The 107,135-nt window shown below is 42.6% G+C and overlaps 2 protein-coding genes across 4 annotated transcripts; both read left to right on the forward strand.

The window, feature by feature from the left end:
- Nucleotides 1–3,626: 3,626 nt before the first annotated feature.
- Nucleotides 3,627–12,575, forward strand: LAYN (layilin; the record flags this gene model as incomplete). The annotated part of the gene is given in 11 exon segments (XM_082330590.1): nucleotides 3,627–3,686; nucleotides 3,688–3,735; nucleotides 3,737–3,806; nucleotides 3,809–3,949; nucleotides 5,314–5,337; nucleotides 6,500–6,797; nucleotides 9,087–9,244; nucleotides 9,606–9,644; nucleotides 10,564–10,647; nucleotides 11,394–11,496; nucleotides 12,218–12,575. Coding segments are annotated over 11 exon segments (1,383 nt in total).
- Nucleotides 12,576–21,061: 8,486 nt separating this feature from the next.
- On the forward strand, nucleotides 21,062–79,894 carry SIK2 (salt inducible kinase 2). Of its 3 annotated transcripts, none has more exons than XM_082330565.1 (15): nucleotides 21,062–21,223; nucleotides 31,189–31,305; nucleotides 34,315–34,378; nucleotides 45,097–45,258; nucleotides 58,808–58,932; nucleotides 61,130–61,253; nucleotides 63,330–63,550; nucleotides 64,875–65,027; nucleotides 67,457–67,621; nucleotides 70,797–71,025; nucleotides 71,791–72,075; nucleotides 72,254–72,417; nucleotides 73,499–73,615; nucleotides 74,309–74,400; nucleotides 76,008–79,894. In XM_082330565.1, exons 1-15 carry the CDS (start codon nucleotides 21,074–21,076, stop codon nucleotides 76,591–76,593), a joined length of 2,754 nt encoding a protein of 917 aa, XP_082186691.1. In that variant the 5' UTR covers nucleotides 21,062–21,073; the 3' UTR covers nucleotides 76,594–79,894. The 3 variants fall into 3 exon arrangements, with proteins under 3 accessions (XP_082186691.1, XP_082186693.1, XP_082186692.1); XM_082330567.1 differs by having other exon boundaries at nucleotides 71,956–72,075; XM_082330566.1 differs by lacking the exon at nucleotides 73,499–73,615.
- The last annotated feature ends 27,241 nt before the right edge of the window (nucleotides 79,895–107,135 follow it).

Consider the following 107,135-nt stretch of genomic DNA (forward strand, 5'->3'; position numbering starts at 1 on the left):
TAACTAGCAGCTTGGGGTCTTTGTAATGAATCTGTATTCCTTTAAATCTACAAATCAATACAGATCTATCGATGTAAAGTTTTGCGTACTGATAAAAAGAAAAAAACATTTCCTTAGAGAGAAGCATTAAGCTAGTATAAAGCACTGATATACTGATATATAATTACATCCCTGTTGGGAATTATATTGGAATAGCTTTCAAAAAATCTCCCAATAAGCTATGTATCTTTAGCAATACAATTACATGAACGCAATATGTGCATGCTGAAAGGGTTTCATCCAACTGCTTTGTGCCTGAGTGTAGAACTTATTGAGGAATTTGGAATATGAATCCTGTGCAGTACTTCACCCGATGAAATGTGATTTTTCTGGTAGCTAGTATGTTGCCTTTGAAGTTTTTCTCAGTGAACTTTTCTGTAAGTTCTGATACTTGTATGGGCGTTCTGAACTAGTGTTCTGTGATTTTTGCTTTCTACACATAGCTAGGCATTCACAAGGCCTCTCTGCGTTTAGATACACATGTAGGCACCTGACAGGATGACACAGACTGGGCTAAAGAACTCTGCACCCTGGCAGCTATTTCACACTGAGTCTTCTCTGTAGAACTGGCCAAAAAGTCAAAACCCACACCATTTTCAGGACATTAGTGTGCCTGTAACCAATTGGTGTTTCACGTAGCTTAGCTGCAGCTGCCCCATCAACAAGTTACTTTATCTGAGATAGTTGCGTTATTTCCAGCAGGCGGAAGGTGTCTGAAACTGACCTTATGGATCAAGAAGCAATAAAGGCCCTTAAATAGTTCAGCTAAACTGTCTGATGCAGAGAATAAAGTGTTTCTTTGCCCCAGAAAAAATATCCTGCTATCAGAACCATGCTGCTTTGGACTTCAAGCCAGGTACATTCCTCATTTGACTACATATCTAGTTGCTTCTACTGAGACATGGCATGAACGTGACAACGGCTGTGGACAGGCTTGCAGCAACTTGTCAGCTTATCCATAAATTTATTTGTTTTGCTAAAGTTAAAATAAATGCTTAATTCAGAAACATTTTAAATGATGTAGTTTATTTACTTAGTAAACTGTTAGTTCCTAATGTGCTGTTGTTGATCTTGGAAACACAACGTTTTTTATTGTCCTCTTGCTTTCCTGTTGTCTTGGCACTACAGCAGTGAACAACGTATGCCAATAGCTGCTTATCGAGGCTCAAAACCACTCTGAACCCTGTCCTTTATTGGCATCTTACACCAATGTAGTGTGAGACAAAGCGGGAGGCTCAGTTTACTGCCGTCTCAGTGTGCAGGAAATGAAAATGTTTGTTTCTTTTATGGGTTTTTTGAAGTTGTCAGCATGAAAGGAAAGGGGCAATAAAGTGCAAAAGTGTCAGTGAAGCATTTGGGATGCTAGGAATTCTAGAACTGGAAAGACATACGCTTACATCTTTCTACAAGAAGATAGACTTTATATTTTCTTCAGATTTGTGCCAGATATCATCTATTGATACAATTTGCTTCAGGAAAACACATTTTCTGTTCTGGTGCTCTCATGTGCTCTCTCACACATGTGCACCCCTCTACCTCAATTAAAGTACTAGCTTTGCCTGGTTAACATTGACATAAATCTTTATCCTCAAAGCTGGCTTTTGAAACACTAATCTAAAATATTTGGGAGCCAAAATATGTACCTGGGCAGCTGTAGAGTGGTATTCCATGGACATCTGTGGTCCCGGGATCTTTGACTTGCAGGATTTTAAATCTTCTGAACTTAGTAGACAGCTTTCAAATGGCACTCTTCTATGATCTGAAGGGGCTGTTAAATTGAATATACACATTTCATGTGTGCTAAATTTACCAAAATTATAAATGGAGAGCAACTGCTTTCGCTATGTTAGGCAATTTCTTCACAAAAGTAGAAACCAGGTCAAATGGAAGAATCTGTGGCTGGTAATATTAAGGTTGCACAATAAAGTCACAAGGTTTTGTTACCAAGTGTTACACATAGTGTTTGAATGATTGCAGTTGACCTTTGTTAAAAGTAGATCAACAAAGGCTTCTGTCAGCTACTGCCATTTTCCTGTCGAAGTTAGCAAAATCTTTGGTAATCACTTTGCCACTGTCGTATGACAGTGTATTCCTCACTTGTGCTTTTGATATGGGAAAGGCTGTAAAATGCAAGTGGCAGAATATTTATTCACCAGTAATTCAAGAAAGCGTGTTGATAATGCTGCTACTGCTTGCCACGGATATATTCAATTTTTTTTCCTTCAGAGCCATTACAGAAATGCTTTCCAGCAGATTTAGAATACAAACATGCTGAAAAAAGCATAGACTGCTAAAATGATTAGCAGGAAGGTTTAAGCTGTGTTACAAAAATACCTACAGCTGTAAAGAAGGTGAGTTTTTGGCTTAATTTCTAGAAACACTCTAATTATTTGGGTTACTGTGGTCTGCAAAACAAGAAAAAAACTCCCCAAACAGGATTTCCTTTGTCAAAAGTTCTCCAAAGAACGAGTGTGCTAGTAGAGCTTCAAGATAATGAAGCTTGGCTTGATAAAGGCTTGACTTCAGTCTTACAACTCAGGCTGGCCAGTTCAGATCCTCGGTTCTTCCCTGTATTTGAGGCATTTCCAATTACATTACCTAACAGTTTGGAAATAGTTAAATGCATATGCCACTTTCATGGACATACCTCACTTGGAGTTCTTTTGTCATCTAAAATACATGAAATTAAATGCAAAACTATCATCTCACCAAAATATTAGTTCTCATTCAAGTTCATGAAACCAGTTAAATCGTTCTTGTCTGTAAAGTTGCTGAAGTGCCTAGTTATTTATTAAATCCAAGCCTTGATCACCAAGGACTTAGGCAATGTAAAAGCTCAGTTCTAGAATACCGTTGATGTGTGCATTTCACAGACGTGACACATGCTGCAAAGCCACAGCCTTAGTTCAGCTCCAACACCTACCTCTGAGATTCCTGACTTCTGGTGACCTGGAGTGGAATGTCTTGATATTTTAAAGAATCTTTCTGTGTTTAAGACACTGCTTTCAGAGATTTTTTTTCTCCAACTGGACTCCCAAGAGTCGGTCTAGGTTTTAAGTCTTTCATAAAATCATTAATCTCCTATTTTAAAGCATCAACCCCAGCTAGTAGCTGTCTGAGCAGAAACTGTAGCTCTTAAAGCTCCTGTGTTGGTACATTTTGGTTCTCCGCCCGCCGTCTGCAACCTGCAAAAAGTTTTTAGAGGCTGAGCCATCAAAATTTCAGCTGGAGAGCTAGTGATCCCGGAAACAGGTGCCCAGCCGCCAGGAAGCCGGCTCAGCATTTATTAATGGTTAAAACAAAGTTCCCGGGTTCTGTTTTCAGTCTTGAAGCGGTTTCTTACAGGCAGCTGCACATCGGTATGGGGAGGGTCAGCCTTTGGTTTCAGGTGTGGCTTCTATCACTCAGGCGTTGTGGTGGATGGAGATGTCTCCTGTGCTCACGCCTTGTCCTTTATGTGTGGGACAGGGAAGTTGTAAAGCCGGAGCGGGGGGTGAGGTGTCTAAGTGTGGCCCAGGGGACAGCTGAGGACGGGGGCGGCTGGAAGAGGTGCGGGCTCGGCCTGTGCCCCGCAGCGGGAGAGGCAGATGCCTCCGGAGGAGGGATGCGCAGCGAGGGCGGCGGGTCCCGTCCCCGGGCTTTGGCGGGGGGTCTTCGCCGCGGCCTCCTCCTACCCGCGCAGGGGCTGAGCTGGCCCCGAGCCCGGGGAGGGAGGGAGGGAGGAGGCGACGGCTCCTCCCCGCTCCCTCCCCTCTCGCCCGGCAGCCGGGCCGGGGCCACTCGCATGTGGCCGGGCGGCGCAGCCGGCCGGGCGCCCAGCGCTCGCCGAGGGAGCCGGGGACGATGCTGGCGGCCGCGGCCCTTTGCGCCGCCGCGCTGGGCTGGGCTGCGGGGGCACGGCTGCTCAGCGGTAAGGCGGCGCGGGGTGGCGGCCGCTCCGCGCAGCGCAGCGGGGCCGGCGCTCAGGGGGCCGGGGAGCGCGGGGGGCCGGAGGCCGGACTCGCCGCCCCGGGGAGCCTGGTCGCCGGCTCCGCCCGCCCCTCGCCTCCTGCCCCGGGAGGGTTTGCGCCGTAGGCGAGGACGTGCGTGCGTGTGCGCTGCCTTGCGCGGTGCGTTTCCCTTCGGGCGCCCCGGCCGGAGCATCCCCTGCCCCGGGGCCCCCCGCACCGGGCGGGAGCGCCGCTGCCTCGCTGGCCGCCGACAGTCCGGTGTCATTTTCCTCCTCCAGTGAGAAACCCTTCTGCTCTCTCTGCTGCATTTCTGCCTCGCTTCTAGGAATTTTAAATGCTGCCCTGGCTAACAGAGCTACCCTTGTCATCCGACCCTCAGTGGTAATTACCAGCCTGGCTGAGCTTCCAGCCAACACTAGGTTGTCTTACTCTTCCTCTACAAATCTCTTTTGATTATCTCTTTTGATTATTACAAAAATCTCTTTTGATTATCACTGTCCTCCTGATTTCGTGCAAGGGAATGTCGCCTGTTTAGACACCTTTCATAGGAATAGATCTATGGCAGCTCGAGGCTGGACCAGCAGTGTTTTCGGACGTAGTACCCAAATTAGGTAATCTAGTCTGGTTTTAGGGCACAGAATAGCCAGTCTGGGGGAAGTTTCTGCCTGACTCGATGGGGTGGTATATTCAGCAGAAAGCCTGAATGCTGTTGCCTGTGAAATGTTCATGTTATTTCAACATCGGGCAAAAGTTTTATTATATCTATAAATACATTTTTAATTCTGCCATGCTCTTGTCTGCAGTGGAAGCTTTGTGGGAGTGAGTTAGAGGGCTCAGCTGCCAGCTGTGGGGTTTGAGATGTGTTTCATTTCATGAATTTTTTACTTCTCAGTATAATTGACTCATCCCTAGTCTTGCATTACCAAGGCTCGCTGAAGTCAGCAGGCTTTGAGGCAGACCCCGTGTAGGCGATGAGGAGATAAGGGGAAAATACAAGCAACCCTTTCAGCATTGGTGAGAGCTTTTTTTAACCATGTTTGTTTTTTTTTTTTTAACCAATTGTCCTCTGTTACCTAAACTATATTTGGAAACCTAACTAGCAATGAAGTCTAGACAGTAATCAACTACAAAGAATTTTTCCTTAGCTGAAAGCAATGACAAGTTTGGCTGATGAGACAGAGGTTTTCTGCCAGTTAATGGGAAAAAAAGTGTTTGCGTATCAGGAAAGAACCTGAGTGCAGTTTTTGACGCTATTTCTAGACAGTTGCTGCAGTTTTTTAATAACAATGTGCCATCTGTGTTTTTCTTACGTCTTTCACGATAGCAGTGGACATATCCCTCAGAAGAGGTAAGGGTTTTTGCCTTTTTCACCAAGCCTGCATGAGCGTTAAGTTACCAAGAGAAACACAGGTTATGCTAGAGATGTATTTTTAAATACTGCTTTTGCAGTATGGCCAATTTTAATTTCTATGTAAAATGTTAGCAGACTCTGTGATGCAGAGTACTTAACTGTTCAAAAATTCCCGTACAAAAGATGTTTAAATTTCCACTCTTAGAGTGGCCATGCAGGAACGTATAAGAATAAAGAAAAGCCAGCATATATCCTATGGAGGGGTTTATAATGACCTGTCCTCACATCCCATTTGTTCTGAGTACGCTACAAACGTTGCTAAATGTTTTTCTTCTGTAAAAACATGTAGGTTAGCAGATTGTGTCTGCTGTGCGTTTGAAAAGAAATATTTACTGAGTAAAACAAAACTGTTTGTTTCCACAGTCTAAATATTGACACTCTTCTGCTGAGAAACATACAAGTGCATAATTTTAGATTATGTATCTTTTCACTTTGATCTTTACTTTCCTTGTAATCAAAATAAGCCATGCTGCTTCATGCATGAGAAAGTCCTCGGCTTACGACGGTCTGAAAACAGGCGTCGTTTACTTCCTGGGCAGTCGGTAACATTACAGGGCAGAGCAATGCTTACAATTGGACTGGGTGAACACATCTTGGTAAACTGCAGTATATACTTCATGAAGCTATTACATATGCCCCAGAAGATAAATTATTGTTATCTCTGTTGGTGTAAGGGGATCTCTAATTTTAGCCATTTAAATTCCTTAAAAATAATACTAATTAAAAAAAGCCTCTCTGAATCCTTGTAAAGGAACTCCCTTTTTAAAAGGTTGCACATGTCAGCTTGCTCTCTGGCACAGCATTGCTTCTTTGTAAGGAGCTCCTAGGGTCTTCAAATCGCCGAAAATTCATGAGAGAGCTGACAAGTGCAGGACGTGAAAGAAGAGTACTGTGCAGATCGACCTAAACGGTTACGTCCAGTAAGAAAAGTCTGCAGATGCCATTTGCTAGTCCAGTAATACAAGACGCTTTTTGCCTGTGTTGTGTTTTCCATATAAACTATTGTACAGTGCAAAACTCAAGCAAATGGAAGTATTAGCATTCACTTTCGGTACTAACAGGCATAGTTTCTGTAACAGGTTTCTTTCCATTTCTGCAGGACAGACAGTTTGCCGGGGTGGAACACAGCAACCGTGCTACAAAATAGTTTATTTTCATGATGCTTCACGCAGGATCAGCTATGAAGAAGCACACCTTGCCTGCAGAGCTGATGGTGGACATCTAGTCAGTATTGAAACAGAAGCAGAGCAAAGACTGATTCAAAAATTTATTGAGAGTCTCTTAGCTTCTGATGGAGATTTTTGGATAGGGCTTAGGAGGAAAAAGGAGGAGGTAGACAATAGTACAGAGTGTCAAAATCTCTACTCCTGGTCAGATGGCAGCTCATCCAAGTTCCGGTAGGTACCCATGAGTGAGACTGGGAAGCAGCCTGGTCAGGGACTGTCACCTGCCTTTAGCAATCAGAAAGGATTCTTTCAAAAGAATCAAGCAGTGTTGTCCCAGCTGTCATCTGTGTTCCTTCTGCAATCACTGAGGAGTGGTGGTAACTCCAGAGAGCAATTCATCCCATCCAGATGTCCGGGGTAGACAAATTACCCTCTACAGACCCTGCTCTCTCTTTGTTGCTCTGTATAAGACACCTAGCGTGTCTAGCTTGGGCTAGATTGATAATTTTTGATTGCTAAAAGGAGGTGGAAGAACAAGCGATCTGGTCTTAAAAATCTCTGATTAGGCATGTACAAAATATGTGCTTTGACCTGAAGGTTCCTGCACTTCAGATCCCCTAAAGCTTTGTCCCTGATGTCCTGAGCGATGAGCCCTTCTCCTACTTGCTGAGGGACTAGCATTTTTTTCCTGTGAGACGGTAAAATTGGAGAGCTGCAGTATTTACTGCAGACATGAAAAATTAAAATTTCACAACACTTGTTAGATTTCTGCCTCCTTGTCTTAAGGCAAGCGGAACCACAGCATTTGCTGTAATTAAAATATAAAGGCAACAACATTTACAACCAATACAAGTTTGCTGGGGTTGTTTTCACTACTTTCACATTTCTGTTCAGCATAGAACCAAAATGTGTTGAGCCTCAAAAGTTCTGCTAAATTATAATTTGATTTCAATCATGAGTCACAGTATTCTAGACAAAAGATATTCTTAGATCCAGGCCTACAAGGTCTGCCTTTCTGTGGTATAGAACTAGCAAATCGGCTCTAAACATTGCCAGGTTGATGAAAGCCTTAGCAACGAGGTGCTAGCTCTACAGTGAACTTAGGTTCAAGAGAGTTTTGCCTGGTAGATATTTCCGATTGAACCTGTGATTAAAGTAATTTTAAAAAATCAAACTATACAATGATCACTCATCATCTTCAATTTCTTGCTGCATTTACAGTGATTGAACTGCAAATTTCCTTAAATAACCCAAACGTTCTTAAATATTTTATGGCAAAATGTCATATGTGTGACAAGTGTGCCTTTGCATTCTTCTTTATATTGGACATGTGTAAAAATACCTTGCTATTGTGCACTTTATGCTTTGGGAACTCGTAAGAAATTTTAGTTGCTCTGTGCAGGAACGAATAAAACAGAACTGCTTTTAGTACTGTTCAATATATTAAAGTTTCTCCTGTGGTTCAGATATTGGGGGTAGATAATAGGAAGCTAGAACCAGATCTGCCGCTGTTGAGAAACAGCCATAGCTTTATTGCCTTTCGTTGGTGAGACGCAGCTTATTTATGCTAAATGATAAAGCCAAGGAAAAGATCAGGGACGTGGCGAGGCGGGGCGGGCACTAGGGGAGGAAGGAAGTGAGGGAGGAATACAGCATTGTAATGATTGAAAAAATACTGCTTTAACATGTGTGGGTTTTTTCCCCTGTTGAATACCTTGGTATATCTGGAATTATTTATATTGTATGGATCAGCTTTCAGAAAGTGCTCAGCATGCAGAACATTGCTTGTTCCAAAATCAGTGGGTATTGAACATTTTTCAAAATCAGGACGCAGTCTTAGAAGTGTTTCTCTGAGATGCATAAGATGTCCCTTCAGTAAGGATTGTACGACAGAGTGCTAAGTAGTGAAGCCCCCTTCCTGTGTACTACTTGGAAAGGCCTACACAGTTTTCCAGTGGTGAAGTTTATTATTAAAAAAACCCCAATATTATCCGCAGGAAAGGTTTTTTTTCATGTTAGTGTTTTTCTAGACAGAGGAAAACAGGTCCTGCTTTAGCTGTTTCATTTTCTTATTCAACAGTTGTCAAAATTTTGCAGGCATTGGGCACTGAGGCCAGAGAGCAAAAATAATTTTGATAGATGATTTTGCACAGGTCTAAAATTGCACAGAGAGAGTCAAAGTTCCCCTGAGCTTTTACTCAGCCTTGCAGAGGAGTTTCAAGCAGTGAGGTACTCAGCCTTTCACTCCCTAACATTTGTTGAACACCTTGCTCACTGGGTTTTCTTTGAAAATTAAGAATTCCAGAAAGAGAAGACACGCTGTAAATAATTCTGTTGTTATTGGTCCTACTTTTACACCGTGGAAGCGGGAGGTGAGGGTGGGGTGGGGTGTGCTGAGCTGTAATTCTTTTTGATTCTGCCCTCTGTAGTGCCCTGTGTGCTGTATTCCCATCTGAGCTTCTGCAGTGCCATGGAAAGTGACATCACGTCTTACTTTACATGTTCATTGTATTTTCTTAGGAACTGGTATGTAGATGAGCCATCCTGTGGGAGTGAAATCTGTGTTGTGATGTACCACCAGCCATCTGCCCCACCAGGTGTCGGAGGTCCTTACATGTTTCAATGGAACGATGACAGATGCAACATGAAAAATAACTTCATTTGCAAATATTCTCTTGGTAATGAGTCATTCTGTAGCTTTAAAAACCAACCTGCTCCCAGTCCCCAAGAGGAGGTATGAGGAGATTGCAGTAATGGATAGGGAAACCCTCTCTTAGCTTCACTGGAAAGATCTGGTGGGAGACAGATACCTTTAAATTTATGCAAGTCCTAGGGAAAACAGTCTCCTAATATCTGTAGCTACTTGCCTTGTGACTTATATGAATTCTCAGAGGATTTTTATAAAGTATTTGAGATCTCAAATGGGGCCTAAGAGAGAGAGAACGCTAAAGGGTGCTTGTGTTATTAAGACTATATTCAGTACACTTGCTCTCCCTACTCAAGCTTATGAGGAAATTGTGCATATCTTTTTTCTTTTAGAGAAGCCAACGAATGCTCCAATAGAGAATTCTCGAAGAGGTAAGTTACAGATATTTGTTTGGGGCTTTTTTTAATGATATGCTAACTTTCAGTAGAAATACTCTCTGTTACATTCATTGTCAAGGACACTCACAGACTGAAAACTTACTGAGCAAGAAGCAAGAAGCTTCCCTGCAGTTTGCACTTTCCTTGTGCTAGTCTATAATCCATTCTGCAGGAACATAGTCTTGCTGTTGTTGATGCAGTATCTGGGACTGCTGGTCATGCAGGCACTGGTGAGGCCGCCCCTCGAATGCTGTGCTCAGCGCTGGGCCCCGCACCCCAAGGCGGCCATGGAGGGGCTGGAGCGTGGCCAGAGCAGGGCAGCGAGGCTGGGGCAGGGGCTGGAGCACAAGGCTGGGGAGGAGCGGCTGGGGGAGCTGGGGGGGCTCAGCCTGGAGAAGAGGAGGCTGAGGGGAGCCCTCATCGCTCTCTGCAACGGCCTGAAAGGAGGCTGGAGCCGGGGGGGTCGGTCTCTTCTCCCCAGGAACAAGCGATAGGATGAGAGGGAACGGCCTCAAGCTGTGCCAGGGCAGGTTTAGGTTGGGTATTAGGAAAAACTTCCTCACTGAAAGGGCTGTCAGGCCCTGGCACAGGCTGCCCAGGGAAGGGGTTGAGTCCCCATCCCTGGAGGTATTTAAAAGACAGGTAGATGTGGTGCTTAGGGACACGGTTTAGTGGTGGGCTTGGCAGTGCTGGGTTAATGGTTGGACTTGATGATCTTAAAGGTCTTTTCCAACCGAAAGGATTCTATGATTCTATGATTCTATGCTGCAGAACTCTAAGCAAAAGAGTTCCAGTACACCTTGCACATCTTTGCAGCTGGCAGTCTCTTCAGTCTCCTCTCACCCTCACTTTTTATGATTCTTAAACTCGTTTAAATAACATCTGCAATATTAATTAAGCTGCTTCTTTCCAGATGTTGCAACAGAGCCCTTGAACCCAGTATTCCCAGGAGAACACCATAAGAAAGATGCTAATGTAACAGTTGTAGAAGCCAAAGGTATGCTGCGCGTTCAACAGCTGGCCTGTTCTCTCTCTAACTATGCAGGCTCACATTTCTCACATGTGGCTGTAAACAGTCAACATTTCAGTTTGAAGTGTTTGACCCTAAATGTAGAAGACTGAATTTAGACAACTGCATCTAAAAAAAAAACTTCCCTCAAATCTTTTCCAGTACAAACCTAAACCGATTGCTTTGGCTACCAAAATGTTCTAAATCTAAAGCTGTGCAAAGTATTTTGGGTCTAAAAAGGTACTTTTAATTTATTGGATCACTTTTGAATCTGTAAATTGTTGATGTTTTGTTTGTAAGTCTATTATTAACTATGAAAAACTTTCAATTTCTTCTTACCACACTGACTTGCCCCCTACAAATTCACAGATCATAAAAGGCATTTTGCTCTCTGAAATCTTTTGGCTGGACGTTCCTAAGCTTTTAAAAAACAGCATATCTCATTAACTTGCCCTACCGCTGCGTTCTCACAGTGAGACAGTGAGGCTTGTTGGTTCCTCATCTTGAAGATTTGAGCTTATTTTACTTTAGCCTACTTAACTAGATGATCAGTCTCTGTTAGACTTGCTGCCTTTGAGAAGAAGTAGATACTGCTAGATTATGAAAAATACTAGAAGCCCATTGAGGTGTGATGATGCTGCCTTTTGCAGCTGTTTTAGTTTTTCTATGAAGCTCTGTGCACGTCAAATGCAACTGGAAGTGAATAAAAGCTGCCATCTTGTTTTTACCCCTAGAACCTGTTCAGAGTCTTGCCTATATCCTTATTCCCAGCATTCCTGTGCTGCTTCTCCTGATGGTCGTTACAGCCATTGTCTGTTTTTGGCTTTTTGCAAAGAGGTAAGTGACACTTTTGTGTAACAAGTGAACCTGTGGTCTTTTGTCCTGGCAATAATTTTACAGCTAGCTTCAGGATCCTGTAAGATGCTCTGGAGAGGACAGCTTTCAGCCAAATACATGTTTAAAAAGTGGCATAGATGCTCCAGGCTGAGTTACTTGTGAAGTAAAATTTTAAGTAAATCACATTATGCCATTTTATGATGTTCACAGATATATAGTATTTAGGGAATAGTGTAAAACAAGATGATTATTTCGACATATCAGCACTTAAGTTTTCTTATTAAAGATCTGAATTATCAGAAGATCCCCTTCAAAAGTGAAAAACATAGTAATAGAAATAAAAGGATATACGTTTGGAGCAAATAACATTTACCGATTTCCTCTCCTTGCTTTCCCTGTGTGCACAGTACCTCTGGCGGGGATGCTGGCTGTGGTTTTGCGAGTGTCAGTGTTGAGTTTTGCTGCCTCAGCATCTCAGCCAGCAACAGGGTGCAAGGGGTACCTCAGCAGGTCCTGCCATGGGACTACCCCAGGTGTGCAGCCTGCTGCCACACACCTGGAAGGGCAAGTAATAACAAATGTCATCCTGAGTCCAGGCTCCGAGTCTCAGCTTTCCTTCAAAGGTCATCATTAAATTACTGTAAGGGAGGTGTGGTATTGTTTTGTATTTGCCTCTGTAAAAAAGCATATTATGACTTGTCCTCTTTCTTCCATCCCTAAGGAGACAGGAGCAAATAGATGCAAGCCCAAAGGAGGAAGATGCATGGTTGTCTAACCTCAGGAGGAACAGTCCAAATCTGGATATTTACAAAGTAATCAAGAAGCAATCAGAAGCAGATCTGGCTGGAACCAGGCCTGACACTAAGAATTCTTCCTTCCGTACACAGGAAGATAAGGTGCTTGAGAGCCTCTCCAGGGATTATGATGATGCGGCAATGAATACATCAACGAGTGGCTTTCTGACATTGGCCAGTACCGAAAGTGGCTTTGTGACCAATGATATCTATGAGCTGTGTGGAGATCATGTGGGGTGGAGCAAGGAATCGGCCTGGGTGGAGAATGAGATTTACGGATATTAAGGAAATGGATAAAAAAAGCCCAGAAAATGGATGACAGAGTGAATATCAATACAAGCTAACCTGCCCTCCCTATGCACTTGTTTTAATAATAGTATATGTGATGCTTATCCTGGTTTTGCATTGTCCCTATATTCTTCTCTTTTTTGAAAGAATGTGGGTTTTTAAGGATCCAAACTGAAAAGAATGTATATATTTTGCTTTGCATCAAGCCCCCTTTTGCCCCAGGAATGGCTTATTAATACTATTGTTCTTTTTTGTACTCCAAAGATATGCCTTTGAAACTAAAGGACAATCCAAAATCCCTATTTATTTAACTGACCTACTCATCTTCACAGGTGTTACAAGTCAAAAGGCAATCACTGGTCACACTTGGATTCTCATAGGTGTTCCCAGGAAAGCTGCCATGGTTGCAGGTTGGTCACTGTTTCCGTATCAGCCCATATCCCAGCTGTGCTGGCCTCCCTCACCATCTGCCCGTGACGCTGACAGACACCTCACAAGGAGGAGAGTAGTGAGGTTTCTGCTTCTTTCCCTCCCTCCTAGTTCTTACTGCCAAGGCAGTGTATGTGAGTCACAGCGCATAACTGTGTGTTACTTACGCCATTAGGCTGGTTTTTCAAGAATCCCAGTAAGTGCTTGGGTGTCTTAAGGCTAACTGTGTTCCCTCACTTATCCGCTGGCAAAAGGAACTGCAAAGCAAGGAACAGGGGACTTCTCTGCAATGCTAAAGGACGGGAATGGGGTACTTCAAAGCATTCTGATTGGTCTTGGGAATTGCAGCAGCCTGGTTAGCTGTCCAGAGATGTGCTAATTTGGCCTAAATGACAAATTGAGTACCAATTCCTTTCTTGTAGAAGGAATAGCCAGTTGCAGTTTTATTCTAGATCTTTTTCCTCCCTGGGCCTGTGACATGTAGACTGACATCCTGATGTTAATCTCCATAGAGATGGAATTTATGAAAAGGTAGGTGAACGTAAAAAATTGGATTAAAAACAGCATTTTAACAGGGAAACTAAAGTATCGTGCTAATCAGCTATAATAAATTATCTGTTATCTATTTACAAGGACTGCACATATTCCAGTATGTAGATTAAGTAAGTATTAAGGTGAGGTACTGAGGATAGTTCATAGAATTTCCTCTCTGACAGTGTGAGGGAATGATATCTTATTTTACCATGGTTTTTAAGGTGTCATTTTGAAGCCAATATTAGATACCTCCCATTTTTCTGCACCTTTGGAGGAGTAGAAATGAATGGCACCAGGGCATAGCAACTGCCACAAAGCTAAATATAAATTCAGGTGAAATGAGAATTTTCCTGTTAGATATGGGGAACAAGCAAGAATATGATGCAACACCGTTTACCTCAGAGAGAATTCATGGTCTGTAGTTCACTGCTTGACTTCTAAGGGAAACAGACAAGAGACGATCCTTCACACTGAGGGTTTTTTCAGATCATTACCTCTGTTTCTCTGTTATTTGGAGCACATTTAATAAAGTTGTTAAAGAGCTAGGAGAAATCAAGGGTATGCATTTGCCATGGAAATGGTACGAAAGACCTGTCCAAATGTCTGCAGAAGCAACTTCAGGCTGGAGTTTTATCCTCTCTAAGGTGTATAAGGAGCCAGAGCAGGCTAACAGGATATTCTAAAGAGTTGCACTGAGTTTAATTTCTTTTTATTGAACAGAGAATATATAGTTATTTTAGCCAACTGTACATAAATATGAGATTTCTGGTGTAGGAAGTTAAAAACAGCTGTGATGAACTATTCCAAGATAAACTGAATTTAACTTGGCCATTGGTCAAGGCTTTTCAAAGCACACTTCAAGACATTACTTGTATCACAAGAATAAGGAATTTATATTGGAAAAGAGAGAAGGGCATCTTTCTTCACAGCACTGTCTTTTCTGCTTGGGAGGATAACGTCATTTATCACCGAGAATGCAGAACGGCAATTAAATGAAAAGTTGGGTGCCTAGCATTTTCTTTAAACTGTGCTTGCCTAGCTGTGGTTTGATGAAGAGATACCTAGAGTTATCCATAGCAAGTTGAATACCACACAACTTTCCTTGGAATCAAGAAGGTACAGAATTTGCCCATCAGCATGGATTCTTAAGTAACTAGATGTCTTTGATTTTTGAACTTATCACGTGGACAAGTTTTCATCTTCCATGCATTAGAGAGAGGACGTTCCAGCATCTCCCATATAAGCTTGTAATTTCCTATGCCATGTAGTACAGAGAGCATGATTGTATATGTTTGCTGAGAAGAAACACAGCAAAGGGGACTCAGGAGCAGTACTGACAACCTGGGATTGTGGTTAACTTATTTTTTGCTAGGCCTTTCCGATACATATTCTGTTCATGAGACACGATCAGCTCAATGTTTGTCTCACAGTTACAAGGACTCAACGACCTTCATAGGAGCTTAGAGCAAACTGCTGTGGCAAGGTCTCTGCACTGCTGCGTTTGTCAGTGCAGCTAAGTGTAACAGGAGTTTGGATAAAAACTGAGATTCATATTGACTTGAACATGCGCAGGGCAAAATCCCATGTGCTGCTGGATATGGGCTCGCTTTAGCTGAATTCCATTGTAAAAGTTCACAGGAAGCTGGAGGTACTTGCAATTGCCAAGGCTTTTGGAAAGGAATAGGAAGGGAATTCGGATTTATCAAATAAGCACATGATCTGGTTCCATAAAGGACTACTTTCTGTGAAATGTTTGATGTTAATACTGAGATCTGCAAAACTTAAAACACATTTACAAATATAAGATTCCCCCCACCGAAATGAACAGGCACAATCCCTTCCTGTGCTCCCCAGCTGCTTCAGGCTATAGACAGACAACACAGCATTGTTTTGCACTTTCTGCTTTTTAAAGATGTTTGTCCTTACCTGAACACTTTGGTGCTAAATGGACAGGTGGAGTCTGGAGCACAAGTTCTGCAGGAAGTCGTAGATTCTAAGGCAAAGTCACTGGCCATGAAGTACTGACAGCACCAGTGTGGCCTCTGGATATTCTTCAGTACAGAGCTAGTCTGTGTTTCTTCTGAGAATTGAGTCCAGCTGTTAATACTGAAGTCATGAGTATGCTTAGAGGTTTGCATTCAGAGCTGTACAGCTTCTTGCTAGGGATCTTTGCATGTTCGTAGCTGTGTATGTGTGGAAAGCACTGCGAAGTTCAGCCATTAAGATTTTTCTGTCCTGTCTGGTCTGATATCTCAGGTGTTTCACACATTGGTTTATATATTCTCAAGGCAAATATGTTCAGCTTTGAGTAAGCCAGCACATTTTGCTTTGTCTGCACTTACTCTGTTTTCAATTATTCCAGCAATGGAGCTGTTCCTCAAAACTGGAGTTTTATTTGATTGTATCCCATTGAACTAAGAAAGAAGTGGGAGTGCCACGTAGAGAACCAAGTACGTTGAACACTGGGAAGCTGGACATCTGCACTGAAAAAAAAGAAAGCATTTAGGACATTATCATGTATCTGGGGCCATTTGGATTCAGCTCTGTACTCTCTCTCAGTCTGATCTTAACTACTGAGTGTCTCAGTCCCATGTGAAACACAGAAATAACAGCAATTCACAGGCTTCCAGGGATGCCTGGAATCTAAAACTGAGTGACTCTGAAGTGATTTTGAGACGACAATAATGAGGCCTTGTAATTGACAAAGTTTTAATTTTATTGTCCAGTAGATCTGTGCAGCAATTTTGAAGCATGTCTAGACTAAGTCATTATGTATAAAAATTCATTTGATTAAAGATATGGTTTGGTTGAGCAGTTCTAGTACCTGGCCCTGTGTATAGCAATTAATCTTTTTTACTTATTCTGTTGGATCACGTTTGACCTTTTCACAAGCCAAATAAATAAAAATAGTAAATGCCTGTTTACCTGTCTGTCTGTGTATAAAAAACGGCCAGAACATGCCAAGTTTTGCCATTCTGCATTGGTTGCAATTTTATCATATCAACTTTTCAACAAAGCTTTTGTCCATAGATCTCAGTCAAGCACAGGACTTCTAAACACAGGAGTACTTAACTGCAATAAGACAAGAACTGCTGGTCACTGAAGTTAGTCCTCAGTGTTTTGATTTAAACAGCCAAGGGATTTTTTTAAGCTTTATAGCCCTGTCTAGACTTCTCAAATCATTAGTTCAGATTTACTTAGTGGAGTCTTGAGCAATCTTGAAGATTGCCATGTAACTCAGTCATTTCTCAGCCAAACACCCCTATTTAATAGCCTGCCGTATTGTGGCAAGGAAAGATTTCTGTTCATCTCCTCTACCTGGTTGAATGTTTTCATTAAGAGTATTTACTTTGTTTAGGATACCTTGTGTACACTGTGCTGGACAGAAATGTGATGTGGTAGTGAAGTGCCAGTCTTCTGCTGGATGAGTTTTGCCTGAAGGCATACAAGATGTAATGCAGAGCTAAAAAAAAGGTGCAGGTTGAGGCAATCTTGACACTGTGAAATGCTTACGGAAGCCAGAGCTCTTCAGAATATATTGTTAAAATCACAAAGAATTATATCTGCTTTGTCTGGCTTTATACTAAGGATTTGCTAAGCTCCGGGTTTTGGATCCATCTGGTTTTTGGTTTTGTTTTTTTCTTCTTTGATCAGAGACCAGGTAATGGAGGGAGGATGACCAAGCAAACAAAGCATGCCAAGCAGGAACACAAATATTACTCACCTATTGCTCTGCAGGTGAGTATTTCCAGCTCCAGGAGAGCAACATTTTGCTGCCAAACAACTCTGTCTATGAAGCATCTGAAGTGAATTTAGCTCTTGACAGGGTTCCCTTGAAGTTTGCTCTTCTTCACTGCATGGAAATAAAAAAAAAAATAGGAAAATGAAGCAAAACCAATTTGCATAAGCCACCAGGAAACAAAGATGTGCCAAAGGCTTTGGCAGGTGCTTTATGTGGGACTGAAACAACAACAGAAATGAGTGCACGACGTGGCCGTGAGTGCGCTCTGCCAATGTAAATATGCAGGAAGCTGTTTCTGGATCTGTGTGCTATTGCTGCCTATTGCAAACATGGAAATATTTCGGTCAGTTGCCACAGCTGCTTCTCTCACCTCCTGAATGTTATAGGTGAGGTTGATGTGCACAATGGCACTGTCCGGCATATCTGCAGTATCACAGAGTGTCTGCCAATCTCACACCGTTCCTCCGCCACACAGTGGTGCAAGATGAAGCCCCGAAAGAAGTCATCCCTTTAAAAAAAAAAAAAAAAAACCTCTACCTGTTTTGAAAATGACAGCCAGTTAGCAACCATTTCTCCTCAAAAGCAAAATCCTGGTATAGGAGAGTAGTCACTGCTGGGCACTTGCAATGTCTGACGGTTCTAATGCAGTGATTAGTGTTCTTTTATCAAGCAATTGTGTGTCTATCCACTTCTACTCTTGTATCCTTGGTCTCTTCTCTCTTTTTGGCAGGCACTAAGCATCTTTTAGGCATTGAAAAACAGGAAATGAGAGGAAGAAGCTCAAGCCAGATGTTGGAGCTTAGGTGTGTAAACATGTACAGCCATATTTTGGCAACTAAGCGTGTGCCCCGGTCTTTTGAGCTGCTGGCTTATCGAACTCAGGCAAAGTCAGCTGCATGTGCTCAGCATCTGTGGCGGTGATTAGAAGGCGAGGTAATTTTATCGTTTCTTTGCCGTCTCCGTTTAGTAGCGCATCACAGCGGTAGCATTATGTACGGGAACACTGACCACGAGAGGGCATGTGTGCTCCACAGCTTGGGTCATTCAGCCGGTTGTTGGAAATGGCCTGGAAGAGCTCCTCTGTCACCAGTGTTTGTGAGAAGCAACGGCATCACTTTCCTTGAAGCACAGCAAAAGCCATCCAGGGCCGCTAAAGGCTGCTGTACAAAGAACGTTTTTGTGACTGCAGTTCCTCTAGCAGCGTTATTAAGAAATGTTTTTGTAACCCGGACTTTCAGGCCCAAAATGGGATTGTGGTGTGCAGCACAAGGAAGCTTCTGCAAAAGTTTTCCTTTGCAAACACAAAATCTGACTTAATAATTGCTTTTGCACCAGTCTCGTGAGATTTTACATGGATGAAAGTGGGCAGGAGGCAAAAAAATATTTTATTACTAAAAATTTCATTTATAATAAAGTGACTGAGAATGAATATTAGGCAATATTTTGCACAATGTAGAAAAAGTTACTTTTAACACACCAAGCTTGCATCTTGCTAGAATTATTGTTTGGTCAGTGTTTCAGATTTCTGAAAAAAATGGAGCATCCTATAGGGTGAAACAGGAGTGAAATTTCACAAGTAGCAGCTTGGGATGACACCATTTTCTATTCAAGTAGGATTATGGTAAGCTTGCTCATGCACCTATCAATCATTTAAGAGGGTGGATGTCTGACTAACCCAAGTCATCAGTTAGTCATTGCCAGAACTTCTTAAGGGGATAAATAGAACACTAACAGCACGGTTATTATCCATAGCAGTCTAAGTCAGCAGCGTCATCTCAAAATGTCATTCCTTAGAGGAATCTCATCAAATGCAAGTGCAGTGAAGGACAAGCATTAACTTTTCACGGAGGTCTTCAGTTCCCTTTGCCAGAACAGTCATTGCTGTTCAACACGTAACAAATTTAACAAACCTTCCACAAGTATGAGGCAGCTTTACGTGTAAGACGTGTATACAAAGGGAAAGCATGAGACAGAAGTTTGTTTCTTGCATTCTTCCACCCACTTTTTGTGGCCACACTCTGTTTGGAGCTGCGTTCGCATCCACTGCACTCTTGTGTTCATAAAAGGTCTGTGACTGTTGCTGAACGTGCAGCCGATTCAACAGACACGTGTGCTCTTGTACCATCAGCTTTTGGACATGCCTTGTTTAGTCAGTGGAATTGAGCAATGCCTCTAGGGGTGATTCCTGGTATCCAAATCTCAGAAGGTACCAGTCCTCCAGTGTGAGATGGGTCAGGGGAGAGGGAGCGATCAGAGAGGGACGGGAATGAACTGGGAGAGGAAAGATTGCTGCAGAGTTGAAATGAGCATAGCATTTTTTAAATGAAAGCAAGCTAATGTGTAAGTGCAAACATAAAGCAGACTAGGCGGACTTAGTACTGGAAAGGAAATTTAGCATAAAAGGCCTTAACTTTTTTCACACTTACATTATCAACTCTGCAGTGTCTCTAACCATTTTATGTTAAAGGGCTTAAGAAAGCTTCCAAATCTGTCTTTCCAGGTGTGTAGGAAATGAACAGAATAGAATAAAATAGAATAGAATAGAACAGAACAGAACCGTTCAGTTGGAAGGGACCTACAACAATCGTCTAGTCCAACCGCTTGCACACTTCAGGGCCAAAAGTTAAAGCATGTTACTAAGGTCATTGTCCAAATGTCTCCTGAACACCGACAGACGTGGGGCATCAACCACCTCCCTAGGAAGCCTGTTCCAGTGCTTGACCACCCTCTTGGTAAAGAAATGCTTTCTAATGGCAAGTCGGAACCTCCCCTGACACAGCTTTGAGCCGTTCCCATGCGTCCTGTCCCTGGGTCCCAGGGAGAAGGGATCCGCACCTCCCTCCCCACGTCCCCTCCTCGGGAAGCCGTAGAGAGCCACGAGGTCGCCCCTCAGCCTCCTTTTCTCCAAACTAGACAAGCCCAAAGTCCTCAGCCACTCCTCACAGGACGTGCCTTCCAGCACTTGCACCAGCTTTGTTGCCACCTCTGTGTGCATCCAGGCGCCTTAACACCCTTCTTAAATTGTGGGGCCCAGAGCCGCACGCAGTGCTCACGGCGAGCGTTGCGTGACGCTGATGGGGATTTTGGGAGGCATCTCCCTGATCTGGAATACCTTGGCCCACTGGAAATGCTGCTCACTTGCGGGGAGAGGGTATTTCTGTCAGGAACCTACGTGGAGCGACCACAGAGCCTCTGACCCGGGTGCAGCAGCCCAGGCTCTTACCGCGCCCGTGGGGCCACGGAGCCCCCGACTCAGGGCTGGAGAGACGCCTGGGGCAGACTCGGGGCTAACGAGGGGCTCCTGCTGGCCGCACGCCCTCTCCGGTAGCCCCGCCGTGCGCGCAGCGGCCAGGGCCGACAGAGCCGAGCGCGCGGCGGGGGGAGCCCTCGCCGGGCCGCAGTGCAGAGGCGGAGCCGGGGGGGGGCGCACAGCTGGGGCGGGGATCCCCGCAACGACGCGGAGGGGCCTAGAGGGCGGCTGCGGGGGGCGGCACAGGACAGCAGCGGGGCCTGCGGCAGCGGCGGGCGCCAGGCCGGGGGCCGCCGGGGCGGGGAGCGGAGCGGAGCGGAGCGCAGGGGAGGGGAGGCCGCGGCGGCGGCGGCCCCGCCGCGGTGGCCGCGGTTGCCATGGCGAGGCCCCGCCCCCGTGACGCGCGCTGTGACGCGCGGTTGGTGGAGGAGGGCGGAGGGGGCGGGGCGCCGCGGCTCCGGGGCGCCGCAGACGGAGCCGCCGCCGCCGCCGCCGCCGCTTGCGCCGGAGCCGCCGCCGCCGCCGCCCCCCGCGCCCAGCATGGTGATGGCCGAGCCCCGGCGGCCCCCCCCGCTGCTGCCCCGCGGGCTCGGGCCCGTCCGCGTCGGCTTCTACGACATCGAGGGCACGCTGGGCAAAGGCAACTTCGCCGTGGTCAAGCTGGCGCGGCACCGCATCACGCGCAGCGAGGTGAGGCGAGAGGCGGCGACGGGGGCCGCCCGCGCCCCCCGCCCCGGCCCGGCCCGGCCGCGCCGCCCGCCCCGGCCCCTCCCGCGGCCCCCGGGCCTCGCCCGGCCGGGATCGGGCGCCCGCAGGCGCGGGAGCGGCCGGCGTTTGGCGGCGCGGGCAGGGCGGGGGGGCGGCTGCTGCCGGGTCGGGGGGGAGCCGGCCGTAGCGGCTGCGCTCGGCGGGGCCTGCAGGGGCGGCTGGCGCCGGGGCTGCGGGGCTCCGCTCCAGGCTGGGCAGCGGGCGGCCGGCCTCGGGGCTGGGGGGGCTCTGCTCAGGAGCTGGGGTTTCACTGGGGGCGGCCGGGGCGGCTCGGCGGGGGCGTGCAGCAGCGCCCGGGCAGGCTGCTGGCGCCTTTTGTCCCTGCCGGCCCCGGAGCCTCCTGCAGCAGGGCAGGGGGGCTGTGTCATTTACCGGGGGTGATGGGCTGCGGGCAGGCTTTGGAGCAGGAGCCCTGGCCGCCGTTCTGGTTTGTTTCCTTGCTCTCGCCTCGCCGGCGGGGGCAGCGGTAGCGGCCTCCCCGTCGGGCTGCGGCGGCTGCCCCCGCGGCTCAGGCCGCAGGCGGCGGGCTGCTGTCAGGGCGAGGATGCCGGGGCCGGGAGGGTGCGGGGGGCGGGCGGCTGTTGCCTTACTTCGTGAGCGTAGCCATCAGATAGCGATAACTTTCTGCTAACAGGGAAGGTTCAAGCCTTGTGTTGTGCCTGCTTTCATCTCCCGAGTATTTTACGGCTTCCTGATCTGGCCGATACTTGCGAGACGAGCAGTCCTTCCACTGGTGATCTGTTTTAGCAAAGGAACTTTTGTGCCTGTCCTGAATTCTTCAACACATCATCCTGCTAGTTAACCAAATTGAACCATTTTTAGTCTCTTTGTTTAACCGCCCTCCCCCCCATTTATGTTACCCGGCGATTACCAGCCTGTAGATTGTTAATATTTTATGCTTTACCTAAAACAAAAATGATTCTAAATCTGCATGGATAAAATGTAGTCACGTTCGCTTTTTAAAAACAGGTATCTGATGAGAGTAATGGCTTTGAAAGATCAGCTGCCTCTTATATTTTCTTCTTAGGTAGTTTTAGTCGCTACACCTAGAGGTAAGCTTTTTGTAAGGCTCTGTTACGGTTGCTTTCATTGTTTACTGAAGAAGAGCTTGCTGTGCTGCTCTGTACCAGACAAAAGTAAATAAAATATTGTCCGAAGTACAAGGTAAAAAACTGAAAAGACCTGCAATTATTCAGTTACTGTGGTCTCGTGTGGTAAAATCATTCCTTACGGGAATGAGAAATGTCCTTAGTTTGGATGTCAGTTAAGGAAAACAAACCTGCAATGATAACATTGTTCTGGCCATGCAGTAATAGATGAGTTTTGCATCCCAAGTGCTAAAAGAAATTTCTCTTATTGTCTTATTTCTCAAGTTTCACAATAAACTGTTAATTATTTTTAAATCCTTCCTTGCTATTACTGAAGAGCCAAGCAAAGACCTTGCAATGTTAGCGCTGTTCCCAAGTTTGATGCCATATGCCAAACTTACAAACGCTTCACTTGAAGATAGTAAGTTGTCGTTTACTTTTTAGCACACGTTTCTTTGGCAGAGTTTGTGATGGGGATGAAAACTTTCATCTTTATTTGTCATTTTAGAAAGTATATTTGTTTAGTATTGTTCAAAATAACAACGGTTAAACAAAACATAGAGCTTAACAGCTCCCCAACTCTGGTATGATTTTTCCATCTGTGTCCTAAGAAATTACTGGATTCCAGTACATTCTAATACAGTCTTGAGGTTTTTTTTAACCAGCTTTCCTTTTCTGGGGAGCCTTGTGCCTAGTCTGAAGCCTTTTTATCTTCTGCATGATTTTTACAGCAGATTTTCCTGTGGTGGAGATTTGTGTCAAGGTCTTTCATTTTTCAGTACAGCTACACTGACTTTCTGCAGTAAGAGATGCAAGAATGTTTATCTGGAACTTAATTGCTGAGTTAGTTGCTGGAAGTATTTACGTGGCCTTTGAGGAAGGGGAACCCTATTAAGATCACTTCTAGTGATGTCGGGGGAAATGAATTCTAGCCAAATACTACTTTGAATAAGCACTTCAAGTTTGGACCACCTCCCTTGATTTAGTGTTAGTTCACTATGCACATAAAGTGGAAGTCCTGCTTATGAATGTTTCTAGATGGAAGGCTGTTCATATTTCAAGCTTCTTCTAAACGGTTGCTTAAATTTCTTGAGTTGCTAATTTCTCACATTCATCTGTGGCTTTATTAAACTTCCAGTGGAAGAATATTCAGCATATTACGTTCTGGAAAGGCTGTACCTGTGTACCATCAGGCCTGTACTGCGTGAAGATCTGCGCTGTGTTGCTGTTGAGACTTGCTCAGAAAGCCCTTTTAAAAAGGACTGTTTCCTTGTCTGAGTTTCTCCTGAATCTCCCTATTTGAACCCTTTAAATTGAGAACCAGCTTGTGGTTGGGCTTCTTTAGCATCAGTACTTTGAAATTGTATTTTATATGGCTCTGACCTATAAAACTATTTGCCTGTCTTTTTACATAACTCTGACTAGCCAATAACTGTCAAATTAAAAAAAGATGGGATCTTATTCCCTTGAAAGGTCAGCACTTACAGATTATGTATGGAATCTATCCTTTTTATGGAAAACCTACATATCGGAATATAAAACTGTAACTTGAACTGAAAATAGTAAATATAGTTGCCATAAATTGTTAGCAAGGCATAGGTGAACATAAAACGAAACCAGGCATGAAGCAGAAGATAGATACACGTAAGACAGGGTAGTAGATGGTGTACGCAAACAAACTCCGAAATCGTAACTTGAATCCTATGTTAATGCAACACTAAAATTGCATGACTAAATAGTCAAACGGAAAGAAGTGTGAAAGTTAAGAAAAACAGGGGGATTGATATGTATTTGTAGTAATAGAGGTAGTGCAGGACCTTCTTTAATGAGAGTCCATACAGGGTGCCCTAGAGGGGGCTACATGGTTGAATGTGATCTTTGCTTTGCCTGTTGTTTGTGTGTTTGTTGCCACTTAAGTTAATGACACGTGCTTTCCTGCCGCCCTAATTTATCCTGTTGCCGAGAAGTCCTGTGATCTCAGGGTAACTTTTGTTAGTGAGGCATGCAGAAATAAGCAAAATTTTTCCTCAGAAGGAGAAGATGAGACTAAGAAAAGAGAACAAAAGTAATCGGAAGCATGAAGTTCAAGAAGGTGGATAGTCGCTTCTAGTGAAATACGATGATGTGTGAAATAATGAACAGTAGTGACATGCTCTCAGAATAGATGAAGGTACTACTTGGAAAAAAGCAATGCACTTTAAGGATGAAGGAAACTCTTTGTGAATAGGCTATGTGTGAAAGAGTCGTGTTCCCCACCCACGCCCAAAACTCTGTAACTAATACCCCCTAAGGATTATTCATCTCCAGAAGAATACTAGCCATTACTCCTCAGACGAAAAGGAAACCCTTCTGACTAGCATGTCCTTACAGTTCACAGTTATGCTTTCAGCTGTCCCGTATGTTACAGGTGATTTGCACTTTTCACTGAAAATTACCAGCTCCTGATACAAGATGTGATACTAGTTTACATGCGAGTTCCTGATCGAGGGTGCTTGGGTAGGTGTAAAAGTGAATGATAGAAGCAGAGACAGCAGCTCCCTGTGCTAGACAGCACGCAGTTTGGGTTAGTGGAGTAATTTAGTGGGAAAATGACACTATTGCCAAAAAAAAAAAAGCCTCAGGGTGCTGATTTAACTGCGGCTGTGGGCTCTCCAGATCTGTTGCGAGGGGGAGAGGAGGAACACCTATATGGAGGCAGAGAGTGGGAGCTCACAGGTAGATCAGGTTGAGCATAGTGTGCTGCACCCTAAGGGAGGTTAATGCTTTTATAAATCTGTGCTATCCAAACACTTTGCCATTGCACGTTGGAGTTGCCCCAGGTTGCAGGAAGTTGTGTTGGTTAATTTTAATGCGGTTTATCTACTTTTAGGATGTACTAGGGGTTAACAACTCATATCTGAATTTCTGTAACCTGCGTGAAACCTTAAAGCTTGTACTGACATGGACAAACCTCTTTTTGTATGTTAATTTGTTAGGCCGTGTTGGGGGGGGGGGTGTTTTTTGAAAGACTAGTCGGAGAATTAAATGAATAATATAAAAACAACGCAAATTGAAAGCTGGAGTAGCTGAAGGATAGAAGAACTTTCATCTTGACAAGCACCTTCATTGCTTGACAGTTTCAATTCCCAGATGTCAGATGAGGATTGAGCAAACTCCAGTTCTCTAGGCCTTTAGTAAAAGAGGGAAGGAAATACGTGCTATTCCTAATATTTTTAAATTAAAAGAAGCCATGAAAGTTGCAAAGGTATTTTTGAATAGAAGTCTTTAAGCAGCAGAAACTGGTGATAAGGAAAGATAAAGGAAGGTACAGGATTCCCTTTTTTGTTGTGTGAAGTACGTACTAATACTATATATTGATGTTTGGTTGGGATTTTTTTGTTTGTTGCCTTTTATTTTTCTCAGGAGAACTGATAACTATTTAAAAAAGAAAAAAAAAAGCCGAAACTAGAGTCACAAAACTTGTGTAATTGTCTTTAATTTGGCATGTGCCAAATTAGAGTCCGTTTGCTTGTGCTGTGGCAATGATTGACCATACTAGAGAAATGAGAATTCATTTCTGTATGCACTCAGTCTCTCTGCACTGTCTTCAAAAGATCGAACTGATGTTCCAACATCTCTGCAAGACGCTAGTAGTTGTTAGCAAGCTGTATATTCAGGAACAAAACACACTTTTCAGACAGGAAACTGTTCCCCATCTTGAAGCAGCTTCTCCACCTCTAAGAATTACTTCCCTTTTTCCTGTCATCATGACACAGCTGAGATTATGGACAAAAGTGAGCTGTTGCTGTTGAATGGACTGTTCCTTCTCACATCGTTACGAAGAAGTTGCTGGATTTTAAGTATTTCCAAGTGGTTTTTCTCTAAATCTTCTATGGCCCTGGCAAGATGCATGAAAACTGAAGATTCAGAATAGACTGAGATATCTAATCTGCATTTGACTGTAGAAGCAGTGGTGCCAGCTGCTACTATGCTGCTTCTCCTATAGAAGGCTGCCACTGTGTGCACATATATAATATACACATTGAGAGTTCTACAAGGATTGCAAATAGCAATTTTTTTTCCTTCAAGTAGGCACACGCTTTTACTGTGTTCAAAAACTGCTGCTTAATAGTGCCAAATAACTCCACATTGTAAGACAAAATATGGTTTGATGTAATGTGGTGGGTTTTCTAAACTAAAAACCTATTTAAACTGGAAATATAGCTTGTTCTTTATTAGTTTGCATCTCTTCCTCTTGCATCTCAAATAAGATATTCTTAATTAGTGGAAAGCTGTGCTTAGAATTTTTTCAGATATCTGAGAGACTGAACTAATGTGGTTACACAACACACACTTTTATGAATATATTAATGATAGCTGTCAACTGAATGATCTAGCTTAAAAAAGTCTTGTTTGTCTCTTTTTTGAATAGATTATGGGTGTAGCAGCACAAAAATGCATCTCTTGACACGATGACAGAGGTAGCAGGTAGCCTGCTGAGACAGTGGCTCATTCTGTAGTGCTCCAGAAGACTTGTTTTCTTGCTCCCACACTTTAGCGGGAGGATTTGGTTTCAGTCTTTCAACGGTCTTTGGGAATTGTTGTATTTCTAAATGTGTGCAGCAAGGAGATAGGATGGGAAACTTCTGGAAAAGGAAGAAAGAAGGAAACATTGGAACATGAAGCACTGTTCTTAGCCGGAAAGTGTAGTGAAGGTTGTAGCAGGATTTGTAGCCATGCTTCCCAAATTTATATGACCCATTCTTTTTTTATTATTCTTTTTTAAAATGCTTCTTTCCTCTAATGAAATTTTACTGATTGTTGCTCAGGAAGTAAGATCTGTTCAAGGATTTTAACCATGTAAAGATGAAAATGTCTTCTGCACGTTTTTATTTTATATAAAATTACTTACTTTTTAGTAACCGAAGTGATTATATAGTTGCATAGTCTTACTAACTGTCAAAAAAATAAAACTACAGTAGACACTGATTATCAAGAAACTGAAGTGGAAATGCAAGTATTTAATCTTTAAAACTGAAGAAGGACAAATGAGTTATCTAGATTTTTCTAGGGAAATGGATACTTTTGTTATCTGGGAAAACAAAGTTAAAAACTGATGTTGTTGTTGTTGTTGGAACTCTGCAGATGTCAGAAGCTAGGAACTGCAGTGTTCAGAATAATGCCCAGTATCTGGAGAAAGTTGGCAACATAGACACTTGTAGATAGGCTTGGAAGTGGTAACAGGCTGTACTTGAAGTATTTGTACTTTCAGTAAAAGGAATACTCAAAATTTAAGAGCAAACTGTGGAAGTGCCCAACTATACTAGAAAAAACACCAAGAGTCAGCGTACTTGTAAAGCTAGATTTTTCGCTAGGGTAAGGTGATGGGAGTCAAGCTTCATTGGAAAAAGTAGCACTAGCAAGCCATACAGTTGCAGAATTCTCCCCCTCCCTACTAGGCGGGCGTGAGAACTATAGAAGAAAGAAGTATAAATATTTATGCTAATCAAACTGATGATGGTGTGATGGATAGATAAACAAAGGTTGGGCATGAGTGCCAGAGAGCAGGCTGCTGTTGGGTTTTTTGATTGGGGGGGGTCCCAAATTGTCCAAACCCCCCCCCTTATTTATTGCTTTGCTGCAGTTTCACCTGTTTGGGTTTTTTTCCTCTTCTATGCTAGACCTAACTTCTTTTCTTTAAAGTCCTGCATAGCTTTACTTTTATTAGCTTTTCTGTACTGCACACGTTTCCTATGTGCAAGAAGAGTAAATGGGAGAAAGAGTATTTTTTTGCTTGCATTTGAAGAGAGCTTTGTAAAACACCTAACTATGGGGAGAAAATGCACCATGACTGTAAGGTGAAATTAAATGAACCAGAGCCAGGGAAGGAGACAGCCTTAAAAGTTGCAAGTTATGCAAGTTTTAGGTAGAGCTTCTACACTGTGTTGTCTATGTGAAGAAAGAAGCTACTGTAAATACCTCAAGTTACTGAGAGGCTGATGCTGTCTGTGTAAATCGCTATTCTAATTAGATTGCCATTACACTTCAAACACCAAAAAATGCAGCAGGATTTTTTTGCATTACTCTAGATCAATGAAGGAGACATTTAGACTTTCCTGAACGCCCGATCCATCCAAGATTGGAGATACCTTGTTGCTTGACTGAAAGATGTATTGCTGTTTTGTGATAGGAATGCAAGATTGCTACAGATTAATCTTTTCATTGGTTTGTAAATAAGAAATAGTGGGCTCCATTCCTCTTAAATCTGGAGGTCACCCAAATAACAGGTATAAACTGGGATAGATGGGGAGAATGAAGGAGAAACCAGCTTGTGTCTCTGGTTGATTCCAGAGCGACAGTATAAACTAAGCTAGAGGAAGGGGGAAACGTGACACATGGGTTGTTTTTAATAAATATTTCCTGATGTATAAGAATTCGGTTTGGCTTTAGTGTTTTGGTTTGATTGCTTTGACATTTTGTAACTTTCCAGTGAAGTGATTTCTTCTTGGGCTAATAAACTGTGCTTGCAAAAAATAAACAATAACCAGAAGTCATTTTATTAGGTGTGATCTTAAATTAGGCCAGGGAGACTTAAAGGTATGGGGTTTGTGTGGTGTTTTTTCTTAAGCTGCATGAATGGTTGTTTGCATCCTCTGCTGCCACATGGCATATAATCAGCCCAAATAAGGAAGCAGCTTGCTGTTCTGCCTTTATAAGTGAGCGAAAGGGGACCTGCTGAGAGAATGAGCAATTGCTCTAGGGAGCAGTCAAAGGGAGTGCAAATCTGGCAAGACCAAGTGGGAAGTATGCATTTGGGTAGTTCAGCCCCGTGCATGTTACTGTTCTTCTTTTGCCTGTCCCTTATTCCTTCCATGTGTGAAGCCAGGCCTTTATTATCAAGTTTTATACATAGACCAACTCTAAGACAGCAAATTAATATTGTAGTTGGAAGGAATGGGAATAGGATGAGAGGGTAATAAATAGGAGCAGAAGCAGGTGATCCACGTTTCATTTCCCTGGTTTAGAGATGGTGTCTTCATAGTCAAAAGATAGAAGCTTTCAAAGGGAGTTCTGTAATCTTTTAGGACCTGCCATCTTGAGCATCACTGTTCCTGGATGCTTCTCAGTGTGCAGTGTGGTGTAATATGAAAGAGGGCAGAGTGGATGCATTATGGAGAGTGCTGTAAATACAAATAGCTAGCAGAAGACAACAGGGGAAAGGATTAGGATGCCCTAAATTGCTGTATGTTATACTAGACAGAAGAAAGTTGCAGAAAGCTGGGGAGAAGGAGGGCAGTGTGGAATGGCTGAATACCATTTTAGGTACCACTTCTTTTCAAAATGTCCACTGTTACATTTTGAAGAAGAATAAAGGCTATGGAGCAACTCATGATTAATGGTGAAAATGTTGTGGGATGTGAACCGTTCTTCTTGTTTTCTGTCTAACGGCTGTATATATCGTTATTCTTATAAATGTGTATTGGTTTTTCATAAATCTAGTTTCAGTGAGTTCTAAATTAATCAGACATTATTTAAAAAAAACCCCACACCTATCTTTTGAAAAAAGTTTTTAAAAATTGCTTGCTTTGGAAAATAGTCTTTTTCTGCTTCAGCTATGTGAGAGTGCATCCTGCATCTTGAAAACCAGAACAACTTGTCACTGATTACAAGGCTAGATCAGTTTACTCACTCTTAGCAGAATCTTATTTTTCTGGTGGTTGGGGAAGACAAGGGACTTTTGAAGAGGTTATCTAGCAAAAGCATACTGAAATGAAGTCAATAAATAGTTAATTCTGAATTCAGGTGGGTCCATAATCAGCCTTACTGGAGATAATGAGGTTCACCTCCTGTGGATTTTTGTCTCCTGCATAGCAGCTGTCTCCTATAGTTCAACAGTTTGTGAAATGCAGTTATAATTGGAAGCATTTGTGTGACTTACATTGTTTGCTTCTGCTTCAGCATCAATAATGTGATATTCAGGGTGAATAAACACCATTTATATATTCAATACGCTTTAGTATTGTTATCCTTTGCATGGGTTTTTATAGCAGCTATATTTTGCTTCTTGGTTTAAAATTTTTTTTAATGCCTTCTGTTTGAAATTTTTAGTCTTCTAAGCATGTGTAGTTACCAGCAATTCACTTTACATGTATTGGCTAAAAACAAGGTCAATAGGACCAAGATCTGTTTTCTAAATTAATTGAGATCTCTTTGCAAGGTTTGACTGACAAACATATCTGTACAGAGTTTTTTCCCTGAACAGATGACCTGCAGGTGCCCTTTTGCAGTAGCATATTAATTACAGTTAAAACAAGCATGTAACAGTTGAAACTACATGGATCCACCATGTTTTGATTATTTGTGTTGAGCCAACAGTTTTTCTTTTAAAATATTTTGCATTTGTGGGATTCAAACTGGCTACCTTGACTCTAGAAATGGACACCATTAGGCTTTTTAAGATTTTTGTCTTTACAACACTGCTCCATGAAGGGTCCTCAGTTGTATCTGCTACTGATATAAGAGAATTCTGCACATGGGCTTATTGGAGCACTGGCCTCCATCACCTGTTCTGTGTCTTCCATTTCTTGTAAAACTTTTTTTTTCTGACATGCTGATGTAGGTGATGGTCCTGCAGTCACTTAGTGGGACTACTGACATGTTTAATGTTGTGCTGCTGTATTTTTAAGTGTGGATTGTCTATTTCTGAGCTAGAAGAAAGCCCCCAGTTATCTGAGGTTGCATTATTCCCTTTGTAACAAGGATAAACTAATGAGGAAAATGTTGGGGAGTTTTAATCTCACTTTTGCTATTTCTTTGCAGGTGGCAATAAAAATCATTGACAAATCTCAGCTGGATGCTGTGAATCTGGAGAAGATCTACAGAGAAGTGCAGATAATGAAAATGCTTGATCACCCACATATTATAAAGCTCTACCAGGTATGGTTAGTGGTGTCTTTATTTTTTCCTTCTCCCCCTCTCTTTTGCTCCTGTATGAAGAGTTTGCTCTACACCAGTGACTTCTGGCAGATGACCAGTCTGTGACAAACTCAGCTTTTCTGGAACTGATTCGCATTGGAGAAGTGTTTAATGTGTTTGAAAGTACATCAGGTGTGGTCTTTTTCATTCTATGGTACCAGTTAGGCTGGCCGTGTTAAGTACTCAAATGTACCCGAAATCCGCTTAAAATACACAGAAGGTTGTAAATTTTGTTAGTGAAAGAGCTGAGTTGGAAATACCCAGTGATAAGACTTTGCTGTCTGTTAGCAGACAAGGTACTATCTAAGCTAGAGGAGGGCAGGAATATTCAGTATAACGTGTCTACAGTGAGTACTAGCCAGGAGGATCTGTGTGGATATAGTGGTTTTCTTTAGTCAAGTCTTGGCTCAGAGTGCAGATTCAGGAGTACTTGCAGCCTTTTTTTCTTATCCAAAGACAAGACAGGAGGATACATAAACCAGATTCTGCAGATGTGCTTGTGATGTAAATGCATGCACCAAGTAACATAAAGGATGAATAATTACGGTACAACAATGTGTATTTACATAAGAGATAAACCTGCACTTGTGATCAATGCGTACAACTGCAGGCAATGAAAACTTTTGAAGGTTTTTACTCGTGACTTTTTTTAGTGTGAAGATTTTGTATAGTAAAATATAGGTTTGTTTTATATTGTTTCTCTTCTGTTTCATTTTCTGTTCCTGCTAGCATATGGTAAAATGTTTGAGGCTGCTGGCATTTCTGCTTCAGTTAACTGCTGCTTTTAAGGCTTTCCTGAGAATATTCCCTTTGGGGTCTCTTTGTTACTGTTCTGTTTAACAAATCACATGGTGCTTCTGAGATACTCTTGCTTGTTTCAAATAAACCTAGATCAACAAACAAATGAAGATTTGTGCATGCTAAAACCAAACTTTGAATTTAGGTTAATCTGACAACGTCTATAAACGCAATGGGAGCACAAGGACTTGGACCTATGGTGTTGGAGTTGTTATACTGAATAAAGATGAAGATCCCGATTTATACTTCTTTAGCTTTAATTTAATCTTATGGGAAAGAGACTTCCTCTTTAAAATATTGATTCACTGAGTAGAGGCAGACCTTAGGGAGTTAAATTTCTAACTAGTTTGAGTAATATCTACCGCAGTTCCTTCTGAATGAGTGACAAAACACAAAAATGGTAGAGGAGAGTCTGAGAATAGTTAAATTAAGTCTGGAGATCAGCAAGATCACTTGAAGAGGAGGGTACCCCTTTACTATTAAGGGATTGGCTTGATAGAAATGCATTTGGTAGATAGGTGAGTTTATTTTTAAAATAGCCTTCAATCAATTTGTCTCACCAGTTTGCTTGTATGATGTGCCCATCACTGTACTGTGTCCACACTACAAGTTTCTGAATTGTCTCATGTCAAGGAACTACTGAGGACTGTCAAGTAATGAAGCTAGCAATCTTGGCTTGATTAAGAATGGTTCCATATATATGTAATCCACAGGCTGTTGCAGCTTCCTGTCTCCAAATGTTGGTTTAAAACAGTCTTTCCAAACTGTTTTGCCTTCCAGATAGAGACATTTCAGTCATAATATGCTCAGCTGTTGTACAATTAAACAAGGGTGCAGGAGAGACTGAAGAACTGCCATCTTGTTCTGTCTGCTGGCTTGTCAGTTTTTTGGTAATTCTGCTGTTTTTATAACAATATATTTTTCAGGATTTGCCTTTTTTTTTTTTTTTTGTTTTGTTGAAGCATTTCTCTAAAGAGTTAGTTTGTGAGCAGTCTTCTAGTACGTTCAAGCAGGTGCATAAATAAAATGCAAAAATGAAATTCAGGAAGGTCTTGTCCACAGACAGCTCATGCTGAACTATTTTACTGTGGTTATTGAAATAGGCCCAAAATGTGTTGGGTGTTGAAATTGTTGTGTTGTACTGAAGGGAAGTCCTAAATGACTTTTTTATTTTGAAGTAGAGGATTTTTCACTTTCACTGAATCTTTTGATTGTGCTATTTGTACAATGCATTCCTGAGTAGCCGTTTAAGCAATTGAGGAGTAGATCATTAGGAAGAAAGCTCTGAGATAACTGACGGGGCTGCCTTTTCCCAACTTATATCATGGAAGTATGAAATTTTGAATTGTTGGATGAAATCTTTCTGTTCAAGGCCATGAACAACTGTTCATGGAAAAGTTTTGAAGTCTTCCCCTTACCCTCTTTCTTTTTTCCTGTTTTTCTCCCCCTATTCCTTCCAGGCTCCCATGTTTTTTGAATTCTGAGTAGTCTGTTCTTGTAATAGGAAGGCTCGACCTTACCAGAAGAGAAAGCAGAAGATGCTTAAAGTTTGGTGGGTTTCCCCCCCCTCCGTGGGGGTTATACTGAGGATGTGATAGTTCTGTAGCTGTACTGTCTGACTGTACAATGGGATCCTGTGATGTCGTGCTTTTACTCGAACTTTGCCACGTTTTAAGACTGATGCTCATCTGTTTGTTTGGTTGTTTTTTTTCTTTTTTCTTCCTCTCTCTAACTGAAGAACTTTAGTAAGAGAGGTCGGTATTATCCCCAGTTGTCTTTCCCAAGCACCAGCCATCAGCATGTTAGAAAAGTTGAGCAACGGAATTACTTTAGGCCGATTCCTTAAAGGAAAGTCTTTAAATTAGCTGCTGAGGATACTATCATTTTGAGTTAGTCACTTGTGGCCGAGAATCCTATCCACCTCTTCCTCTGTACACTGGCTTTATGAAGTATTTAAAGCTTATCCTTGTGCTTAGCATGCAAATGCTCCCCTTGAAATTGTTGAGGTAACTTGAAAAAACAAAGTGAAAGATTGTGATAACTGTATGTGCAAGGCAAAAACTTTCACATCTTTTCCAGAAGCGAACAATGAAAATAAGTATCCGTGTGTGTTGTGTGTTTGCTTTTTGCTCTTCCCGCAAACAATCTCATGTGCGATTTCTCCATCAACAGGTGATGGAGACCAAAAGCATGTTGTACCTTGTGACAGAATTTGCCAAAAATGGAGAAATTTTCGGTAAGCAAGAGAATATTTTCATGTTCAACATTTTAATGTTAATGTCTCGAGTTTGTCAATTGTATTTATCTTGCCCCAGGATCCCTTTTACTGTAGTAAGTCACTTCCCTTTGTTTGTCAAGAAATGTGTCGTAGAATCATAGAACTGTTTAGGTTGGAAAAGACCTTTAAGATCATCAAGTCCAACCGTTGTCATGCATTGCACAAAATTAAATTAAGAAAAAATCTCACCATGGCTGTAACACTGATCTGATTCAATCTTCAGTTATTTGCAAGCAAAACTTAAAAGTGCCCCAACAAGATTCTCATAAGAGCAGTTTCAAAGCTGAAACAGAACACTGAAATGGGAATGGTCTTCACTGAAACAGACTAGTATCACCCTCAATACAGCATATTTAAATAACATTATGAACCCAGTCTTACTCCCATGGTAAATAATGGCATTTTAAATAGTGACTGAATGGAAAACGCTAAAGATTTTGTCTTTAGGGTAGTGTAATGAATCCCAAATCAGTTATGACTGCAAGTTACTACATACATGCTGTGATGGTTATTTGTTAATTCTAATACGATTTCCACTGTCGTATCAAATCACAGCAAAACTGTCACACCTGCTGACAGTTTCAACCATGAGGTCAATCAGTGTCATACCTGTCACTGTTTCCCATTTTAGAACTAAGAACTTTAGGGAAAACTGTTACAGTGTACACTAGCATAAGAAGAAAGTTTAAAATTACTGATGTTCCTTTAGCGGAAGATATAGCTTGTTAAACAAAACAGTGCACGATAAACTCTCATCTCAGCCGACAGAATTACCAGGTTTTCAGCATTGAGTTGAGATGAAAAACTGTATTCAAATGTTCAGCCTCACAATGAACAGTGGCCCAAACAGTATTTCAGGTAAACTGGAGAATCTGTTTCTTGTGCAGTTGCGTACTGATTTATCAGGCATGATTTTTAATATGTTTTCAGGAAGAATATGGTGGGCAGGAGGGGGTGTCAGGGTTACTTGGAGTAACACTCGTAATGAAAAATTTTAGGTTGTCTCTGTTGACCTGTATGGTCAAATTCACATGAATGCATGTTCTTTGGCCCAAACTCATCACTCGAGCAGGACTTAAAGCAGTGTTAAATTTGTGTGAAATACAGTATTTTTTTTAGTTGTAATACTTCGTGATGCAACTTTTTTGTTTTGTAATGCTCAGCTTGGACCACAATAGAGATCTCAGTCTATTTCTTTGGAAAAAGTTGCTACTTATCAGTGCAGGACAATTGTAGGATATAAATATTCTGAGCAGGTAACACCTCACACTTGCTCAGCCGTCTTTTAGTGTACATGATTGCTCAAAGTGCAGAACAGTAGAGAATCCTTCAGTATTTTGAAGGACCAGAAGAATTGAGGAAGCTTCCTAAATTTTAAAATCTTCTGCTCTTGATAATATAAAAGGGAATTTGTGAGGTGGCTGTGCATCAGCCTTTGTTCTTCCCAAGGGCTATGGAGTGAATAGTAGAAGTGATTCCACACTCCTGAGGCTTGCGTTCTACAATTGAAGGCGATTTCCTGCACTCTCTCTCCCTTCTTCATTGCGGTAACGGGCACAGTAAAAAATTCTTCTACATACACGTAACACAGACCTGGTTATGGCCACCAGGTTGTAGACTTTGAGCTCTCCTTCAGTGTAGCTTGAATAACTGTCACAACTCTAAAAAGCCAGGCTTCTGGCATCTGGTATGCTGTTGTTCATTATCTCTAGGGCATTTTGTTTTCTGTGATTGTGCTGTGCATACATGTCCCCACGTTATTGTTTGAGTTTTTTCTAAGCTATTGAGGCTAGGGTAGCAGTGAAGTCCTCAGAAGGAGGGACAGGCTGAATTTTTTTGCAGAACTAGCTATATATAGCAGTGCTCCTTTTTAGGCCACAAAGAAGAAACATATGAAACGTAACACTAAGTAATTAAATGCATTTCATTTTGACCTGTGTTAGTGCCCTTAACTGAACTAACCTGTGTTAGTGCCCTTAACTTTAAAATGCACATTAGTGATCAAAGTAAAACTGTTTTTTTCAGCTCCTGCACATATGACAAAAAAATTGGGTGAGCCTGTGTTCTTCTGACCAAAGACAAGCTTGCTATTCATAAACTTCATTGGAGGTTATCTTGTGAGATTTGTATGCAGACTTGCATAAGTGAATAGCCGAAAATCTATCTAAATCACCTTTGTACCTACATCAGGTTAAGTTTGTGTATTTTGTGTAGTTTTAACGTTTCATATATGAAACATTCTCAGTACTCAGTCAAGATTCTATAACTATTAAGTTGCATTTACATGACCCAAAGTTTTTTTTCCTGCTGCTTTGTGAGAAAGTGAGGTGGTCATAGGGAAAAACGAATTAACAGAAAGCAAAAAAAATACAAAACTGTAATCAGTGTGGCTAAAGATTCCAGAAGTAACTTGGATGGTGACTCTTTTTGCCTTCTTATTTGTCTTGGCTTTAATGTGTGTCATTTCCTGTAAAACTTTGACTTAAACTCTTAATTTGTTCTGAAGAGGCAAAGCCTTTTGGGCTCAGACTTTCCCTGTTTGCAGATCCTTTAATGTATGTTTCAGACGCAGTTCAGCTAATACTCTTAGACCTTGTTTTCTCATTAAAATAATTAAGGAGTCTTTCTGGGTCCATTATTAGAGACTTAGTATTTCTGTACAAGTTTCTTCTAAATTAATCATTTTTTTTCTGATTTATTGGAATGATTTCTCAGAGTGGCTTTTGTAATTAAGGATGGGATATTCTGCTGTTGCATGTATTTGTCACTGTCATATGTTTTTGGAGGAGGAAGCAGAAATGAGGTAATGGCAGAAACATGTTAGAATTTCAGAGGGGGAAAAAAAGTCGGTTTTTCCTGCAGGCTCTCAGACAGAAAGTGCACTACAACAGTAAGTGCTAGGTGAAGAGCGAATAGTCACTGTCTAGGAATATGTAATAACAATTTTGGTTTAAGTTTGAATGGTACCCAGGACAATGGGTTTATTTTCCATGAATGAGTCTAGCATGTCCTAGTAGAGTAACAGAAGAAAGAAACAGAAAAATAGCAGAGGAGCAGAAATATTCTCGAAGGTAAAGAAAATGTTTCTAGCTGGAGTATTTCATACATAACATATACTGTTGCTTTGTTTAGGAGTTGGCCTGAGGTGTTCTTGCTTAAAAAAAGCTAATTTCATGAGTGTTATGCTTGATACCCAGGCACTTAAGAGTTTTCACATGCATTTTAGTTGCAATAAAGAAAACTGGAGTTGCTGAGAAAGTTTCTTTGAAATTGTCAGTCAACATCAGCAGGCAGAATGAACTCGGAGGGCAACGGAATAGAGTTCAGCATGGAGAGGGCCCTGGTGATTGGAGCACTGAAGAGGTGGAGCCTGGCTGATCTTTATTTTTTACACTGGGGGGGGCAGGAGGATGGATTTCATGGAAACAGAACTCAAATGTTCAAAGTCCCTTCTAGTTGTCTGGGTTATATTCTCCCCCTCCCCCCCCCCTTAAGTCCTTATCATTGGACTGCTTGTGTCATAAGCAGGATATCACGTCCAAGGCAACTTTGATGCAGCTGGAAAGCTGAGAAAAGCAGGGCAGTATTTAAAAAAAAAAAAAAAAAAAGGTAGAAAGATGACTCAAACTATATGAGCTTTTCCTCCTTCCTTTCCTGATCTTTCTTTGGGTGTACTGAATTTGCCATGTCAATTCTAGCAATGAGTGAAGTAGTCTCCCTTTTGTAACATTAGTTTTCAAACAGCACAAGTAGTGGGATGCTCTTCTGGAGTCCTGTATGCAAGTGTCTTCAAAGCTTCTAACACTTTGCCATGCATGATCCTGCTTTTGGGGGGGTTTTTTTTTTTTTCTCTCTTGTAAAGCAAGATGGTTAGAAGCCTGTGGAACCTGCTATTTCTTTAGTTAATCAATCTCCTGACAGCATTGAAGTATTGTGTTCTGTTTTGTCCTTTGGCTAACCTTTGATTGCACTTGAAGGGGGGCTTAAAAAACAACAAACCAACCAGAAACCAACCAAAAACTTGCTCTAGGTTTGTGGCAAGAGCAGCTTATTTAAATTTTTACTCAAAAGCTAGTGAGGTGGGAGAAGTATAATAAGACAAACTTCAGTCTACTGGGGCTGATCTTCCTGTACGTTCCCTCTGCAATCAGTGAGGAGTGAGAGGCCTCTCAGGGGGCTGGTTCAGAGCTTTGATTCACCCTCTAGAGGAGCCTCTTTTTCTTCTCTGAGTACAGGAGGAGCTGAGAGAGATGAGACTCCCTAGGTTGAAGTTAGCCTTTGTGACAGCTTTTCTGACTAACTTTGCTACTCAGTGATGTACAAAATTTGTGAGAGTTGATAGAAGTCCCATTTCAATCTCCCTCTTGAATAAGATACTTCTAAAGAACATAGCGTGCTCTTCAAGATGGTTGTCTGTAGTTGGTAACTGGTAAATGTTCTCTTAATACTATGTCAGGCTTTCAAGTTCGCTGTGAGTAGCCTGGTATTAAACCTCATTGAGTCTTTTCAGCTCTGCTAAACCATCGTTTCATAGTGCTGACTGGTAGTTCATGGCCAGGATTATTTTTAACCGCTGTACTAACATTCTTCACTGTGAAATCTTCTATACTCAACAGCAGTTTTGAATTTGCCTTTTGCCAGTTAATGTCATTGCAGTAAATAATATGTTTAGCCTAGACACTTCAAATGCTGTTACATTTTAGATTTGTTTTTTAAATAATAAAACATTTGAATTCAAAAGGTTTCAGTTGTGCTTAATACTTTACAGATCGAAGTTTTTTTAACTAGCTGTTTCTGCGGTGTTTTTGAAAGTATCTTTACAGCCACCATCTTGTAACCTTCTTCAGCATCTCTCACCTGAAGTCTCTAAAACAGCTGCGACACAGATTACCTGTTAGCTAAACTAACTACAGTGAACCTGTTCTGAAGGGCTAATTCTCCAGCTTCTCATCAGTGACTGTTTGTTTACATTACAAGAATCCAGACTGCGGAGGGGGAAGCTGACTATTAAGCCTAAAAACAATGTCATTGTTCAGCAAGGGGAAAGGGAATATCCAAGCTTTCAGTTGTGGTTGTTTCTACCCCCTCTTGCTTGCTGTCTGACATACTACATGTGCATTTTAAAAGCAGTAAACATGGTCAAACTACCAGCTTGTGTGATTTACGTCTAGCTTAACAATTGTAACTAAAGGAATGTGCTGGGTTTTGGCTGAGGTTTAGGAGCAGTTATTTTGATCTTGTCCTTCAATTTCCTCACGCAGCCTGCCTGCTGGGTTTTAGCATGAAACTACCAAACAAGCGACAATAGCTCAACTTATTCATCTAGAGCTCCAATACAACATTAAGCACATGACAGGGTGACTATACCTATGTATGTACTTTTCTGGTATTTCCTTTTTCTACTTCATGCAAGAAATGTGAACGTGAGAAAGACTAAAGCCAAACATTTCAACTGCCAGACATGGTGCCTGGGAAGAACCGCTTAACTGTCTTTGCATACTCACTGTTATCTTCCATCTCGTAGTTGACTTTCCTGATTGTTCAGGTGTTCCTTACAACCTTCAGTCTGTTTTGCAAGTGGACACGGTATGTCGCGAGGACCTTCCTGCCTTTTAGCGATCCTGCAGGAAATAATGGGATACTGTCAGGCTATAGTATTGTGCTGATTTTCCTACTCTTACACAGGCACCTCTCTGCTTTACTGGGAAGAACCATAAGATTATGCTGAGATTTTCAAAAGTATTCACAGTGGAAACAAAATGTTTATTTCTTACTCTTGCCAGATGCCAGCCAGGGCATCCGCCACCCCATTTAAAAATTACTTTTGTGGAGTGATAGTAATGCACAGAAATGCAAAATAAGCTCCTTTAGTCAGTCCCGTTTATGCTCTGCTCCTCTCGTCCCAAAGGGAGCCTTGGGACTTAAGTCTGTTTTTGCAAGAGGCTCTTGTGTGTTCACAGAGTGTGTGCAATGGCTGTATGGGAAAATAGATCGGCCCCAGGCAGTCTGGTGGGTCTCATCTTCTACACACGCAAAATCAAACATCCTTGAGAAGTAGATCTCAAAGTAAATCTGATTTTGGAATAGCAAAGCACTGAACTTGCAGAGAGGCTGGTAAATATTTGGAAAAACATTTCTTACACAAAACAACAGCTAGATGTGAAAACACTCCTACATTAAATATGTACAGTAACTAGTCATGCAAAATGTGCTACGGTTGTGCAAATGAAAAAGTAACAGTGCTATTACAGTTTTATTGACGCTTTTCTGAGTGTTTCTCTTGGAAACATGCAGTAACTGATGCACAGTTTAACCAAAGTGACCTAAATTCTGTTCTGGATTTTGTTCTACTCATTACGGAAGCTGAAGTAGTGTTCTTTTGTCCTCAAACCAAATTTTGCTGAGAACAAGATTCCCTTCATAACTAGTCCTTTGCGATATTGCAGTATCCCAGCTGAGTCGATATGGAAGACGAGTCTTACAAGTTTTCTAGAGTATTTCAGCATAAATACTAAGCCTTAAAGAGACATGTTTGATAGTATAAACCTCTGTGCTTACAAGGTCAACTTCTCAGCATCGTGCACCTGTTTAAGTGAAGAATAAACTTGAAGTTATCTCCGGAAATGCTTCCACATGAAGGAGACATTCAGACACCTCTGTGATTTCTTAGAGTATTAGTATTTAATTATGTCTGTACCTGGAAGAGCCTAGTTTTACCTAGCAGTTTTTCCTGGACGATTTCATACATGTTTTGAGCAGAGATGCAGAAAGCTGGACTGGAATGGGCTTGAGCAGCTATCTGCTGCGTCCCAGCCTTGGCGCAGGATCAGCTGCACCATTCTTGGAAACGTCCCTAGAGAGAGATTCAGTAACCTTCCTAGACAAAGCTATTCAGGATCTGAGTTTTTTTTTAATTATAAAGATTCTTTCTAATGTTTAATGTAGATTTCCTTAGCTGAAATTCTAACCGATTATTACTGCTTCTGTTACTAGGCATTCATAAGACTAGAAATACAATGTGTCCCCTAATATGCGATTATTTGTTCCTTACTAAGCTTGAACCGGTTGAGTGGTGTCTTGACTGCCTTACACTGAACCCAGATCACAGAAGAGTTGAGGTTGGAAGGGAATGGTAGAGATGTCTAGTCCAGCCTTGTGGCTCGCAGCAGGGTCAACGAGAGCAGGTTGCTCTGGACCACGGATGGAGACTACAATCTCTAACCAGCCTGTTCCGGTATTTGACCACCTGCACAGAAAAAACCTTTTTCTTAGGTTTAAATTGAATTTCCCGTGTTTCAGTTGGTTCCCACTGCCTTTTGTCCTTTTGCTGGGTACTTTTGCTGAGACGAGTCTGGCTTTGTCATCTAACGCCTGTCAAGTATTTATACACACGGTAAGATTCCCCTCTGCACCTTGTCTTCCCCAGGCTGAACCCCTGCAGCTCTCTCAGCCTCCCCTTGTATGACAAGCACTCCCGTCCCTTAATCATCATTATCCTTCACTGTACTCACTTTGGTATGTATGCGCCTCTTTAATAGAGCCTTAACATACCAAATTTAAAATGTGTACAATTGTCCACCTAAATGAAGGACCGTATTTTAAATGAAAAGCATTGACCACTGGGATTGCCAGACAATGTCTCCGAGTCATGTGATTTGAAGTAAATACCATCTTAATCTTCCAATTGTCCAGTAAACAAATGTACTTTGCACTACTGAAAAGGCTGGACAGGAAGCTGCCTCGTGACAAAAGTCCTGCTTTCTGCTGTGGATCCAGCTGAATCTAAGATAGCTTCTGGTTTCTATTTTATTATAGAAAAATGAAAAAAAAACCTACCATAGAAATATGTAGCCAGAGGGTATGACATGAGAGTAAGGTTTGTCAAAGGATACGTTTATGAAAGCATAGGTAGCTTTGCTCTTTCAGTCTTTGCAAGGTACAACAGGGTGCTTTTCTCTAGGTATCTGCAGTAGAGAGTCGTGGTTCTTATCTCCAGAGGTATATACGTGCATGTTCAAACAGTGTCCAGATTCTAGCTGTTGTGGCAGAATGTCTCTAGCAAGTTTCAGCTGTCTTAAAGTGGTTTCTGTAACCCAGGGGCTGGCACACTGCCTGTATCCCAGCCTTTCCTGTTTGCAAGCTAGTTAATGCACAAACAGTATCCTTGCACGTACCACCACCTATTTAGATAGACTGTGGTATGTTCTGCTTCTCCGGGAGAGAAAGCGGTGTATTTCAGAATAAATTACCTATTCTGTGCAGACTACTAGACTTGGTGGAATACTTAAGGCCGAGGTGGTTTGGAATATTTAAAGAAGTCCTGATAGGCTGGAACGATAAAAGCAAATGACAGCTTGGATTCATTAACTTGTTTCCTGCATTGCTAACAAATGATGGATTAACAGCTTAAAGGGCTGGCTTGCATTCAGTGTGATTTAGTTTGTGCCTTTGATATCTGACTTCACCTTGATATCATATGATTTGTCAGTCACTTTGTGACTGAATGATATTTAGCTTGCAAATATTATGATCTCCCCTTACTGCCAGGCTTTTGTTTGTTCTTGCGCTTTGCCAAGTTAAACCAGCTGAAAGTGTATTAAGACTTAGGTAGGTTAGAAGCTCTGAGGAGAGTTTTCAGATCTGCAGGTTCCAGAGATGAGACCTTATGTGCTTTGCTTAAAAATGTTTTTTGAGGGACGCTGAAATGAGAATACTGCAACTGAGGTCTCTAGTCTGACGCTTCAAATGGTTCAGGAGCAGCCACCTCTGTGCTTGCAGAATGTGCTTGGGAGGTAGTAGCAGCAGTGCATGAAATCCTTTCAATCCCACCGCAAGTAAAACAAGGTTAAGTTACCTTGGTAATGGGGTATAGAACTTTTTCCTAAATGATCCCTCTATAAAATGTCTTTGAAATAAGCCTGTTTTACTGAGCATATTAAGAAGATAGTATATTAATGATTGCATTCGTTTATTTAAACTGTATGAGTGAAAATATAATTCAGAAGTCACTTTGATAATCAATATGACACTGTCTGGAGCACTTAATGGCAGTGTAGTCTAGTGACCCAAGTGGCAGCGGAGAACTTGTCATGTATAAGAACGCAAGGTCAATGAAATGGTCAGTTTTGTACAATCCAACAACATATAATTTCTTTTTCATGTTTTTCTGAACATTTGCAAAAATCCTCATGGTTCGTGGGTGGGTCTGTGCCCCCTTCTCCTGAACAACATATTTCTTTGTCCTTATCTGTAGTAACAATGAAGCAGAAGTCCACCATTGGTGAAGTTTTACTGGAAATTTATTTCCAGGTTTCAGAGTGTGCTTAATGTGAGCTGCTCAGGCCTTCACTGTTTATCATAAGGAAAGCAGAAAAGCTTAAATGAAAATGTTGCAATCACCTATGAAGCCCATAAATGATATTTTATTTAAAAAAAAAAAAAAAAAACAAAAAAGAACCACAAAACCCACAACCTAACAAAGCCAGGTATTCTGCTTTGGCATTGTGTTGGGCAAGATGATCCTTTTTGGTCACTGAGATTACATAACCAGCTTAGAAGATACGATTAATCATTCTACTTCAGGATTTTGTCAGAGATTCTTATAAATAAACAGAAGTAGGCTCAAAACCTCCATTACGTCATGTTCACTTTTGAACTTGCAGAAGCAGCTCTTTTAACCTGCTAAGTGAGTTCAGACAATGTTTGTGTCAGCTGGTCTATGAATGATGATTCCTGTTCACGGGGCTTTCTCTATAAATGATAATTAGGAGGGGCTGGCAGCAGCTCCAGCCGTTTAGTTCTTGCTCACTGTTTTTTGTTTAACTTCAGTGCTAGCTGTGATGCAGCAAGTGGTTGGAGATTGCTACGTGTGTATCTGCTCAGCCCTTGCCTGTGATCACTGGGTACAATATCTATATGCATTTGCTGCTCCTTGGCCATTAACTGCATTCTTTGTAGAATGTTGAAGGCAATTCTAAAAGCATCCTAACACTTGATTCTTTGATTTTATGCCTCGTAAGAGAAAGAGTAGAATTGGCTATGGAAGCTGTTTCTGTCAAGACTTACACAGCTGCTGCTTCACTTGTTTTTGTTCCTGACGATAAATGAAGTCTTCGGTTTCAGAGCTATCATTTGTTTCAGGGCTAATGTTAGTTTTTACAACATAATCAAATATGAAAACAAAATGTTCCTTCTGCTCATGATGCAGTGAAGACAAGAGAGGTCAGGATGGGTACCTTATGGGTACTTGCTTTATTTCCAGAGAAAAAATACTTTTAGCCACCACGCAGCCTCTGTTGAGGCTTCAGAGGGAGAAGCGAGGTGTGAAGCTTGCATGAACTGATAAGAGGCTAAAGCTTAAAGTACCTCATGATGGTGAAGCCAGTTATTCCAAGTATTCCCCATGGCACAGGAATTGTGTTATATAAAAATATTTATCAGAATAGTCAGGTAACTATAAAAGAAGGAACAGAGAGTAGAGTTTCATTACACAGCAGCTTTTTCTTACTCTTTTTTTCCATTCTTTTGGAGGGGAGGGTGCAAGAATAATGGGTTGGAAACTGGGATTGGCTGAAATACTTTTTGAGTTTCCTAGTGCTAATTATTTGAGAGAAATCATTTAGTTTCAGGGTTGTTGCTTGCTGTCTAATCCATTTAAACCTGCTTTATTTTAACAGATTACCTCGCCAGCCATGGCCGTCTAAGCGAGTCTGAGGCCAGGCGCAAATTCTGGCAGATCCTCTCAGCAGTGGAGTATTGCCATGGTCGAAAGATTGTTCACCGTGACCTGAAGGCTGAAAATCTTTTGCTTGATAACAATATGAACATCAAAATAGCAGGTACTCAGAATGTAGCTAATATTCAGTAACACCTTCTTTTTATGAAGGCCGTTCAGTAATTCAATTGCTGCTGCTGTGCTTAAGGTACAGAAAATCGGAGTGGTAATACATGTAATATTTTTGCATTGTGGATATCACAGTACATGTAGCTAAAAATTCCTAGATTAGCTCTATTATACTTTCAGGAAAAAGGAAATAATTTTTAGAGTTATAGTCATTTTTTGTGGGTGTCATAACATGTCTATAATGCTGCCAGATGTTCAGGTTAAAACAGAGTTAATCAAATAACTTCTTTCAACATTAGAAAAACTCAAAATGGAAGCTTATTGATTTTTTTCTTTTTGCATGCATGATTTCATTTTAATTATAAATTTAGACACAGCAGATGTTGCTAGCAATGGAAATAATTTTGTCGGTTGTCAACTCATTACAATTCCACGAATCCTTCCATACTGACTTTAGCCCAGCAACACTTGAAATGGGAAAGCAAGATAATATCTTGATTTGGAGGACTGTTGAACTTCAGTCATCGATAATACGGGAGCAGGGAAGGAAGGCTAACTGCTGTGAGAAGCTGGTTTGTCTAGGAGTGAGCTTGCTAGTTCTGAGAAGGAAGTGTGAATAGATAGCCAATCAGGCTGAGAAAGGTAAAGTGATAAAACATTTCTGAGTTGTAGATCACTGCTGGATTATTTTACCCTTGGATTTCCTCTCTGGCATTTCTGAAATGGATGAACTGAAAATGTATCTTGAGCTCTAATGCTTTCTGTAAGGATAAAATTGCAGAAACTTGCTAAATGTGCCAGCAGCTCTCTAAAAGATGCTCTCCTTTTTGTCTATGGAGTATGAAGACAGTGTCCATAAAGATTTTAAAGGAAAAGTTAACACCTGTTTAACTGGTTAGCATGTGTGTCATGAAGATTCACCGCTTTCTCTGCAATACTACAGTAAACATTGGGAAGACTAGGCAATTAATTCTGGGGATTAACTTCATCCTCAGGAAAAATCTTTTAAATCCTTTCAAGTCATCTTTATCAGAATGGGAAATCTACACAATCTTTCAGAATGAACAGTCACCTTTGAGATGAAAACTATTTCTTGAGCAAGAATTCTATCCTCTTTAAACTTAGAGAAAAGGAACCCATAGTCATTACTATTAAAAAAAAAAACAAAAACAAAAAAACCAACAACAACAACAAAAACCAAACAACATAGGTTATCTTTGCCTATGAAATGGGATTTTACTGGTGGACTAAGAAGGATTGCTTATCAATGTACGTGTTAATGGAGTAGCTTTCCCAGATCCTGGATATGTTTGCTGCTTTTGTATTAACCTTTGATTTTGTCTGTACATTTAAAACATTCATTTCTTCATTCCTTCACCACTACCTTTCCACCTCTAGCATCTTTTTCACATGGTTTAAGAGTTTACAGAAAGGTTAAGTAATGGATAAATTAAAATTGAGGAAAAGGAAAATACAGCTACGTGAGTTCCAGAACCATGATTTTCATAGAGTATTAGGCTACTGTTTGTTATCAAATCTAAATGTAAGGCAGGTTTTTTTGGCAGAAGGAACAGTGTGGAAAACAGATTCTCTGAAGCTAGAAAGGAAAGCCATTAATCTGCTCTTTGTCATGTTCTCTGTATTTCGTGGCTCTTCAGCATCTCAGAGTGGGAATTTTACAGCAGGTTCCTAAAAGCTGTAAAAATTGTTATTTACTGCTTTATATAAATTAATAGCAGAGTCTTTGCAGTAGCCTCTTTTTCATTTCATTTAATATTAAACTGTTTACGGTTATCTTTTAATTTTCTCTATACTCTGTTGTGGGCTTTCGTATTAATGTTAAACCGTAAAAATATTAAAAGCTACCATCAGCTGAAGTAAAAGGGTTTTGCAACTGTTGTAGCAGGAAGATGCAGTTCTGGTATAAGTTCTTATTTAGGACATTTGATACCTGAAGAAAACTAAAGAAACAGTTTGGGATGAAGATGATGTCTGGACTTTATAACAAAGTGGCCCAAGTATAATAACTAATCACGTTGAGATTGTACTGGTGGTGATGTCTCAAAATTCTGAAAACTAATAGGGCCACCCACACTGTTTGCTCACAACTGTTGATAATAAGGCTGTGAATTTGACAGTGAAAGGGTTCTGGTACTTTGTTGAGCTTTAATCTAGTGGGTTCATCAGCACTACCATTTGTAGAGTATTTTTACTTTTCTCATTTCTAATTTCAAACTTGCATTTATTTCTAGCACCTACTGACAATCATAGCACCTGGAGATTTATGACTGACATACAACTGTATTTACCAGGACAATGTATGGCTTCAGTAAATACCGTGTCTAAGGGACGCAAGTCACATGGATCCCACTTACTATGAGTAACTGAACTAAATACAAGGGAATTTTTGTGCTATTGTTCGTCTATGCTTTCTTTCCTTGCCTTCTGATTTGCCGCTCTTCTCCCCATTTTCACCACCATATTCTATCCCTTCTAATTCCTTTTCCTCCACATCAGTGTTCTGCACTGTAGCTTGTCACGTTTGGCCTGGCATAGTTTTTCAGAACTCCTCAGGGGCCTCAGCTGCGCTGGAGCAGGGCTGTATTCAGAGGTATTCCTGTCGTGGATGTCCTTAGCGCTGCGGGGATGCAAGTTCCCCGCCTCCCTGAACACTGCAGTGCAAGCATGACACAGGCTCACAAAAACACTACTTCCAAGGCATCTCAGGAGACCCGTTAACCGAAGAAAGGTTAGAGATCATCTGAACTGTTCTGTCTCAGGGAATTTCAATGCATAGGTTCTCCAGGGACTCAAATAAAAGCATTGATAAATGGTAGTTACTAGATTCCATCAGCTGCTGCTGTCTCTTTCCCCCTCTTAGCTGCTCTTGTGCTCTACCTCTGTATTACAGAATGTTAATTACAGGTGGTAAATGATCACATTAACTGGTGGTGATTCATATAGTCTGATTCTTTCATGTATCTTTGTCAAGCTTTATCAGATTGATAGCAATTCCTGTGTCCAGCTTTGGTGATAAAGTAGCTGGAGGAAGGTTATGACTGCTAGAAACTTTGTAGTGATTTGTGCTGAGTCAGTTGTTTTATTTCTCTCTGTAAAGGAGATAGACAATGAATTCCACAGAATGGTTTATCTGTGATTTTGGAGTTATCTGGTGCTGTGCAGATCCCTGAGAACAGTCTTTTCCAGTGGTTCATATTCTTCATGGTTCATTTATCAAACTGTGGAAGAACAAAAGGCAGCCAGGATCCCAACTCTGATAGCCAGAATTAGTCTATAATTCAAACTAATCTAGCAATTGAAAAACAACACAGTAACTGATGAATTATTTTGATAGAAAGCTCTGCAGCGTCAGTGTTGGCATTGGGCCCCAGCACCATGCATGGGGCTGCCCCTTGCTGATCACTCCAAGCAGCTATGAAATCCCCATAGATATTCATGGCCATTCCAGGCTCTTCCTAATGTCCAGTGGACCTCTTGAGTCATTCTGATGCTTCTAAGACTTTTATTGAAGCTCTTACTCTTTAAGAATACAACACTTTTTAGTCAAATACAGAAACGTGCATAAAGTTACCTCTGTATTTCAGCTACCAGGAGAATAAACTAAGATTCAAAAATACGTGTTCCTAAAACTGTGAGCTGATGAGAATGCCACCTTTTAGGCTTAAACAAGAAGGCTGGACTGAAATTTAATGGTTTTGTGTTAATATTGCTCTAAGAGGGAGAGGATGGATAGAATTCAAAGGATCTTTCTTTTCAGTCTTAGTAACTGGACAAGAAACAGAGGATGCATAGATCTTGAGGTGAGAGCTTTGATAGACTGTTATTTTCCAGAAGATACTAGGTAGTTGGGAGCAAAAGCCTCAAACTTAAATTTTAGCATAAGTAACATAAAAGAAGGTATTAATCAGATAAAATGTCCACTGAGAAGGTTGCGGCTGAAGAATGCCATACCAGGCGGTCCCCATCAGGTTTGACATCGAATTTGTTTTCAGCACTAGCAAGCTAAACCTTCTTTGTTCTTCTCAAATTATTGCCTGTAGATAGCTGGATTGTTCATGTACCCTTTATGTTTTGTTGTTTTTTGAAGGGATCATAGGGACTGGATTTCAGTTACTGATCACTGATACGTTATGCTGTCATCAAATAAAACTTGCTCATTGTCTGTACAGTGAAACATCTGTGCATTTGTGAAAATTAAAAACGGCTTTGAATTGAGGATGGAATAGTGAGCTTCTCTCTGTATACTTCCAGCCCCACAAAACTGCCAGATTAAGATGCCTTATAGATGTCTGCAGAAATCATGCCATCTTGATGGTAAAGCTACTGTGTTTGAACCAGATCAGGTAGGAGAGACTGTTATTTTGAAGTAGGTTGTAGTGCTGGTTTGTCATGCTGGTGGACAGTAAAATATGCATTGACGTCAGAACTGGCTGATCAGCATTCAGTTCATGAAGTGGGTCAGGTTTGTTTCTAACACACTCATACCTTTCCTTTATCAGGACCTCTCTCCCGATTATCTCCTTTGCTCATATTACTATTATAACAAAAGATCCATGTGGCTCTATGAAGCCAGGCAGATTGAATTCTGTTGGTAATTTTAGAAGAATGGATTAATTATAGCTCTGAAGCTAGTATCCCTTCTAAAGGATTTTTAGAGGTTCAAATTAGAGACTACCTCATATTGCTAGATGCACAGCAGAAGTTGCAGTGGCTCTGGCAGGGAGCTTCCATTTCTCAAATTGCAAATGGGTCTGAAATCTTAGTCTGTTTCCATTTTTAACGGGAAAACAGATTCCATTTAAATGATGTATGTTCAAAAAATTATACCTTCTAAATTCAAGATTATTCTAAAGGGGGGTAATGAGATTGAGAAACAAAATACCGCAAATGTTGAGAGCCAATATTTGCAGATTGCACAAACACAGAGTTTATTCAACTGAACACAATGCTGCAAATGATCGTATTTTTTTTAACGTGCAGATTCAGGCAAATGTTAAGAAGATAAAAATCACTCCGTTATGCCCCCTCCCTGGAAGTGTTCAAGGCCAGGCTGGATGGGGCTTTGAGCAACCCCGTCTGGTGGAAGGCGTCCCTGCCCGTGGCAGGGGGTGGGAACCAGATGATCTCTAAGGTCCCTTCCGACCCAAACTGTTCTGTGATCCTATGATTATATAACCTCAGTTCTCTGGTAATGAGTCCAATTTCAGTCCTTTAAGAATTCTGTGGCTGGCATATGTTTTTTTGAGGGCTGGCACATTTTTCCATTAAACATCAGTAATGTTCTTAAAATCTATTTCACTGGAATGAGAAATCTTAACAGTGTTCTTCGGTTAAAAACGATTACCTTTGATCCAGAACGATTACGGTAGATCAGCAACTGCAAAGTAGAAACAAGGCGGAGGGAGGAAGAGACAGAATGAGAAACTAGTGATTGTTTTGTGCTTAATTGAATCCTGGCCATTCTAACACTCCAAAAAGCGGGACAACTAAACCGAGAGTGCAATAATTAAAAATTGAGGAAGCCCAATGGACCAAGCATCCAGTATCCTATCTAAATCCTGAACTTTTTCTTTGAAATGGTTTTCATGGATGCTATTAATTCTTGAGTTCTTAAGAAATGGTCTAACATCATTTGAAGACACAAGTGTAGAAAGCATAATGGAAACAAAAAGAGGTAGCCATAATAATTTATGTAACCTAACAAATAATGCTGATCTCCCTGCACAGGTAATTATTTTGTCCAACAATAGAATATAATTGGATTCTAAAGATAAGAGCAGATTGCTGAAATACACAACACTGTTTTTAAGTCCTACGTTACATGAAAAAGTCCAATATGAATTAGTAGGTATCTGGCTCTTACTGTACTTTGTATTGTCAATGCATGCTATTTTTTCAGCAGAAATTCATAACTGAAGGATACCGGTATTCCTTGCCCATGAAAAAGGGAAGAAATTGAAGTTTTAGAACTGCAGATCAAAGACAGAATGAAGGAACCATTTTCCAGGTTTATAAGACACATACTCCTAGACAAGGCGCACAGACTCACGAGGAGTTCTGTACTGGGTCAGATCCATCTAGCAGCGACAGGGAGAGTATACCAGGCTGACCGTTTTCTGCAGCCTATTCCCCTTGTGCTCGTCCCTACCACCAAGCCCCAGCAGCCAGTATTGTTGTATTAGTGCTTATACAGTGTGCATCCTTGGCTACTCCTTCTAGTATCAATTTATAGACCTTTCATTCATGGATTTGCCTAATAAAACTTAATTGTCTATGCTGCCACAAGACCATTAGATGCAAGCCAATTGCTGCTGTTCCACCCAGTCAAGCACTGTCTTGACAGCATAAGTTTTGTAATTCTATTGCTCAGATAGGGAGCAAAAGTAACAGCCTTGCAAGGATCATGCCATTCAGTTCTAAGATGTCCTTGCTCTTGAGCTACTTTTGGTAACTATAAATAAAACTATTATGTGTTATGAAATTAAGCATGTGAAGATAACAGTAAAAAAACAAAAATCCTAATTTTAACATAAACCTGAAGCTTCTCTTCTATTGATCAGTCATACTTAAAGACTCTGTTCGGTCTTTTGCTGTTCAGATATGTTCGTGTTTCTTTTTGGGAGTGGCTTCCATGTGTTCACATTCACCAAATAGCTAATTTAAATCCAGTATGGATAGGCAAAGAGTTTCACTTTCTTAGGAATTTAAATCTTGTGTATTTCGAAGCAGGTCATGCTTTCTGTAGCTGTGCTTACAGACATACATATATGTACTTGTGAATCTGATATGAAGATTTATGAGGGTGGCACCTAAGTAGGAGCTGCAGTTCAGAGATAAAGATTGATATTTATCTGCGGTACTAAGAGGATGTTGAACATCTGACAAATTCAAGATAAGTGAAGGGAGAGATCAGATTTAATGACACCTACACAGATGGCAAAATGCTTCTGAGAGAAGAAATTGCTTCATGTCTCCTGAAGCATTGTCAAGGTTGCCAAGCCAATTATTTGTGAAGAAAGGTATCCTCAAAGAGAATAAAAAAATTCACAACAAAAGTCTAGCTATGATAGGAAAAAGGCAGGTGACCTACAGCTATTGAGGGATTTTTTTGGTAGAAGACTTTGTTGTTTCCCTCTCTGTTATTACAGCGAAAGTTGCCGTTGTTTCAGAACTGAAGGAGGATGTAAAAGGAAGCATAGCATGAATATTACATTCAGTGTTTCTTATGTAGATCTGGAATCTGAGCTGACCTTGGCCATTTGCACCTCCAGAGTATGGTGACATGCGAGGATGCCATTGCGTAATTGTTCATGCAACTGTCAGGCATTCTGTGTGCTTGCAGAGCATGACGCTGTTATGGATCATGCGTGTGGTCTGACCTTCAAATAGCCTTTGCGGCATTGTAGCTTTCTTATCGATAGGCAGTGGGGCTCTTCTTTGATTATGGACAAGTCCCAAAAGTTCATTGCTGTGAGACTGGGTATCTGATTTTCTGACTTCGAGCTAAGACAGTGACCTTGGACTGATGTTGGAGATTTAAACTCTTGAGGATTCCACCTGTACCAGATATTTACAGTAGCGCAAGATGTTCTCTTCTAACGAAGTATGTTAATTATCTGGAATACCATATTAATTTAAGGACATTGGCTTAAAAGGGTAGAATGAAGCTTAAATATTTGTCTGTTTTTTAAGTTTCCAGTCTGATTGTTGACAGTGCAAAAATAGATGAGGGATAAGAGTGTCATCACAAAAATGACAGCTCATCATTAGCAGTCAGCACACACATACATAAATCTCTGAGGAGCTAGAGTGATTGTAGCTCTGATTTAACCAATCACTTTCCAGCAAACTCAATCATTTTTATTTGAACTAGAGTTTATGTTTTTAGAAGTCCTCAAATTTTTAGTCAGATTTTTAAAGTAATCAATCCACCAAATACTACTCTGCTGCCCTAGAAGATGATTCTAAATCAAATCTATTAAGGTAAATCATGAAATATAACAGTTTTGAAGTTAGTTATGCCCCAGAGCCCCTTTACCAAGCAGTTTGCTTAAGTCCGAAGGCTCTGATCATCATCTTTCTTCAGTAGATTCTCATGAATTGTTTCTTCCAAACTGAAGCCATGAGCTGCAGCTCCTTATTTGTCACTAGGATCACTTCAGCAGATTTGATGTTAGATAAGCCCTGTAGTTCTAGTCTTGAAGGGAGGATGACAAAACTATCTAATGACCAAATCAGCTTTCCTAGAACAGAGATTTACTTGTGCAGAACAAAAGCATTTTGGGGAGGAAGGAAAAAAAGGTAAAACTACAAGGATAGGAGAGATGTATCTATTCCTGCTCTGTGTGAATGCAAATAATGGGTATGGTTAGTTTGAGATGAGAAGTGAAAAGGATTAATCCTACAGCTGTGGGTGACACTGAAGAGCTCCACAGATTGAATTACTATGAGCAGATCTTATTCATGGAGTGTTAAGGACCTGAATCTTTGCTGAATTTTCGTTGTCCAGGAATTGGCATGCCATGTTTCTACTGACTTGAACTTGTTGCTATTATTGTTAGCCCTTTTAATGACCTTGCAAATCCCATCCCACAGCTATTTTGAACTTCCCAGAAAAGAGCAGGAATATTCTATTCCATACTCTCTGCAGCATATTGGAAGTGGGTGTCCCAAAATTACTCCTGTGGTTAGGCTTTATCTGCACACAGCAGCAAATGGTGCAGTTAGCGTTCTTGCAGTTGTCAGCTGACTCTGGAAATACGTCCTTTGTAACTGCGTTGAGGTACTTTGGGATCACTTCCAAGGCAGGTAAAGATCGGATACTTTTTTTCTGCAAGAGGAATTATGAAGAATGGCTTGGGAGTTACTGGCACCAGAGAGATTTAGCTCTTGTCATTGCAGCAGAGTTACTGGACTTTACCTGGAGCGTGCAAGAAGCCAGAGCAGTTACCTGCCCATCTGTCTGTGAAGCAAGACTGAGTTTTCAGAGTACCTGCAGATCCAAATTAGAGGTTTTCCTGGGTAAATAATTGCAGGGTTAGTGCAACCCGGGAAAAGTTTTTGACGGCCCAGTATGGAATTATCTGTAATAGGCTCAGCCCCTGGCCTAGTTTCTTTAAGGGGTCTAGACAAATAAATAGCAGTCTTTTGGCAGCTTTGGGTTAGACCTAGAAGTTTCAGGTGTGTGGTCAGGTAGTTGAAAGTAGATGCAGCCCATTTTCCTATGTTTTCAACAGGACCTTGCTGCTGCTAATTAAGCTAGTATCTTTATCCTCCAATCATGGACTAGCCTGATGGGAGTATCCTGCTTATTTTTAGACTTGATCCCTTCTGATAGAAAATTCAGAAATCTCTGTAATAAGATTTCACAGAATGACTAGTTTATTTAAAAGAAAAGGCAGTTTCTGATCAGTTGTTGAGACAGTGATGAATTATATGCAGAGTGTTGGGCTGTATAGTTACAACTGAGGGAAAAACACGTAAGGCCAATGTTTACAAAAGAAAATGAGACTTGGTGCTTCCCCTTATACGCTGATGTATTTGGGTCACTGGATTGAGATGTGCCCGGAGCACGTGATGTACGTTAAAGGCGGCAGAAAGTTTACAGCAGAATTACAGCAATGAATTTCAGGCTGTGGAAATGTTGAGGCAAAAGTTTTCAGCAGAGAGTGACTGGTTTCCATTTGCTGTTTAGAGAATGACCAGGCACTTCAGTTATGCCTGGCCCTGGCCTGGGTCAGTCACTGATTTGTTACTTGAATTTGGGTTAGTCTATTAACTTCTCTATTCCAGTGTCCTCACCTGTAAAACTGGTATGCTGTTTCACACCCTAAAACCCCTGATAAGAGAGACAAATTCCTTAATCAATATCTTGAAATTCCTAAATACAAAGAGCCGCTTTATGCACGTTGCAAAATATTTTTAAAGATGCATTTTTTGTGGAAGAACACCATGGAGAACTGGTCTAAGTGAGGTTAGACATTTATATTGCTGTATCTAGCTGCTCCTTTAAGATTACAAGTGAGCTTTAGAAAAAGGAAGGATAAAATGAGGACAGAATGACATTGTGTGTGTGTGCGTGTGTGACTGTGGCTGATCTACAGTTACCAGTTGCCTACCTGAATCAAATGGACCACCAACACAAGATGTGTAAAAAAGGCCAGTTTATATTATGAATGCCCCCCAGCGATATTGCTGCTAAATGGAATAGTGACTGTTTTTATTACCTTACAGGGCATGTTACCCACTGTAGAGATTTCCATACTGAGAGCTGGATGGTTGCATAGTCTTGATTCTCTATTATTCCTAATTAGTGCATTTCATTAAAGACAACTAAAAATATCTGTTTATATTAGTGGTACTGTTTAATGCAATGGAGAGTCAGCAGTGCAATGCAGTAAGGAAGCAGAGGTGAGGAAGGTATTAAAGAGGTAGTCTTTGTAATAAGAATTAACCAGTGGTACACAAAGACTTGGGATCTTTCTAAGTCTTGTAGATTTCTTGCTGAAATCTTTAGTGACCTTGTAGTTAAAAGAATTAACGAAAACAGCCAAAAGGCCTATGAGATCATGCTGTTTGTGTATGTTTCCCAGATACCTTTTGAACCCATTGCTTGCCCATAACCAAATTTGACAGAGAGCAGGAACCTCAAAAGGCAAAAACATTCCTGCAGGTGCATGTACAGGTGTTAAAGCAGTGGGTGGTATGTCTTAGCTGTGGAAACAGTTGCAGAAGGAATCACAAAACTGATCAGAGGATGGAACACCTCTCTATGAGGACAGGCTGAGAGAGCTGGGGTTGTTCAGCCTGGAGAAGAGAAGGCTCCAGGAGACCTCACTGTGGCCTTCCAGTACTTAAAGGGGCTTATAAGAAAGACGGGGACAAACTTTTTAGCAGGGCCTGTTGTGACAGGACAAGGGGTAATGGTTTTAAACTAAAAGAGGATAGATTTAGACCAGATATAAGGAAGAAATTTTTTACAATGAAGGTGTTGAAACACTGGAACAGGTTGCCCAGAGAGGTGGTAGATGTCCCATCCCTGGAAAAATTCAAGGTCAGGTTGGACAGGGCTCTGAGCAACCTGATCTGGGTGAAGATGTCGCTGCTCACTGCTGGGGGGTTGGGCCAGATGACCTTTAAAGGTCCCTTCCAACCCAAACTATTCTATGATTCTATACCTTATTACATGCTAAGGAAAATCTTGGAAGACAGAAGAAAAAAATGCTCTAAAAGCCTCTCCAGTTCTGGTGTTCCCAAAACTGCTTCTTCTGCCTATGCTCATTTTTGATGTACGTTGCAGGAAGAGTTCTATTAAAAGAACTGCTGGAGTTCTTGTGTCCTTCTGTTAGGAAAGCAACCAAATAATTTTACTGTTAAGCTCAGTGTAAGCAGTCCAATTCAGTTTCCATACTGCTTCTCTAAAACAACTCCAGGTTTGTCAACTTCATCTAAGCCTGGTAAACTTTTTTTTAATATCTCTGTATTGCTTTGATTCTGAGGGTTCTCTCGTAGTTTTATAGCTCATGATGTATGACGAGAGAGCCAGGCTCTTTCCTCTGGGTAACACAACCTATACAAATACAAGTAAATGAAGTGGTACCACCAGTGCCTGTACTGTGTCTGCTAACCACAGTGTTTATCAGTTTTGCTATCTGCTGATCAGCGCCGCATTGTATTAACATACCTCTGAGGTATTCAGCACTTGATAGTACTAAATCAACACCCTGATTACTGTTTAGCAACACTGTTGACTTTCACAGGATTCCTCGAGTCACACCAGCATGCAGTATTATTCTGCAGGAGCCTGGTTAGGTACAAGGGTAAAAGCATTATCACCTTAAGAAAAGAAACCTTCTGTAACCTTCTACTGCATAGTTTGCTCCAGCGTGGAAAAAGTGGCAGGGAACAGTTAAATCATTGTTCACACAGGAGTAGACCACTGACAAACAAACAACGTTGCTGTGCTTGCCAGTCTCTGCATGTCACTTGCCAATGCTCCATTCTGTATTTCCTTTGGAGATACAGCTGACCAGTTAGTGAATTGAAGCCAGTTTGCCTGAAAGCCTTAAATCCAAATAATATTTGTTCCTGCTATCATATGTCTGTCCTTGAGAACTTCTCCTTCTTTACTTTAGTATTAACAGCATTTGTTATCACAGAGAACAGACAGGGTGGCCTGCAATGCAAGTGGAATAGAGGACTAAGCAGTACAGAGCAGTAATGCTGGGAGCAACAGGGAGAAATGTTGCATGAGAAAACTCCACTAGACTTCAGTGGAGCAAGTATTTTGATTCATGGTGTGACCAGGTGTATCCAAACACTGTGCTCCAATGGCTTATTTATTAAAAGCCTGATGAATAAGAGCCGTGTGTATTAATACTGAGGACTGTCATGGAAGGACTGTATTCAGAATGGGTATCTGCAGTGGATGTGGGAGGGACTCTTAGGATTCTGGCAGGAAGAGTAAAGAATGCTAAAGCAAATGATGCATGAACTAAACAGCGGGAGTGAGAGTGATGGCACGATTTAAGAGGAACTGGAGGATCTGGGCTGTGAAGAGCTCCAAAGAGACACTGGTAAGAGCAGTGGAAGGCAAGAGAGCTACAGATCAGAGCACCAGGGAGCGGTAGCAGCCACCTGAAATCCTGCATTTTTAAAATAATCAGTTTCAGTTCAGTCATTATGCCAGCTCCCTCAGTATTAATGTTGTTTGCTGTATTGTTCTGGTAAAAACAAAAAAAAGGCAACCTGGGAGAGCAGCAACAGGGGAAGCTTAAAAAAAAAAGCATCAGACTCCATCTGACTTCATGTCTCTATGTAATAGTGGCTGTCATTTTGCTTTTCACTATAGATTATCACAAATGCTGAGGTCCCATGGGACCCACCATGCAGTGTGGTCCCATATTAAGCCATAAAAGAAACATTTAAAAGAACTGCTTAGCTGTGGAATGGTAAATTTCAGTTGTAGATTAAAAGGGCTATAGACAATCCCAGTAGCAGAGTTTCCTTCCTAGCAAAAGGCTTTGTGTTTTCCTATGCTTATTGCTTTTGGTAGAGTTCCTTCCTCCCATCCCCAAAGTTGATGCTTTTGTTGTCAAAATTTGTTGTGTATTCAAGGCTAGAGAGCACCTAAAGAAAACTCAGGAAATCTCAGATCCAGTACTGAATCTCAAATATCTCTTGGCAAGTAAATAAGCTCATATGTATGCATGATTGTCAGTTTGTTGAATTTTAGTGATAGCTGTTTATAAACTTGAATTTAGCAAACTGGTAGAAGTTTACTCAAAACTCCTACAGGTTGTGAAGTTTTGCAGAGTGTTTTAATAATTATGTAGTTGTCATGAAAATAGCAGTATAGGACGTTCAGCATCCCAAGAAATATTTCCAGTGGGAGTACTGAAAAAAGGATTTGTGATAGAGCCTTTCATGAATGAAAGTGAGCTTTCAGGCCTAGTCCATGCCTATAATTATTCTTTATCATGCAACTGGAGTTTAGAGTGACTTTCCCCTCAATTTCTCAACAGATTTTGGATTTGGAAATTTCTATAAGAGTGGTGAGCCTCTGACGACATGGTGTGGAAGCCCACCATATGCAGCCCCAGAAGTCTTTGAAGGACAGCAATACGAGGGACCCCAGCTGGATATCTGGGTATAATTATTCTTTTTTTAACTGGATTCAAGTCAACTTTTAGGAAGCTGGAACTAAGGAATCATCTTTGATTTTTCTTAAGCTGCAGACAAGCTGTTAGTCTTCAGCTGTATTTCTTGAGTGTCATAAAATGCCTCTTAACATTGAATGGAATTGAAGTTACCTATCCAGGTGGCTATTAAATGTACACTGTAGGTGTATGCTAGCCCACTAGAGGAAAAACTGTAGCTCCTCCAAAAGCTCTCCTGACTGAATGCATGAACTTTGCTTTTTTCAGTGCATTTAGTATCTTCTGCATTAAGTGGGAACTGAACTTGCAAGGCTGTAAGTTCTTAATGAGGTTAAAGGGATTCTGAGCCACTGAAACACAGGAGAGATGGTGACTGCTTTGCTCTTTGAGCTGGAAACAAGCACATTTGTGCCACAAACATTTCTACTGCAGGCAGCTGCATGTTTTTGAATCGGTGTGTCTCCATGCGTACTACTCTAATGGAAGAGGATAGAGCGCGCAACCCACATTCTTATGCAATGGAAAAAGGACTAAAATGAATTTAAGTTCTGTGCACCCTTCACGTGTTGTCAGAGACTGCTTTTCATTCCTAATTTGGTTTTGTTTGGGGTTGGTTGGTTGTTTTTTAATTTTAGTATTCTGGTACTTACAATGACGGATTCATATCCTAAAGCAACCAGAGACAGTACAATTTGGCAGTCTCTGCTTTGGCATCAGGTTTGCAGTGATAATATTGCAGACAGCATAACAACATGGGCACTGACATTTTGGTCAGAGCCTGTTACACACACAGGGCAGTTCATGGCAAGTCACCTTTCAGCTGCTAATCTAATTTAAATTAATGTAATTGCATTAACAAATAAACCCCGTGATTTTTAGATACATATGTGTGTATGCATGTATATCTCTCTATATATATACACATACATATACATATGTAGCTAGATAGATTTTTTTTTTTTTTTTTTTTTTTTTAAAAAAAAAGGCTACAGCCTTTCTGAACTTTTGGTAACTGGTAAATAACATACAGCAGACCTCAGCTATGCTTACTGTTTCAAGTAGCACGGGCACTGTTTGAATGTCAGAAGTGAATCTCTGAACTTTGGTAAATAGTCTTTAAATATAAAAGATCCTAAATTGTTAACAGAATCTGCCTGCCCACAAATAGAAGTGCACGTGTGTTTATATTTAAGATAAAATCATCATCATCATCGTCACTTATCTTCTGAGATGAGTTAAGGATTCTGTATCTCTTTGCAGCATCCAGTCACAGAATAGATCTGCTGAAAGAGCTAGGCTTGCAGGAGGAATGCAACAATCCACAGTTCAGTTTTTGGCAAGTTACGGAAGGAAGGAAGTGACTTTTTAAATGTATATTTGATTTTAAAATCTCTGTGTACTCACAAAGTTTTAAGGTGAATGTTGAATGCCTGCTTTTTCCCCTTGAAAAATCCAGTGCTGTGGCTATCTATGCCAACTGATTGGCATGAGGGTCTGGTGTGGTTATTTCATCTAGTGTGGTGCTATATTTTTTTGGCATATACGGCAAGACTATTTCCACTTGCAGTGCCAATTAACTCGCATACTTTCAAAAACGAGTCTGGCAGTTGGAGGAGAGCTCTTGCCCAGATTGTATCCTTTTGCTCATATTAAATAATCCCTCATGCTCAGCACTGCACACAGCAGTGCAGAATTAGTAGTTGGTGTTCCCTTGAAGCTGACTGTTCATGAAGTTCCCAGCGTGCCTCTTACCCAGGCTTTTGCAAATGGGTAAACGTAAAAGGTTACAGTTTCCTACCTTGAGCGGCTGCTGTTTGAGGTTTGGTTTTGTTTGAACAACATTGAGATTAATAAAAAGTATCTCTAATTCTCACCTGAAGTTGGGGCTCACTTTTCAGGTATCATTCAGTCATCTGCGTGGAGCTTCCTGCTAGCAGCCAGAGTCTCTAACCCATTACACTTCAGCTTACCTGCTTATCAGCACAAGGTACTGCAAGCCTAGCCATTTTGGGTTAGCTGAGTGTTCTTAATGTTTAGGGATCTTCAGAAATCTAACTCCTTTTTGTATAAATTTCCTGCTTCTGCAGAACATGATTTTAATTTTTTTCTGTGACAGGATTTGGCTAACCAACCTCGGAGGTTTTGCTTGTAGCTTGAAAAATGAAGTGAACGTTCTCTTTCTTGCAGAGCATGGGTGTAGTTCTTTATGTTTTGGTCTGTGGAGCATTACCTTTTGATGGACCAACACTCCCCATACTGAGGCAACGAGTTCTTGAAGGAAGGTTCAGGATCCCTTATTTCATGTCAGAAGGTAACAATCTGTCCTCTTATGCTCTTGGTGTGGTAAACCTTGAGTAAATTCTAGAATGATCTGTTGCAGTACAGCAAAGGGTGGTGCATCTGCACACTAGATTATGGTATGGCAGACTATTCGTTTTGCAAAGAAACACAAATAAGCGTGGGTGAGCTGTATGCCTTTGCAGTTAGGCTGCTGCTAGGCAAACCAACCCATTTTTCCTTGCACAATGCATATAGAGATTGCAGTGTGGCTGTGCCCATGGGCAGGGAGAGAGTCGAAATGGAAGCTGAAGGATCTCTCATCCTACTGTGAGCAGAAATATGGGGATGCAGGGGGAGAGGCACATTTGTGTAGCAATTAGCTTTCATCCTGCAAGGCTGTATACATTTTAACATGGAAAGAAAATATGCTGAGAGCAATATCACTGTCAAACCTAAGTTGTGGATTGGGTGTTTCCTGGTTTTTGACAGTGTCTGCTAAACAAAAGCAAAAAAGCACACAACCAGTTCACATGCCAGGTTCTCACTGTCATGTATCTGGCACTCCCACACGCGACTGAGAGATCTTCCCTCGCTTAATTGCCCCATCTGTTGGGTTTCGCTCTCCCTCATGCCTGTTCAGACAAGAACAAGTGGGGCCATTTTTACACAGGGTTTGATGGTGTCCTTCAGCTTCCCTATATTAAAGGGTCTCTAAACCAGATTACTTCAAAACAACCTTCCTCAATCAAATCCTCTTTTGATATACCACTTTCTGTGCTTTTTTTAAAAGGGAATTAAAAATATGTTTTTCAGCCCTGTTGTTAAGAGTTCTGTGGTGTAAAACCTTCTGGTCTTCCCCTTTTTCTTTCTGGTGGCATGTTACTCCCCTGCACACCCCCTCTGAAAATAGCCACTACGGTGTAGCTATAGAGCACTCGGTTGCTTTTAGCAATGCCATTACGGCACCACGGCAACCCCTCAGCTTCCCGGGCACATTTGCGGCCGGCGCTGAACTATATCGTGTTCCTATGACTCTGCTGACATAGGCCCGCGAGCTAGATCCAGGTACCTCTGTGCGAGTTGCGATCATTGCTGTGACTGCAGGGTAGATCGGCTGTTTTCACGGCTGTTTGCTGCTCCCCTTGCTGATCACGTGGTGATGCAGGGAGTGGGGAAGGGTGTGCCTCTTAGCAAAACTGTGAAAACAAGACAGAGAAACAGGAATAAATAGCCAGAAATATCTCTCTAAACTATTTGTCATGACTACCTGAACAGACTGACTCATAACAACTGTACTGTAGCCATATCACGGTCAGCTAGAAATCCATGGCAGATTGGTAAGCTCCTGTAAAGGAACTTACATTGACTTCCTATCATATACCAACTGCACGTTCATCTCTCGTGCCCTCATCTTCCAAACACCAACTGAGATCTGAAGAAAACTGTGATGGTTTTAATGCTGTCCACTACGTAGTAGTCAGAAAGCAGCAATGGTTTGGTGTGTTCAGAATTATTCTGACACCTAAAGCTACTGATTGTGCTTTGGCCCTGGAATTAAAGCAGATAAAACTGCAGACCCACTGGCTACTATTCACAGCCACAGAGACGTTATTTTTACCTTTGTTTTTGTGACCACTAGGGTAGAAATAAAAAAAACAATCCAGACACTAACCCTAGTTTTGCCAGCCCCTTGTTTTATGAGCCTGGACATGTTGTTTCAAACTGTGCTGGAGAAGGATGCTAATTGTTCCCCACCCCACTTCACAGAGATTGTTTGAAGCTTTATCAGTTAATGTTAGCACTGTACTTAGAACAGCACAAGCCCCTTCGAAGAGCTATTAAATATTGCTATTACCCTCTTGTGGGAGCTGTGTAGAAGGACTGGCACTATTAGCCATACCATGCATTTAAAGAAGTTGGGGTTTTGTCCTTAATGTGACTTTTAATCTTGTTTTGAGAGATTGTTTTAGCTTTCAGGAAATGTATTTAGCACAGAAGTTAGGTAGAAGTAAGGCAGTTTCCTGTTGTCATGCTCTGGATTGGTAGGTCTCAGGGTAATATATGCAAGTACCACTTAGCAGGTTGGTAATTTTTTTTTTCCCAACAGAGTGTGAACATCTGATTAGAAGAATGTTGGTCCTAGACCCATCCAAACGGTTAACTATTGCTCAGATTAAGGAGCACAAGTGGATGCTTATAGAAGTTCCTGCACAGAGACCTATTCTTTATCCACCAGGAGAGGAGAACGAGCCTTCCATTGGAGAGTATAATGAGCAGGTCTTACGGCTAATGCATAGTCTTGGAATAGACCAACAGAAAACTATTGAGGTAAAATAGACTAAAACAATATTTGTCCCTGGGGGGAAGGTCTCCTGTTCTGTTTTTATGACTAGAGCGTATTACCCGAGTTGCTTGCAACATTCTTTATTTCAACAGTTAGCGGAGATAAGGTGTCTGTGTTATGCAAATGGCAGGCAAAACATTGTGCAGTAGGCCCACAGACAACTTCACCTGTGTGCCTTATGCTGGCCAGCCATACCCAGCTATTCCAGACCAAGGCATCCTTTGCCCATAGAGGAAAACACGTCAATGAAAAGACAGCACTGTGAGAGAAAGGATACTCTTCTGCGTCAGGAACCCAAATTAGAACCCATGGAAGAGAGTAATGTGTTCTGGTCACGTATCCCAGGACTAGGTACTGTTCTTTCAGTGTATTAAATATTTACTTTAATTTAAACAAGCACCCATTTCAAAAAATTTGATGTTGCAATTGCTTCAAGCTAGAAGACGCATAGAAATATAATGTGCGCTGTGTAAAAAATGGTAGCCCAGTAGGGCTGCCTGTTACAATGGTGATACTTGCTGCTGCTTCCAATCGGTCATTTCTGGAGATTTGTTTCTTAGCTAAGTTGAATCTTAAGCACAGAAGTAAAATAAAGGAGCCATATTAGGTTCCACACTGTTAGATTACCTGGGTGGGGTTGGATAAATCAATAGTTGTCAAATGGAGAGAGAGGAGGGGAAATCAGAATTGAAAGGAAATTCATTTTGAACTTCTAAGAGGGTAGAAAATGAAATTCAGAAAGGAGCATAAAAGCAGTAAGCAGTTGAATGTCTCTGTCCAATCCCACGTTATGCTTCTTACCAAACATAAATGCCAAGACTCCCTATGGAATTAACACAATCATTTCCTTTAGGACAGCTGATACTTCAAACCATTGTGGAGGTTGGCAGTTTGAGTACTTTCTGCTAGAAGAGGCTAGTTTCTCTGCTTTGCAGAGGCTCAGTTCCCCATTGCTTCTAGTGACTTGGAATAGCCAATATATTCAGGAGGTCCTGCAGCTCAGTCCCTTCTCCAGGTTCAAATCTTTGAGGGTTCAGAGTAACACCTGAGCATTAGCTACAAGTACTGTTGCAGCCCAGAACACAGCAAACTCCTGTGAGCTTCCCACTAAACTAAGGTTGATGCTTTTCTTTGCCTGGCATTATGGTTTGAAACTTTCTCAATTCAGAACAACATTTACCTACCCCACTGCCTCTTAAATATTCCCCTCCCCGCCAGACAGCAATTCTTTCTTCTTCCTGGTCTTGTAGATCATAAAAGATAATGTATATTTGGCTGTACCCACACTTTTGTGCTTCTCTTTTTCAGTCTCTGCAGAACAAGAGTTATAACCACTTTGCTGCTATCTATTACTTGTTAGTGGAAAGACTCAAATCACATCGGAGTAGCTTCCCTGTGGAACAGAGACTTGATGCTCGTCAGCGTCGGCCAAGCACCATCGCTGAGCAGACAGTAGCCAAGGTAAGGGCTCATTCCTAGCAGAGGTGGGCTTAAAGCTGTGCAAGACATTCTTCCCTTTGAAAATGGTGTTCCTACATAGATTCACTTGGAATCCATTGCTATTTTCTGATTTCTATAGTATGTAGACTTGCACCGTCATTTTGGAAAGAGTTTTTTGGATTTGTCTCCTGTCAGAACTGTATGATGACAAATCAATTGTCTGGCATGCCTCCTACAACTGCTCCTGCTACCTCCTCCCCACCCCACCCCCCCAAAAAAAAGTGGAGTTTGGAGGGGACTAGATAAGTTTTAAATGAGAAAGTTGACTGCATTCTGAAGCTCAAAATGCAAACAATGGTTTCGGCTTTGATGGCTATCTGCGTAATTTAACCTTAACTCCCAGTTTCTTTCCCAGTTAAAGGGAAAATGCTGTGCTTGTGCTTCTAATTGGAACACTTCCATTTTTGAAAATTTCAAACCTTTTGCTGGGAAGTTATGGGTTAAAATGTTAGAGAAATACCATTTCTGGAAACTGTGCAACACTTGGAGGATCTTTAATGGGACTCACAAACGAGCTGTTGAATTTATGGAGAGCTGTGCTAGCATGGGGGCTAAAAGCATACAGGCTCTACTTAGTGTTATAGTCACTCTAAAGGGACCTGTTGAAAATAAAATTACTTTCTCCCCTGCTGTTCTCTAGATACGCTTTCTGTCTCCCATGAAATGAAGCATGGCAGAGAATAGAGAGGTACCCAAAAGAAAATATTAGGATCAACCTATGAAGTTAGGATATCACAATGAATTGGCATCTTAAGTACCCGATAAAAGTATCATTGTCATGAGACTCTTAATGGCTCAAGACTCAGAGATTTGTTCCTAAATAATGTAATTTCTTTTAGGATTTGCACCACTTTTTCCTCCTGTGACCCAGCAAGAGTCCAATTTCATGGGAGGCTTTGTAGCACTGCTGCAAAACCTCTGTGTGCATAGAGCCAATGTGATGACTGACTAATTGATTTAAGTCTTAAGGATGTCACATATATTTTATCAAGAGCAATTCTGGGTGGTGCTCCTTACATCTGGTGCCAGCCCTTCCACTGCAGAAGGCTGTCCATTTAGTATCCTCTCTGATTATACTGACTGATTCAGCACAGGGTCTAAGGCTCTTCAGTCTGCTTCTTCCCTGGTCATTTTCTTCAGAAAGAAAGGTCATGTACAGTTTATCATGTCTTATTCCAATAATACTGAGATTTTTTTTTTTACATGTTCTTTTGTTTTATTAAGATACACAGACGTTGTACAGCTTTTGATTTCTATTAATGCATAACTGGAAACATGAAAGACTTGGCCTAAGATGACTCAGATTTATCGTGGTCTCAAGTAAATATTCTCTCAAGTTCACAGCCTTCTAGGTACTGTATTGCTGCTGTATAGAACAAGTGCCCAGACTCCACTTCCAGGAGAAATTACAACAATGCTGCTCCTGTTTTGCTTGAGGCAGCAAGACACTATTTGGTTTTGGATTCTGTTGAAATGAATGCGAAATCGCTTCAGCTATGAAAACAATATGGCTGACAAAGATTAAAACCAGCTATTTTCTTAAATAGTAGTTCTAATGATAAAAAGACACAGTATTGAAAAGCAGATTATTAATTATAAGATGTATTAAAAGCAGGTGGAGACAGGTGAACAAGAAGGAAGAAAAAAACCTAGAAGGTAGTTCCTTATTGTACTAAATTCCTGTACTTTATAGCCGTATTACCACTTTTTCCTCAGGACTGCACGCAATCTTGCAGTTAACCCGAGTAACAAGATAATTTGTTTTCACACGTGGTGGCACCACAGGCTCCTGTATAAGGCTGCTTGTTTCCTTTTGGGCAGGCAAGTTGTGTGGATATTGCACTTCAGGAAATTAAGGTTAAGACACAGTGAAAAACACCGTTTTCCTAATTGTGCCATGCTTGCGTTCCCTGAGGCACACCTCTCCCTTCAACAGTGCTCCCTCTGTTAAAGTATCTTATTTCAGATCCAGCCTGCTCTATTCTTTCTCAAGCTTTTTCCTACAGGAATCAGTGCATGTTAGAAAAGTCATTGAAATCTGTGCCTCATGGTAATATTAAGGGGGTTTGTACTGAATATAAAAAGGAATTCTAGCATGTCAGAAGTTGGAGAGCACCAAAGGGTCCCAAACACTGTCTTTACTGCTAGTAAGCGCTCAGCTTCAATAAGTAGCTAGCTTAATGACGTTTGGTGTGTGTTTGAGGGGGGTGGTGTGGTTTTTCCGAAAGTCTAAAGACTAAGAATGTAATTCATCAAAAATGAGGAAATAAGTTTCATATTTGTCCTGCTTTGGAAGTGGGCTAGGTATTGTTTATTTTTAATTTCTGACTTTATACGTTGTTTTCTACCTAAAATTGTTCCAGCTTTGGAGTTCTTAAAATCTTTTTTAGGCACAAGCCGTGGTACCCTCGGTTAACTTGCATTCACAGAATGCAAGGTTGTTGCAGTCTCCAGGTCTTCCCTCAGCTTCAGGAGCAGAAGCCTTTTCATTCCCTCCATCCAACTGCCAGGGAGAGACAGCATTTATGGAGGAAGAAAGAGTTGAGACACCAAAGGTACAGCTTAAAATCACTCTACTGTTTTGTCAAAAATCATTAAGGCTAAAAAAGATAGTTGCCTTTTAAATTACTGCCTAGTAAAAACACAGCTAGTGGTAGTAGCTGTAGCTCTTCCATAATTAATTAAAGATCAGTTCCTTCTGACAGGGTAGAGTTCATCATCCTAGCACAAAGCTTTGTGGAGTCAGGGCCAGAGCACTTGCTAATCCAAACTAATGTCACTTCATTGACCTTAGTAGTCATTCCTGGATAACCTCTCAGGATAGACAGCAAGTCAAAGACCTTTAGTATCCAAGCACTTGATTGGTAGATTTCTTGTACTAGCTGGACAAAACATTGTGCCCATTTCCCTAAATTTAAGTATTCTCTGAGTATCAGGTATTCTATCAGTATTCTAGGTATTCCAGATTCTTTTTCTACTTCTCTCTTGCATAGAACTTTCAACAGCTGTGTCTTTTTTTTATCACTAATCTGCCTCTCCTGTTCTTCGCTTACACTCCAATCTTACCACACTGTCATTTGTAAAAGAAAAATCAACCTACAATAGTGGAGTTGTTTTCTTCTTCTTCTCAAATACATTTTTAAAAGTCCTGAAGACTCCTCATATATAGCTTCTAATACAAAGGGTTCACTGATGAATATCTAGAATAACCCACTCAGCTACTCATCCAAAAGTTCAGAGAAATGAGACCAGGAAGGTATAATGGAACCTTAACCATAAGCTTCCATTGCCAGCTAAAGCGATTAAAATACCATGCACTTGCAATTCCCTATCTCTGCCAATGTCATAATAAGCCAGCCAAAAGAGTTACATTCTTGTTAATTTTTTATTGAATGGCTAATAAGCAGCAGGACCTTCTGACTGTCAAAAACTTAGTAGAACTGCAGCATCTCAAACAGGTTGTAGCTGTTCTCAGCTAGGCCATTTCTGTAACTAGGAATGCCTGTAAAATCTTCACTGGAGACCATGTAAAATTGCAGCTCCATCTAATGGGTTTTGTTTCCTGTAATCAGACTGGAAGACTGTGTAGGCTTTCCACACCTCCACAGTTAACAGACTTAACTGAACTCAACTAATAGGATGTGACGGCTCCACAGCCTTACAAATGTATGGTTACAGCTTAACTCTCTGAAGGGAGCTGCAGTCTGATCCATTTTGCCATGCAAGTTTGAGGTCTGTGACAATACTCTGCAGGGTAGCACAGAATAAGGGAAATACACGGGAGTTAGCAGTTAGAGCTTTTGTGAGGAAGGGGAAACAGCTTAAAAGAATTACATTTATGAAGTATATTATTATTCTCATGAAACTTTTGTTGTTTTCTCTCATATCACATCACATTATAACTTTGATTTCAGCATATTGTATTTTACCTGGTGCCAGCTAGGGGTTTGATTTTATGCTTGCCATTTTGAAGCTTTTATTACTCACTTACTGGTTAGTCACCAACACTAACAGTGTGGCCCTGGTTCTCATCACTGTTTTAAGTAACTCCTTGTGTGGTCTCTTACAGCTGGAAAGCAAACAGCAGTTCAAAGGCATTTGGAAATTAACATTTCAAACTTTGGTTTGCATCCCCCTTTGCTTTTATAGATGCAGTTTGGCCACAGTAGATCAACAAATGGTGACTACAGCGAGGTGTCAAATCACAGTTGACTTGGGAATATTTAGTGTCTTTAAGTATTATAGAACATGTCTGCTAAAGACTTCCAGGCTCTGATCCATGTGCCACGGTAAACTGCAGAGAGCAAACTGCCTGCATAGTACTGGTTCTCTTTTTCCTTTCCAGCAGCTCACTAAATAGTCTTTCCAGTGCTTTTGCTGCCTGATCAGTAGAAGGGATTTGAATGGGAAAGTCACAAATGGAAAAAGTAAGGTGTGCAAGAAATTAAGCTTAAAGATATAATCCATTAAACTAAAATAGAGGCAGCAGATCCAGAATTTTCCTGCACAAGCATCATCATTTTACTGATGCTCAAAATATTTATAGCTATTTCTCGATACTGCTTTAAATATTTTCCTAGAGTACTACTATATAGTTTGCTTGCAAGACCATTTGTTAATAGCTTCTTTTCCAAACACAGTAGTTTTCAATATACCAAAGTGCTTTGAAGAAAATTCAGGAATCATTCATTGACAGTTTTACATAAAATCACCTGTAGCAGTGCCAGGTTTTATGCTAAATGAATGTGTTGTTTCATCCATATTTTACCCAGCCTGATCCTACCAAAATGGTAGGAGTGATTTGTGCAATGGACATTAATTAGAGCTCCTATGGTATTACAGAACAGAATACCCACCCCAAAACAGCATGACGTGCAGGCAATGGTCCTCAAAACCCAAGTAGTTGCATATGGCAAGGAACTAGTTAAGGTACAGAAGAATTCAGGACAAACTGATTTGGAGAATAAAAACAGAACTAAAATCCTAGAGTATTTTAGGTTGGAAAGGCACCTCTAAAGGCCCTCTAGTTCAGCCTCCTGCTAAAAGCAGGTCTATCTTCAAAGCTAGATGAGGTTGCTCAGAGCTTTATCAAGCTGAGTGAATCCAAGAAGGGGGATTCCACAGCCTCTCCAGGCAACCTTTGTTTGCAGAGGAGCACCATGAATCAAATGGACTTTAGCTGGAAAGGATGCATTTACTGTATTATTCTTGAACACATCTCTACGGCTCTGCAAGAGTGCTGCAGAATTAAATACAAGACTATTTTTTCATAGTGCTTATCTGAGCATGATAAATCTTGAGCATGGTAGGTATAGTAAGGGGAAAGAATAATATTGTACCTTCCATAAATATTTTGTATTTGTGACTAAGCTGGAAAAGGTTTTTAATAACTCTTAAAAAAAAAAAAAAGGCAGCCCCAGGTTTTTAATTTAAAAAAAAAAAAAAAAAAAAGGCAGCCCTAGAGAACATAGTACTGTGGAAATAAGAGTATTTAGATTTAGGGAGTTGAGTACTAAGGGAATGTCAGTGGTGATCCCACCTGGAAGGACTAGTTTGTCACGTACAATTCTTAACAAGTCTTATTTACCTCAGTAGATTACAGGGAGGTTCACACATTTTAAATATCCAGGCTGCCTTCAGTCTACATGATAGGCAGAGATTTCTTGCGCTTTGGAGTGATGCTCTGTGCACATAATTGAAAGCTGTCAATCTTCTCCTCGTGCCATTTAGGTAAATGGCTGCCTGCTAGATCCTGTACCTCCCATGGTGATTAGGAAAGGATGCCAATCACTGCCTACCAGCATGATGGAAACTTCTATTGACGAAGGAATAGAGACAGAAGGAGAGTCAGAAGATGACCCTGCACAGGCATTTGCAGCCCTCCAAGCAGCTCGCTGTGGCAAGCGACGTCACACGCTGGCAGAAGTTACCAATCAGCTGGTGATGATGCCAGGCACAGGTACAGAAGTTAGCACGGACATCTCAAAGCTCATTTCCTGCTCTCAGCACTCAATCTAATAAGGCCAGGATGAAAAACACTAAGTTTTAAGAGCGACAAGTACAAGACGGAGTTTCTTGGGTTTGTTACTTAGCATTTGCTAATAAAGGCCAAAGGGAAAAAAAAACCACAATAAAACACCCCAAAACCTGCTGTACAGACAGTATAAAAACAAAGCAACAAATATATAGCTGGCTACAGTTATGTACAACCCCAATAGCAACTGGTAAAGTCTGGCAAGCTGGCTTGTTCTTTCTCACATAACTACACGTCCCCAAATTGTTCATCCCCTAAAGATGTGCTGGCAGAGGAGAATAGTAGGGAAACAGAAACAAACATTTGGATTCTCAGATATTCCAAAACCAGCAAGAGGACCAAGCCTTTCAGCTCAGGCTACAGTCTTGTCAGGATTATCTATGGGGGTAAAAAAAAAAAAAAAAAGAAAGAAAAACACAAAACAAAAAACACCGAGTGCTCTCCAAACAAGCCTGTGAACATCATCTGTATAGTGTCTTATTGATGCAATAATGTAAAAGCCAGTACCAAATCCCCATTCTGGTACTGCAAGTGTTAAATTACAATTACTTTATGAAACTTGATTTTTTGTTTCGTTTCCTCTAAGACAGTTGCTGGTGGCAGGAATAGCTTGAGCCTGTGGCACTTCCTTTGCTTTGCTAAATTACTGCAGCACTTTCCTTTTATTCTGGCTTTTGGGTTTTGTCACAGGGAAAGTCTACTCATTGGATGAAAACTCATCTCTGGGCAGTATTGATTCAGAGTATGACATGGGATCCATTCAGAGAGATATTAAATTCCTGGAAGACACCCCTTCCTTGAAAGAAATGGTGCTAACTAACCAACAAGCACCCAGAATGACAACACCTTTCATAGGTCTGAGACCTGCCAATCCAGCCATGCAAGCACTCACCTCCCAAAAGCGCGAGACCCACAACCGCTCTCCTGTCAGTTTCCGAGAGGGGCGCAGAGCTTCTGACACGTCTCTGACACAAGGTAATTATAACCGTTGTCGTGACATTATACCTGGACACGGTAGCAAATGTACTCCATACACAGAAGCGCCAAGCCACCTTGTGACTTTGTTGTTACTCAGCTTGTCTCACATTTGCTGTGCTAACCTGATACGAATGAACTGATTTTCTGACAACAGTTCTGCTCAACTCTTCTCCAGGAATTGTAGCATTTAGACAGCACCTCCAGAATCTGGCACGAACCAAAGGAATCCTGGAACTGAACAAAGTCCAGTTGCTGTACGAACAGATGGGATCAGAAGAAGAACCTTCTCTGGCATCAACTGCCACCCAGTTGCAGGATCTCATTAATAGTCCTCCGCAGGTACTTAAACCAGAAATGAAGCTCCACCTTTCAGGTGTTAATGCTTTGGGACAGATAAGGAGAGGATAAGGTGTTCTGGAGATCTGAGAAGAGCTCATTTACAGATAAAGTTCCCTCTTCTCCTTTCTGTCTTCTGCAGAATAGAGAATGGGCATTTGCAGGCTAGCCTTTACCATTCTCATGGTGTCGGTGAGATGGCCTTGTTAGCTTGCCAAATCCAACGTTTTATTATTGCTTTTAATCTGAAGGATGGTTTAGATTTAACAAAGCCCAATAACATCTTTCTCTGTTGGAGCTGGTCTGGTCTAATTGTAAGAAGGGCAAAAGCCTAGTGATAATGGTTAGCCTGATTTGCGTAGTGAAATGCTAAATCGCTTCTACCAGCTCCCTAGTTACTTGTTTCAAATGGAACAGGCCACAGCAAACAGGAATAAGTTTCTCTTAAACCCCAGGAATAAAATGGGTAAGAAGTACACAGGCACTGTAAGCACCTAATGTTCCAGATGAAGTCTGCTATTCTTAAAGCTCCAGCTGTTACTCTCTGACTGTTGGTAGACTTCAGTTCTGACAGCCACAAAGTTGTAATGTTTTCACAAGAGTCTCTCACTTGATGTAAACAGGCTGCAGTGCTCATGGTATTCTCATGACAACAATTCACTCCCCTCCCATGTCAGCACTCTCCAGCTTGCTAGAGATGCCCACTCTGTGCATATCCTCTCCACCACTACTGAAAGCTTTTCGCCTTCTGTTTTGAAGCTGTGAAACGATAGTTGCACGAAAGCACATTCAGAGTTTGGATGGTTTTCTAACGCTGTACATTTACTATTTCAGAGGGCAAGCCAGAAAATACATTCTATAGAATATCATTTTAGTTACAGACGTAAGCCCTAGCCCTTTTGCAGCACAGATAGTTCAAAGCTTTGTGATTTAGGCTCCTCGCCATGCAGTGAAAGTGGTGGGTGACACCAGAGACCACTCCATATGGCAACTATGAAACCTCTGTCAGGGGAAATCCTTAAAGAAAGGGTTGAGGCAGACAAGTCTTTTCTGGGGATGAAACTTGTTCCTCTTCTCTCTGCAGGAGGAAGCATCTCAGCAGCAGCAGGAAGCTGCATCTGCTTTCACTAATGGTGCACATCCCCCATTATTATCCAGACGGCAGAGTTTAGAAACACAGTACTTACAACACAGGCTCCAGGTACCATACCTCCCCTCCACTGAATTAAACTGCTGCTGTTATGACACAGCAGAGTAGCCTTTTAGATCTTATTACTCAGGAAAATCAGTCAAAGGCTAAATTAGTGGAGAACGGCTGAATTTGAAATTATACTGTATTTTTCTTTCGTCAGACACTGACCCTAATTATGCAAAAAGTATACTGTATTACTGCTGTTTTCCTGCTCAGTCTGTTACTGTATAGTGTTATTAAAGCAATTTGAAGTAACTGCTAGTGAATATCTATTATCTGTGTTGCACCCCATAAAGGTTATGCATCAGCATCTGAGGAGCCACTTCTGACCCCCTGGGGCTCACTGTTTCTCCCCCCTGCCTTTTTTTTTTTTTTTTTTTTAAAAAACCCAACATTTTTCATATAGCTTTATTTTATAAAAACACTTTTTTCCCCGCTTGCAGCTTGTCTTTCACTTGGGAAGAAATCTTTCTATGGATTTTTATGGTACAGCCTATCATGCAAAGATATTCTTTATCTAAGGGTTAGAATCCAATAAGCAGTAGTGCCTGTGGTTTTAGATAGTAGCTCTACTGACAGCTTCTGAAAATGGAGCTAGGCAGTTTCACTGTCATAAGAGTAGAAAAAATCTTCTTTCACTTGCTTTCTGGACTAATGCATTAAATCAAATGCAATTTAAAAACAGCACTGCTTTTCTTGCAGAAACCCACTCTGCTATCAAAAGCTCAGAATACTTGCCAGCTATACTGCAAAGAATTGCCCCGGAGTCTGGAACAGCAGTTACAGGAACACAGGTAAGAAGCTTCTAAACTACACACTAGTTAATTCTTACTCTCAAGAGTAATAAAAGAACTGGAACAATCTTTGTCCCTTTAGAAATCCTTTGAAGGAAGTAAACTTCACTTTAAAATATGTAAGGACACAGTCCTTCTTTTAAAAGAGGGACAACAGTCCTACTACATGTTTACAAATTTCCGTGCTATGAGCTCTTTATCAGCTAACACTACCAGGGTGCAGGTAAACTGCAAATACCTGCATGCTTCACTTAGTGCTAATGGCTGGATAGAAGCACAGGAGGAAGCTACCCTACTACTTACATTGTTGTACTTAATTTCACCCTCATCCTCCCAACTACCCACTGTTTATAACCTACATATTGCAGTATTTATCATAAATCAGAACATGGAGCATGTATTTCTGCTTGCTGGGAAGCCCTGCAGTCATTTAGGTATTCCCTGTCTCATTCCCATGACCCAATGATTTTACAGTGAAGTAAATCAACTTGTCATATAAGATCAGTTTAGAAGCGACACTCCCCTGAAAAAGTTACAGTAAAGGGAGAATAGATTTGAAGTGTCCTCTTATAACTGTACGTATTATAGCAGACAAGATTTCAATTGCCAAGTTAAAGGGCTGTAAGCTCTTCATGAGCTCATCATCTGGTAATCGTCAAGCAAGTAAGCAAGACAGATACTAGAGATAGTTACTATCCCCGAGTTTTGCAGAAGAATCACAGAAAGAGAGAGGAAAATAACAACCTAGCTACGTGCGCTCTAGAGCAAAAAGACTGAGGAACAGAGGTATAAAAATACTACTTGATTTCAAGAAAGCGTGTGATCTGTAATTACTTCTTAGCTTATGGCCACTCCTGACAACTGTAGAGTTGATTAATCCTAATCAAGAACTTAACTAATACTACTGAGAGCAGCTTGGTGTACCTCTTCAAGAACAGGAAGCATCGAGAAATAAGCTGGGAAGGAATGGATTCATTTTCTGAATGCTGTCAGCTTGCATCAATAGTCAGTTTCCTATTTCTGCATGCTTTGGGAATTGGCTGGCAGGAGACCTCCACTTTGTCACATCACAGGAATTTGTCAAAGGTAGCTACAACCTTGCATTGTGTTGTAAATCCTTACTGTTTGTAAAGAGTCAAAACCATGGAGTTTCATAAAAGTTCATAGGGAGCAATGCAGTTCAGGGAAAAATAATATGGGGGGAAGGAGACTGTTCATTTCCATTAGTAGCCAGCGATACTCAAGTCTTCAGCTCCCAAGTTCCACAGAGCAGTGAATAGCAGGCTTAAAATACAAATACAATCCGTCTTATTCTTAACAAACAAAATTAAGCAATGCACGGGGTTAACTTAATTGCACAGGAAAAAATCACTAGGCGATTAAAAAGGTTATCAAAAGGAGGTCTACAAACTCAGCCTCTGCACATTTGCTGAAAGGTGAAGAATCTAGTCTGCTATAAAATTTAATAAACAAGATTGCCAAGGCATTTTCCAATTCTGTACTTCACTCTCTGCTGGAACTGTTTGAGTGACTAGTGTGCAGGACTCATGCTAGTGCCTTAACACTTCAAAAGGTGAAAATAATTGCTGTTTATGTCCTTGATTCAGGCTGCATCAGAAGCGACTCTTTCTCCAGAAGCAGTCCCAGCTGCAGGCCTATTTTAACCAGATGCAAATAGCTGAGAGCTCATACCCAAGGTCAAGTCAACTGCCACTTTCATGCCAGGAGGAGCAACAACAACAGCAGCCGCAATCAACCCAGTTCAGCTTGCAGCAGCCTCTGAGCCCTGTGATGGAGCCTTCCTCGGAACAAATGCAATACGACCCCTTCCTCAGCCAATACCAGAAGGTACAGCTGGATCCACTGCCACCCTCCCAGATCACCAGCTCATCACGGTTGTCATCACCAGTTCAGGTGCAACAGCCACCACAGTCCGTACAATATTCATATCAGACTTGTGAATTGCCTGTTGTCACCTCTTCTGAGCCAGACTACCCAGACCAGTGCCAGTATTCCATGGACCCAGCACAACAGAGCAGTGTAGCATTGCCTGACAGCCAGAGCAGCTCAGCATCTCACGAGTCCCAGTCAAACTATGATGCGTTAACCCTCTCGGAGCTGCCTGGACTCTTTGATTGTGAAATGATGGAGACTGTAGATCCCCAGCACAGTGGCTATGTCCTGGTGAATTAATACCATGGGGTGACTAACGTGAGAGTGGAAGACAGGACAAATGGAGAAGCATGTGAATTTTTGTTTTTTGTTCCTACCCCAAAGTTCATGGTAGTTTTTCAACCCTTGAATTAACAGGGGAACTAAAAATCCACCTGACTGGATAAAAATCAGGAGGTGGCGAGAAGCATTTGGCCACCAGCTCCTCTTGCTGGTGGCAGGGGCTAGAGAACAGATAGTGCAGTTTCATCCCATAAAGGAGGAGGCAAAAAAAGTGAGTTTTAGAGGAAGGAAATAGCCCCTTCTTAAAAAAAAAAAAAAAAATGGGGAGTTTGTCAGCATTCCTCTAATATTCACTTGGAGAAATGAGAGTGAGTGCACGTTGTATTGTACTTCTTGGCAATAAAAGCAATAGTTTTCATTGAAATTCAGGGTAGATTTGGGTCTGCGCTGATGGCAACTGTAATACTCTTGAAACAGTAGCGTGAGGTGGAATTAAAGGAAAGTTGCACTTTGGCATCCAATTGCTGGTTAAGCTACTGATCTGGAACTACTCCATGGTAAGTCTCAAAAGATCATCAGGCATCTCAGGCAGCCTCCACTTCCTCCTGCTAGCAAGTAAACAGTATTTCCCAAGCCTGCCAAGGAACTCTTAATTGTCCACTAAGGGAAGCTTCTGGATCTCTGCTAAGTGACATCTTGACTTTGTCAAAAGATACCTGGAACTGACACAGGGCATCACAGTGGTTTGTAGAGACCTCTGGGTGGGGAATCAGAATACTAAAGGATAAAGGATTAGCTGACAGAGAGGGAGAGAGAAGGTAAGAAGTACCATGAGAAAAATAAAGAGCTGCAGCCAATGGTATTCAAAAAAAAAAAAAAACAAAACAAAACAAAACAAATCCACCTGGGTGGCTTTGAAATCAACCCTTTTTGCAGGCAGGCCTTTGTGGAGGGCTCTGTCTTGGAGAAGTTCCGATCACTGGAAAGGATCCATCTGTCCTTCTGTTGCATTTTAAAAACAAGCAAACAAACTGTGTTTTGAATTTGCAGTATGTGTTGCTGGTGGTTTATTGAGCTTTGTATATTTGGACAATTATTTAGGGTTTTAGAACTTAAGGATAAAAACAATGAGCTTAAAAAAACCCCTGTGAAGTGATAGTGCTGTGCCTTTTTCAGTTCTTTATCAGCCTATATGCTTTTTTCTGAAGAAAGTAGACAATACCCCATTTATATCCTTGCTATAGCCAAAGTCCCTTCAGAGCACACGTTCCACCATGTGGAACATAATGTTTAACTTTCTTAGTGTTTTGATTGTTCATGTATATATAACATTGAAAGTATTACAGCAATATTTAGCATCACGAACTGTTGATGTATCAACCATTTCAAGAAATACTAAACTCAGCAAGCAGTTGTGTCTCTAGAGCTTTCAGTCATGAAATGAGAGTCATAGGAGGATTGTTTAGGAACCTGCAGAAAGTTTAGATCCCTAGTTTGGGTTTTGTCTCTAGCCTTTAAGTATTGTGGGACATTACAGGACGATAAGTCAAACGAGGCTTACAGCTGAACAGTTCAGCCCTTTTCTGAGCAAACGTTAAGCACAATTGCAGATTCACTATAGCACAAAGAATGGCAGAGAAACTGTGCTGATCACGTGTAAAAAAACACCGTTTGCTGGGAAGTTTGGTGAGCTACGGTCTTTGATATTACAAATAATGAGGGTGCAGTCACCAAACTCAAAGTTTGGGTATTCAGGGCATGTGGTCACTTAAAAAAGGAATGGGTTGAACAGGTAGCAGAAGGAAGAAACAAACAAACAAACAAAAGTACTTCTGGTATGTTTGTTCTTCCGTATTTGTTAAATCACAGATCCTACCAAACTAGAAAAAGTTCTCAAAGCTGCTCTCTTTTCCTTCACTAGAAAGGTGGATAATCAGCCAGCATTTATAGCAATAAGACCGCATTTAAATGTGGAATAGTAGGATTTTAGTCACTGCATTGTAGGCTATGTGAAGGAGGGAAGGGTTTAACAACTGACAGAAGGCACCTTGCTTCCTGGATACTACAATTAGAGAGGCAACTCCTGTTACTACGTAGCCTGCTCTGATACTGGTCCGGTTGTGCAGCTGGACTCAATCCATACATGCTCAGCTTCTACCTCTGATATCACAGTGATTCTCAAGGCATCAGCAAAGGAGACTTTAAAGAACAGGGATCACACCCATACACTACTTACACGAGGCAAGATAAAGAGGGCTAGAAAGCTCTACTTTAAATAGCTGAGAGAGAAAAGGTTTTTATTGTGTGGTTTCCCTTCAAAAGGAAACTCGTCTGACACAGTAAATAGCTATGGAACACAGAAACCCCTGTAACACCTCAAGTGACCAACAAAGGGAGGGGAAGGGAAACAGCTTGACAAATACTGCAGCATAACAGACCAGGCATTTCACTACTGCAAAAAAAGAAAGAGAGGCAACAACGAGTCCTGTCCTTTCATTCCTTCTTCCCTACCCCACAGCATAATAAACACTTTCTGGATTTTTTAATATCTGACCAAGCACCCAAGGAACTATGCAGTGAAAAAACTGCTAACAGGACACACACCACCGATGGAGACAGGCCCAGTTCTGCTGCAGGAGCTGGGTTACTGCCATAACTATAACCACTTCCCTCCCCATCCCACTCCAGGACACTGTACATTTCAGGACTCAGAGATAAAAATAATTCTGTTCCTGAGTTCCACCATTCATTTATCAGGATGTGCCAACTAGTCTAAGCTCATTTGAGCTTTGCAGTGCTGGTAAGGGGAAAGCTACAGTGTTTTTTAATGTAGTTTAGACTGACTCTTCCCCTCAGCCAAAAGCATATTTAACATTTCATGTAATTTCCTTTAAGCCAATTAGAATAAAAGGCTTCTAACGCCTTCTAATATGGCAGAGTATCCATTGGGCACCACTTCGTACTACTTTGAAGTGGCTTTTTTGTTCAAATCTGTTATGTCTAACATTAGAGAACTGTGTACACTACTGTTAGAGTAATTATTAGCTTTATTATCTTGTATTACAGACTCTTTTGAAGAGACTTTGGTGTGATGTATATGGGGTAAAAATTTCATATGGAGAAAAGTGCAATATGTGTGTGTGGTATGTTCTTTAATGTATTTTTTTAAGGAGTTAGAGGGTTTAGTCTCTGCTTTGGGATAAATGCACTAGTTTTGTGAGCTCCAGTTTGGCAAGTTCATCTGTAGTATTTACATGCAACTGATATGCTGGACTCTGTACAGCAATTACAGTGTATTAATACAAAATAAAGAATACGTGCATTTCATTTTTACATATCTAGTGAGCTAAAGCAGCCCCTGCCGCTCTTGTGTTCTTAGCAGCCTCTTTATGTAGTATATTGAGGTTATTTTCTCTCTGAGGCACCAAGCTACAAATGGCAAAAAAGAAAATGAATGTCTACTGCAAAGGCTGGATTTTCTAGACTGAAGTTTGCTTCCTATCATTTTGACATACTTGGGGTAGTTGATACCTCTGACTTTTGCAGGTGAATATGAATGGACAAAGCATTCTAATAGCTTCAACAAAAAGCTGCATTTCTTTACTGCCTGCTATGCCATAGAATGTCAAATACTTCAGAAGCATGCCTCCAACACAGGCAAGGTCATCAGTCAGTGCTGTATCGCCTTGACTTTGAAAGAGGAAAGTTGTTCTCAAAACTGTTATCAGTTTTGACATTTTTCCACGTTAATCAGTATATACTATCCAACAGGTGATACAAAAGCAGTTTAATGCTGATCACATAATGCTAAACCCTAGGAACACTGTGTGAAGGGGATGGGGGTTGGGGTACTGCCAGAGGGAATCCATCAGAATTTCCCTAGTAACATAATCACAGTATGGCACCATGTCACCCCATGCTCCACTGAGAAGTACTAGTCTGGAGTTGACCAGAAAAAGCACTTACAGAGGGAGCTGCTTGGGAGCAGAATTATTACTTCACAGAAAGAAATCAGAAAAAAACTGAAATGAGAAAAACTGAAAGTGAACCCTATCTGTTCTCTGGTAATTTAGGCAGAAAGTTTACATTCACGGAGAGAACGGGCAGCTCCAGAAGAGGCTCTATGGAAAAGCCCAACGTCATGCTCTTCACAGAGGGAGCATCAGAGACCAGAAGATAACTAACATAGGGAAAACATTACAGTTCTTCCATAGGACTACAACAACAGTTACATGACACAAAAGGTCATGATGCGTGTGTATTGGGGGGGGGGAGGAAATCTCGAGAGCTCTTCTCTCAACAATCACGAGCAACACTCTTGTGAGCCTCAGGGTTTATTGAAGAAACCCTTCCAACAGGAAGAAAACTGTGATGCTCAGGGATGTCAAGCAAAAATTAGTGTAGTACCCAGCAGATTCACCTGTCCTCCCACACTAAAAGTGCTGTCCCTATTGCGTTTGTGTAGCTAGTATGACGCACTGGGACACAAAACACTGCAACAGAATTAGTAGCTTGGTTTGTAACAGTACTGACCAACTGACTGATCTTCTTCCACATTCCCACGAATCAGAAGTGCCAAGAAGCCTTTAAACTACACACCCAGAGAGGGTACCAGCAATGCTGTGCCTTAACTCTACACCAAGCTCGACACATTCAATGTATCTCTCACAGCTGCTTTCCCACATAGCCTGCTCCTCTGCTGTCTCCTAAAACTCCTGATACAGCCTTGGGCAACGATCCAAGCAAGAAGGGTAAAGCGCTGTATCTGCCTGCATGCGCTGCTTAACCAGAGACGTCAGCCAGAGATCGCAGGATGACTCAGGCTGCGCAGACAGGGACCGTCAGTCGCTCCTTCCCCAACAGCACCACAACCAGGCTACGTACAGGACAGGAAAAAAAAGAACGCAAAAGCACTTTCCCATACAGACGTAGTCTTTCACTGCTAGCAGTCAAAATCAGAGAAGGTCACAACTTAAGGGGTTACCTCAACTAACCTTACAAGCTGTCTGGAAGACACTCCCCTCCCACCCCCAAAATGCAAAGGCTAAACCCTCCCCCTCACTGGGATAAGTTCTGACTTACAGACTAGGTCAAAGCCTTTAAATCCCTTGCAGAGTTGCAGAGCACAGCGTTTCTCTGCTGGGCCTCAGGCCAGCGGAGCTTTCCTTTTCAGTATTATCTGGCTGACAGTGCTCATTTAAGTCCCTGGCAGATGGATCAGCAGCGAGGCTGTCACAGAAACACAATACACACGAGGCAGCAGCCGACTATCGGCACAGTTTATGCATGGGGTGGAAGCAGAATGCATACACATCTCTTCTGCTGATTAGGCTTTTACAATCCGAGTATAGCTTTAAAACTGTGTCTGAATTCAGTGCGTAACATCTCTATGGGCATGAGCTTCAGCCTCTGTTCACCTTGCACCAGAGTCCTAAACACATTCAGGATGAGCCTTGAAAAGCTTCATCCCCAAGTCCTTTTGGTATAGAGCAAAGCAATGGAGGGGGAGATTAGTTGAAGGAGGTGCGGAGAGAAAGCACATGAAAGAACTGGTGCATTAAAAAGAGGGAAAGAGTGTCTAGGAGAGGGTTGCAGGAGGAGATAGCCCCAGATAGCAAATACTCTCAATGGCAGCGCAAAAAGACACAAACCCCCACCAACACATGCACTGCAAAAACCTGATCCTCTGCACGTACAGGGCAGAAAGGACTTCTGCAGACCAGAATGCAGATGTATGGCCAGAAAAGCTCCAACAGTGATACAGCCAACAGCTGGAAGCTTTAGTCTTGCAAGGCTTCAGCCAAATCTAGATACTGTTCCTCCTAGTACAGGCAGATTTGTATACTTGGATAGGTAAACAGCACCAAACAGCAACAAGGCTGCATGCATTTACCTGGAGCTATACTGACTTAGGCACTGGAAGGATGCACGCATCCACTCAGCCACAAAACAGAGTTGGCCAATTTCCTGATACAAGGTAAGGGCAGGTTTGTTGGCTGAAGATGAAGTCTCCCTGCCTCCCCAGCTCTGCTTGCTGAGATACTAACTTGGGATTATCTGAAACATCATAGACAAGCTGCAGAGCTCAACGTAGTCCTCAGGTAAACAGCATTGCCCAGTCCTGGGCTGCCCAGAGGAATATTCTGTGTCACAGCCATGCTTCTTCCCAGCTTGTGTCAAGCCCTCCTCCACCAGCTACATGCAAAGCCTACATGCAGCACCCATGCTGGTTTGCACTTTGCCCACGTGTCAGGGAATTGTGACACTTGGAGCCAAACATCATAGCACTGACAGGAGGCATCTGCTTTACAGCAACAGCCAGTGCAGGACTGTTTGCATACAAATACAAGCTAGTTTCCATCCTACAGCTCCTCCCAAGAGGCAGACTTTCTCCCAGAGCAAAACATCAGGCCCGTAAAAGCAAGCACCGAAATAATAAATGGTTCACCAGCACCTGTTCTTGACAGGCCCAACACCCTGCAGCACAAACAAGGAGAAGTTCATTTCACGCCTGCTGCTGAGCATACCTTCACCTAGCCCCCGTGAGGTGGCAAAAGCAATCAACAAGAGCAGAGCGCGAAGAGCGGTACACAAGCCAGGCAAAGCACTGTCTCAGGCCATGAGAGAGACTTTGGAGGTTTTATCTCCTGATGAACTATCCCTTTTTCATTGGGACCACATGCTTTTTAGATTCAGTTCTTTGCCCCTCCTCAGCTCAGCCTCCAGGATATGAGGGGACTATTCCCCTCCTGCTGCCCACTGTCTAGAGAAACGTGACATAAACATGAAGACTCGTGAATGGAGAATGAATGGGAACATCCAGGTGTGAAGGCACTGAAAGGAACAAAGTGTGGGAGAAGGGTTTTAAGAATAGAAGGTGTAGGTGGCATCTAGATTAACAGGACATTCGGATCCCAGCACATGGCGAGTTAATCCTGACAGCTCTCAGAATAACTGGGGCGTAGAGGAGTGAAGCAGAGCAAGAGACTGATCCCTGTTAGCTCCTAAAGGAATCAAAAGGTACATCCAAAACCAGCATCTTGCCATCAATCTAAGAAGAACCCAGGAGACATAAGGAGGATGCCATAGGCATCACCCCTGTCTTCCACCTCCATCATTGCAAGGAATCCTGAGCAGATCACACGGATACACACATCTTGATGCTTGTGAGCACGTGGGCACGAGAGTGCAAGTGAGGTCAAGTTTATTTTAAATTGAAATCACATTTTCCCCTCTTGTAAGACCTCACATTGTCACAACGCTATTTTCCACATTAACTGAAGAAGAACACAAGGTGTAGGTGGAATGTGTATAGACTTAATTGCTGGACAACACAAAAGGGAAACCCATATGCTAGGCTTTATGCTACAGCTTTTTTAGGAGATTTAAGAAAAACAAACCAACCAACCAACCAGTCTTATCCTAATGGCTGTTACTTCCAAATAAGAATGGAGCTGATGGGCAGAGGGCTGCATTACTTATAAAAAAAATATATTGTGGATGAATTTTGCAGTTAATCACATCAGTTCACAGCTGGATCTACTTAAATTGGAACTGCTTAAATAAAGAGTTGGCAGTCAAGTCTGGTCCACATCCTGGAAGGCACAGGGGGCTGCATTTTGGAAGTTCTCTAGTAGATCTCAAAAAGCTCAACTAAGTTTACGTTCACACACAAAAAAGCAAGGACTCAGATAATTTATCCCCAAGACGGACAGAGTGGGTAACCTCTTTAAAGGTTCTTAGAAGATGTTTCTGAAGGAGCTGATCCAAGAGAAGGACTTGCTCATTGGACTGCTAAAGCAGTTTCAAACATGCAAACCCGTGTGACAACGAGGCACTTTCTAGTAAATAGTTCTATGCAGACACATAAGTAAGTGTAAAATCTTCCCTTTATATAAAGTGAATGGAGAGAAAGTGTCTTTAATGGCATGCCCTCCTAAAAGGGTCACGACATGGAGGAGAATATTCTCAGAAGCAAAGAGGTGAAACAAAAAGGCACCACAGCAACAGACTGATGATAATCAGACTTCACAAATACAGAAGCAGGGAATGCAATGTATGATAAGACTTGCAAGTATATTTAGCTGCTGCTACAGAGGATGTGACTGCATGCAATGCTATATGACAAGCAGGGGGTAGAACTTAAATCTCTTAATGTGTGTATTTTCTAATGGGGGAGTAGAGCACGACTATTTAATCATTTATAAGAACACCCTACACATGAAATTGAAGAAGATTTAAGACTGAATATAAAATTATAGCAGAAATTAATTCCCCCCTCCTCCCTTTCCCCCTCCACTACTGGACATTCAAAGTGCAAAACTGGAAAACGGTGTATAAATTCTGTAGCCCTGACCCTGATGGGGACAAAATAGAAGGAACATTGCCAAGCAGGTCAATTGAGTGTAGAGAATTGCAAGTTAAGACAACAGCAGCGTTGTGATTTTAGCTGATTCAGATTATTTTCTGATGGGGATATTATATTGCATGTTTGGAGTGGAGGTCAGATGGCAGAAAGCTCGTTTTAAATATGATGAAAAGAAACTTCTAATTAGGTGAATCTCATAGGGAATCAACTGTGAATGAGGTACACAAAACCTCAAATGAGAGAGAATCAGGAAAATAAATTGAGAAATAAGGCAGATTTACCTGCTAAAGCAGCAGCCAGCTTGGGGCACATGGAGCAACTAGTAATGGCTGTTATTTTGGCACAACAGAAACAACAGGACGAAGGCAGACAGGAAAAGGAGGAATTGATAAATTGATGTCATAACATTTTACACAATAACTGGAAAAAGACAAGTTAAGTAGTAGTGTGGAACAGCATAGATAGAAGCAGGTGCCAAGAGACTGGATCCAAAATTGAAATGCGCAGAAGAAGAGGCAAGACAAAGCCAAGCCACCTCCCTGCACCGCCCCAGCAGGCTGTCAGACTGTGCGCACACTTAGGAGTACATTTTATACTTAAGTGGACAAAACCAGCCCACGGCAATGAATATTGTCTGGTAGCGATTCCTTTTTCAGAGGGGTTACGGAGCCTTCCAGTATTCATAGGCGAGAAGTAGGAGACTCTGTTGTGTGTTTGAAATTGACACCCAAGAGCCCCGCAATCTACAGGCTAAACGGGAAGGCCCTTTTGTAAACATAAACGGATGAGCCTCCCGCATTTAATACAAATAACCCTCCTTATAAACAAATGCCACAGGTGAAGGAAGACACAGGAAAGAAACTGGAGCAGGGCGATCAGCAGGGAGGTGAACACATGTAGGGGGAGGGGAAAAAAGAAAAAATAAGAGCCAATTTGAAAGGTTCACCAATCAAGGGAAGCTCTCTCAGTGGGGACAGATATGCCTCTTACTGTTAATAGCAGTTGCAAAATAATGAACGTTTCTGCCTCCACTGCTTTAAGGATTATAGGAGGTGATTGCAAAGCATTTGTACTATTGCTTACATCTTAAAATACAGAGAATAAAACTGTGCCACTGACTGAGGTTTCCAAGTCTAAAGGAATACACTGTGTGGACTAAACATGGTATTAACCTGATTTGGACAGGTTATTCCGAGTCTCAGTGGTTGAAAATCAGTAGAACAAAGAGTAATTATAACAGAGCATGGACATCCAGACAGACTAAGAAATTTTAGGTTAATCTGAGGGTAAAATCCCAAGACAGAGTGGAAACTGAAACTGGGGAAGAGACCTGTCTAGCTCACAGTATCCTCAATTTAAAAGAAAAGGCCCCTAATGAAAAATCAAACCTATAGTTTAAGCAACAGAGAATACCATTCAGTGCTAATAATTTACTACCCACAAGCTGACATCAAACAGCAAAACTGTGTATTAAGTTAGAAAACCAACAAATATTACAAGGGATGAGAAGTTAATCCTGGGGGCTCACAGAGTAAACGGTGGGGGCTGGGAGGGGGGTAAAGATTGAGAAACTGAACTTTAGCAGCTCCTAAAGGGGTGAAAAGGCATGTCCAAAACCCGCACATCACCACTAATCTAAGAATAACCACAGAGGCACAAGCAGGATGCCCTAAGGCACCATCCCTGTCCTCAGCATCATTGCAGGGAATCCCACACAGACCACATGGATACATACACATCATGGCAACATGCTCACGAGGATGCGGGTACAAGGGTGTAAGCAATTCAAGTCAGGCTCATTTTAAAATAAAATCACCTTCCCCTCCTAAAAGAGCTCACACTGTGCTACATTGCCACAACATTATTATCTGGAACTCTTTCTAAACAACACAGCCTACGTGTGGGACCTTCCCTCTCCCGCCAGCCAAAGGCTGCAGGAGGATGCAACAGGAACCTTTGTCACCTCCCACCCGGCCTCACAAAGCTGCAGAGATGACAGGGGCAGTTCAGTACATGGCTCACAGGGGCTTGTTTCAAAAACTGTCTGCAAACCCAGACAGACAGCTCTGCTGTGCTCCAGTTACACTCAGCTCGCATCAAAGCAGCTTCTTCTAACCCAGACTGCTGGAGCCATACTTTTTAATCAAAGCTGAGACTGAAGCACACAACAGCAGCACTGCGTGACAATACCAGGATGCCCAAAACACTCTGTCCAAGCTCAACCTGCTGCTAAAAAGAAAATGGAATTATGCTGTGAGACATACAGATTTCTCTTTATTCCTCCACAAGCACTGATATCAATAAAAGGCTATTCAGGGAAAGGAGACTCATACACCAGATCTTTCCAGTTTATTTCAAAAGTTCTCTCTGTCCATTTTTTCCAGGGCTTTCCAGCAAAGATTCAATACAATATCCTTAATGGGAAGGCTCCATTTTCCATAGAGCTGTCACTCAGTGTTAGGAAAGAGTTTAAATATGGTGGTTTGAGAAGAGATCTCTCTGCTCAAAAAGGTACTTAAATGAGGTAATTTTCTGCAAGGAAAATGCCATAATATGGTTTTATGTAACAGTCCCTGCTGAACTGACTTATCAGCAAATAAAGGCTACAGTGTTTTGATAAGAATCCATGTGGCGTTGGTTTCCAGAATAGGAGCAAAATGAGTTGCACACAGAAAGCTAATAGGAGGTTTGCTCCCAAAATACTCACAAATGGACATTTACTTAGCTGAGAATTATATGCTGAGTTCTGGAAAGGTTAGGTGCATTTAGGGAGTTCATAAGCTCTCTGCAGCTTGTCTCCTGCAGGCTGCTATAGCGGAGAGAAGCTGAGAGCCTGCAGCTGCTGACGTCAATAGGGTAAATAATACCATGTACTGAAATCACCTGGGTATGCATTACCCTTTCCACAGAGCCTGCTGAGCACACCGTGCTGCAAAGCAGTCTGGGAAGCCAGGTGTCTGCTTGCATGGGAAATGCGACATCAGATCAAGTAAATACTCTCCAGGACCACCACCCCCCAACAAAAAAATAAATACATTGATCTTCTCAGGGTTATCCCTTTCTTTGAAAGCACAGCACACACCACCATTGCTCAGTTCGTATACCAAGAGCTGGGTACTGTGATACACAGATGACAAATAGCAAAACCTCTCAGAAGAGAGCAAAGGCAACCTTTCCCTATTCCAGGACAGCCTGTTCCATTTGCAATGAACAGTCACTTGCAGAGGCCACTTCGCTGCTGGTCTGGGGAATCGGGAGCTTACATGTCCACAAAGGCAGCAGAGCTCCTTTTTATGGCTCTGCAAAACCTGGGGTCCTCTCCTTCAACAAGCCAACCCACCAAGTCTGGTCTGCATGAGGGACTCACAGCAACCAAAGGGAACTGCACAGCAGTGCTGGCCAGAAAATGCTCCGAGGGTCTCAGGCCACAGCACCCAGAAAACGGTAGATAGAGTAACAACAGATACTGCAGGCAAGTAACTCTTTAAATACCTATAAAGGCAGAATCCCCCCCACCTCCACTCAGAAAGACAGTGCCAAAGCTGGAAAGTGAGTGCACAGCATCTCCCAAGCCCCAGCCCAGCACCCGAGCCACTAGGCCACACTGTTTCTCCAGCAAGCTGGGTCTGCTGCCTTCAGAGCAGGCAGAAAAGAAGCTAAAGCCAGTGGTCCTGCCTGTCAGAGTTCAGGCATGCACTCCCACCCCAGGATCCCAGCCTTGCAGACTGTAAGCTCCAAGTGTATCAGTCTGTGCGGGATGAGGAAGGGAACAACAACTGGAACTACCACGCAGAAAACCTGGCTTTAACCTCCTTCCCTGGAAATACTTGCTATGAGCAAAAACAGGAGGACATTATTATTAACGCAGCAAATTAGCGGTTGAGTCCTGTTAGCACTGCTCACGTCACTGCAGCTGCATTAAAGGCTGTTAGAAAGACGTATAAATTATTCACACTAATCAGGGCGCTGACAGCAAGATCTGGGGGCACAGCCAGGGCAGTGGCTGCAGCTTCTTGCTTGCAGTACCTTGTCACGACTGGAGGCCAGCTGCTCTCCTTTCTTGACAAGCGTTTCCTTGGAGCGGTTGCCATGTCAACACATCTGTCTAGGCCATCCTACTTGTCAAAAGTTTAAGGTAATTTAGCACAGAAAGCCAAGGAAGGTTCTGAAGTGCTTTAACCCTTTTCATGCACTGAGCAAGCTCTTCCCCAGGAAGATGGCTGGAGCGGCAGCAAGCCATAGAGAATTTGCAGAACTGCTGATGGAGACAGAAATAGCTGCCAAATTTCCCTTGCCAAGGGATCCACCAACTCCTCTGAATGCAAGAAGGTCAAAAAAAGCCCAAAACATAAAAACACCACCAAACCCAAAAAAATCAAACAGCAGCAGCAACAAAACCATAAACACACAACCCCCCAAAAAAACAACAGCTCTATACTAGGAGTCCTGGTCCAGCAGCAATTGCCTAGAGCCTGAGGCACAAACCAGATAGCCTTGTGCTCAGCAGCAAATGGTTCCCACTCAGCATTAGCGGCAGGCTCACGGAGAGGCACACTCTGCACATCCTACTCTAAACCTTAGAAAAACATGTCCACAGCCAGCACAACTGCACACAAACCTCACTGCAGTAAGGCTTATTGCTACAAGGCGTATCAACTCAGGATTCTCCATTTCTAGCCACAAGGTAAATCACCCTTTTCCAACAGACACAGCAGAGCACTGAAGGTCTCTGTGAGCACCCCCAGCTACAAGATGATGCTGTGGTATCCAGACACTCACCCGCTGCTCTGACAGAGTCAAGCCCATCCAATGACCTGCATATCTCCAGACAAGCCTGGCTCAAAGAACTGGGTTAGGCCAAGTCAAACCAAATGCTAGCTGTGTGCCCCTGAACCAAGCACACGTGCACATGGGACCCTGCTCCTCCCTGGACCTGTTTGACAGACTGCACTACCCTGAAGGAGCAACTATACCTGGCACTGAAGTGTTGATGCTCCTACCAAGCTGAACAGGACAGGAGAAGTTAACCCTGTATGTTTACAGCATTGTCTGTGAAAAGAAAAGTCAAAACACACTGTTTCCCCAGAAAGCCTATAACAAGAGTGAGAGCAAGCAAAACCCAACCAAGGTATCACAAAGCCAGAAGGCTATTTTTCCCCTTAATACCTCGGGTTGCCACATATCACTCTGATGCCAAGCTCCAGTTAAATAAGCAAGACCCTGACCTCCTCCTAGAACCACATGGCTTTAACCTTTAGCCTTTCTAGTTTAAGCCAGGCCCTTAACCTCTAGCTCCAAAGATACTCTTGTGGCCCCAAGCACTTCACCTTGTTTTATTAATGTTTATTTAAAGTAATCACATATTTGAAGAGAGGACAGAGCTCTGATTCAGTACTGCCAGTCTAAAAAGATTAGATGTTTCTCAGTTCTCCAAAACGATTTAGCCTAAATATTGATGAATGACAATTAACTGGTGCATTTAATACTCCATAGAGCAAGATAGACTTGGAAAGCAAGCACTGAGTGCCATTCACTTCATTTCAGCAGAAGCAGTTACAGTGACAACACGAAATTTTAAGGAAGGCTTTCCAAAATCATTGTCAGGAAAGCTCACAACCTACTTCAAAGAGCCTACAAAGACAGTCTGCTCCCTGAGCAAGCACTTCTTGAGCTCCAAGAAGCCCTGATAACTCCCTTCTGACCTGCTCAGATGACATGATTTGGTCAAGAGCAACACACACACAAACACAGCAACAGCAAAAAAACCCAAGGGTTCATAAGCAGCTCATACATGTATTACCCTTGACTCAGAACTGCAGTCTGAGTAAGAAGTACAAAGTGCAAGAAATACCCATGCATTTTTGCTTTATTTTGAACATGTTGCCTAGAGCCCTGGCATGACATATCCAGATTTTTGTCTTTCCCTGGGGTATTCGTCCCAGAAAACCAGTCTTTAAAAGGGCTGATTTTTATATCAACAGTTCTTAGAAGCCACAATAGCAATTTTTTTTTCCTCCAAAAGAATTAATTGTAAAATGTCTAAAAATAAGCCTGGAAAAACTCAGAGGGGATAGCAACGTCAGCTTCTGGCAGCTTTGTTACAGCACTCTTTGTACTGTGTGGCCTCCATTGTTCCTAGCTGGGTCACTGGGGGATGGGGGAAGCCTACTTTACAGGCCAAGAGACCCCCTGTAGTCACTGAGCAGCTCAGAGACGTTCAGTTATAAAGCAACAAACACCTACACGTTTCACTTGGTAACCAAAAATACCTATACTTCGCGGCTACTTTTCCACAGCAACTCTTGCCTCTGAAATCAAGTCATCTACATACACAAGGGCAACCTATTTTCCCTGAACAGGGAGCAGTGGCTATTGGTATCTGACTGCAGGTTTCCAGGAACCACCTCCTAGGAAAGACTAGAAGCTACTCAGGGCAGGGACTCTGCAGTCTGTACAGTGCCCAACAAAGACATGTTACAAACAGGAGACAGAAACACAGCACCAGCATCGCAGGTTGTGGTTATAGGGAGCCACTGGTGCTCTGGAGCCACTATTCTTTTTGCCAAGCACAGCCACATCTCCCACAGCACATGCTCTACACAAACTCAAAATAAACAAGGCTCCCTGCAGCCAGAGGTGCAGCTCTCATTGTCCTGCCAACGCTCCAGCCCTCAATCCCGCCAGGCAGTGACTTGCTTCAATCAGCAGAGTACCTTTCTATGCCTTTGGAGCCCTTGGCCACACTTCAGCTGCCATTGGCACTCTCCCTCCAGCCAGCCAGAGAGCTTCCTCCTCCCAACACGCCTCCACCCCACAGTTAAACTCCCCCAATCTTACCTCCATGCCTCCAGCTATCAGCAAAGCCATGCAGCACACAGCCACCCCATCCTCTGCCTGCATCCAGCTCAACCACGGAGAAACTTCTGGAGTGCTCAGTGCCACCCAGGTGGCGGCAATCAGGGCTTGTTAGCAGCAGCCAGGCTAGCACAGGTGCTCCAGAAGCACAGAATGAAGGCTGAGGGCTGCGCTGCCCACCTGGGGCAGGGTGCCACACTTTGGAGGCTGTGCATGATCTGGCTGCTGCACACCTGCAACAGTTTACATGTCCTAGTGGTGTTCTGGGTGCAAAAGCTACTGGGGTGAGGCTGACATGATCCAAACATCAGTTTTAACAACTACAAAGGAGAGCTCTGGGAAGAGACAACATAACACAGATAAAAAGGTCTTTCTTATTATCAAATGCCCTAGTCAGTGGAGAGCACCCCTCAGAATGTGATGCTGGCATCTAGGGTTTCATTCATAAAATAGAAAAAAGTGAGGATGTTGCCGTCACAGACACTGTTCCTATGCAAAGGCCTTCCCATAACCAGCAAGGACCCCAGGATCTGGGTCATGCTGGGTTTCACACAGTAGCGCAGAACATACTCCTCTAGCTCTCTAGAAACATAGCGTTTTTTCTGGAGCGAAGACAGCACGTGAGGGGTTAATGGGCTAGCATACCAATTCAGGCTGTGTCTAAACAGAAAGAAAAATGGCCAAAACATTTCTTAAGAGGAGAGGCAGCTGATGGCCAGTAGCATCTGATCTCCTGCTGCCAACAGGCAGTTCAAGCCCCCAGAATCAGCTGCTGCATTTTGTTTTCAGTAGTGCCCTTCTCCCTGTTTTTGAAGTAGGTCTCAGTCACAAGGCAGGCGAGGCTAAAAGGTTTGTTGGGAGGGATTTGTTCTGTCAGAGGGGATTTTGGAGACAGTACTACCAAGTCTGCAGTCTCAAAGGACAGAAATTCACAGTAAAAATGTTTGTTTTTTTTAAAAACAGAAAGTAACACTCCCTATTTTGTAACAAATGAAAATATCCAAAAACTCAACACCAGCTCTGAGTGGTTTTAAAAAATATAACTGGGAACAATCTGACTTTTCTAACCAGATTGTGAGGATAAGGCCTTAGTCGTTAGTGACAAGCTTAGCTCCAGGCACCAAGGGTATTTCCAAGGTCATGCAAAAATACCCAACAAGTGAGATGGTGGGTAAATTTAGCAGAGAGTCACATATTCCCCACTGCTGCACGACACTTTAATCTGGCTTAGCTAAACAGGTTTCCCTGGAGAAGGTCCACCAATCCCCCCATTTATTCATGAAGCAAGGTGAATGTCAGATGAAGGCAGGGAGAACCACGTACTTTGCCATACTGGCTCTAAAACAATGATACGGTTCTGTGGGCCTGCAGCTGAGGACTTAAAGGATGAACTTGTCAGTTCCCAAAAGAGAGAAACTGCTGCTAGCTGAAGGCAAATCGCTTTCTGGGGATTTCTGGAAAGCTGTGGTACCCAATGCTGAATGGCTTGCTTGGGAATTACCCTGTAACTCCAGCTTTCCATGGGTGTACAGGCGATACCTTTAGCTTGCTGTACAGGTGTTCCCTCTCTGCAGTGGTCTAAAAGCATTGACAGGCCTGCAGGGGAGTTGCTGGAGTCACTATAGTCGTGCCTGAAAGACTGTTCCTTGGAGACCACAGACAGGAACAAATCATGAGTTGGAACAGGGAAGAGCAACCCAAAAGGATAAACCCCATGAAACGGGTTTTCCTGCTCTGGAAAGCAAGTTCCCTGTCTGCTCTGTCTTTCAAAGCAGGTAGAAATCCTAGTGGAGATAGAGCTGCTGTCCCTTCTACATGTGTAAGCAGGTCAAGATAAACACATAGATGAGAGTTTTACATCAGCCTGCTGGTGTGTGTAAAATGTGCAGAGACCTTTTCCAGGCTAGGACTTTCCCAAATAGTTTTCTCTGAGAGAATGCAAGACTTGAGCATCTGCCCAACGAGACTTCCTCATGTTTCGATAATAATCATAAAACAATCATCTTTTAAATTTCTCTCACCAATAACAAATTAAGCATCTCGTGGGACCCCCTTAGAGATACATCTAAGGGAGGATGCACTGGAGCAAACAAAACCTTCAGGGAGCTCTGGGTCTGGCCCATTGTTAACAGGGCACCATGGAAATCACGTTTTGGCCGGTTCAGTCTGGTCCTTCATGCCATTAGATTCCCCAGGAATGAGCTCGTGGTTTCTTATAAACTCATGCATCGACGTTTAAATCAAACTTTGGCAGCTGCTTTGCAAGGGAAGGGGGAAAACACACAAGTCATACACTCCCTTGCTTGCTTGCTTGCTTGCCTAACCCTTCAGAATGTAATTTTTTACTATAAAAAGCTGAACTTTTACAAGCCACGAGAACATCTGATGGGGCCCAGCAACACATTTTCTGTGTTACTTCGTGGATTGTGAGTACTGAACATATCAGCATTTACTTAAAAGAGGGAGTCCGTTTGCTTGGCCTTTCTCCTTGGTTCCTTTCCTGACCAAAAAAGCTGCTGTTTGATACTAGTTATTGCTACAGTAAAACAACAACAAAACTCCAACAACAATAACACAACTATAATCTCTGCTGAACTCAGGAGTTGGTCCCAAGCCAAATGCATTCTTATAAAGGGCTCTGAAGAAGCTTTTCAGGTGGTCTTTGGGAGCCCAGCAGTCCAAGAAATCTCTTTCTTGTAGGGAGTTGTTGTGTCCCTGGAGACCCTGTGCTGAAACCCAGGGCACGTTTGCAGTTGCAGGGAGGTGAAAGCCAGTTTTCTCCAACCTGTTTAGCAGTACAGGCTTTCCTGTTTCCCCAGCAGAGGAGCGTTGGAGTTGAAGCCTTCACCTTACGAACTTCCCATCTGGGGATCTCATGGTCTAAAGGACGTTGCATTCAACAGGACATAGCATAGCCTCATCCAAGAAAGCTCCAGGCTGGGACTCGAGACATGCGTTTAATTTCTCAACTTTGCCACTACGCTTGCTGGAGACCGTGGCATTTTGTGCCTCAGCTTCCCTCCCAAAGACAGTAACGTCGTCTCTTCCCATTGCTTTCCTGACCTGTTCTCCGCTCTGGATTAGGCAATTACCTACTTCTTTTATCAGTAACAAGTGTTTAAGTATCTGGGGGAGCCCGACTGCTAAAGGAAGCACCTATCTGAAAGCTGCTAATCTGCACGTCTCCTGTGCTGTATCTCATACAAAGTGCACTTCTGGCCAAGATCCCAGAGGTAGGAGATGCCAGGAGCTCTCAACAGGTACCTGTCAGCATTCAGAAAGGCACATATCATACACACGAGGCCCCATTCCATTTACTGTAGTTTGGCCCCATCTGAGCTGTATTTTCATGCTGATGTTGAAGTACCAGATGCCTCCCCTCCAGCCAGCATGCTGGAAACCACCTTCGAAAAGGAGTTAGTGTTAGAAACTGAAACTCTCTGCTTTCTAGCCAACAGTGCAAAGAGCTTTGCAAACATGAACAAATTCTATTTCAACCTTCCTTGCAAAGAAAGCATTTGCTCCATTTGGCATGATTTGTCATCAGTATTGTCAGCAATAGGATTGGTAACATGATCTTGAGGCTCAAAGACACAGGTTTAACTGCAAAACCCATCCTTCCTGTCATGTGAAATGAGCGATACAACAGGGTTAGAAGATCCTGAGCTCTCCTCCACCTAGAGGTAAGAGAACAAGCAACCTGAATTCACACAGCCTGAATAAAGCACCCATCATATTAAAGGTTTTCTGCATTTACTAACCAGATTCTTACTGATCTCCTCTACCCATCCCTCCACCTTTACTGTCTTGTTTCACTTTTGAAGACACCATGTTTCATTTAGGACGAGATCTGACATGTTACTCAGAGCACATAGCACCTACTTCGTGAGTATGTCCTAGATGCTATAAGCAAAGAGGCTCTGAGACAACCTTTTGTGTCCACACTGCCCTGTTGTGGGGTCATTCCGTCTTTCTGTTTGAGAAGACACCTAGTGTACTTACAGAAAGAAACCATCGTGAAAGCCAGGCACTTCCCAGCAAGCAAACTCGGCTCCAGCCGCTGAGATCACACATTGAGACCAGTGGTGGTCTGGGCAGGGTTTTATTCCCTAGACACTGCTGTAATTAAACAGAGGAGCTGCTCTCTCCCCAAGAATATCAGTCAAGTCCTACAGAAATATATAGCAACCTTTGTCACCTATAATTAAATATTAATAAATATTATAATAAAGCTTTTAATTATAGCATCTATACATACTTAAATCCACTATTAGTTATATCTACTCATAATTGCTCATTAATCACACACCAAATCAACCTAGAATCACCTGAAAAACTCCACTTAAGCTTTGTAAATTATCATCGGTCAAAGGAATGTAACCATCCGAAAGTCCGCCTTCAAGAAAAACGTGCCACAGCGTTTCTTAAGTTATTACCAAACTCTATACACTTGTGAGAGCTGCAGAATCCATTCCCCTCCAACCAAACTAATCTGCCCCATGTTGCCAGGGAAGCTGGGGGGAAGCAAGCATTGGAGGCTTATTTTCTAGCTTGTGAAATTGCTCCCAGTGCTGTGGTATACAAGCTCTCTAGAATAAAGCAGTCAAAGCAACAGAAGTTGTGCAAGAGAACTATGTACTCCACAGCTGCACAAACAACGCCTATTTCACTTTGCCCCACAGCTGCTGCAAATGGTCCTCATCGTGTTCTTAAAATTCAGTCTAATTGGGGGTTTGATACTCTGATAGGTTTAGGGAAACATATTCCCAGTTGCACTACTGGAAGACAAAAGCACGACAACCTGTCTTTGGGGCTGGATGAGTTTTAATCCCCTCCCTCCCCTGCAAGGGTATAACTAGTACTTGAAAAGGTTCCATGATTTTCCACACAGTTTCTAGGACTCTCTTTAAGGCTTCCTAGGATTTATTCTCCCCACTCTCCAACCTGTGTGCCTTGTACTTTTGACTCCATCAGTGAGGGGTAAGAATTTACGAAACCGTGATTTTGAATAAACTTCTCAAAATAGTTAAAAGCGCAAAGGACAGAAGGGAAGAACAGAAGCCAACCACATAAAAATTGGTATGAATTGAGCAAATAATTACCAACAAGAGAGATGAATCCAGCTGGTACCAAAAGGTTCCAGCAAGTGAACACCTTTTTTACAGATGATTTCTACTTTCACAATTCCGAGGCAGGGCCATCCCAGAACTGTTAGCCCAACACAGACACAAAACTAATGCACAGTTGTCCTGAGCTCACTCTCTGAGGCCAGAAACTGCAGCTGGGGACAGACAATGAGACTGGCCAAAGGACAAGGAGCCCTGCTGGTTAGCACAACACTGGACAGCTTTTTTGACCTTACGGCATAGTGGAGTTTGGAGGAGAGAATGGGAGGTGACTGATACACTGAAGTGACTTTGTAGAGAAATGTCTGGGGAGTCCATCGGAGCTGCAATGATCAGGGAGGCAGACATGTCTCAGGTCAGGCTTTCATACTCAATCACAAGGAAGAATGCCATTGCTACTGTACATCCAGACAGATGGGAGGTGATGGTGCGGACTTACGCTTACAACCAGTATGCTGGGAGGAAAGTTGTATCAAACTCTAGACCTGAGTGAGTTTAGTGCTTTTAATCACAAGCCAGGGGCTTGTATCTAGCCAGCAACACAAACATAACGCACACCAGTGAGATATGGTTTCAAGAACTCTCCGGGGCAGGCTCTTCCTCTCTCACTAAAACTCTTTCCAGTCTTGTCTACCTGGACTTTTAAACAAAGATGAACTAGTGCAAATCACCCTTCAAACCAACGTGGAACTCTCCTGCACACAAGACCTTTAAATCTTCTCCATCAAGATAACTACACCAGTGGTTATAAATCTCTGGAGAGACAAGCGCTTGGAAACAGGCTCACTCAGTGAGGAGTTGCAAAGCATGAAGGACCAGTGGGGGTATTTTTGGCTTCAGCTCCGAGGGCATAAAGATAGATTTCACTTGGCTATGTTGCAGAATGCAATTAAGGACCATGCTGCCTTCCCCTGCTAGTGGAGGAGAAAAGTTTCTTACTGGAGCCAAATAACTTTGACAAACTAAATAATTTGCACAGTGAAGATCTTCAAGCTTCTTGTTAGTGAACCGGAAAGGCAACAGCAAGTGCACTGAAAGGTAAGGCAGCAAATGTAATTCCTCTCTTGAAAAAATGCTTGGGCATTATAGGAAATAGCAGTAATAAGGAAATTAAGTGTCACAATAATTGAAAATAAAGAGAGAGCACTGCTAGACGCAGCGACAAAGCTCCAGCTGATGTTACACACAAGCTATATCCAAGTGGTGCACACACAAAAAATCCATTAAGACAGGGTTTTGGCCAAGGTTGTCTATCAGGACTCCCAAAAAAGCTATTGCTAGAGATCATCCTTGTTACCTTTACACTGCAAGTAAGTAATGCAAGCGTAGACTGTCATCACCAGAGCCCAACTTAGCATGGTTACAGTACACATACAAAGGATTTGATGGCATAGAAAAATGCAGCCAGAACTGACCCCCCCAGTGCATGCTCTGAGCTGGCTATTCCAGAACTGTCCTAACCACTCTGTCTCAGCAAACCACAGGTGCAACACTTTGCTGACTTGATATATGTTTTCTGTATCAGAGCTGGCTTACATGCCAACTGCCAGAAACATGGTATCAGAGTGGACATCTGTCTGCACTGTTCTGTTCAGACATGTTCAAAGGACTTTTTCTTAATTTAGGGCATCTCTGCTCCCTTTCTAGACCAGGAAGACTCATGGTGATCTGAAAGTCCGAAGACTCCTTCCCTTTCTGTTAGGAGAGCATTAACACACAAACAGCTTTAATAAATGTCATTTAAAAACATGTGTGCCCTGGGGTTTTGAAGAGGAATGCCCCAGTATCCTGCCAAGAACAGGTCAGTGTAGGAGAATTATGAATCTGTGGCACAGAGCTTTAGGCTGAAATTTATCACTATATGCAAGTTGTACGTCCTTTCAATGCCATGTATCCTTTCATCTAGCAAATACAAAATCATGCTAAGACTACAGATCAAAAGCATGCTATAATTCTTAGGGCAAGGGGGAGATGGAAGAGGAGTGCCAGCTTAATTTCTATCAGTCTAAGGTGGAACTATCTTCATAATTCTTGCCTTGGCTGAACTGAACTCAGAAAAAGGCCAGAGGGGCAAGCTACCCGCACTGCAACATCACTGTACTGAAGGGCAGAGGAGACAGGGCTTTCCTGATGCCCCTGACACAGGCTGACCCCTCATTCTCACCAGGGTGATAGCGTCTCACTTTCTACTATGTGTTCAGTCATTGTTTCAGGGTACTACCTCGGAGGTGCAGGGGAACACTAGGGCTGCAGCCCCCGGATGCAGTGATACAGCGCAAAAAGGCAGACGAGAAACTGGGGAGGTGGGAATTGCCAAAACCAGACATGGGATGCCTTTGTCCTGATAACAGAGGATGCAAATAAACTCCACTAAAGTCAACAGGAGTTTTCTCATGGGTTTTAGTGGAAGCAAGATTTCACCTGGGGATTGAATGAATGATCCTGTGGCTTTCTCTTCCCAAACTCCAGCCTTTCTTAAAGCAGATGGGCTGAAACACACTCCACACTCAGAACAGAAAATGAAAACATGACCTGGCAATCACTGGAAGGCTCCCACAACCTTGTCTTTTATGAACGCCCACATGTCATTGCTACACAAACAAGAGCTGCCAGTGTGGGAGACTTTGGAGCAATATTCCAGCAAGACAGGAGAAACAAATACCAAAACAAGAGAGCAACAGCATTTTAACAGCTTGCCTGGAAGAGTAAATATTGACTGGTTAACTGGAAAAAGCCAGCTCATCCTCCTTTTTGGTGAGGGCAGTTCTGGCACAGAGGAGGAGCCCTCACAAGTTAGCAAGCACAGTGGGCTTACAAAACACGACAAGGAAGTTTCTTAGCAAATATTTCTGGAAAGTGGTACTGGATGGCTGATCTGCACAATGGCTCTGTTCATGAACAAAGGAATCTCAGAGCCTGTCTGCAGCCTCTAGAGAGTAAGCTAAAAACATACAAGGAATTCACATGACGCTAAGGGTAAGCAGGGTTGGGTTCTCTGCGCACCTCCCTGTCCCAGCTGAGGAGGATGGCCACGGAGTTAGAACAGATTGCCAGAAACAGCAAGTGCTCCAGCAGACCACGAAACTAAACCCAGCTCCTCTTGGGGAGATGCTGGACACTGATCTGCCCTCTTTTGTCAAGGAGTCCTTTCAAGAGGTTGAACAACTCAGCTTTTGCCTGCACCAGCTTTCCTTAGCAGTATTTGCCCTATTTAGGGCATGAAGACCAAGAGCAAAAGCACATCGACAATTTTCATCGCCCCACTGTTACGTGCAAAGTCTACAGAAATGCATCTGTGAACTCACCAGTAAAAAAAACGCTAAAATTCACAGTCCTTCTCATGCACCCTCCTTTACTAGTGTAATTGGAGTGCCCTACGTGGTGACTGCCAGACAGCCGAAGTAAAAAGAAGGCTTTCGGGGGTTGTAACACAGCTCTAGAGTCATCTGACTCTCACAGGCATCACAGCCGCTCTCACAATGAAAGCTCAGACACACACACACTGCTATTCCTGTAAATCATTAATGCAGCAGGCATGTTGGACCATAACTGACATTTAAGAGGCAGTCCCATTAACCCCGAGTCTGTTGGCAAGCACCCTGTAGTCTTTTCTTTCCCTGTGTTTAGGAGAAAATACCTCCCTGCCTGAATACCATGGAATATATGCCGTGGCCAAAATTCCAGGGAGTTTTTATGATGTGAAAAAAAAGAAGTAAAAGTCCTACAGTTAGCAGTTCTGCCTTGTTCTCCACATTCTCACACAATGTAGAAATCAGACCACCCATTTCTTCCCTGCCTAAGTGACTACCATTCCCTCTCACCTGTCTGTGGCCAAAAAGTGAATGAGGATGGCATCTATTTCTTCACAATGACTCCCATCTCCAGGCCTGCTATTGCTGGGAAAGACAAGTACAGCCTTGGATTCTGCACCAGCTCCCACATGAGGACAACTATTTATTTTGGACTGCCAGAAGGATAATATATTTGTTAGCAAATTCTACAAGATAGAGGACAGGCAGCCTAATTGAAAGGAAAAAATTAATCATTAGTTGTCCTTACAGACATGGATTATCTGTCAATAAGCATCAACTCTCTAGAGAAAATGAGATCCAGAAATAATCTCAATTAGGCAGAAAAGTTTTCTGGGTTGCTTTAAGAATGGGAGTGGACTTGCTTTGCCAGAAGGCCCTGGTTCAGCTTCTCATTTCTTGTGCACAGTAGCAAAGCGACCATCAGCAATGCCTGAGCAAGGGAGAAGGGAGACTCTCAGCATGGTGAGGTGGCATCAAGTTTCCACACTCCCTGCCTGTTCAGCACCTCCATCTCCCACCCTGCTTGGTTGTACTATCAATAGTGTGTAGCTTTAAATGTCTGTAGAAATCTGGAAAGCACACCACACGCTCCCCAGGCACTGCAGGGGACTTTCCCCCAGCCCGGCAGCAGTCCAGCTTGCAGAGGAATTCAACACGCACACACACATAGACTCAAAACTTTTCCACTGACTGCAGGATTTCAGGCAGGGCACTCTGCTCTCTCACAGTCCAGCACCCAGGATTTGAAGGTGAGAGGTCTGCAGCCCTCTAGTCTCATGCATGCTAGGTGCAGGCTGGGTTCAGACTGCCCCATGCAACAGGCAGCACAGTGCTTACTTACCTTGACCGGCTAAGGCCAGAGCTGCATTCCTGTGACGGACCAGGAGACCTGAGTTTGGTGGGATGCTCAGACACACACACACACAAGCTAGCTGTATGACAACTGAGGGCCTCACAGACAGGACCATCACAAGGAAAGGACTTTACAGATGCTACTGAAACAATGAGGCGGAACAGCATATTCTGGAAAGCTGAAGCACTGACCATAGTGCAAGAGACTACCCTAGGGATGTAGAGAGAGAGATGTTCCCCCTCTCCAGCTATGAGCACTTCTGCATCCCTGCAGAGGGGCTAGTGCATTCTCTTCACTCAGGTCTGGCTGCCACAAAGCCACCTGAACCAACTAAACTGAAACTCCACTGCTATCATAGCAACAAGGGATACATAATTGTGGTTGCAGAGGGGGAGAAGAGTCAGCATCACCTCCTCCTTCACATCCCCACTGCAGCAGAGAGGAGGGTGCAATGACCTGCCTGCCCAGCATGCTGGGCACAGCCTGCCGCCCACCTGTGTAGGAAGAGCACTCCAGGCCCTGTCTCCCCCAGCACCAGCGGAGCCCCTCCAGGAGCATCGTGCTCCTCCCCGACTCCCAGTGGGATCCCAGCAAGGTCAGCCTCGCCACACAACTCCAAGGTTGCAGTCCTGAAACCCAAGGTCCTACCTGTAGCAAAAACCCCAATTGCCCACCCCATTTCCAAGACTTTCAGCCCAGCAGGCAGCCCTGAAGACCCCGTCCCTCCCCACTTCTCGTGGAGCACGATGCCCTCTCCTGGGGGCCTGGGGAAGCGGTTGGAGATGCATTTCCCAGCCGGAGTGGGGTGAAACTCAGCAAGGTTCCCACCAGGGACTCAGTGCCTTGGGGCTGGAAGGGAGGAACGGGGGCTGAAAACAGAGATTCCCAGCTGTTAGCTGTGATCCCACTTCCTTATATGAGCTTCTGTCAGCCACGGCCTCCAAAGACAGACCAGCTTAACAGAACGGAAGAATAAAGCTCTCCATTTGCAAACTGCTGTCCCCATCTCCTAGAGCTGCCACCACTGACCACCAGCCTGCAGAGGATGCTGTATGGAAAGCAAGAAAAGCTGAAGGATCACAAAAATGCTTGGAAGCTGAGAGGAAATGAACGTGTTTTCTGTGGGGCAGGTCCTCCAAATCTTTCCCTCAGATGCCTCAGCCAACATCATTTCTTCACACAAGCACACCTCTGCTTCTACATGGTTCCACCTCCTGTCCTCTTATGTCTCCCCTACAGAATATACCTGGCTGAAAAACTACAAATGCCTCTTCCTAATCCTACACCCTACACATGTTCTCCCTTTGCTGTTTGACCTCTGCCACCCCCTTTGCTCTGCCACTCCCTGGAACGCACCAGCAAGCCTGAGGCAGAGATTTATAGCCCTGCATCACTCTCCTTCTTCATAGAAGCTGTTAGTTTCTGCTTGGTACCCAGTATAACTGCTTAGGCCAGAGAGCTGTACACATTTCTCTCTAAATCTCCCTGGTGTGCCTTGCTGACTGATCTGAGCATCCTGTCTCCTTAAAGACACTACCTATTGCCCTCTGCATCCGTCCCTGTGTCAAAGAGGAGAGAAGCCCGAGAGTTCTCTGAACACTCCCCTGATGAAGAGGTATCTGCAGGCAAAGAAGATATGTGGAAAGGGGGCCCCAGCAAACAGATGCACAGGTGGCTAACTGGAGACGTTCAGTACTGTCTCTTCCCTCTCACCTCCTCACGGCACTAGGGATGCAGCACCAGACACTGGCTCCAGCTGTTTGCAAAGCAAGCTGCAGGGTGTGGGGAGCATGGCAACATGACAAGCACTGCATTTGCACTGCAGAGTCTACTGCCTGACCTGGTAGACAGACCTGTTTTGCCAGGCTTAGCTAGAAGAAACAGAGGTGATGCAGGGCTGCAAGGCGGTCACCTAGAGAAAGAATGAGAAATGTTTTTGAGATTTTTAGGTCCCACAACTGCCCTCCCCACACCCTTAACAGCAACATCCACTGGAGGGGAGCTGGCCATTTCTTTAATTGTTTTAAAAATACCTCCTTTATCCCTTCTCCAAGCCTACAGCATGTCCTGCCTATTCTGTGCCTTTCCCAGTTTATACAGAGAATGACACAGGGTGCAGTCGGAGCAGCTTTGGGACTTTCATGTAGAGCAGAGCACTACCTAACAAGCGTAGGTAAGAAGAGGAGCCCTTGGTTCTGACAGAAAGCTGAACCCAATTCCCTGGAGCAAATACTGAGTGCACAAAATACAAAATCAGCTTTGCAAGGGAAGATAAAGCACCCTACAGCTAAAAGTACTCACACCAAACAACAGAAAGAGGCAGAGAGAGCAGCAGCACAGGCAGGCAGGAGGGTTGGGGGAATCTGTGCTGGGTAGATTTGGTATGGGGAGAAGACTACTATTTCATTTGGATGGAAAAACTAACAGCCTTGAATGAGACAGCAGTCCTGTTAGGCCAGATGTATTCATGTTACAAGACAGCCTCTGCAGTTCAGAGGCCTGCTGCAAAACTTGTTGAAGTCGACATTTCCACTGACTTTTGGCGAGCCTTAGATCTGTTCCTCCTCAAACAAGGCAGAGAAAGGAAGTGCTGTCATCCCTGTTTCATGAGGCATTGGGACTTTCTCAGAGTCATGCAGGGTGATGTTGGAGCTGAACAGGGAACTGGACCCAGTACTTCTGCTTTAGCCACCAAAGCAGCTGGTTTGCGTATCTACACACTGTGGTGACCATGGCAAGTGCTCTGCCCACTTGCTTATTACTTGTGTTTTCCTGTCCCCCTCCAAAATAGCTGGCATTTGCCACCCTGCTGACATCGGAGCGGATGTCTCATTAGCACAGCTAGAACTTGGGAGGCTAGAAAAGCGAGGAGGATAAGCTCAGGTGGGAAGAAGCAACAGCAGCAGCAGGGGCAGACAGATTCTAGAGAAGCAGAGATCCCTTTTTCTTGCCAGCTTCCCTAGTGAAGAGCCAGAGAGAAAATAATGGATATTTATAAGCAAACCTGTCTCTAAGGCAGCAGTTTCCAAAGTCTAATAATAGGGCTTGAGCTTGTTTATTGCATGATTCAGACAGCATTGCATAAAGCTGCTGGAAAGCTCCTGCCTGTCCCCAGTGCATACTCCCAAGAAGCTGTGAGTTAATGGAGGGCCTGAGTCCAGCTGCAGTGGGTTCAAGCCAGCAGGGTACCAACAGGTTCTGTCTTTTCAGAGGTGCAGAGCCAGCAGACATGGTGGAGCAAACCAGGCTGTGCAGAAGAAATATAAAAGCCTTCTCCCAGGGAAAGCCAACCACCTACTCCCTGTCTTGAAACAGTAAGGTAAGAAGCCAAGGAGCCTGATAATTGCAGCTCTTGCTCTGACCCTTTGGTTTCTCACACCTGCAGCAGCACTGAGCAGACTCCAGGTAGGCATGGTGCAATACACTGAAATGCGGGCAAGGATTGCACCTGCCTCAAAGATTTTGCAGCAGCAGAAAGAACGTCAGGGATGTGGAAAGCTACCTGTCCCCAAAATCAAGGCGAAAACCCAAGTCTGCAGATTGCCACTACTATGCCTTGACCACTGGGCTGGTCTCAAACCAGACCTGGTAGTATGGGCAACTACTTATGAATTCACCACAAAAGCCACATCCAGTGACCCTGTTGTTGTTTCTTGCTGACTCAGATACAATGTGTTGAAAGTGCAGCTTCCCCAGCCAAGTAGGAGGGGAGGATTAAAAACAGGAAAGGTCAAAACAGCCTCCTCTTTGTATGAGGAGAAAACAGGGCTGGGTTCTGCAGCACAGGGCAGCACCTGGACAGCATGTTCTGAGACAGAATAATTGCAGTGATCAGCTCTCCATCCTGCTGTTCCCTAGGCAGACAGTCTTTCCAACCAGCCCATTTCAACACAGGACAGAGGAAACTTCCCAGAGAATGCCTCTGTGCTCACTCCAGGCAGGACAAGCGCTACGACAGTGTCACGCGGACTATTAGAAACTAGAGAAGGCCACAGCAGCCTTCTCTGTGCTGGGTGGAACACAGGGAAGCTTGCCCTTTTCTAGAAAATGTTGTTTGAAGCCTGTTTTGTCAATCATGTTTAAATACTTACCCAGTAATTCACCTCCCAAGCAGGATTCATGGAGTTACAGGACAAGTGAGTGCCAGTATTGCACAAGAACTCAGCCTCCTGGCTCTCTAGTCTACTCTCTAGTCAGGCATCCAGTCACATGCACTTGTTTGGAGACCAGGGAGCCTCTGCATCCAGCCTCAGACCCTGCCTCTTCACTGATCCCACAACAAAACGCACCTCTGTCCAGTCCTGGTTGCAGTTCTCCGGTCTGGCACAGCAGTTACCCTCTGGATGAAGAACTGGGCAGGAAGGCAGCAGAGGATGGCATTGATCAAGAGTCCTGCTAGGCTATGAGGCTCTCTCACCCTGCACATCCACCCTGACCTTTTTTTGCTGCTTAGCAGACACAGCTGGAGTTTGCAAAGCAGACAGATGGGGCCTCATTAGTACCTCTCCAGGCAAGCGGATAGAGACATGTGCAGTTATTCACGGGGACATGCGCTGAATCTCAGCAGGGCTGGGATGATGCTCAGCTTCTGACAGATGCTGGAGGAGAAAGAAATTCACAGCTCTTTCCTCCAACAGTGCCTGGAGAGCTAGGAACACAAAACCACAGAATTTCATTACCAGGGCCTCTCTCCACTGCTACTTTGAGCCCTTTTGTACAGCAACAAAATAAACACACAACCTACTGACTCGATACCTTTTGTTGGAAGTGAGGTGGACTCAAATACTAAAATAGTCCCTGCTTTTGAGGTTAGTACAAGTAGCAAGGAAAGAGTTGTTACCAGTATGGCCACAACTAAAAACTATCTAAGCGTTAGGCTCACTAGAGACAAGGCAGAAGAATAGGGGAGAGGAAAGAGCAGTTGTTACTTGACATTGACCATCACTGTCCCAGGTACCAAACTTTGGCCCGGTCCCATCAGTATCACTCAGAGGATGCACAGTCTGCTTTGGAAACAACGTCCCCCCACCATGCTTTACAGAAATCTCCTGTATGTTGGCAATGCAACATGGCAAGTGAAAGTGCTTCCCCATTCCTATAGAGAGAAGAGTTGTCAAGCAGCAGCTGCGCTCTGATATGACAGACCAGCTGCCAACACGCCATAAATCTGTCCTAGAACAACCAGCTCCCGTGCAGATCTGCCAGTCACACCTGAAAGATGGTCTGTGGCATTCCCACCTAAGCCAGCCTGAAGCCTTCCCAGCCTAGAAACAGCCCTCATCATTTATTCACTGTTATTCATGTCCATGCTTCACACACTTCAATTCCTTTGCCCCTACTTCTTCACACACACTCTCAGCTCCTGGCTTCTAAGAGAGTACATTATTTCAAATCATTTTCCTACAGAAAGAAGACAAAAAACTTTGAACAGGAAAACACCCATGAGTCAAGGAAAGCTTAAGTATCACCTCTGTGGAGATGCAGTGTCCTTTTTCTTTTCTTTTCAAAAATGAGCAAATTTGCATTGAACATCCTTGGAAACATGT

This window comes from Platalea leucorodia (assembly GCF_965183815.1).
Source record: "Platalea leucorodia genome assembly, chromosome: 20".
In the NCBI taxonomy this organism is placed as follows: domain Eukaryota; kingdom Metazoa; phylum Chordata; class Aves; order Pelecaniformes; family Threskiornithidae; genus Platalea; species Platalea leucorodia.

Bases quoted from the DNA above. Each gene is read 5' to 3' on its own strand.
- SIK2 (XM_082330565.1), top strand. From the start codon at position 21,074: ATGGTGATGGCCGAGCCCCGGCGGCCCCCCCCGCTGCTGCCCCGCGGG. The intron at 58,933-61,129 runs GTATAATTATTC...TCTTTCTTGCAG, and splicing joins GACCCCAGCTGGATATCTGG to AGCATGGGTGTAGTTCTTTA. The intron at 61,254-63,329 runs GTAACAATCTGT...TTTTCCCAACAG, and splicing joins CCCTTATTTCATGTCAGAAG to AGTGTGAACATCTGATTAGA.